Genomic DNA, 144,179 nt, shown 5'->3' on the forward strand with positions numbered 1-144,179 from the left:
GATAGATTAAGACCTCTTTGAATCTTCAAGTCCTCCTTTTAAAATATTATTGGTGTTTTTGAAAGAGACATTTCCCTAATGCAACTGTGTCTGTAAACTTCTTTCCAGCACTCTGACAGGGAAGAAGCTAGAGAAGTATGCATGTGTCTGTGTGTACTTAACATTTGTGTCTTATGGCATCACTTGGCGCCATTTTTATTTGAGAAGGAAGATGATATCATTGAAAATGACCCAGAACCGGAATAAGGAAAGAACTGGGGTTAGACCAGTTTTTACACTTGTTAGTCATATCTTTGTGAGGTAGACTTTAAACTTTTCTGAACCTCAATTTCCTAATCTTTAAAATATAGATAAAATAGATATATTAGCTCTAGACATGTGTTAGTAAATATTTAATAGCTGGATCTCCAAAAACACTTGTTAGGCTTATAAGCTTAATCTTACATTATTAATTTATTCTGTCACTTTTAAGTCTAGATAATCAACAAAACGATAAATCAAGTCCTGATTTGTCTTTGCCAAATTGAATAACACTACAAGTGGTTTATTTCTCATGCAACCCTTGTTTTGAGAACATGCTTCTTCTCTGTATGGGCATGTTTGAAGGAATTGGACACGAATAAAGGGCCATCTAAAACCTTACCATCAAAATTGAAGTTCTGAGTCACTTGCTTACAAGACAATAATCTAACAGATAAAAGTCAAATTTAAGCTTTGAACATTATTTAGAAAAGAAGAAGAGAAAAATAATCAAGCAGACAGAATTTACTTCCAAAGGCAGAATCCTGAAAGAATAAGTGGGTAGATTGAGGTATTGGAGTGGCTATTACATTATAAAATATGAGATATCATTTAATATTTTTTCAGATACTTGTAAGGAAGTCAAATTATATCTCTCATTAAGGCTGCATAAGATAGGAGAAGAAGTTATATTCAAAAAGAGAATACTGTTGGTTCTTTAATTAGAGAAACAAGTTGGAAACATAAGAACTCTTCTTAAAAATGTATGAAAGTAGGGAATAAGCTGGGAATACTCAAGGGCAAAGAAGGCCAATGACTATTCTATGAGAATAAATAGGTTGACCATAAATTTAATGCCTTTAGTTAGATTTTATGGTTGAGGCAGAATGGATGACTACATTCAGAAAGAACAAATTTACATTACTTGTTCCCTAAAAGTTTTTCTGGTGAATTATCTGTGACCCCTTTTTGTGTACTAGTTAATGTAAACAGAAGCTGTGTGTTTTATGGTTTTCTCTTTTGGCTGTTTCCTATACTGTATTGTGTGGTTTTTACCTTATATGGTATTAAGGGATAGGAAGGAAAAGGTTAGATTTTTTTTTAGGGCTGAGTCTGTAATTAGAAGGTAATTCAGATACCATCAAATTATGGAGATTGTTCTGAAATTCCATTCCTGAGGGATGTGCCTGAGAGCCCCAGATATAACAAATATTTTCACAAAATGTTAGAACTAGAACAAATCATATAGTGAAAATCCATTATTTTCCAGGTGAAGAAAGTGAAGATCAGAGCTAATATATGTCAAATCCAGGTTCTCTGGAAACCATTGTAGTATACCATTGTGAAAAGCATTGTAATGTACACACATATGTGTGTATGTGTGTATGTATGTGTGTCTATATATGTATATATATATGTGTATGTGTATACATGTAAGTATGCAAATATAAATTACCTATAAATTCTGAAGTTTTAAAATTTCTTCAATTGAATATAGTTATTATCATTGAAAAAGTTCACTCAAACAGTGGGTTACCATAGCAGACCCCAAATTATAAGTTAAAAAAAACATTTCAAAACAAAGAACTACTCATCTAATTTAATAGTTTCTGTTTTGGGGAAAAATCTTTTGTGACTGTTAATGCAGCCCTTCAACACAGTTGAAAGCTATGTAGGCAAAACAAAATTTCTAAAGTCAAAGACTATCTCCCTCATTTTTATAGCCCCATTTCCTGTTAGGAAACATAGAATCAAAAGTAGACTTAGAGGGAAGATTGTGGTAGAGACAACTGATTTACCACTCTATCAGGTAAGGTTTTGAATTTTGTTGTTGGTAACTTTTGAACTAGCAGAATCTCCATTCAAATGGCTCTAATGTCTGTAATTCAGACTGAGCAAATCCCAAAGGACCAGGCCATTAGCAGTTTTGGGGTGCTTAGAATTCACTCATACCTACCAGAGCTTTCTGAAATGTCAAAAACAGGTGTCCCCTTTATCTTTTTCTTGGGTTATGCTGAGACTAGATTCAAAGCTTCTCCACCTCTTTATAAGGTTTCATTGCAAACTTTCTCTGTTCATCTTCTAAACTCATTCACGTAAAATAGTAAGAAAAATCCAGGAGGCAGTGGCAAGAAAAAGAATTGATTAGCTAGAATAATATGCTCATTATTTGTCTATTTTTTTATGTCCTTGCTAAAGGAACAAATCAGATGCCTATGGAGATAAGGAACCACTCTATTGTGACTGAGTTCATCCTGCTTGGCATCCCACACACTGAGGGACAGGAACGAATGCTCTTTGTTGTCTTCTTGATTGTCTACCTCTGTACCCTGCTGGGGAACCTTCTCATTCTTGTGGCTGTGATGTCTGATTCCCGTCTCCACACACCTATGTATTTCTTCTTGTGCAACTTATCTGTGCTAGATATTGGTTTTTCCTCAGTTAGTACACCCAAGATGCTATTAATCCTTTTGGTGAGGAATAAAGTCATTTCCTTGGGTGTCTGTATGTCCCAGGTTTTCTTCTATCACTTCTTGGGGAGTACTGAATGTCTGCCTTATACTGTGATGGCCTATGATTGATTTGCTGCCATCTGCCACCCATTGCATTATACCATCATCATGAACCACCGGGTTTGTGCTGTCCTGGCTGCTAGGACCTAGTTCACCAGCTCCTTCCATGACACTATTCTTACCACACTAACATTCCAACTACCCTACTGTGGTTCCAATGTAGTAGACTAATTCTGTGACATATTTCCTGTGGTCAAGTTGGCCTGTGGTAATACCCTCATCATTGAGACAGTGAACTTTACCAGCATTGGACTTGTGCCTATGACATGCTTCCTCCTTTTCTTGGCCTCCTACATCCGCATTGTCCTTGCTATTTTGAAGATGCACTCAGCTGAGGGCCGGCGCAAGGCAGCATCTACCTGTGTGTATCTCATCTCTCTGTTATCACTCTGTTTTTTGGGCCCTGTGCACTCATTTATACCCAGCCATCTCTGTGTGAAGTGCTAGTGACTCCTGTTCAGATTTTTGGCAATGTTGTCACCCCTATGCTCAATCCCACTATTTATACCCTTAGGAACAAGGATGTCAAGGGAGCACTAAAGAAGCTGGCTGGGGGACAAGTCACAACAGAAAGGGGTCACCAGTTGATGTACAAGCTTATTTACCTTTTTTCTCTCCTAATGATTTAAAATGAAAACAAAAGTCCTGTGTTTTAAATATTGGAGAGACTTTCATTTCCAAAATAATTAAGAGCTGAGCAAATTATGATGCTATGTTTTGATAGTTTCCACTATCTTATTAGAGGCCATAGTGGGTCTGGAAACCCCCTTTGTAGAGTTGACAATTGCTAAGAGTAATTAATGTTAATAATGAAACATCTTTTACATAGTACTTTTTAAAGTTTGAAAAGCACTTTGCTTGCATAAATTGTCTTTTCAGGATTATGAGACTTTGAATTAGGCTAGATGGAAGGCATGTTGTTGTAAGAATAAGTGTTATCTGGTGCTGGAAAGGGTAGTAGTAGTAGTAGTAGTAGTAGTAGTGGTAGTAGTAGTACTAGTAGTAGTAGTACTAAGGAATAGAGCCCTGAAATAGGAACTCAAATACAAGTAGGACAGATTTTATTACACTAAAGTCAGAGAACCGCAGAAATGAAAGGACATCAAAAGTCATCTCATCCCATCTAATACATACATGATTGTACTTAACAATGATTGTATCTACTAAAGGACTTTGAGGAATCCCATTTAATTTCTAGATCATTCTAAATATTGAGAAAACTTTTTTATAGTGAATTAAAGATTAACTTCTACAATTTCCACACATTAAGCTTAGGATCATTCTAATTAAACATTATAAAATGCCTCTCAATCATGGATTGAAAGCCTCATTTTTTTTTTTGCAAAAGACAGTATATGGTGTTTTTCTTGAGGTGGTTGACGTTACCACATCCCTCTCTATGTGGCCAGTAAGAACAATACTTCATCCTTCTCTCATGTCTCAGAACTCAACTTCAAATTCAGAATTCTTTCTCTTAGGGCCTGTCAAGCAGTCTCTCAGTCAATAAACAAGCAATTTATTATATTCTAGGCATTGTGCTAAGGTCTAGAAATACAAAAGAAAACCTATGCTATTGAAGAGAATGGCAGAAACAAAATGCAAACAACTGTGTACATACAAGTTATATAGGTTTAGCTATACCTAGAACACAATTTCAGTAAGAAGGTACCAACAGTAAAGGGGGACTAGAATAGCTTTTTGTTTGGTTTTGGGGTTTTCTGGCAGTGGGTGGGGTAGAACTGAGTCTGGAAGGAAGTCATGAAAAGTCAGAAACAGAGGTAAAGAGGAAGAGTAATCCAGGTGTAGGGAACAACTAGTAAGAAAGCATGAAGTTGATAAGTGATGTGTCTAAGGCCAGGAACCAACAAGGAGGAAAATGTAAGATGATTGAAAAAGTAGGGAAAAAATTCCAGGTTGCAAAGAATTTTAAATCTCAAATAAACAATTAAATTTGATCCTAGAGGTAATAAGAAGGCATTAGAAATTGAATAGAGAGGGTCACATGGTCAAAATTTCCATTTAGCAAAAATCACTTTGGCAGCTGAGAAGACAGATCGGGGTGAAGAGAAACTTGAGACAAAAAAAACAACTTTTGAAGTAAAAAACCACCAACTATCACCATATTTATGTACAGATGAAAAATTGTACCAGGGTGGTGGCCGTGTGCCTGGAGAGAAGAGGAACAGAATAGGAATAATGACTTGAAAGGAGATATGACAAGACTTGATAGAAAATTGAATATGCAGGAAAAGTTCAAATGAGAAGTCAAAGACAGAATTGGAATCTGGAACAAAAAGACAGCTGAAACTAGTTATAGGCAAAGAGAAAGTAGAGGATGAAATATGTTCAGAGAGCAGTAACAGTTCACTTTAGATAGAATATAAAATTCATAAAGGAAAGTACCATAGAACAAGCCACTGAAAGTACATTTAATTCAGTTCTCTATATTTTTCGAGAAATGAGGACTTTATCAGAAAAATTTACTATAAAATTTTCTCCAGCTTTCTGGCTGCCTTCTTATCTTGTTTTGTGTGTGTGTGTGTGTGTGTGTGTGTGTGTGTGTGTGTGTCTGTAAAATCTTTTTAAATTTGATGTAATTAAAATTATCAATTTTATATACTATAAAACATTCTATGTCTTAATTGTTAATGTATCCTTCCCTAGGGGCGGCTAGGTGGCACAGTGGATAAAGCACCAGCCCTGGAGTCAGGAGTACCTGGGTTCAAATCTGGTCTCAGACATTTAATAATTACCTAGCTGTGTGGCCTTGGGCAAGCCACTTAACCCCATTTGCCTTGAAAAAACCTTTAAAAAAAAGAAAAGAAATATATCCTTCCCTTACCCATAAATCTGACAGGCAAAATATTCTATACTTCCTATATTTGTTTATATGACCATCTATGTCTAAATCATGTAAGCATCTTGAAATTAACTAGTATTGAGTTGTTGGTCTATAGTATTTTCTGCTAAACTGTTTTTCAGTGACTTTTGTCAAATAATGATTTATTGTCTCCAAATATTAGATCTTGGGTTTGTCAAAAACTAGATTACAATGGTTATTTAGTACTGTGAATTGTGAACCAAATCTAATCCACTAATTCATGACTGTTTCATAGCCATTGCCCTATTGTTATTTATTTGTTTTCATCCATGTGCACATATATATTTTTAAGTTACAAAACTTCCTTCCACCCTCCCTTTCCACTACCCACCCCTCAGTAACAAACAGTCAGGCTAGCATTGTACAAACATATTTTTGATAAACATGTGTACAGATTGGTTATTTTCAGTAAGAGGAATTAGGATTAAAGGAAATAAAAAAGCGATAATTTTTATGAAGCATTCATCAGATTCTGAAGGGTTATTTTGTGTGTTTGTGTGTGAGTGTGTGTGTGTGTGTGTGTGTGTGTGTTTTGTGAAGATAACATTGTCCATAGCTGATCTAATACAATTTTCCCAACTCTGAACTGCTGACAACATTTTTTTTAATACAGGTTGAGATCTAGTTTTTAATACTTTTTTTTTGTTTTGTTTGTTTGGCTTTTTGGCAAGGCAATGGGGTTAAGTGGCCTGCCCAAGGCCACACAGCTAGGTAATTATTAAGTATCTGAGGCCAGATTTGAGCTCAGATACTCCAGTGCTCTATCCACTGCGCCACCTAACCACCCCTTTATAATACTTTTTATTACAGATTGAGATCTAGCACTGCCAAGTCACCAAGCTTCACATTTTCTAATTGTTTTTTTCAATATTTTTGATCTTTTGTTCTTCCAAATGAGTTTTACTATAGTTTCCCATATTTTTCTTCAATCACATGCAAAAGTGGTTTTCAACATTCATCCTTTTGCAGATTTTTTAGTTCCATATTTTTCTATCGCCCTTTCTTCCTTCCCCCATCTCCATGGCAGCAAACAATCTAAGTTGTACATGTACAATTGTGTTTAACATTTCCATTTTAGTCGTGTTGTAAAAGAGGAATTAGAACTGGGGCGGGGGCAAAGCCATGAGAGAAAAAGAAAGAAAAAAAGGAAACAAATTTTTAAAAGTAAACAAGGTATGCTTTGCACTTCATTTAGATTGCATAGATTTTTTTTCTAAATGTGAATGGCATTTTCCATAGAAGTTCTCTTAGGATTGTTTTTGACTACTGAGAGAAGCTGCATCCATCATAGCTGATCTTGTCAAAATGTTGCTGTTAATGTGTGCAATGTTCTTCTGGTTCTGCTTACTTCCCTCAGCATTATTTCATGAAAAATCTGAGTACCATGATGAATTACAGAACAATGGTGCTCTTTAACATTCATATGCCAGAACTATTTCAGCCTTTTGATGGGCATTCCCTGAATTTCCAATTCTTAGCCACGACAAAAAGAGCTGCCATAAATAGTTTTGTACTTATGTATCTTTTCCCCATTTTTATTATTTATTTGGGATATAGACCTGGGAGTGGTTTTGATGGATCAAATGGTATACACAACATCTTTATTCTTTTAACACACAAATTATTCTTCAGAAAATAATACCACCACAATGTTTTAGTGTTCTAGTTTCCTCACATCCTCTCCAACATTGAACATTTTCCTTTTCTTGTCATTTCAAACATTCTGATAGGTATGAGGTGGTATCTCAGAGTTGTTTTAATTTACATTTCTCTAAAACATGACTAGTTCACTTGAATTTCTTCATCTGAAAACAGCCTGTCCATATCCTTTGACCATTTACCTGTTGGAAAATTACTTGTATTCTTATCAATTTGACATAGTTCTCTATATATTTTAGAATTGAATCATTTATCAGAAACACCAGCTATATAAAGTATTTTGTAATTGTGATTATATAGTTCCTGGGTTTTGCCAATATAAAGTATTGTCTACATTTATTTTAAATGGAATTTCTTTCTTTTTTTCTTTCTTTCTGCTACACTTTGTTGGTAATATATAGAAATGCAATAATTTATGTGGATTTATTTTATATCCTGCAACTTTGCTGAAGTTGGTCATTGTTTCCACTGTATTTTTAAGTTGATTCTCTAGTATTATCTAATCATACCATTATATCATCTATATAATGATATTTTTGTTTCCCTATTGCCTATTCTAAAGTCTTTGAATTCTTTTTCTTATTGCTATAGTAAGCATTTCTAGAATGATAATGAATAAAAGTAGTGAAAATAGACTGCCTTGCTTTACCCCAAACTTACTGGAAAGTTTCTTGGTTTATCCCCATTATAGATGCAACCACCACCCAGCCTTGTGGTCCTAGGCAGGCCACCTAAACACACCACCTTGCAAAAAAAATCTGTGTTATATCTGACTACCCTCTCCCAAGTTCTTCCCTTTTCTCTGTCACCAATACCCCCATTCCTTTCCTTATCTCCTTTCTCCCATCCCCTTCCTCTCCTTTCTTCCTCTAGGGTAAGATAGATTTCTATACCCTAATAAGTGTGCATGTTATTTCCTCTCTGAGCCATTTCTGAGGAGAAAAAAAATTCACTCATTCTCCTTCACCTACTCCCCGCTGCACACACACTCCATTGAAAAGCTTTTTTTGTCTCTTTCATTTGAAATATCTTAGCCCATTCTACCTTTACTTTCCCTTCCTCCCAGTATATTTCTTTTGCACTCCTTGACACCACTTTTTATCATATATTACACTTTCATATTCACCTCTTTCCTATGTTTTTTTTAGATACATTCCTTTTAAGTATTAATTGAGAATGGTTTACATGAGTTATCAGTATCATCTTCCTATGTAATAATACATGCAGTTCAGCATCATTAAATCGCTGGTAATTAGTCCTGCCCATCCACCTTCTCAATGCTTCACCTAAGTCCTGTATTTGGAAATCAAACTTTCTGTTCAGTTCTGGTCATTTCAATAGGGAAGTTTGAAAGTCACCTATTTCATTGAATGTCCATCTTTTCCCCCAGAAGAGGATGTTCAGTTTTTCTGAGTAGTTGATTCTCAGTTGCAATCCACGCTCTTTTCCCTTCCAGAAGGTCATACTCCACACCCTACAAGCCCTTAATGTAGTTGCTGCAAAATTGTGACTGTAACTCCACAATATTTGGATTCTTTCTGGCTGCTTGTAATATTTTAATATTTTCTCTTTGACTTGGGAGTTCTGAAATTTGGCTAAAATATTCCTTGGAGTTATTTTTTGTTATCTCTTTGAGGAGGAGATCAATGAATTCCTTCATTTTTTATTTTACCTTCTGTTTCTAGGATAACAGGGCAATTTTCCTATAGAAATTCTTTTAAAATGAAGTCAAGGCTCTTTCTCTGGTTATGACTTTTAGGTAGCCCAGTGATTTTTACATTGCATTTCTGAATCTGTTTTCCAGGTCAGTTGCTATTCTAATGATCTATTTCACATTTTCTTCAAGTTTTTCATTCTTTTGGTTTTGTGTTATTGCTTGATTCCTTTCAAGATCATCAGTTTTCCTTAGCTCTATTCTACATTTGAAGTAGTTGCTCTCTTCACAAAGCTTTCTTATCTCCTTTTCCATCTGACCAATTCTGCTTTTGAAAGCATTCTTCTCCCTAACTTTTTCGGGGTTTTGGGGTTTTATTTTGCTTTTAGGTTTTTGCTAGGCAATGGGGTTAAGTGGCTTGCCCAAGGCCATACAGCTAGGTAATTATTAAATGTCTTAAACCTGAATTGAACCCAGGTACTCCTTACTCCAGGGCCGGTGCTTTATCTACTGCACCACCTAGCCGCCCCTCTCCTTAACTTTTTGGACTGTTTGTTATTCCATTTGATCTAAAATTGTTTTTTTAACGTTATTTTCTTTGATATTTTTTGTATAACTTTGACCAATCTGCTTAGTTATCGTGATTTTCCAGCGTTGTTCTCATTTTTCTTCTCATTTTTTTCTCAACCTCCCTTACTTAATTTTATAAATTTTTTTTAAACTCTTCCATAGTCTCAGTCCAATTCCTATTTTTCTTGGTGGCTTTGGATATAGAAGCTTGGAATTTGTCATCTTCTGAGGGTGTTTTGATCCTCTAAAGGACCAAAGTAATTATCTATGTTCAGGTTCTTTTTCTCTGTTTGCTCATTTTCCCAGCCCATGCCCTAGTTGTGATGTGTTTCCCATGCTTTTCAGTTTTATTAGGACATCCCTAGAAGGATATCAGTTCTTTCAATGTCTTAAGAGGCTCTGATTGGTTTCCTGCCTTTGCTCTGATCTGTGGAAGACCACAAGCACCCTCTTCTGTCCTGGAACTGTGAGGAGGGTCCCTCACATACCAGGGTCTGCATATTATGAGAGCACAAGAATCCTATCCTTGGGATAGAGGAGAGACCTTGACAGTTTCCCCTTAACCCCTTACCTTTCATGGGCTGAGAACTCTGGAAGCAGCTACTAGGAAGTTCCCTTGGGGGTAACTCTCCTTGGACCTGCTTCCATTTCCCAGGTCTGTGATGAGGGTGTGTGTGTGTGTGTGTGTGTGTGTGTGTGTGTGTGTGTGTGTGTGCGTCTCCCTTTTTCTTCCTTTCTCTCTCTCTCTCTCTCTCTCTCTCTCTCTCTCTCTCTCTCTCTCTCTCTTTTCTCTTCTGTCTCTTTTCAAAAGTTTCTTTCACTCCTGACTATTAACTACCTCCCTTAATTTTCCCTCCCTTCTATCAGTCCCACTCCTCTCCTGTTTTCTTCTCCTTCTACATCTTTAAAGGTAAAATATATTTCTAAACTCAACTAATGTACATGTTATTCCCAACTTGAGCCAATTCTAATCAGAGTAAAGTACAAGTACTACTGGTCACCTTACTGTTTTGCACTCTATTAAAATGTTCTTCCTTTTGTACTTCTTTTATGTGAGATCATTTCACACACTCTTCCTTTTCCTTTCCTCTTCTCACATAGTGCATCGCTCTTTCTCATACCATAATTTTATTTTTTACATCAACCATGGATATAGGCATCTTACACTCAGACCCTGACATTATGTATACTCCTTAGTATTTGAATAATGATAAAGTTCTTAAGAGTTATATTTATCAGCTTCTCATATAGGAATGTAATCATTTTACTCTTATAGATTCCTTTAGTTTTCTTTTATATTTACAATTCTATGCTTCTTTGGAGTCATGTTTCAAAGTCAAATTTTCTATTTAGCTCTGATTTTTTTTAATAAATAATGTTCAAAAGGCCTCTTTTTCATTAAATGTATGTCAAATTTTCCTTTTAATCATTGTTACTTTTGTTGAATGAGTGGTTCTTAGTGGTAATCTACTCCTTTGCCTTCTGGAATATTCTTTTCCAAACTCATTCTTTAATATGGAAGTTGCTATATCTTGTGCAATTCTGACTATGCCACCGTGATATTTGAATTGTTTCTTTCTGGCTACTTAAAATAATATTCCTTTTACCTTGTATGTTGCAAAGCAACTGGTAACTGCAGCTTTAATTTAGTTTTGGTTTGATTTAAGAAGAAATAACCATGAGTCTCTGATTATGAAAATTATTAAGTTTAATAATCATAAGTCTCAGTAAAGTCAAAAGTCTCTATGAAAGCATGTCTCAGCAAGATCTCAATAAGATAAGTATCTGTAAAATCACAATATGATCACAAATCACAATAAGATTTTCCATACAATCAGTCATCAGCTGTCACAATAAGGTTGCCTTGTCATAATCAGTCTCTATGAAATTGTAAGTCACATCAATATCTCAGTAAGATGAGTCTCAGAATAAGATCACAAATAACAATAAAATCTATCCACATGGTCATCAGCTTCCACAATAAGGTTACCTTGTCATAATCACTCATCATCTCTGAGGAATCAGCAACATCTGGATTCATCTGACTGGGGATCCTCAAGAACAATCATCCTAGTCCCACAGTGAATATTCCTGGTCTGCATTGTCACACCATGGTGGGGGGGGAGGCATCAAATAATAGCCCATGGGCATCCAGCTTAAACCATCTCCAAACAAAAAGAGCTCTGTACCTGGTCATATGATCTGCTTCAGATGCCATTTTCAGGATAACAGCAACTGTACATCTGGAAAATGCCTCAAGGAAATTTTGCTTCATAAGGCACACTTCTCTTTGCTGGATTTTTGTCATTCTTTTATCATTTGGCCAATTTTGTTTTTAACTGTTTTTCTAAATAACAATTCTCTTATTTTCTTCAGTATTTTTGTGCCTCCTTTAAAAGAAGTTGATTCTCTTCTCTTACTTTCCTTGCATCATTCTCACTTCTCTCCTTAATTTTCCCTCTATTTCTCTTACATGGTTTTGAAAATCTTTTGGGAAGAGCCAAGATGGCAGAGTAATGATCGAGGTTCCTCTGAACTCTCCCCAGTACTCCTCTAAATACCTATGAATAACAACTCTAAACAGATTTTCAAGTGACAGAACCCAGAAAAAGGAGTGAAACAATTTTCCAGCCCTAGATCACATAGAATTTCAGCAGGAAAATTTGTTTCACCAGGGTGAGAAAGGAGAACAGTCCAGCACAAGCCATGCCAAAAGACTCAGCAAACCAGGAACAGATTGGGGAGTCACTGAATCAGTTGTAGCAGTGGATACTTCTGGAACTTTCAGCCCACAAACAGTAAAGGAGATGAATATTTAGTCAGAAAGAGGTTATAGGGATCACTTATCTAGTACTGGGGCAGGAATCTGATTTTTTTGCCCATACACAGATCCTGGATGACAGGTCCAGGATGAGCAGGAACAGTAGTACATCACAGCTTGTAGCCACAGGGGAATGGGGACCCTCCTCATGGTTTCAGGGAAGAAAATAGTGCATATGGTCACTCATGGACCAAAGCTTAGGTCAGGAGAGTAGTAAATACCTTTGCTTATATCATTCTACCTTGAAAAACTCAAAAATTAAGTCTCTAGAAGTATCTTTGAAACAGCTGCACAAAGGCTTGGAGCTTGGAACAGTGTGCCCCTTCCCCTGGAAACAGAGCTTTACTTTTACTTAGTTAACAATTGTTATAGACTGGAAAAATGGACAAAAGAAAAAAATCTGTTCATGGAAAGTTACTATGGTCACAAGGAAGATGCATATTCAGAAGAAAATAAGAAAATTCAAGCTTCTTTATTCAAAGGCTCTAAAAAAATTAAATTGATCTCAGGCCAGGGAAGATATCGAAAAAGGATTTTGAAAATCAAGTAAGAAAGGTAGAGGAAAATTTAGGAAGTGAAATGAAAGTTTTACAATGAAAAACAATTTAACAACTTGGTAATAAATGAGATGAAAAAAATTACTGAAGAAAATAAGTTCTTAAAAACAGACTAGACTAAGTGGTACAAGAGTTGCAAAAAGTCAATGAGGAGAAGAATGTATTAAAAAGTGGAATGGACCAAATGGGAAAGGAGATACAAAACCTCACTGAAGAAAACATTTTTTTTTAAATTAGAATTGAGCAAAAGGAAACTAATGACTTTATGAAAAATCTAGAACAATAAAACAAAATGAAAAATGAAAAAAATAGAAGACAATCCCTTTGGGGGAAAAAAAACAACTGACTTGGAAAATAGATCCAGGAGTTATTATTTAAAAGTTATTGGATTAGGGGAAGCTATGTGGTGCAGTGGATAGAGCACCAACCTAGGAGTCAGGAGGACCTGAGTTCAAATCCAAATCAGACACTTAATAATTACCTAGTTGTGTGACCTTGGGCAAATCACTTAACTCCATTGCCTTAAATAAATAAAATTTAAAAAAATTATTGGACTATCTGAAAGTTATCATCAAAACAGGAGTGTAGACATCATTTCTGAAAAAAATTATCAAGGAAAAAATGCCATCACATTCTTGAAAGGGAGGATAAAAAAAATCAAAAGAATCAACTGATCACTTACAAATGTGTTCCAAAAATGTTAAATATTAAGAAAAGTATAGCTAAATTCCAGAATTTCTTGGTCAAGGAGAAAATATTGCAAGCAGCCAGAAATAAAACAATCATCAGGATGACATAAGATTTGTTGAGCCAAATGCAGGAAAATACAAGATTTAACAGCTTCTCCAATAAGGGAAAATATTACTTGAAATAAAACATTCTAGAAGGCAAAAAAATTTTGGATTACAACAAAGATTCAACTTCTCAGCAAATTCAAGTATATTCATTCAGGGAAAATAAAGAACATTTAATGAAATAATGGACTTGGTTTATTCTTTTATTTGTTTGTTTATCCCCAAACAATGCAGCAATAGTTTTTAACATTTTAAAAAAATTTATTATTTTTTTCATCCATATGCATATGTATATTTTAAGTTACAAAACATCCTTCCACGGTCCCTTCTCACCCATACCCTCAATAGGGAGCAATCAGATTAGCATTGTACATACATATTTTTGATAACCATGTTTATAGATTAGTCATTTCTGTTATGAGGAATTAAGATTAAGGGAAAGAGACATATAAAAGATAATTTTTATAAAGTGTTCTTTAGATTCTGAAGGGTTTTTCATTTTGTTTTGTTTTGTTTTGTTTTCCTCTGGATTGGGGTAACATCTTCCACAGCCAGTCTAATATGGTTGTCCTAGCCCACTGAACTGCTGAGAGTAGCTGCTTCTATCAAGGTCGATCATATCACAGTGTTGTTTTAAATGGATACACTGTTCTCTTGGTTCTGCTGCCTTTGTTTGGTATCAGATCCTGTAAAACATTTCATGCATCCCTAGAGTCAGACCATTTATAGTTCTTTATAGAACAGTAATATACCATAGTATTCATGTACCATAACTTGTTTAGTCATTTCCCAATTGATGGGCATCCCCTCAATTTCCAATTCTTTCCTACCACAAAAAGAGCTGGTGTAAATATTCTCTCTCAACATTCAATTTAGATCAATGTTTTCCATGGAAACAATGTAAAGACTAACAAACATCCTTTTCTGGGGTGTGGGGGGGGGAGGGAAGTGAAATGAGGAGAAAAATTCTAAAATTCAAAAAGAAATAAATTTAGAAAAAATAAATAAAGTATTCCATCAAAATCAACTCATGTCCATACCTTCAACCTAAAAAGGCTCCCTGTAACAGAGTTATGAGAATCTTCCTTCCAGATAGGGATATAACCAGTTTAATCTTACTGAAGAATAGTCTTTTTCTTTTCCCCTGTTTACCTTTTCTTGTATCTCTTGAGTCTGCTATCTGAAGATCAAATTTTCCATTTAGCTCTTTTTTACATTAGGAAAGTTTGGAAGTGACATATTTCATTAAATATCCATATTTTTTCCTCTGAAAGTGTAGGTTCAGGGCTGGAGACAAGATGTCAGGTGGGAAGGTGGGAAATCCTGCCAGCTATCCCCCCAGACAACTTCAACTGCCTTTAAATTATGACTCTAATAAAATTCTTGAGTGAAAGAAGCCACAGAAAGATTGGTTGAAACAATTTTCTAGTCCAAAACAACTTGGAACATCTTCAGGAAAGGTCTGTTACATCAGGATTAAAAAGGACCCCAGCATAGCCCAGACAACATCATGCTAGAGCAAATCTGTTCTGATCATCCAGGAACAGCACACAGGGCACCTGGGTTCCTGGTTGGTTTCAAGACCTCTCAGTCCAGGGATTTCCAAGGACTGTATAGAAGGTCAGCAGGAAAACTCTGCCACATCAAAGTAAGCACAGAGCTCAGTCCAGTACAGGCCTCAGCACAGACCTGGCCTCAGGAACCACCCATAATGGAGTCACCTGGCAGCTGATTCCAGCTCACCAACAGTAAGGGGTTTTTCTGTTGCTTTGCCCATACTCAGAACCCAGGCTCAGAAAAATGATCTTTAATTCCATAGCAAAGCAGGGACCCTCCTCATAGTTCCAGGGTAGAGCAGAGTGCTTGTGGCCATCCACAGATTCGAGCACAAACAGGGAGATTAGTGATAGCCTTTCATAAGACCCTGAAGAACTTGAGGTCCCTGAGGTCTGTCAATGAACCAGCTACAAAAACCCTCAAACACTTGGGAAAGTACATCCTGCACCTGGGATTAGAGTTCCACATTAGCACAGAGATAAAATTCAAGTCATAGACCAGGAAAATGAGCAAACGATAGAAGAAAAAAAATCTGACCATAGACAATTATACTGATCCTATGAAGGATCAAAATACACACTCAGAAGATAACAAAGTCAAAGCTTCTTTTCTCCAAAGCCTCCAAGAAAAATATCTAAGACTATGGAAGAGTTCAAGAAAGATTTTGAAAATCAAGTAAAGGAAGTAGAAGGATAATTGGGAAGAGAAATGAGAGCAATGTGGGAAAATCATGAAAAGCAAGTAGCAGCTTGTTGAAGAAGATACAAAAAATACTGATGAAAATAAAATTTTGAAGACCAGTTTAGTTTAAAATGGGAAAAACAATAAAAGTTCAAAGAGGAAAAGAAAAGTCTTAAAAAAATAGAATTGGCCAGATGGAAAAGGAGATGATAAAGTTCTCTGAAGAAAATAATTCCTTAAAATGGAGAAATGGAACTAAGGGAAACAGATGACATTGTGAGAAATCAAGAAACACTAAAACAAAACCAAAAGAATTAAAAAAAACTAGAAGAAAATGTGAAATATCTCATTGGAAAAACAATTGTCCTGGAAAACAGATCTAGAAGAGATCATTTAAAATTTATTGGACTACCTGAAAATCATGACCAGGAAAAGAACCAAGACTTCACTTTTGAAGAAATTCTCCAAACAATTCCCTAAAATATCTTAAAAGCAGATGGTAAAAGAGAAATTGAGGGAATCTTCCAATCACCTCCTCAAAGAGATCCCAAAATAAAACCTCCCAGGAAAATTATAGCCAAATTTCAGAACTCCTAAGTCAAGGAGAAAATATTACAAGCAGCTAGAAAGGAACAATTCCAATATCATGAATATGTAATCAGGATTACATTTGATTTAAGAGCTTCTATATTAGGGCTCATAGGGCTTGGAATGTAATATTCCATAAGTCAAAAGAACTTGGATTACAACTAAGAACCAACTCCCCAGCAAAACTGAACATTCTCTTTCAGGGAAAACAATGGACATTCAATGAGATTTGGGACTTCCAAACTTTTCTGTAGAACTTAATAGAAAGTTTGATCTTCAAGTACAGGGCTCAGGTGAAGTACAGAGAGGCTGTATGGGAAGAGAAAATTATAAGGAATTAAATGCTTGAATTCTGCATGAGAAGATGATACTAACAATTTATATGAATGTTCTCATTTATTAGGGCAGTTAGAAGGAGCATATATAGACAAGACACAGAAGGGAGCTAAATATGAAGTATAATGTATTATAAAGATGGATTTAATGATAAGAAAGGAATGTACTGAGAGAAAGGGAAAGGAGAGGAAGAATGGACTAAATTATTCCTCATAGGATGCAAGAAAAAAGCTTTTGCAATTGAGTGCAAGGTGGATGGTGAGAGGAAATAAGTGAGTTTTCATTCTCATTGGAAGTGGCTCAGAGAGGAAATAACATATATACTCAACCGAGTACAGAAATCTACCTTACTCTAGAGGAACAAAGGAGAGGAAAGGGATGGGAGAAATAGGATAGGAAGAAGGAAGTGGGAGTACAGGTGTTAGAAGAGAGGGAAGATCATGAGACAGAGGAGTTGGATACAATACATTTGAGGTGGGACAGGGTGAAAAGAGAGGGAGAACAGAATAAATGGGGGTGGAGAGGAATAGGATGGAGGGGAAATACAGCTAGTAATTGCCACTGTGGGGAGCAATGTTGAAGCATTTACTCTGATGGACTTAGGATAAAGTGATCTATCCCAAAGATAGAGCTGATGGTATCTGAATACAGACTGAAGCACACTTTTTTCCTCTCACTTTATTTTTTTTGAGATTTCTCAATCTTTATTGGGGGGGGTGTTATGTTCATTTTACAAGACTATTGTAGTTATATGAAAAATAAATAAATTTTAAAATAAAACAACAACAACAACAACAAAAAGAGTAAATTCAATTCTGTTGGATAGTTGATACTTGATTACAATCCAAGCTCCCTTGCCCTCTGGAATTTTATATTTCTGGCCCTTCCATACTTTATTGTTGATGCAGCAGGTCCTGTGTAATCCTGATTGTTTCCTCAGTATTTGAATTGTTTCTTTCTGGAAGCCTGAAGGATTTTCTCTTTGATCTGATAAGTCTGGTATTTGATTACTATATTCTTTGGTGTTTTCATTTTGGGATCCCTTTCAGCAGATGAGAGGGAAAAATCTTTCAAAGTGAAATCTTTTGATGATTGTTTTGCCCTCTGCTTCCAGGATATCAGAGCAATTCTCCTTGATGATTGCCTGAAGAATGCTACCCATGATCTTTTTTATCATAGCTTCTAGGTAGATCAATAATTCTTGGCCTATTTCTCAGGCCAGTTGTTTTCTAATTAGTATTTTGCATTTTCTTCTATTTTTCATTTTTTAAAATTTTGTTTGAGAGATTTTGGTTTCCCATGCAATCATTAGCTTCCAGTAATCATAATCTATTTTTCAAGTGCTCATGTCTTCAGATAGTTTTTGCATCTACTTTTTCTATTTGGCCAATTCTATTTTTAAAGGAGTTGTTATCTTTTTCCATTTGCCCAATTGTATTTTTGAGGGAGTTTTTTTTCTTTTTTGTATGTACCCAATTGTATTTTAAAGAATTGTTTTCTTCTATCACTTTTTGTTGCAAGATGAAAATTTTCTCTTGTATTTCTTTTCCCAATTTTTCCATTTGGTTCTTAAAATAAATTCTTTCTGAGTTCTTTAAGGAAGTCTTTCTGGATTGGAGACCAATTGATATTTTCTTCCAAAGCTTCACAGATAGTACCCCCTCTGAGTTAGTGTTTTCCCCATTCTTCTCTCCAAGATAACATTCTCTTTTTTATAGAAAGATTTTATTTATTTTGAGTTTTACAATTTCCCCCCCCATTCTTGCTTCCCTCCCCCCATCCCCCACAGAAGGCATTCTGTTAGTCTTTACATTGCTTCCATGGTATACACTGATCTTAGTTGAATGTGATGGCAGAGAAATCATATCCTTAAGAAAGAAAAATAAAATATGAGATAGTAAAATTATATAATAATGTAATGGGTTTTTTCTAATTTGAAGGTCTTTGTTCTTTGGTCTTTGTTCCAAGTCCATAATTCTTTCTCTGTATACACATGATATTCTCCAGTGATGATAACCCAAGATAGTCCCTAGTTGTTGCACTGATGGAATGAGCAAGCCCCTCAAGGATGATCATCACCCCCATGTTGCTTTTAGGCTGTACAGTGTGTTTCTGGTTCTGCTCATCTCACCAAGCATAAGTTCATGCAAATCATTCCAGCCTTCCCTTAATTCCCATCCTTCTTGATTTCTAATAGAACAATAGTGTTCCATGACATACATATACCACAGTTTATTAAGCCATTCCTCAATTTCCAATTTTTTGCCCCCACAAAGAGGGCTGCTATAAGTATTTTTGTACAAGTGATGTTTTTACCCATTTTTAATAATCTCTTCAAGGTATAGACCAAGTAGTGGTATTGCTGGATCAAAGGGTACTCACAATTTTGTTGCCCTGTGGGCATAATTCCAAATTGCTCTGCAGAAAGGTTGGATGAGTTCACAGCTCCAACAACAATGTATTAGTGTTCCAGATTTCCAGAATCCCCTTCCAACATTAATCATTATGCTTTCTGGTCATATTGGCCAGTCTGTGATAGGGTGGGAAGTGGTATCTCAGAGTTGCTTTAATTTGCATTTCTATAATAAGTAATTATTTGGAGCAATTTTTCATATGACTATGGATTGCTTTGATTTCCTCAGCTGTAAATTGTCTTTGTGTATCCTTTAACCATTTGTCAATTGTGGAATAGCTTGTTTTTTTGAAAATTTGACTCAGTTCTCTGTGTATTTTAGAAGTGAGTCCTTTCTCAAAAATACTAGTTGTAAAAATTATTTTCCAATTTACTACATTTCCTTTGATCTTGGTTACAGTGGATTTGTCTGTGCAAAAGCTTCTTAATTTAATGTAATCACAATTATTCAGTTTGTCTTGAATGATGTTCTCTATCTATTGCTCAGCAGGTAACCTACTTCTTGATATTCTAGTTTGCTTATAATATGGTTGTTTATGTCTAAATCCTAAAGCCATTTGCATCTTATCATGGTATAGGGTGTAAGGTGTTGGTCTAATCCAAGTTTCTTCCATACTAACTTCCAATTTTCCCTACAGTTTTTATCAAAGAGAGAGGTTTTTTTTGTCCCAATAGCTGGACTCTTTGGATTTATCAAACAGCAGATTACTATAATCATTTTCTGTTATTTCACCTAGTATATTCCACTGATCCATGACTGTTTCTTAGCCAGTACCAGACAGTTTTGATGACTGATGCTTTATAATTTAATTTTAGATCTGGTAAGGCTAAGCCACCACTTTTTTTCATTGAATTTCTGGAAATTCTTACATTTTTATTTCTCCATATAAATTTACTTACAACAATTTCTAACTCATTAATTTTTTTGGAATTTTAACTGGGTACTACACAAGTAGTTTAGTTTTGGTAGAATTGTCATTTTTATTATATTAGCTTGACCTATCCATGAACATTTGATGTTTGCTCAGGTATTTAAATCTGATTTTATTTGTGTGAGAAGAGTTTTTGTAATTGTTTTCAAAAAGTTCTTGAGTCTGCCTTGGCAGGGAGACTACCAGGTATTTTATATTATCTGAAAGTACTTTGAATGGGATTTCTCTTTCTAGCTCTTTCTGCTGTATCTTGCTAGTCACATATAGAAATGTTGAGGATTTATGAGGGTTTATTTTATAACCTGCTACTTTGCTAAAGTTGCTAATTATTTCTAGTAGTTTTTAAATGACTTTTTGGGATTCTCTAGGTATACCATCATGTCAACTGTAAAGAGTGAGAGTTTTCTCTCCTCCTTCCCTATTCTAATTCCTTCAATTTCCTTTTCTTCTCTTATTGCTGAAGCTAATATTTCTAATACAGTATTGAATAGTAGTGGTGATAATGGGCATCCTTGTTTCACTCCTGATGTTATTGGGAATGCCTCAAGCCTATCCTTATTGCATATAATGCATGTTGATGGTTTCAGATAGATACTGCTTATTATTCTATGGAACAAGCCATTTATTCCTATAGTCTCTAGTGTTTTTATTAGGAATGGGTGTTGTATTTTGTCAAAAGCTTTTTCAGAATCTATTGATGTGATCATATGATTTCTGATAGGTATGCTACTGATATAATTAATTATACTAATTGTTTTCCTAATATTGAACCAACCCTGCATTCCTAGGATAAATCCTATTGGATAATAATATAATATCCTAGTGATAACTTGTTGTAATCATTTTGCTCAGATTTTAAGATTTTTTCATCTATAGTCATCAGGGAGATATGTCTATAATTTTCTTTTTCTGTTTTAACTCTTCCTGGTTTAGGTATCAGCACAATATTGTTGTCATAGAAAGAGTTAGGCAGAGTTCCGTCTTCACTTATTTTTCCAAAGAGTTTATATAGAATTGGAACTAATTGTTCCTTAAATGTTTGATAGAATTCACTTGTGAATCGATCAGGTCCTGGAAATTTTTTCTTAGGGAGTTCAATAATGGATTGATGAATTTCTTTTACTGAAATAGAGTTATTTAGGTATTTAATTTCCTCTTCATTTATTCTGGGTAACTTATATTTTTCTAAATATTCATCCCTTTCACTTAGATTCTCAAATTTATTGGCCTAGAGTTGGGCAAAATAATTCTGAATTATTATTTAATTTCCTCCATATTGGTCATGAGTTCACCTTTTTCATTTATGATACTAGCAATTTGGTTTTCTTCTTTCTTTTTTTTAATCAAATTGACCAAAGGTGTATCAAATCTACTGGGTTTTTTTCATAAAACCAGCTCTTGGTTTTATTTATTAGTTCAATAGTTTTCTTGCTTTCACTTTTATTAATTTCTTCTTAATTTTTAGAATTTTTAATTTGTTATTTAATTTGGTGTTTTTAATCTGTTCTTTCTCTAATTTTTTCAGCTTCATATTTATTTCATTGATTTCTTCTTTCTCTAATTTATCCATGTAGTCATTTAAAGATATAATATATCCCCTGACAGCTGCTTTGTGTGAATCCCATAGGTTTTGGTATGTAGTATTTTTATTGTCATTATCTAGGATGAAATAATTCTTTCTATAATTTGTTGCTTGATTCACTCATTTGTTAAAATGTGGTTATTTAGTTTCCAATTAGTTCTGAGTCTATATCTCCCTGGCCTAGTATTGCATATGGTTTTTATTGCATTGTGATCTGAGAAAGATGTATTCACTATTTCTGCCTTTCTGCAATTGATCCTTAGGTTTTTATGTCCTAGTACAATCAATTTTTTTGTAAGTGCCATGTACTGCAGAAAAAATATATATCCCTTTCTATCCCCATTCAATTTCCTCCATAGATCTATTATATCTATGTTTTCTAACAATCTATTTACTTACTTAGCTTGTTTCTTCTTTATTTTATGAATAGATTTATCTAAATCTGAGAGCAGGAGGTTGAGATCTCCCATTAGTAGAGTTTTCCTGTCTACGTCTTCCTGTAGCTCTTTCAACTTCTCCTCTAAGAATCTGGATGCTATCCCATTGTGTGCATACATATTTAGTATTGAAATTACTGCATTGTCTATGGGACCTTTTAGGAGAATATAGTTTCCTTCCTTATCTCCTTTAATGCTATCTATTTTGCAGCTCCTTTGTCTGAGATAAGGATTGCTACCCCTGCTTTTTTCACTTCAGCTGAAGCAAAACCTCTTTTGTTCCATCCTTTTACCTTTGCTCTATATGTATCTCTCTGCTTCAAATGAGTTTCTTGTAAGCAGCATATTGTAGGATTCTCATTTTTAATCCACTCTGCTATTTGCTTACATTTTAAGTAATATTTCATCTCATTCACATTCAAAGTTATAATTACTAAGTCTTTATTGCCCTCCATGCTCTCTTCCTTCTGTTTGTATTTTCCCCTTTTTTCCCTTGGATCTTGGCACTCACCACTCACCAAAGTCTCTATGGCTGAGCCTGGCCCTCTGTTCCTCCAGCTGCTGTTCCCCTGCTGATCCTCTGCTCTAGTCTCCCAGTTCACCCATGGTCTCCTGAGACAGACCTTCTTGGTAGGTGTTCTTCTCCTAGCTTCTCTTCTGAGGTATGTTGATTGAATTTCTGTTAAGAGGTTTCTCTCATGCTATTTTGGAGGGGAATGAGGAGCAGTTATCACAGGGATTGTCTTCTCTCCACCATCCTGGTCAGAAGTTGCCATGATAACTTTCAGTAGACACTGTATTTCTTTAACCTTTCTCATTAATTTTAGGATTTGTTAATAGGCACTAATTCCAAGGTTTTCGTGTTGGGGGAGTGATTCATTCCCATACCTTCAGTTTTGAGAACCCTAGAGGCTTAGGACCTCCAAGGGATTCCTCAGTGGACTGACCAGTAAGAAACTCCAGAGATGCTCTTTTTCTCACTCTTGCTCTCCTGTCAGTAATAAGGATGTCATCTGCCCATTTCCCGGGCTGTTGGGAACGATGGAAACACCTGGAGATGGCTCTCAGCTGTCTGAACCTGGGAGCGCTATGCCCTTCCAGCTGTGAATGATGGGGGCTCACACTCTGGGTCGGGCTTTCCAGACCACCCCTGCCAGCTGAATGGAGGTCCTGGGCAACTGCACTGAAGTTCTTCCAGTGCCTGCCACACAACCAAGTTCATATTGGATATCTCCTCCACAACCAAGGATCTCAGGTTAGATCTGCCTTATATTTCTACCTGTGCATTAGGCTTCTGTTCTCTGCCCTGGGTACACTCAACCCCCCCTGTGACAGACCTTGCTGGAAGATGTTCTACCTCATTCTTTTCTGAGTTCTGTTGTTCCAAAATCTGTTAAGAGACTTGATTACTATCATTCCTGAGGGAAACTAAGAATGTTCCTAACTCTTCTCCATCATTTTTTTCTGGAAGAGACTAAAAATTATAAAATCATTCATAATAATTGTTTATTGAACAATGGGGAGATGATACACATGTCCCTCCTCAGAGACCATGTCATCATGGGCCATAGAAAGAATTATGCACAGACTAAGAGATTGCTTATTTTTTAGCGTTTTAATAACCTTAGAAGAAGAAAGGAAAGGAAGGGACAAAGAAATATATAGAAGAAAAAGAGAGAAGGATTCTATCTCACATAATCAGGATGTACAAAAAATTTGTAAAAGAGGAACAGGCATCACTTCATCTTCTTTTTCAATCAAAGTGATCAAAGATATGTAAAACTCATGGAGAATTGTTTTATAAATAAATTGTATTCAATAAGGAAAAGGAAAGGAATTGGAACAAAATGGGAAAGGGAATAAGAGGAAGTGATTAAATTTCTACAAATAATCATAGCTAATATTTTATATAGAATTTACTTAAATACTAGGAACTTTATAATTATTATTATTATCTCATTTGATCTTCTCAATAGCTACTATTTTTATCCCAATTTACAAATGAAGAAACTGAGGTTACAGACATTAAATAATTTGTTCAGAATCCACACTTTTAAGTATCTAAGGTGGATTTGAACTCAGGTAATACTAACTCATACATGACTGCATTACATAACTATAAATTCCAACTTCTGAAACTGAAAAGTAGAAAATTTTTAAAGGAAGAAAAGGAGTAAATACTTGTAGTGGATGTCTGAATGAGAAAGGAGGAACAGGATGATAAAAGTAGATTATATTAACCCAAAAGATTAGTACTGAGTAAACTCTTTCTCACTACCCTCTAAGGAAAAAGAACAAAAGATATAGTTAAAGGAAAATAAAACTTAATCAGATAAAGGGAAATAAATAATGATGGAAATTGTGAATATGAATGGTATAATCTCATCCATAAAAATTTACCCATAAAATGAAATAAGATAGCAAATTATACCAGAAACTAAAATACAATAAAATGCTGTTTACAAGAATTACATCTAAAACATAGAAATCTCTACAGAATAAAGATAGTTACTTGAAACCAAAATTTATAATGCTTCAACTTAACTAAAAAAAATATGATCTCAGTCAAGATGACAACCAAAAAAAAGACATCATTAAAAGAAATATGCCAGAGAATTGCGATATACTCAAAGACACCACAGGCAATAAAATGATTTCATTTTTAGCATATATGCATCAAATGAAATTTCATTTAAATACTTAAATGAAATGTTAAGTGAGTTACTAAGAGAAATTCCAAGTCAAACAACAAGATTGGCTACTTCAATGTACCTTTCTTTCAGATTGAGGCAAAACTAAATTAAGGACCTACATAAAATACTATAAAAATTAGAAATGAAAGATGATGAATAGGAATAGAAAGGATCAGATATATTTCTCAGCTATGCATGATACCTTTAACAAGATTGACTACCCGCACTGAACAAATGCAGGAAGCAGAAATATTTTCTTTACTACACCTATTGCAATAAAATTTATATTCAATAAAGGTCATTGAAGAAGTTATTAAAAAAATTTTAGAAAGACAATAACATAGAAAACTACACAAGCTCTAAGTTTAAAAAACAACTAGTCCTTAAGGTAGAATGTACAGAAAGTTTTTAAGGTTTATGGAATATACCAGAAAAAAAACTACTTTTATTCCTTGCTTTAGAATACCATTTACAAAAAGATAGGAAGTTCACACAGAGGAAATTAGGAAGGAATTCATTTTGAATATGAAGAACTACCTATGCAAAGAACAGGAATAAAGTATAAAATATTATGTAGAGAAAATATGTGGATAATTTTAATGGAGCAGAGAGTTCATGAAGAAGAGTAACACAAAATGAGTCTAGAAAAGTAGATAGGAATTACATTATACAGGGTTTTTGAATACCATGCTGAGGAATCTGCATTTTGTCTTAAAAGTCAACAGGGAGGGGCGGCTAGGTGGTGCAGTGGCTAAAGCATGGGCCCTGGAGTCAGGAGTACCTGGGTTCAAATCCAGTCTCAGACACTTAATAATTACCTAGCTGTGTGGCCTTGGGCAAGCCACTTCACCCCATTTGCCTTGCAAAAACCTAAAAAAAAAAAGTCAACAGGGAAACACTGCAAGTTATGAGGAGGGAAATGCCATGGTCAAAGAACTGAGAATCCAAATATTATTGGGTTGGTTTCCATAGTATAACAGCTCCTCCAGACAAAATTCCCCGATACTTCATTTATGAGAATTACATCAACTGTCCAACTGGCTTAAGGAGACCAAATGTTTGAAAACCAGCCCAAAGGAATATCTAAGACCTGAAATGATTCATCCATGCTTTATCCATCCATCTATCCATCCATCATCATCCCCATCATCCATCCATACATCCATCCATACATCCATCCATCATTATCATCCTCATTGTCATCTGCCCATCATCATCATCCTCATAATATTCCATCCATCCATCCATCCATCCATTATTTCCAACACCACCTTGAAATTATATAGTACTTTAAAGTTTGTGAAGCACTTTACAAATAATTCCCATTTTGCCCTCACAGTGATACTAGAAGGTAGGTGCTATCATCAGATAAGCAAACTGATGCAAACAGAGACTGGATGATTTGTTCAGGATATACAATTAGTAAGTATCTGTGTCAGGATTTGAACTTAGGTCTTCTTGACTTCTCAGATACATTTCTTTAACTACTGTTCTTCCAGCAGTTGGCAGTTGTAGGTGAGAGGGTATTTAATTAGGTAGGTAGGAGAGAGGAGGAGCTATTTTGGTGGAACATTATCCCTGATTACATAGATGAAGACTTTCTCATATTTTCATTTTCATTCTGGTCATATGTGTTTCTTCTGCAACTCCATGGAGTCACAGAAAGGACAGTCCCAACTGTTGGATTATATATGCCCACATATATACTTGAGTATGTCTTGTGTACATAACAGAGCTAGAGACTAAGAGTAAATATCTATTACCAGAAAGAAAAACTGAGCTATTTTGTGTATCATTTAACTAATGGATCAATTATCAGTCAATATTGTTAAGTACCTACTATGTGTCAGACACTATGATAAGTGCAAGGGAAACAAAAAGAAAAAAAACAGTTCTCACCCTAAAGTAGCTTATTATCCAATAGGAGAAATAACATCCATTAAATTGTATATATACACACCTGTATTTATGAAACAGATTCTATGCAACAAAAATGGAAAAATACCAGGAGAGGGAAGGCATTATAATTAAGGAGCTGGGGAATACTTCCATAAGTATATTAATTTTTCCTCATTCTATTTAGTAGAATGATACTAGTGTCTTTTTTTTACTAGGTATGTTCATTTTCATTATTCTAAACTGGAACTAGATTTTTTTCTCTTCAGTATCGTACCTTTAAGAGTCATCTACTTTATAATATATCAGTGTTAATTGACAGTGCAAACAAGCAAGCAAAAAATCCATCTCTGAATTTCAGTAATTACTCTGAGCCCTTATACTTTTAAGGTTATGCTCAGAGAAATATCTGACATCATTTTCATTTAGAGAATATTTGTAATTTTAATTTGACTGAGAACCTCAGAGTTGGAAGTGACCTGGCCTTCTTGAAAAATATTCAAAGACTCTTTTCAAAGGGGGAAAAGACAAAAAACCCCATGTGATTGTATCTGCTTCTCAGAAAAACAAGAACAAGAGGCATAGGAACTAGAAACGTTTTCATTTTCAGGCATTTATAAAGCCTAGGACCCAGAAATTGTAGAACAGAGAATGTTTTAACATGTAAAGAGTCACTGGAAAGAGAGTTTGTGCATCCTAGTCTAACTCTTCACTACCACACAGAATTATTACAAGGAAAAGATTCCCCTGAATCCCTGCTTACATAATATAAGGAAAAAATCCCTAAGAACTAAAGCTATCTAAAGCAGAATGGGCTGCCTAGGGATGTACTGTATTCCTTCTCAATGACTATTTTTGTACAAAGACTGAATGGCCACTTGCAACATGGTTACTTATAGAGGTAAATTTTTTCATGTTCAGCTTGCATGAGATGGCCACTGAGGTCCCTTCCAAAATTCTATGTGTCTGTGATAATGGATCCCCTTTCCCCAGTATCTGAGGAGAAGAACTTGGTTTTTATTCTAGTCAGTTGAGATTTCAAAAGGACCTCAGTATCTTTTTTTTCACACTATCCTTTTTTAATTAATAAATATTTTGTTTTCCAATTATACATAATAGTATTTTCTACCTATCATTTTTGTAAGGTTTTGAATTTTACAGTTTTCCCCCAACCTCCCTTCCCTCTCTCTTCCCCCCCCACAGAAGGCAATCTGATAATTTTTACATTGTTTCCATTCTATGCATTTATCAAAACTGAATGTGTTGAGATAAAAAAACATATCCTGGAGGAAGAAATAAAATATTAGAGATAGGAAAATTATCCAGTACATAAGAAACTTCAAAAAAAATCAAAGGTAATAATCTTTGACCTTTTAAAAAAAAACTCCACGGTCCTTTCTCTGGATACAGATGGTATTCTCCATCATGGGTACCCTAAAATTGTCCCTGATTATTGCTCTGATGTAATGAGCAAGTACATTAAGTTTGATCATCCCTCCCATGTTGTTGTTAGGGTGTACAATGTTCTTCTGGTTCTGCTCATCTCTCTTAGCCTCAGTTTATGCAAGTCTTTCCAGGCTTCTCTGAAATCCCATCCCTCCTGATTTCTAATAGAACAATAGTTTTCCATAACCTACTATAATTTGTTTAGCTATTCCCCAATTGATGGGCATCCCTTCCACTTCCAAATCTTTGCCACCACAAAAAGATCTGCTATGAATATGTTTATACATGTGATGTTTTTTTACTCTTTTCCATGATCTTTTCAAGGTATATACCCAGTAGTGTTATTGCTGGATCAGAAGGGTATACACAATTTTATTGCTCTTTGGGCATAATTCCAAATTGTTCTCCTGAAAGGTGGAATCAGTGCACAATTCCACCAAAAATGTATTAGTGTCCCACATTTCCACATCCCTTTCAGCTTTGATCTTTGTCCTTTCTGGTCATATTGACCAATCTGAGAGGTGTAAGGTGAGGTGATGCCTCAGAGAGGCTTTAATTTGCCTTTGTCTAATCAGTAATGATTTGGAGCAATGTGACTTTAGATACCTTTGATTTCCTCACATGCAAATTGCCTTTGCATATCTTTTGACCATTCATCAATTGGGGAATGACTTGGTTTTTTTTTTATAAATTTGATTCAGTTCTTTATATATTTTAGAAATGAGTCCTTTGTCAGAAACACTAATTATAAAAAATTGTTTCCCAATTTACTACATGTTTTGATCTTGGTTACAGTTTGTGCAAAAGCTTTTTAAGTTAATGTAATCAAAAGTATCCAATTGTGTTTTATTATGTTCTCTATCTCTTCCTTGGTCATAAAGTGATCCCCTATCCATAGATCTGACAGGTAAACTATTACTTGTTCTCCTAGTTTGCTTATAATAATGTCTTTTATGTCTAAATCCTGCACCCATTTTGATCTTATCTTGGTATAGGGTGTGAGATATTGATCTAATCCAAGTTTCTACCATATTATATTCCAATTTTCCCAACAGTCTTTATCTCAAAGTGACTTCCTAGCCCAGAAGCTGGACTCTGGGTTTATCAAACAGCAGATTACTATAATCATTTCCTGATGTCTCTTTTGCACCTGGCCTATTCCAATGATTCACCACTCAATTTCTTAGCCAGTAGGAAACTTTTGATAGCTGATGCATTTTAATATAATTTATATCTAATATAGTTAACCACCTTCTTTTGCACTTTTTTCATTAAATTCCTAGATATTCTTGACTATTTGTTTCTCCATATGAATTTAGTTACAAAGTTTTCTAGCTCATTTAAGTAATTTTTTAAAAAGATCAATTGGTATGGCACTAAATCTTTAGGTAAAATTGTCATTTTTATTCTATTAGCTTGGCCTATCCATGAACAGTTGATATTTGCCCAGTTATTTAAATCTGACTTTATTTATATGAAAAGTATTTTATCATTGTTTTCATAGAGCTTCTATATCTGCCTTGGCAGATAGACTGCCAAGTATTTTATATTATCTAAAATTATTTTAAATGACAGTTATCTTTCCAATTCTTGCTTCCATATTTTCTAGAAATATATAGAAATGTTGAGGATTTATGTAAGTTTATTTTATACCCTGCAACTTTACTAAAGTTGCTAATTGTTTCTACTAGTTTTTAGATAAATTTTTAGGATTCTCTAGGTATACCATCATGTTATCTGCAAGGAGTGAGAGTTTTGTTCTTCCTTCTCAATTCTAATTCCTTCAGTTTCTTTTTCTTCTCTCATTGCTGAAGCTAACATTTCTAATACAATATTGAATAATAGTGGTAATAATGAAGCATCCTTGTTTCACCCCTGATCTTTTTGAGAGTGCTTCTAGCTTATCCCCATTGCATATAATTCTTGTTGATGATTTCAGATAGACACCACTTATCATTCTGAGGAACAATCCATTTATTCCTATGCTCGCCAGTGTTTTTAGTAGTAATGGGTGCTGTACTTTTTCAAAGGTTTCTTGGCATCTATTGAGCTAATCCTATGATTTCTATTAGGTTTGTTAATTATACAGTTAATTATGCTGAAAGGTTTCCTAATATTGAACCAACCCTGCATTCCTGGACTGAATCCTGCTTGGTCAGTGTATTATCCTAATGATAACTTACTGTAATCACTTTGTCAAAATGTTATTTAATATTTTTGAATTCACATTCATTATGGAAATTGGTCTATAATTTTGTTTCTCTGTTTTGACTCTTCCTGGTTTAGGTATCATAATCATATTGGTGTTACAGAAGGAGTTAGGTACAGTTTCACCTTCACCTATTTTTCCAAAGAGTTTATATAGAATTGGAACCAATTGTTCCTTAAATGTTTGATAGAATTCACTTGTTAATCCATCTGGCCCTGGAAACTTTTCTTAGGGACTTTATTGATGGCTTGTTGAATTTGTTTTTGTGAGATAGGGTAATTTTGTCATTTAATTTCCTCTTCATTTAATGTGGGCAACTAAAATTTTTTGTAAATATTCATACATTTCACTTAGATTATCAAATTTATTGACATACAGTTGGTCAAAATAATTCTGAATTATTACTTTAATTTCCTTCTCATTGGTTGTTAGGTTCACCTTTTTCATTTATGACACTAATAATTAGGTTTTTGTCTTTCCTTTTTAAACAGATTAACCAAAGGTTTGTCTATTTTATTGCTTTTTTCCATAAAAACCTTCATGTTTTTATTTATTAATTCAATATTATTGATTTCTCCTTTAATTTTAAGAATTTCTAATTTGGTATTTAATTAGGGGCTTTTAATTTCTTCTTTCTCTAATTTTTTAATTGCATGCTTAATTCATTGATTTCTTCTTTCTTTATTTTATTCATGTAAGCCTTTAGAGACACAATAAATCCCCTAATAACTGCTTCAGCAGTAGCCATAAGTTTTGGTATGTTCTTTCATTATTGTCTTTGTATAAGATGAAATCATTAATTCCCTCAATAATGTATTGTTTGATCCACTCATTCTTTAAAATAAGGCTATTTAGTTCCCAATTAGTTTTAGGTCTATCTCTCCATGGTCCATTATTTCACATGATTTTTATTGCATTATTATCTGAGGAGGAAATATTCATTATTTCTGCCTTTCTGCATTTGATTATGAGGTTTCTATGCCCTAGCAAATGGTCAACTTTGTGTAGGTACCATGAAGTGCAGAAAAAAATGTGTAGATATATTTCTTTCTAACCCCATTCAGTTTTTTCCAAAGGTCTATTATGTATAGATTTTCTAACTTTCTATTTAACTCCTTAACTTCTTTCTTGCTTATTTTATGATTATATTTATCTAATTCTGAGAAAGGGAGGTTGAAATCTCCTACCAGTAGAGTTTTGCTGTCTATGTCTTCCTGTAACTCATTCAATTTCTCCTCTAAGAAGCTGAAACTCATTCAGCATCTCCTCTGGATGCTAGTTTGATACATACATATTTAGTATTGAAATTGTTTCATTGTCTATGATATCTTTTGGGAGTTTATAGTTTCCTTTCTTATCTCTTTTAATGAGATCTATTTTTGCAGCTGCTTTGTCTGAGATAAAGATTGTTAACCTTGCCTTTTTCACTTCAGCTGAAGCATAATATATTCTGCTCCAATCTTTTACCTTTATTCTGTATGTATCACTCTGCTTCAAATGAATTTCTTATAAACAGCGAATTGTAGGATTCTGGTGTTTAATCGATTCTGCTGTCTATTTATGTTTTATGGCAGAGTTCATCCAATTCACCTTCAAAGTTATAATTATTAACTCTTGATTGTTATTTTCTCTCTGTTTGTTCTTTTCACCTTTTTTTCACCTTATCCAAATTGCCAAGTATTTTTGGTACTAAATACCACTTCCTTCAGTGTGTTTACCCTGTTATATCAAACCCCTCTCCCCTTTCTTTTCCCTTTTTCATTGCCCCTTCTTTCTTCCCTTCCTTCTGTCCATTCCTCTTTTTCTTTCCCTTCCCCCTTTCTCCTCTTAATACTAGAAAGGTAAGATGTTTCTGAACTTAAATGATTATGTGTGTGTTAATCCTTCTTTGAGTCAAATCTGATGAAATAAGATTCAGGCAGTTCTCATGTCCTTCCTCCTTCCCCTCTATTGTATTAGGTCTTTTGTACATCTTCATGAGATGTAATTTATCCTGTTCAATCTCCTCCATCCTCTTGTCTCTTTACTGTCCCTCTTTTAAGGAGATATCATTTTTAAATCATTTTATCATCATCATGAACAAGTCATGAGTGTCCATTACTTCTGGCTAAGTATATTCTCTCTAATAGAGTTACAATTCTCCAAAGTTATAAGAATCTTTCTCCCAGGTAGGGATAAAACCAGTTTCATTTTATAACAATTTTATTCACTTTTTAAAAACTTTTTCATGCATCTCTTTGAGTCTCCTGTTTAAAGTCAAAGTTTTCTATTTAGCTCTGGTCTTTTCATCACCAAAAAGTTGGAAGTCTCCTATTCCATTAACTGTCCATCTTTTTGCCTAGAAGGGAAGGCTCAGTTTTGCCAGGTAGTGAATTTTTTGGCTGCATTCCAAACTCCTTCCTTGTTCTTTGGAATATCAAATTTCAGGCCCCTCAATCCCTTAATGTTGATGCAGGCAGGTTCACTGTAATCCTTGCTGTGACTCCTTAGTATTTAAATTGTTTCTTTTTGATTGCTTGTAGGATTTTCTCTTTTATCTGATAGTTCTGGAATTTGACCACAATATTCCTTGATGTTTTCATTTTGGGATCCCTTTCAGAAGGGATGTATTCTTTCAATGACTATTTTGCCCTCAGGTTCCATGATAGCAAGGCAATTTTCCTTTACTATATCCTGAAGTATGAAGTACAGGATTTTTTTCCTCCTCAATGTTTTTCAAGAAGCCCAAAGATTTTTTTTTAAGTTGTCTCTTCTAAATCTATTCTCCATTTCTTTTGCTAATGAGGTATTTTAGGTTTTAATCTATCTTTTCACTTTTGGGGTTTTGTTTTACAGATTCTTGTTGCCTCATGAAGTCATTAGTTTCCACAGATTCCAATCCCATTTTTTAGAGAATTTTCTTCATTTACCTTTTGCAACTCTTTTTCCTATTAGTCAATTGCATTTTAAGGAGTTTTCCCTTTGCCCAATTGTGGTTTTTAGAAGATTATTTTCTTTCTTGCACTTGTCCATTTGGATTTTTATCTTTTGTTGCAAGATGATAATTTTCTCTTGGAAAGTGTTAATTTTCTCTTGCTTTCCTTTCCCAGTTTTTCAAAATGATTTTTAAACTCCTTCCTGATCTCTTCTAAATTTCAATTCTTATTCATCTCCTTAGGACCTAAACATCTACAAATAATAAAAAAAATTCTCACTTATATTGGTAGCCAGATTAGAGGTTCAAAATCAGAAAATGGCAGACAGTGACAGAACCCCAGTGTTGGGAAAGAATATCAGGATTAATAGGATGATTTTTCTTTCTTCTGTCTAGTAGTTTGGAGGAAGTAAGGACCTTCCTTTAATTCTCTTCTCTTTTCAATACTCTCTAAGCTGAGCTGAAGCTTTGTTGATCAATATTTGCCGAAGAAATAAATGTGTGATATATTTGCATTATAAGGAAACTAATTTAGCAGCTATGTTTTTATTCCCAAGAATCCTCAGGAGAGTATCCAAATTTTACATATAATTTTTCATGAGATGTTTGAGATAAAATATAAAAATAATTAGAGGAATAATGACAAATTGATCTTTCCATGGGACTGTCCCTACCCAGTCAAGATATGGATAAACTTTTATGAAATTTAGTATGATACTAGAAGTAGGTCCTCTCTTTATTCTATTGCCTGTGATGCATATGCAGAATATGAGTTTTCCTTTCCAAGCATCTTAATTCTATTTCTCATAAGTCATGTTTTTCCTTTACATGAACCCATTTCTCCCATACCCTGTTGAGATCTAGTGCATTCCTTGCTTGCAGATAAATTCTTTCTTACAATTCCCTTTAAAAACACTTACACACAGGAAAGCTTCCAAGGGATCTTCTGAAATATCAAGGAAGTGTCATCCAATAGCCTCACAAATTCTGTTTATTTTACTCAAAGTGTTATGAGGTTTGATTTCATAAGCTGCTTCCCTTTTGACTCCATTACCCATGACATTTCCTTTATCATTATTACTTTGAGATGGCTTGTTCAACTTTGTTGCATTGTATCTATAATGCTGAGCAAAAAGTAAACACTAAAATGCTTTTACAACAAGGGAGGCAATATTCATAAGATCTTAAATTTTATGTGAGAAGAGTCATCTTCATTTTTCATTTTTAGATGAGGAAATCAGGTCCAGAGAGGTCAAGTATTCTATACAAGGTCATTATAGGACATTAGGGGAAGTATGAGGGTTTTAATTAAGGCCTTCTGACTCAAAACGTTTTTGGGGGGAAATACCATTGAGTCCAAACATCTGAATATTTTGACATTCATTATGAAATTGTTTCTTTAAATACATGTATACTTTTCTGAGACACAATTAACCTCTCTACAATCTGCTGTGGAACCCTCACTTGGGCAATGTCTCAGGATCCCAGTACTAATTTACATGAAAAGGCAGGGAAAGGATAGATTAGCATTAGTAAGGAATTAGTTGCAACTTACTTCACAAAAGATTTAACTTGAAAATATGAATGCACATATGATTTTATAATATATACAATTTTTTTGGACAAGGACAATTTCCTCTTTTGTTTGTTTATTTTTATTTAGAATAATCTCTCACCAGTAATCTCCCAACAAACTAATAAGACAAACAATGGGAATTTGTTGAATTTGATATGGAATTTAGTTTATTGAAAATATGAGAAATTTCTAATTAAATTATTTAAGAAGATCTGTGTAATGTTCATTGATAAATTACCAGGCTTTTTGCCCAATATAGGATTAGATGATAGCACTAAAAATTATGCTAAGTAGGGAAAGAGAATAATGTTCCTGCTTAAGGTTGTAAAGCTCTGTTAACAGTTGTGTATCTTTTTTTGTTGTGATCTTTCATTAGCTTTGTAGAGCCAAAAAGTACAATTCTTTGTCCTTTCATTTCTGTATTAAAAATATCTTTCTCGTATTTATTTTTTTCCTCTTATAGACTTTGTATTTCAAAAATTAGACTTTAACTTCCTGATTTCAGACTTACAAACTCTTGGGGCCCTTGAAAATAGTTCTCAAACTGACAAAAATAATAGTAGTCTTAGCTCGGCAAAGTTATCTTTTTTAAACCACTGATTAACAAGAATTTGTTTTTGATTGTTTTTTATCATGCATTACAATAATTCCTTTTTCCTGTCTCTACCCAATGACTGGTCCCTTTGAATAAATATTTTAAAAGGAACTGAAAATTTAGGGGTTGGGGGGGAGCATCATACCTGTTCAATAGTATATGTTATAACTACCTTTTCAAAGAAATGAAAGAGAAGACCATTTTTCTTAATTTTTCTCAGGAACCTGGGTCATTATGATTTGATTCTGTTGTAGTTCTATTTATAATACTGAAGTTATTGTACATACTGTTTTCTTGATTCTAAATACCTGACTATATACAAGTTCACATTTTGCCATATACTCAAATTTTGCCATATTTGTAATTTTTATCTCTAATAATATTGCATTGATTTAATATGTCATAATATCTAACCATTAATGAATTCACAGACATCTATATTTTTTTATTTAAGGGGCAATGGGGTTAAGTGATTTGCTCAAGGTCACATAGCTAAGCAATTATTAAGTGTCTGAGGCCAAATTTGAACTCAGATCCTCCTGACTCCAAGGCCAATGCTCTATCCACTACACCACTCAGCTGCCCCAAGCATCTCCTTTTTCAATAAACCAAGCACTGAAAGTCATCAAGGAGTTATTCAACATCAGTGATACAAATACAGAAGACAATCCCTACCTTCAAGGAACTTAATGCCTAATGGAGATTCATTATTCTCTATCCTTTATTCTGTCACCATGTCATAGAAAGTCTGTTCCCTGATCATGTCAGGGGTATATATATGGTGACCACCTTTGTGGGCTTGACATATATATATATATATATATATATATATATATATATATATATATATATATATATATATATATATATATGTTATATAAGCCATTTGTCCAGACTATCCCTCTGTGGGGTTATTCTTATTAAGCACTATTATATGACATCCTTCCCCTCCTGAAGCTCTCCTGCTCTAGCATTATGTCAATGACCTCCTAGTGAAATTTACTGATGTCATCATTGTAATGGTACCCACTGTGATTATCTTAACATCTTATGTTTTGATCCTCTATGGCATCTTCTGATTGAACTCTGCAAAGAGCAAGTTCAAAATTTAAAATACATGAAAATGATAGAGCCGTATAACCTCCCAACAGCTGCTAAGTAAGAGCCACAAGTATTGAAAATTTTAAACATTTTGCTTATTAAAGAATGGGAGAATTTTATTTGTATTTCTTTTGAGAACTATTTGTCTTTATCTTTGACCATATATATGTATTATATAATACATATAAACATGCCACATGTCTGTTTATCTATTTGTGGAGGGCTAAATGTCAAACATTCACATATTCACACACACATATATATCTACATATTTGCACATGTTCATATATGTATGTATGCATGTATACTGACATTTTTTAAAATTGATTTTTGGCTACTAAACCTTAACAAATAAATTTAATACAATTCCCTCATTTTATTAATTACCTTCTTTGTGCAAATACTTTGGAGTTGTCTATGCAGAAGCCTTTCAATTTCAGTGATCAAAGTAATTTAATCTTTAGTGATTGTCTCTATCTATTGTTTATTTAGAAGATGTAGGAGATAGAATACCAGCACTAGAGTCCTCTTTACTTTAGACAAGGACCTGAATTCAAATCCAACCTGTGACACTTGATACTTTGCTAGCTGTTTGACCCTGAGCAAGTCACTTAATCCTGAATTCCTTGTAAAACAAAACAAAAGAATTCATATCTTACCCAGATCTATGAAAAATATGTGACCAGTTTTTTCTAATTTTTTTATAAATTGTTTTTTAATATTAAGGCCATATGTAAATTTAGAAAGAATTGTAGAATGTGCTAAGTTATTAATCTAATACTAATTTCTGCTAGAATGCTTTTTAGTTTTCTCAGAATTTTTTTTTAATCAATTAGGGCCAGTTTCTCTAGATAATTTTGATTTTCCACTTTATCAAATATTGGGTTATTGATTTCTATTATTTCCAAATCTCCCTGGTTTAGTCTGTTCCAGTGATCTATCAATTGATTCCTGCTGCTTTGTAATATAGTTTGTGATTTGGAAGGATTCTATTTTAATCTTTATTTTTGTGATTTACCATGATATCTTAGTTCTTTAATTTTTGCAACTGAATTTTGTTGTTATTTTATCAAGTTCCATATCAAAGGTACCCCCTTGATTATTTGGTTGGCATATAACTAAAAGTGTAAATTACTTTCATTATTGTAAATTTTATTATATTAAAATGACCTAGGCATGAGCAGTGAATATTCCACCACTGAATATCTAGGTTGTTCTTTATTTCTTGTATAAGCACTTTATTACTGGGAGGTTGATACACAGATATTTTATGTATTTTTGTTTTCAATTTATCTATTTCTCTGCCAATGTTAATGTATTTTATTGTGTGATTATTTTGCTTGTTATTTTTGAATTTTTAAAATGTGGATTAATTTCATTAATTCTCTCTTAATATTTTATTAATGTATGCTTATAGAGTATTATTTTACACCTAAGAACCAAAACAACTGTCTGAGATGTTGATATTGTTATTTCCATCATTACCACTTTCCAATAATTACTAGTTGTTGCTATGGATTATTCTTTGACCCACTCCTTATTTAAGATGTCATTGTTGTTTACTTTTGAGCCTATATCTTTTGTTTGTAGTTCCTGACCCAAAAATTACTTCATTTTTTTTATCCGTAATAGATAGTTAACTATTTTTGCCCTTTAGGAACAGAGTAGGCAGTTGAAAGTCACTGTCTCTCTAAGTGGATTTATACTACTGGGTACTTTCCCATTCCACACTTGTCTGTCTTCTCCATAGCCTGGACTGGGAGAGATCAGTCTTGACTATGTTTTGAACTATATGAGGCTATGTAACAGTACTTCTGTAGGACAGGTATCTGTTTTCTTCTTTTTCTTCTCTGACAACTTCTGTTATTTAATTATTTTTCTTGGAATATTTATTATTTGGCAATGCCCTTATTGTCTGAAGTTAACCAGAGGTAGCAAATATGCTGAAATGAGATGTGTTGCTTTGCATTCATAATGTAAATGTATTTGGTCTGCCTTAAAAGAAGGAGATTTATAGCATTATACACGGCAGAGAGGGTTTTCCATTTTAAAGTGGTTTATAAGAAAGCTTTCTTAGTCTTTATTTTTATCCTTCATAATCATATAATCTTATAATTGTATTATATGTCCTCCTATTGAAGACTTCGGGGGAAGTAATTTTTTTTCTTTTTTGAAACAATACCAGTAACAAAGTTATTCTGACAGACATTTATTAGTTAATAATAATTCACTCCTTATGGAAAGAACAGCATCATTAAACATTATCAACTTAAAATGAAACAATTTATTAACTTTCATTTCAACTGTATCAAGGGATTGGGATAAGGTCTTTCAAACAATGAAAGTTTAGCTTAGATAGTGGAGTAATGAATTTGAAAGATTATCATGAGTGAGGTGTGATACATATAGGTAGTGATACATGAATCTTGAGTAGCCAGGCTGCAAGGGTATGCAAAATGGTATGAGGAGACCACCAGAGAGGAAACAGGAAAAAAGTCATAGTTTCACCTATGTCTCAATTATGCATAGGTGAGGTCCTGAATTGGGAAAAAAATAGAAACTCGTGATGAATTTAATTTCATTGACTATTGCATGAATTGAGGTAATGCCTCACCTTTCATGACTTTTTTCAATGAGTCCTTCACATCCTTATTCCTCAGACTATAGATCAAAGGATTCAGCATAGGAATCACCATAGTATAAAACACTGAAGCAACCTTTTCCTGTATTACATTGTAACTAGACACTGGCTTATAATACATGAAAATAATGGACCCATAAAAGATGATTACTCCTACTAGATGGGAGCCACATGTACTAAAAGCTTTGGATCTCCCTTTTGCAGTGTGGATACTGAGAATGTTCCAGAAAATAAAAGCATAAGAGATAAAAATGGGCAATGTAGTCACCAGTGAATTGAATCCAACAAGAAACATCATCAGAAATTCATTGATGGAAGTGCTAGAGCAGGAGAGTTTCAGGAGGGGAAGGATATCACAGAAGTAATTGCTGATAACATTGTCCTCACAAAAAAGCAATTTGGCCAAGTAAGCTGTTTGAGCCAGACCTGAAAAACAGCCCATTGTATATACTCCAGACACCAACAGGAAGCAAACTCTTTGGGACATGGTGTTATAATAGAGCAGAGGGCTACATATGGCAACATAGCGATCGTAAGCCATAGCTGTGAGCATGTAGCACTCAGAAACAGCTAAAGAACAATAGAAAAAGAACTGGGTCAAGCACCCTGAGTAGGAGATGATGTTTTCCTTTGATACAAAGTTCACCAACATTTTAGGGGTAATGACAGAGGAGTAAGAGAGATCTATGAAGGACAAGTTACTGAGAAAATAGTACATGGGGGTGTGAAGCTGGGGACTGATTTTGATTAGTAGAATCAGTACTAAATTTCCCACCATGGAGACAATGTAGATTCCCAAGAACAAGATGAAGAGGGGGAGTTGCAGCTCTGGCTGATCATTTAAGCCCATAATGATAAATTCAGTCACTATAGAATGATTCTCTGGAGTCATTGTCCTTTGAGAGTTGGGTGATGATCTGCAGGAATGGAAAGGAAAAGTCTAATTAAGTAAAATAGAAGTTTTTCTCTGTTCCAAGAAAAATCTTTTTATTTTCAGTCTAAAGTTAATCTAGGAAGGTATAGTCTCCACCTCAAGGATTTGAAGTCTATGTTGATCTCAAACTTGGGTCAAATTCCTCTAAAGCTAAAGAGGAAAATATGTACTCCTGGCAGAATTATACTGTTAATCACATGGAACCCAAAGTTGTTGTATAGCTGCAGCTCAGAAAGTATTATAGTCTACAAAAATGCATAGGTATAAGTTTTATCAGAACATTTGCCATTTCAGGAAAGGGGGACTACAGGGAGGGAAGGATAGAATTTGAAACTCAAAACTGAAAAATATGCTTAAAATTACTTTAATATGTAGTTGAGGGAAAAAAGTTGCTTTTTTTAAAAAAAAAGGAAAGTACAATATATGCCAACTTATTGCTTGTTATCATTTTTGTGATAAGGAATTGGAAAAAAATTAAGTATAACTTGAAAATTTTATTTTCAGTATGTAAATGAGAAACATAGTAAGAAAAAAATTAAGTTGAGCAGCACCCAGGTCATGGATAGATTTATAATGGGTGACAATACATTGCAAGTTAGGAAAGACAGAGCCAGTGAGTTTAAAAGATGCCATCAAATAAATGTAAAACTGAAGAAAAACATGATCAGTCATGTGAAGAGAATGAAGGAAAGGGAATGATAGATCATGTGCTTTTTTTTTAGAAACTTGAGACTAGGAGAGCTCAAGGGAAAAATTCAGGATTTTATGTGACCCCTAGTAGAAAGATATTAGGTAGATATGAACAGAATGAATAGTCATGGATGAGAAAAGATCTGCATTGCTGCATTGTTGTATTAAATGTTTGTGTACATATAAATATGCATTTATATATAAAAATATACAAAAACATATGATGTTGAACTTGTACTGATCAGACATAATATATTCATTAATTTACACCTTTATTATTTCATTTAAATATATAATATTTCTTGACTTGTCTACACGCAGATAATAGAACTACAATGAATAACTGAAGTATTGAAGGGATGGCATTCTATTATTACGAAAATAAAAATTCCTTCATTTTCGCATTAATTCACACTGAATTTCAAATCACTTCCACAAAGCTCAGAATACATGTTTCCTATATTTCTCAAGATGCTAAATCAACAGGAATAAGAATGCCACATGATTTCACTAGAATTCAGGTGGCTCTTAAAAGCACCAATCTTTTGAGGACTCTTGACTCTAACTTTCCCTCCCTACTTCTTCCTGGAAAGCAGAGAAATAATCTCTAATTCAATAATACCAGTACGCACCCAACTCCTAAATTCTCAGTTGCTATATCTCTTTTAAATCTCATGCTCTTAATACCGTTTTTGAACCTTAGTCACACAAAGATGATCATACTCTAGATTTCATAGTTTCTCATATATGTTCTACTTCCTTAAATAAAAACTAATATTTCTCTTGGGAGGAAGAAAACAAGTATTTATGAAGACTGTACACTGTGAATAAAATACTGGGCCTTGACTGAGAAAAATTCATCTTCCTAAGTTAAAATTCAACCCAAGGAACTAATTAATTGTGTGATCCTGGACAAACCACATAATCTTTTCTGCTTCAGTTCCTCTTCTGTAAAATGAGCTGGTAAAGCAAATGGTAAAACACTCCAATATCTTTGCCAAGGAAATTTAAAAATGGGGTCATAAAGAATAGGACATTAGTGGAAAAACTGAACAGAACAAATATGCTAAATCCTGTTAAACACATTAAAGTTATTATTTCATTTGATTACAAAAATAATGTTATAAGATATGTACTAACATCAATAATATTTTGCAGTTGAGGAAACTGAGGCAGACAAGTTAAATGATGGTCAAGGGTCATAAAGTTTTTGAGAAAGAATTTGAACTAAGGTTTTCCTGACTCCAGACTCAGCACTTTACTCCCTGGGTCATCAATCTGCCTGTTTAGGCATCAAAGAAAGTTCCATTGGACCTAGACAAGCTATAAATTTCTATTCCATTTCCTTCTTTTCAGGAATTTATGCATATTTAGTTCTATTTTTAACAATTAAATTCTCAACTCATTTCAATCAGTTTGTGAGTTCACTATCTACCTAGAAATGTAATTTCTTCTCATACATTGTTGTCGAAGAAAAAAAATATTAGATGAATTGTATCATTTCTATTTCAAACAGAAAATATAAACATCCAGTCACTTAACTTCTATCTTCCTCAGGTTCCTTATCCTTTAAAGAAGGGGAAATAATAGCATCTATTATTTTGAGGATAAAATGAGATAATCTTTGTAAAGTATTTTGCTAATAATATAAATGTGCTATCTAAATATTGGCTATTAATTCTATTATTAATACATGACATCATTATATAATCATAGTTTTGATCAATAGCAATATTATATACATTTAGGTAACTATTTCTTTCTAATGCTGGTTATTATCAATCTTCCCAGATTTGCTGGGAGTAAAATCAGATACTCTTAAAATTATTGATGACTTTCATCTTTAAAATTATTTTCCACCTATCCCCAACAGATTTCATTTTTACTCTAGAGAAAAAAAATATACAATTAAGCAAAAAGATCCAGTAAAAAAAAAACCCACCTATTTAAACAATCTTCTCTCCAAGTAGTACTCTGTCTCTCTGCTACAAAAGTGACATACCTTTTCTTATCATTTCTCAAGAAACTTTAATGGGTTTTTTCACAATTGCTCAGAGTTTAGCTTATTTTCATTATCTTTTATTACATTGCTATTGTCATTTTATATAATGTTATGGGCACAATTTTACTATCCTGCATCAAATTGTACAAATCTCACTTATCTATGAGTTCTCTATACTTGCAATTGTTGTAAAATAATAATTATACCCAGATATCAATTTTTAAAATTATTCTAAAATTGTTAAACAACTTTTTGTTATCACAAAGAATGCATCTGTGAATAATTTAGTATATATTAAATGTTTGTTTCTTTGTTTGACTTCACTGATCATGGACACAGTAGTGGAATTGCTAAGGGGATTGGCAGTTTAATGATTCTTTTTTCATAATTCCAAATTGAAATGATGATGTTTGGACCACTTTACAGGTCTATTAATAACACATCCATGTGTCTATATTCTCAAAGTTCAACATTGATTACTTCCCTCTTTTACTTTCCATGCAAGTTGCACAAAATGAGATGAAACTTCATAGGTATTTTTGTTCACTTTCTTTACCATTAATTTGGTTGGAATATGTAACCATGCATGCAGCCATTTCTGGTTTCAATACTTCTTTTTAAAACAATTCACTTATATTCCTTGACCACTTAGATACTGAAAAATTGCCTTTTAGTATTACATATTTATATCAATTCCATGAATATCTAGTATCTCAGGCGTCTTCTGCAAATATTTTCAACTTCTACCACTTTGCCTATAATTCTGTCTTCATTTATTTATGGTAATACTTTTGACTTTATATATTCAAAATTGTCTACTTTATCTTTAAGGATCATTATATTCCTTTTCATCAATATTCCTCATCTCTCCATTCACAATATCTTTCCATTTATCATCATTTTCTCTTTCATGGGCAAGCAAAATGGAGCAATGCACATAATGCTTTCCCTAGAGCCAAAAAGAACTTAATTAGAATTCATCCTCAAACATTTAGTAACTCTACGAATTTATATTCATATACAACTTGAGTTTAAAATCATAATGAAGCCATTGTATTGTTAACTCCATTTACTAGATAAGAAAACTAAGGTTCACAGAAATGAAATGATTTATCCAAGGTCACCCAGTCAGCCAAGTATTTCAGGATTTGAACCTAGAACTTCCTCAATCCAAGTCTAACGCTTTAAACATTAAGTTATCCAACCATTATTGAAATATATATATATATATATATATATAATTTGTACATAATAGGTACAATATGAATCTTATTGATGGTGATGATGATGGGGTGATTGAAATAGGAAGCAGGGATCAAGAAAGCAAATAGGAACAGAAATGGTTCCTCAATAGTAAAATACCAATTGTTAAGATAATAAAATCAATGAAATAGAAGAAATCTTAGAGTTCATCTCTCTTAATAATTCTCCATCTCCTTTTCCTCATTATAATTGTCCTAATCTCCATATTAAGACAGTTAAATCATATGGATCAATTCAATCAATCAATAAAACTATCTTTTCCATGAAAATTTTGTGACTGTTTTTCATTTTTTTTTCACAATTGCATATTGGAAAAAGCAAATTGACTAGTTACTTACCAGGTTTTTCTTGGGGTAGAAGTCTAGGTGCTCTGATGGGAGTTTTACCTTCCACCTTTTATAATTTAACAATTATTCACATGGTAGTTTCCACAGATTATGCCATCTTTTGCTTTCCTCATCCTGCTTATAAACTATAGTTTTTAAGTACATTTATATTCAAGACATTTTGAGGAGATTTTGATACTAAACAAATACATTAATAGCAACTTTATAGGTTAAGAATTTCCAAGTATAAGTTGAAGAGGAGTTTTTATTTCTTCTTCTAGATATTTTTGAGCCCCAAGGAAATAAATGAAGACAGAATTTCCCTTGACATCACTTCACTTAAAAAAAAAAAAATCAGTACTCAAGGGGAAGAGCATTTATAGTTGCAATTATATAAACCTGACAATAGCATCTTATACGATAAGAATAAGAATCCAACACTTCTCTGGACATTAGGAACAAGGATTATGCAAGGATTGAGGACAAGAAATGATTTTTTCCAATGAAATATCTCTGTAAAGAACAGGAAGGAATAAAAGTAACAAAATATACATCATAATATAACAGAATATTAGAATTAAAGAAATGGAAGAAATCTTAGAGATATTCTAGCCCAACACATTTCTGAGAATGAATTCTATTTATAACATTGTCAAAATATGATCATCAAGACTCTTCCTGAAGTGATCAAAAATGTCACGGTAGCAAATTCCATTTTGGATAAGAGTAATGGAATTCAGTTTTTCCTTATATTCATTTATTTTGGCTACTATTAAAAAGATATTCTAATACATATATATATATATATATATATATATATATATATATATATATAAAACATATATCCATATAGAGATATTGGTTTTGAGATTGAACTTATATTTCTATTTTTTACCATCTTCAGTCCATGATGTGGGATACTAGGTCAAAGTGTAAAAACAGTTTAATTACTTTCCTTGCATAATTTACATTGTTTTCCAAAAAAGTACAATTAATTCATAATTCCATCAACAGTATATTAGTTTTCTTTTTTTCTTTCTTAAATTAATTAATTTATTTTCATCCATTTGAACATGCATATTTCCAAATTACAAAATTTCCCTCCACTTCCCTTCCCACCCCCTTCCCCTCAGCAGTCAGGTTAGCATTTTACATACATAATTTGTTAAACAAATTTACAAATTAGTAATTTTTGGCATGAGGAATTAGGATTAAGGGAAAGAGATACATAAGAGATAATTTTTATAAAGTGCTCATCAGATTTGTAAAGGGGTTTTTTCTTTGTGTTTTGCTTTTCTTCCCTGGTTGAATATAATATAGTCCATAACCAGTCAAATACAGTTGACCTAGCTCTCTGGACTGTCAAGAGGAGCTGCTTTGATCAAGATTGTTCATCTCACAAAGTTCTTGTTAATGTGTACATTGTTCTCTTTGCTCTACTCCTTTCACTCAGTATCAGATCCTGTAAGTCATTCCATGCTTGTCTAGAATCTGATCATTTATGATTTCTTGTAAAACAATAATATTCCATAGTATTCATGTACTATAACTTGTTTGTTCATTCCCCAATTAATGGAAATCCCCTCACTTTCCAATTCTTTGCCAAAACAAAAATAGCTGCTATGAAAATTTTGGAACATATAGGACTTTTCCCATTTTTTATAATTTCTTCAGGATATAGTCCTAGATTTGGAATTGCTGAGTCAAAGGGTATGAATAGTTTTATTGCTCTTTGGGCATACTTCCATAATGCTCTCCAAAAAAGGTTGGATCTGTTCACAACTCCACCAGCAATGCATCAATGTCCCAATCCTCCCACAACCTCTCCAACATTAATCATCTTCCCTTTTTTTTCATCTAGGCTAATCTGATTGGTATGAGATGCTCCTCATTGTTTTAATTTGCATTTCTTTAATCAATAGTGATTTGGAGCACTCTTTACATGATTATATATAATTTTAGTTTCTTTGGAAAACTGTTCATTTATCAATTGGGAATGACTTGTGATCTTATAAATTTGATGCAATTCTCTCTCTCTCTTTCTCTCTCTACATACATATACATATACATACACACACACACACACACACACACACACACATATATATATGTATATATATATATATATATATATATATATATATATATGTATGTATATCTTAGAAATGAGACATTTATCAGAATGCCTGGTTGTGAAGATAGTTTCCCATCTTTCTGCTTTTCTTCTAATTTTGGCAGCATTTATTTTATTAATGCAAAAACTTTTTAATTTAATATAATTGAAATCATTCATTTTGCAGTTTGTAATGTGCTCTTATTCTTGTTTGGTCATAAATTTATTGCCTTTCCATAGATCGGATAGAGTAATTTTGGTCCATTAATTTATCTTTGGTATCACTCTTTATGTCTAAATCCTGTATCCATTTTGACCTTATTTTGGTATAAGGTGTGAGATGTGGATCTATGCTTAGTTTTTGCCATACTATTTTCCAGTTTTCCCAACAATTTTTGCCAAATACTGAGTTCTTATCCAAGAGGCTGGGTTTGTCAAATAGTAGATTGCTGTAATTATTTGCTGCAGTTTCTGCTGAAGCTATTCTAATCTATTGATTCATTTCTCTATTTTTTAAATAGTATCATGCAGTTTTGATAACTGCTGCTTTATAATATAGTTTTAGATCTGGTAGAGCTAGGCCACCTTCCTTTACATTTTTTTTCCTTCAATTCCCTTGCTATTCTTGCTATTTTGTTGCTCCAGATGAATTTTGTTACTAATTTTTCTAGCTCTAGTAGTTTGATTGGCATAGCACTGAATAAGTAATTTAATTTGGCTAGAATTGTCATTTTTATTATCTCAGTTTGATGTCCATGATCATTTGACATTTTCCCAATTATTTATATCTGACTTTATTTGGATGAGAAGTGCTTTATAATTGTGTTCATACAGTTTCTGGGTTTGTCTTGGGAAGTAATTCCCAAGTATTTAATGTCTGAAGTTAATTTAAATGAAATTTCTCTTTCTGTCTCTTGTTCTAAGATGTTGTTGTTCATATATAGAAATGCTGATGATATATTGGGTTTATAAATCTGCTACTTTGCTGAATTTCTTAATGATTTCAAGGCATTTTTAGATGATTTTCTCTATACTATCATATCATTTGCAGAGTGAACATTTTGCTTCCTCATTGACAATTCTGATTCCTTCAATTTATTTTTCTTCTCTTATCATTACAGCTAGCATTTCTAATAGTTTATTTTATAGTAATGGACAGCCTTGTTTAACCCCTGGTTTTATTAGAAATGCTCCAAGTTTATGCCCATTGCATATCATATCTGTGGATGTTTTTAGATAGATACTATATATTATTTTAAGGAAAATGTCATTCATTCCTAAACTTTCTATTGTTTTTAATCGGAATGCATGTTGTATTTTATCAAAGGCATTTTTAGTATCTATTGAAAAAATCATGATTTCTGTTGCTTTTACTATTGATATATTTAATTATGTTGAGAGTTTTCCTAATGTTGAACCATTCTTGCCTGCCTGGTATAAATCCAACCTGAACATGATGTATTATCCTGGAAATAACTTATTATAGTCCCATTGCCAAAATTTTATTTAAGATTTTTGCAGGGACAGCTAGGTGGCGCAGTGGATAGAGCACCAACCCTGGAGTCAGGAGGACCTGAGTTCAAATTTGACCTCAACACTTAATAATTACCCAGCTGTGTGGCCTTGGGCAAGCCATTTAACCCCATTGCCTTGCAGAAAAACTTAAAAAAAAATTTTGCATCAATATTCATTAGAGAGATTGGCTATATTTTTCTTTATCAGTTCTGGTTATTTTTGGGTTTAGATATCAGCACTATGTTGGTGTCATAACAGGAGTTTGTCAGAACTCCTTCCTCTCCTATTTTTTAAAACAGTTTATGTAGAATTGGAATTAATTGTTCCTTAAATGTTTGATAGGATTCACTTGTAAATCATTTTTCTTAAGGAGTTTATTAATGATTTCTTTTTTCTAAAATGATGTTATTTAAGTAATTTATTTCCTCTTCTGTTAGTCTTGGGAGTTTGTATTTTGTAAATATTCATACATTTCACTCAAGTTGTCCAATTTATTAGCATACAGTTCAGCAAAGTAGCACTAAATTATCTCTTTGATTTCTTCCTCATTGGTGGTTAGTTCATTTTTGATGCTGGTAATTTGGTTATTTTCTTTCTTTTTTTTAAATAAGATTAAATAAAGTTTTGTCTATTTTATTGGCCTTTTCATAAAACCAATTCAGTTTTATTTATGAGATTAATGGCTTTCTTGCTTTCCATTTTAGTAATCTCTCCCTTGATTTTCAGAATTTCTAATTTGGCATTTAATTGGGGATTTTTAATTTGTTCTTTTTCTAGCTTTTTAGTGGCATACCCAATTCATTGATCTCCTCTTTCTCTATTTTATTCATATAGGCATTTAGAAATATAAAGTACTCCTCAAAACTGCCTTGGCTGCATCCCATAAATTTTGATATGATGTCTCATTATTATCATTTTTTTAGATATAATTATCGATTATTTCTATTATTTGCATTTGATCCACCTATTATTTAAGATAAGGTTATTTAATTTCCAATTAGTTCTTGGTTTATCTTTCCCTGACCCTTTATTACATGTAATTTTTATTACACCATGATCTGAGAAGTGTGTATTTATTATTTCTGTCTTTCTGCATTTGATTTTAAGGATTTTGTGCCCCAGTACATGGTCAGTTTTAGTGAAGATATCATGCACTGCTGAGAAACAGGTATATTTTTTTCTATTCCCATTAAGTTTTCTCCAGAGATCTATCATATCTGTTATCTAAGATTTCATTCACCTTCTTAACTTGCTTCTTCTTTATTTGTTATTAGATTTATCTAGTTCTGAGAGGGGGAGATTGGGGTCCCATATTATTAAAGTTTTACAATCTATGTCTCCTTGTAATTCACTCAGTTTTTCCTCTGGGAATTTGTATGCTATGCCAATAGGTACATACATGTTTAGTAATGATATAGCTTCATTTCCAATGGTGCCTTTTAAGAGGATGTAGTTTACTTCCTTATCCCTTTTAATGAGATTGATTTTAGTTTTTACTTAGTCTAACATTAGGAATGCTACCCCAGGGTTTTTTTTTTTCTGCTAAGGCATAATGTATTTTTCTCCAGTCCTTTACCTTTACCCTGTGTGTACTTCTCTGCTTCAAATATGTTTCTTGTAAGCAACACATTGTAGGATTCTGGTTTTAAATCCATTCTGCTACCTGCTTCCATTTTATAGGGCATTTCATCCCATTCACATTTGCAGTTAAGATTACTAATTTGGTATTTCCCTCCATGCAGTCTTTCTCCATTTATATTTATCTCTTTCCTTTTCTCATATTCCTCCTCAGCAAAATTTTGCCACCTTTCCCCTTTCACTTTACTTTTCAAAGTTTAACTTTCAGTTTATTTTCCTTTATAGTTTCCCTTCCCTTTCATCAGTCCCTTCTTCCCTTATCTTTTCCTTTTCTAGTTCTCTCCTTCCCTGTAGATTAAGTCAGGTTTTTAAACCCAAGTGAGGATCTATTTTATTCCTTCACTGAGCTAAATCTACTGAATAGAATTTACTGAGCATTTGCATTCTCCCTTCTTTCCCTCTAAAATTATAAATCTTTGTGCCTCTTCCCTTGGTGTTATTTATCACTCTAATATTATTAATCAGGGATCATCAATCATATTCGATTATTTGATTACTTGGTAAGTTCCTATTGTTATCAAGATATCATCATGGTGTGTGGGATAAAAATCCACTTAAAAATATAAACTCCTCTGAACAAAAAAAGAAAGTTTACTTTGACTTTTCTTGAGAAAAGGGTACACTCCTAGTCTCACAAAGGTAGTGAAGATCAAGGAGCTGCCCCAGATTGACAGACAAGCAAAATTATGGGGCCAAATGTGATCCCCTCCTCCTTCCTATCATCCTTTTAGGTTGACTCATTGGTTAGTCTTCAGAGTTACATTCTACTTGTGAAAATCTACCCCAGGAACAAAGAAAAGAATGAAAGGGTTTGGTAAATTATTACCTCACCATTCAGATGGTGAGAATAAACTTCAGGATTATAACTATCATATTGAAATAATAGTCTACTTATCATCAAACAAGAGAAGTTTTATTAGCTTCCTTAGAATGCAAGGTTTTTCTCATGGGAACAGCCTACTGTTCTCCCAGTTAAGATAGTTTTATCATCAAAGAAGTAACTAACTAAAAATGCAAGGTCTCTCAGGAAATAGTCCACTATTCCCCCCCTAACAGAAAAGGGAGGGTACCTGACTTGGAATACAAGGTGTCTCTCCCTCTTTCTTCTAAGAATAGTCTATCTTTGTTTTAATGATTTTTAATCCTGAGAGGACTTCACTAGGCATATTAACTCTTTTTTTTTTTAGATTTTTCAAGGCAATGAGGTTAAGTGACATGCCCAGGGCCACACGGCTAGGTAATTATTAAATGTCTGAGGCCGAATTTGAACCCAGGTACTCCTGACTCCAAGGCTTGTGATATATCTAATGCACCACCTAGGCGACCCAGGAATATTAACTCTTAAGAGGGAATATCCCACTCAATGGATTGTTTACTTGATTCCTTAATAAGCTTCATTGAGTCAAATTGAATCATATTATAGTTATAATTATTTTTTACCATCTTTCAAGTATATACAGTCCTCCTCACAAGCCAAAGTATTATCCAAAGCCATATCATTTCTTGAACTATTTGTGTCCCTCACCCAGGCACATTTTCTTTCACACTTTATCTTCTACTCACCCCACCCAAGGTACTTTAACACCTTGTTAAGTGAAGCAAGGTCTATTGTCTGTTCCATTTTATCCCCACCTCCCCACCCAGGGTACTTAATTCCTTGTTAAGTGAAGCACTGGTTAATTCAAAACCTGATCTAATTAACTGGGAGAATCTTGAAGATCTCTAAGTACTTGGAGGCTCTGGAGGTCTCACCTGAGAACTTTACAAATGATTGTAAATTACAGAAACACTGTTTCAGGCCCTCACAGTTTATAATGATTATATTAGAAGGTGCTTAGCATCTTGTGATTAGAGTCAAAGTATTAATAAGACACTTAAAGTTAAAGCTAACACCCTTTCTTTTTTTTTTTTCAGGGCTTTTTGTCTCAAACATAGAGATTTCATCTAGGACCTCTTCAATTGAGAGAAAAGACCCAATTATACCCATATCCTTTAGGTTCATTCTCTTTGATTGTAGTCTACCCTCTAACTATCCTTAAAGAAATAAAGTTCTAAAGAATTAGAAGTGTTATATCTTCCCTTTTAGGGTTGTAAACAATTTGATAATCAACCAACATTTGTTTAAATACTTTTGGTCCCTTTACATTTACCATTTTTACGCAATTCTTGAGTCCTGTATTTGGCAGTTGAAGTCTCTGTTCAGTTCTGGGTTTTGTGTCAGGAAATTCTGGAAGTCCTGTATTTCATTGAACACTAATCTTTTTCCCTGACAGTATATGCTTAATTTTGCAGAGCAGTACATTATAGGTCCTTCACTCTCCAAAATATGGTATTCCAATTCTTCTGATCTTTCAGTATTGAGGCTGATAGGTCCTGTGTTAGTCTGATTGTGTCCCCTTTTCATTTGAATTGTTTTCTTTTTATTGCTTGCAATATTCTCTCCTATTTGAGGGTTCTGGGATTTGACTATTATAGCCTTTGAAGTTTTAATCCTGGGGTCTCTTTCTGGAGGGCTTCTTCTGTAGATTTTTTTTCAATGGTTATATTGTCATCTTGTTCACATAGATTTGGGCAGTTTTCATTTATAATTTCCTGCAGGATGTTTTCCAGGTTCTTTTGCTGGTCCAGGCTTTCTAGCAGTCCAATGATTTATAGATTCTCTCTCCTGGATCTATTTTCCAGGTTGTTTTCTCTAGAATGTTTTTACATTTCTTTACATTTTCTTCAATTTTTTTCAGTCTTTTACTTTGTCTGATGGAATCCTGTAGACTTGTAGATTCATTGGTTTTTGACTTGTTCAATGCTAATTTTTAGGGTTTTCTTTTCTTCAGTTAGCTTCTGTGTTTCCCTTTCCAGTTGGTTATTTTTACTTTAAATGGAGTTGATTTCTTTGGTCAACTTTTCACAATTTTTCTATTTGGATTTCATTTCTTTCCCCATTTTTCTTCTTCTTCTGTTCTTTGATTTTTAAATTCTTTTTTAAGCTCTCCAATGAGCTTTTGTATTTGAGTCAAATTTATAGACTGTTTTGTTACTTATCCTGTGAGTGATTTTAGTGCTTTCTTCTTCAGGCATGTCATTGTTGTCATCTTTTTCTGTAAAATAGCTTTTTATAGTGAGTACTCTTAGCTTTTTTGTTCAACTTTGCTGTTTTAGTTCTGCTCTTGGGATATATGGAGTAGAGATCCAAGATTTTATTTTGCTGGGCCTGGGGTCTGAATGCTGGTTCATTGTTGGCCAAGATGTTGCCTATGCAGCTCAGGCTTTACCTTTGCAGATTTTTCTTTTCCCTCCTTCATGTTCAGGTTCTGACTTAACAGAGGATTGTTCCCCACCTGGTCTTGTCTTTTACCCTGGTGTTTTCAGGGTTCAGATTCTGTTTAAGGTTGGGATCCTCCCTGCTGGCTGGCAATCTAGCTGCAGTGATCTTTTTATTATTAAGCTGTAGGGACTCAGATTGCATTGTGACTAAAATTCTCCTGCTGGCTTTCCCCTTTCTCCCACCTCCTGGACTTTACTTCCCCTTTTCCCTCAAAGACACAGTCTTTCAGAAGATCCTCCACATTGTCTACAGTTGAAAACTTCTTTGAATCTTACCCTCTTCTTCTTGGTGAGATCTGTAGTGTGAATGTCAGAGTAGAGGCCTCATTTATCTTTGGTAGGGAAAGACTCCAGGAGCAGGCTAGCTTTGCACCACCATCTTGCCTCAAACCTGGAAGTTCATATATTAGATTTCCAACTCCAGATAAAGAACTGGTGAACTCAGAATATCATTTGAAGCATATTTTCTTCCTTTTTTTTTAAACATGACTAATTGGGGAATTCATTTTGTATGATTATACATATTTGTAGCTGTAGATTTTTTTTTCTTATGGGGAGGGAAGGAAAGGAGGGGAAGAAGGGAAGTAAAGAATTCAGAACAGAAATTTTGAATTTTAAAAGGTATTTTAATGTTCATAATTTTCAGAATCACATCCAAAATTTATGATTCCACTTTTAAAATTGGGCAATTTTCAGAGTAAGAAGTTGCTTTACTTTGCATATCTTTTTATTATTTATTCATATAATCACTTAAAATCTGTGACATTTCTTTAAAAATCGTTGTCTTCTGAACACTGACACTAAATGCAATATATTTGCAAGTGCATATATCCTGAATATCATTCTTTTATCAATTATTTATCAGATATGTTATCCGATATTTGATAGTTTATCTTTTTGGGGGGCTTTATTGATTTGTTTTAAGCCAACGCATTTTAGTTTTTTTAATTTATTTATTTATTTTCATCCATATGCCCGTGAATATTTTTTTAATTAGAAAATTTCCTTATACCCTCCCTTCCCACCCCCCTCCCCTCCATGGCAGACATCCAGGTTCTCATTGTACATACATATTTTGATAAACATGTTTCATATTAGTAATTTTGGTATGAGTAATTAGGATTAAGGGAGAGTGATATATAAGAAATACTTTTTTATAAAGTGTTCATCAGATTCTGAAGGGTTGTTTTTGTGTGTGTGAATTTTGTTTTGTTTTGTTTTTCTTCCTCTGTATGGGGATAGTATTGTCCATAGCCACTCTAATACAGTTGTCCTAGCTCTCTGGGCTGCTGAGGGGAGATGCTTTCCTCGAGGTTGTTTATCTCACAGTGTTGTAAATGTGTATATTGTTCTCTTGGTTCTACAACTTTTTAGTTTTATATAATTGAAGTAGTTTATTTTGTCTTTGATAATCTCCTCTATCACTTATTTGGTTACTGATTGCCTCTTAGTCATACTTATGAGATATACTACCTTCTATTTGAATTCCTTTTAAAAAATAAAATGATTTTTTTTGTTTCAGATCACCTCCTTATATTTTATTGAGGAATTTAGCATAAGATGCTGTTCTAAAATATTTTAGATGAATTGTTTTCTCTTAATCTCATTATGTTTTGTTGTTTTTATTCCAGTGAACTTTATATTTTTCACATGTATAATTTGAACTTTTCCTTTGTGTCCCCAAAATAGCTTCATTCTGAAATAAGACTTCAACCCTGCAATTCATAACTGAGAAGAACCCTCTATATTGCAATCCTTTATTTTGCTTGGATGCCTCCTCTTAGATTTTTCACTTAGAAAGAGAGCTAAACTCAGTCATCACTTCATTATTCCTAATCTCTACAGCCTCCTTTTATTTTGGGGTTTTTTTTTAGGTTTTTGCAAGGCAAATGGGATTAAGTGGATTGCCCAAGGCCACACAGCTAGGTAATTATTAAGTGTTTGAGACCAGATTTGAACCCAGGTACTCCAGACTCCAAGGCCAGTGCTTTATCCACTATGCCACCTAGCTGCCCCTACAGCCTCCTTTTATAATCAAGATATATATTCTTGCATTTATTGAACACTAGGCTATTAAAAGCTTTTGATTCTTTTGATTCTGTTTATTATTCAACTCCACTAATCTAATTTCTATTTTTTAAAAATAAACACTAATAAACTTTGTTGCATATTGATTAATAAACTAATTCAAGATATGTTATTGCTTTCTCCCCATGGAAATTACTTTTTCCCTTAAAATCAGGACTTCCCTCCTTTTATTAAATAATAATTTGATAGTTTGATAGGATTATAGAACTGAATCAGTAAATTAATTGAGTAGTATTGTTAATTTTTTCTTGTTTTTGGCATGCTCAAAGTATAATTTTTTTGGTTTTTAATACTTTTTCCTATAAAGAATAATTGTAAATATAATTAATACAAGTCATTTATGTTTCTGTAGGTAAATATTTTATAAATAATTTTGTCAAGAGTATAAAAACAACATGATTATTATCTTTCCTAGTTTATGTTTTGTTCTGATAATATCCTGAATGTACTAAATATCTTGTTTAGTTTCTGTTCTTTTTTATTTTTTGAGTACTTTAATTTGCAAAATGAGCTAATTTTATCTCCTCTAACTTAATATTTATGCTCTCTCTCTCTCTCTCTCTCTCTCTCTCTCTCTCTCTCATCTTATGCTGTGACCATAATTTCTCAAATCATCCTAAATAGTACAAGGGTGATGGATCATCTATGTTTTACCCTTACACTTGTTGGAAAAGCTTATTATATTTCTCCGTCAGATACAGTGAGCCAGTACTTAGAGGAAAATTTGTAACTCTGAATGCTTATACCAATAAAAGAGACAGAGACCAAATCACTGAATTCGGCTCTCAACTAGGAGAACTGGGGGGGGGGGGGGGGGGGGGGGGGGGATTGAAATTACACAATTCAAAATGAAAATCTTGAAAAGCAAAGGAGAGATTTATCAAACCAAAGATCAAATAAAACCCCATTTACTATTTGACAAAACAAGGAGATAATTTTCTGAAAAAACAAATTTGAGTTATTGGCAAATTTAATTTACAAAACAACACAAAATGATGAGTCGCAAAAATGAAAGAGATAAATAAGGCATCACCAAAGAAGATGAAATTAAAACAATTATTTGGGGTTATTTACCCCAAGTATTTGCCAATAAATCTAAATGAAATGGATAAAGGTTTTCAAAAATGCAAATTTCCCAGATCAACAGAAGAAAAAATAGAAAGTTTAACCCTATATTAGAATAACAAATTCAGCAATTAAAAAATTTGGTCCTTAACAACCACAATAATAACAATGATAAACCCAACTATAAAGAACAATTAATTCAAATACTATGTAAAATGTTTGAAAAAATAATAAAAGGCAATCTTAACAAATATATTCTCTTACACAAATGTTTATAGGGAGAACTTAATTGGAAATACAAAACAATAAACCACTTCCCTAATGAAATATTGAGTTAGAAATTTTAAATAAAATGCTAGCAAGAAGACAATAGCACTCTGACCAGATGAAGTTTATACTAGGAATACAAAACTGGTTCAATATTAGGAAAATTATCAGCATCATTGACTAAAAATATGGAAAATTCATGATTATATCAATAAAGGCAAGAAAACTTTTGAAATTATATACAATATGGCACTCCTATTAAAAACACTAGAAATTACAAATGGAGCAAATAAATTTATAAAATTCAGTCATTCCTGAATTGATAAATAATCAAAGAATGGGAATAGCCAGTTAGCTAACAATAGTAATAAGAAAAATTCTCCAAATTATTGTAAGAGACAAATTTAAATAAAAACTCTGAAGTGCCATATCAACCAATCAAACTGATGCAATAGCAAACAAAAAATCATAAATGTTGGAGGGATATGGGAAATTAGTTACACCAATGCATTGTTGGAGCTATGAACTGGTCAAATCATTCTAGAAAATTATCTGAGACTATGTCTATAAGCATTATTTGTCATTTTCCTTGACCCCAAAGCTTGTATTTTTCTGCATTTATCACTGCGTATTGTATAACTAAAGTATCCCACTGATCCACCACTCTATTTTTAACCAGTAGACTGTTATGATGATTAATGCCTTGTAATATACTTAGAAATCTGGTACTGCTAGGACACTTTTCTTCACATTTTTAATTTATTCCCTTAATATTCTTGAAATTTGTTCTTCCAGATGAATTTTGTTAATTATTTTTCCTAGCTCTATAAAATATTCTTTTGTAGGTTGATTGATATGACATTGTATAAATAAGTTACCATTTTCATTATATTGTTTCATCTTTCCCATGAGACATTATTTCTCCAATTGTTTACTTCTTTATTCATGCAAAAAGTATTTTGTAATTGTACTCTTATAAGTCCTGGGTTTCTCTTAGTAGGTAGAATTCCAAATATTTAAATTCTTTGCAATTATTTTAAGTGAAATTTCTCCTATTAACTGTTTTTACTAGATTTTATTGATAATATTTAGAAATGTTGTTGATTTCATAAGTTTATTTGTGCCCTGCAATTTGCTACAGTTGTTAATTATTTCAACTATTTTTAATTGGTTCTCTAAATATATCATCATATCATCTGCAAAGAGTGAATGTTTCTTCAATACCTATTTTTATTTCTTCCATTATTTTCAGAATTTTATTGCTAAACCAATCATTTTAATCTATTAATAACAATGATAATGATTAGTGATAATGGGTATATTTCACCTCTGATTTATAAGAAAGACTTCTGGTTTACCTCTTGTATAGATAATATTTTACTCTTGGTTTTAGATAGATTCTTATCATTTTAAGAAAGACTCATTTATTCCTGTGATTTCTAGGATTTTTAATAAGAATGGGTGTTGTATTTCATGGCATCTATCAATATAATTCTTTTATTTGAGTATTTTTTCATTATTGATATAATCAATTATTCTTATAGCTTTCCTAATTTTGAAGAGCTGTGTATTTCTGGTATAATTCTGCTTGGCTGTAGTGAATGATCTTTGTGATATATTGGTGTAATCTCCTTTCAAATATTTTATTTAAAAATTTTATCATTGATATTCAATTATGAAAGTGTTTTATAGTTTTTTTTCCTCTGTCATATTTCTGGCATATCAGGTATTTGCTAGGACTCTATTATGTTTTCAAATTGTTTATATAGAATTCCGATTAATTGTTCCTTCCATATTTGATGGATTTTTCTGATAAATTTATCTGGTGTTGGGAGCTTTATCTTAGGGAACATATTTATGATTTCCTCAATTTCTTTTTCAAAGACAAGGTTATTTGACTATTCTATTTCATCTTCTATTAATCTGGACAAATTTATACTTTTGCAAACATTCATCCTTAAATTGTCAAATTTAGTTCCTAAAAATTGCTTTAACTTCCCCCTTAAATCAAATTAATCAATAGTTTATTCATTTTTTTAAGATTTTTGTAAGGCAATGGGGTTAAGTGGCTTGCCCAAGGCCACACCGCTAGGTAATAATTAAGTGTCTGAGGCTAGATTTGAATTCAGATACTCCTGACTCCAGGACTAGTGCTCTATCCACTGTATCACCTAGCTGCCCCTTTTAGTTCATTTTTAAAATTTCAATTTTATTTATCTCTTTTTTTATTAAGGATCTTCATTTAATTAGGAATTTTTAATTTGTTCTATTTCTACTATTTGAGTTGCATATACAACTTGTTGATTTGTTATTTTTCTTTTTTTATTGATTTAAGCATTCAGAGATATGAATTTTATCCTGACTGCATCCCATAGATTTTGGTATGCTGTTTCATTGTCGTCATTCTATTTTATGAAATTTTAATTGTTTCTATTATTTGCTTTTTGATCCACTTTTTCTTCAGCATCAAAATGATATTGCTCTGAACTGATGCTGAGTGAGATGAGCAGAATGAGAAAAACATTGTACACACTAACAGCAACATGGGAGTGAGGATCAACTTTAGTGGACTTACGCATTCCATGAGTGCAACAATCAGGGACAATTTTGGGCTATCTTCAATGGAGAACACCATCTGTAACCAGAGAAAGAATTGTGGAGTTTGAACAAAGACCAAAGACGATTACCTTCAATTTTGGGGGAAAAAAAACATTATCTTATTATGGAATTTTGCTTCTTCTTATACTTTATTTTTCTTCCTTAAAGATCTGATTTCTCTCTCAACACATTCAACTTAGATCAATGGATATGATGGAAACAATGTAAAAACTAACAAATTGCCTTTTGTGGGGGGGTGGGGGGGGAGGGAAGCAAGAATGGGGGGGGGAATCTTAAAACTCAAAATAAATAAAATGTTTCTTTAAAAACATGATATTGCTCCTCAGGGTTCCTGTTCCCTTGGGATAGTAAGAAACAGCTCTCCTTAAAGCCCATGATCCCTTGTGCCAAAAAAATGTTCCTCTCCACGCTGAAACTGAGCTCTGAAAGTAGGGATAGGAAATTGAGTTGCCAAACAGCATCTGGTCTTGTGCCCATTTCTATAACAGATTTCCCTTTTAATCTCTTTCTGACCAATTCCCAGGTCTCCTTGACATCGATGACTTGAGAATCTCAAAACTCCTTTTGCTACTGCTGTGGCCACCCAGACATCCCACTACTGGTGGTGTATTCACATGGATTTTGGGGTAGCTTCCACTCCTATGTCACAGATATCTCCTTAGGTCTTGTAAGCTGACTTTAATTAGAAGAATTTTGACTCTGATCTTTTGTTGGATCTGTCACTCTAGAATTTGATTTGAACATTATTTTTTAAGTTGCTTGCAGGGGAATGTTTCTTGGTGTCATCCCCTTTAAAAAAAAAACCCTTTTAAAAAATTGCCATTTTTAGGGGTAGTGCCAACAAATATTCCCCTGAAAGCAACTTAAAAATAATGTTCAAATCAAATTCTAGAGTGACAGATCCAACAAAAGATCAGAGTCAAAATTCTTCTAATTAAAGTCAGCTCACAAGGAGATATCTGTGACAGGGGTGGAAGCTCCCTCAAAACCCATGTGAATACACCCCCAGTAGAGGTATGTCAGGTTGGCCACAGCAGTAGCAAAAGCAATTTTCAGTTTCTCAAGTCAGAGATGTCAAGGAGATATGGGAATTAGTCAGAAAGAGATTGAGAAAGAAATATATATTCATATATTTCCATATACTTTAATATAATTATATGTGAATATTTATAAATGCATATACTTATGTACACATACAATACATATATACCAATAAACACACAGAGGAATATATATACATATACACACTCACACATAAATACATTTATATAGATAGATGGTTAGATCCTCTTCTAATTCATATTCAAAATTTATTGTTTATTTGAATCTAATAGATTTCAAGAGTATAAAGTAATTCTCTTTAAAGGAACAACCTAGAGCTTCTCCTCATAATAGCAATTCACATAGTTTTGATAGAGACTTAGAATCACATCATTCCTTTAATCATAGGGTAAATAATGAAGTGGAAAGAAGTAAAAGACACTGTGTTTTAAATGTGTGTGTTTTTCTAGCTTCTTAGTAAAATTAAAAAGAAAAGAATGAGACTGAAAAAATAGGAAAAAAATTTAAAGATACCTGGAATGAATGCTAGGTTGTCTTTTTTTTTTTCATTCCAAATCAGTTGTTATAATCATACATAGCGTCATTACATTGAAGTTACGGTTTTTCTGCCTAATAAAGTTTGCTAAAACAGAGCATAAGTTTCACTCTGATCCAAATCATCTGAGATTTCAAAGAGATACTCATTATCAAGGGTGCATTCACAAGTTCTGTAAGTGGACTTTTTTTTGGAGAGACCATACTGAGGAGTTGAAGAATACTAGGGTGTCTTCAGTCATTTCCTTAGTACACATTTCCTTAGCTAAGTTATAAGCACCCTTCCTCTTTGGAATATCACATTCCAGGCCCTTCAATCCCTTCATGTTCATTCAGCCAGGTCCTGTGTAAAGCTTACTATGGTTTCTTGCTATCTAAATTGTTTCTTTCTGACTACTTCCGGATTCTCTCTTTTATCTGATAGTTCTGGAATTTGACCACAGTACTCTTTGGTGTTTTCTTTTGGGGATCCCTTTCGGGGGGTGGGGATCAATGTGTTCTTTCAATAACTATTTTGCCCTCTGGTTCCACGATATCTGGACAATTTTCCATCACTAAATCAATGAGTCCAGGCTTTTTTTTTATCCTCAATGTTTTCAAGAAGCCTAATGATTCCTAAGTTGTCTCTCTTGGATCTATTCTTGAGGTCAGTGGTTTTGCTGATGAGGTATTTTATATATTCTTTTTTTTCAATTTATTTGGTTTAGTTTAACAGATTTTTGTTGTCTCATGAAGTCATTAGGTCCCACAGACTCCATTCTTTTCTTTATAGAAGAATTTTCTTCATCTACATTTTGAAAGAGTTTTCCATTTGCCCAATTGAGGTTTAGAGTGAATTATTTTCTTTTTGCACTTTCCAAGGATTTGTTTTCTTATTTCAAGGTGTTAATTTTCTTTTCAGTTTCTTTTCCAAATTTTTCCAATTGAATTTTTAAATTCCTTCCTGATTTCTTCTAAGAATTCTTTCTGGGCTGGAGACCAATTCATATTTTCCTCAGAAGTACTTGATCTCTCTGAATTAGAATCTTTGCTTCAAGGTAGTTTCTGTGAACCCCACTTTCTAATGGCTTTTCTTCTTTTTCCTAGAAAGTTGTGTTGGAAGAGAGGCTGGTTCACAAACTTTTGGTGTTGAGATTCATATAGGCTTTGTTCACTGGGTTTAGTAACTCCAAGTGAGCCTGCCAGTAGAGGTTGCTGGTTACTTTCTTTGGAGTGTCTGTAACCTTGATTTGTGGCCCACTCCATAGGCCTGGGGGAGGGGGGGAGTTACAGCTGGATACTGGTTATCCTTGAACAATGTGGACTGGGCCCTAACCTACATGGTTAATCTCCTTATTCTACTGAGAGCAATATGCTACTCCTGCCTGGGGGGGGGGGGTGCTGTTACTGTGCTTGTTGTGGGAAGAGCACTCCACTGAAAATATGGGACCCATGGCCTTGGTACTCTAGACCAGCAGAGCCTAGCTGATCGATGTCCAACCACACTTTGCAACTTTCCCACCACTGTTCTGGAACTCTCCCTCCGATCCTGCTAGAGCATCCCTGTCTGCTTCTCACACAGCCAAAGCCTCCGCAGCTATTTCTAGGTTGGTCCTCCAGCCTCATCCCACCACCCCTGCCTTCCTTCTCTGCTCTATGTCCCCAGTTCACCCACACTCCCCTGAGTTAGACCATTCTGTTAAGAGGCTTGAGTCATATTAATTCTAAGGGAAAGCCAGGAAACCTTAGCATAGTACATGACTTCTCTCCACCATCTTGGTCAGAAGTGCAGTATTCTGGTTTTTGACTCTATGTTACTATATTAAGCATTCTAGGCTACAGGGTAATATGCTTTAAGCAATACCTGCTACTTCATTATTACATGCATGGGGTCAGTCAGAGTCCAGTAAAATATTTCATTGTCCAAATCCACCTACTGGCATTTTCTCAGCATTAAAGTGTCTTCCCCAACTACAACTTAGGATATTTAGAATTTTGAGTTTGTATTTTGACTTCAATATCTTCTGTTATTCCTTCATTCATGATCTGTTCGCCCTGCCCATCATTTGAAGACAACCTTGGCAGGGATGATTGGATCAATGAAACAAGGTTTAAATTGGTATACTTTCGATTTGAAGTCTAAGATGACAATGTACCTTTATTTCATTACATTCTAGTTCCTTGGGTTTCTCAGATTGCTCTCCTCTTTTTATAGAATCACCAAAGTTTTAGTGTTCCATGTCATTCTGGACAAAGCATCAGTATCAGCATTAGTCTTACCAGTCTTATAGGGTGTAATAAAATGATAATGGACTAGTTCTTTTACCCGTCTATGTAAATTTCATCCAACTTGTTACCAGAGAAGATATTTCACTGAGTTCTCAGTCCACACTTTAAATGTTGCTTAAAACATATAATCTTTGTTGTTTATGCTACATCAGGGACTGGGAACCTTTGGCCCATGGATCATATTACTCTAGTTTTGATAATGTAACTGCAGGAAGTATATTCCAAACTTCTAACCTCATTTCAGTGTCAAGAAAAAAAATATTTCAGCCTACATAAACTAATAATTATATAGGAGAATCCTTGAAGGTTTTTTCACCTTTACGTATCCACTTAGCTCTAATAGGTATTATTGGATTTAAGATAATTATCCATTTGTCCTTATCATTTTGAGTCACTGAAAATACATTGTAAAAGTGAGTTCACTTAATATTTTTGCAGTAGTAGCAAGTTCTTAAAAAACCTGTCAATAAACTAAGATTTTTTGTGGGTAATACCACATCAGATGCATTTCTTCTATCTTTGAGTCAATATTTATATTTTGTTGGAATATGATATTCCTGTCCCTGCACCAGTGAAACAGAAGTTATGCAGAATTTGAACTTGTCATTTAAGAGCCTCTTCTAGTCTATCTAACAGTTTCATCAGTCAGTCTTCATGTTTCCCTTGGTTGTGTTTAAATAAAAAAACATCAATATTGATATGATTTTGAAACAGCTACATTTTGCATTGGATAGAACATTGGTCCTGGAGTCAGGAGGACTTGAATTCAAATCTGGCCTCAGACACATGATAATTGCCTAGCTGTGTGACCTTGGGCAAGTCACTTATCCCCACTGACTTGCAAAAACAAAACAAAAAACAAATATTGATATGATTTACTATCTCCAGCATTATTTCCAGTATTTTCCACTATTTTTTCAATCAACAAAATTCTTACATTTACAATGCCAAAAAATAAAATGTTTATGACAGGTTAGACATTCTAGGATCATTTTCCTAGCTAGAACTCAAATCCCAATCTTCTGAGGTCAAGGTCAAAGTTCTTCTGCTTGTTCAACCACAAGACCAATACAAGCAATTTGTTACACTGTTAAAAATACTGTCTTTGCTATCTTTTCACATTCATTTTGATATTCTAGTGTCTCTGGGTCTCCATTTCCTCATCTAGTCAATTAAATTAGATTAAATTATTGACAATGTCTGTTCTAGTTTCATTTCTTTCTTCCTATGATGATAGCATCATAGGTTCATAGAATAATTGAGTTTTTAGATTTTTCTCACTCTTTCCTCTTCAAACTAAGTCTAATGAAAGATTCATGCATTTCTCACTTCTTCACCACTTGCCACTCCATTTTAAAAGTTCATTGTAGTGTGTCACTTTTATGTGTAATGATTTATTCCCTTCTACCTCTCCTTTCCCTCTTCTCTCAGTGCTTCACTTTTTCTCAAACTTTAACTTTTTTTGGAGATTACAAGATAAGTGATTTATATCCATGCCCTATGTCTATGTATACTTCTAGCTGTCTCAACAATGATAAAGTTCTTAGAAGTTAATGTATTGTTTTTCCATGCTGCCCAGAAGAGGGGTCCATACGGTGTTGTTCACGGTTTCCATCGTAACTTTAAAGGGAAATTTTCACAATGTCTGGAACCCTAGATGTCTTGCCGACGAAGGAGGAGAATGTCCTCAAATTCCTCACTGTAGGGACCCATTTGGGTGGACTTACAAAAGGAAGAGTGATGACATCTATATCATTAATTTGAAGAGAACTTGGGAAAAACTTCTGCTGGCAGCTTGTCCCATTGTTGCCATTGAAAATCCAGCTGATATTAGTGTCATCTCATCCAGGAACACTGACCAGAGAGCTGTTGTGAAATTTGCTGCTGCCATTGGTGCCACACCTATTGCTGGATGCTTCACGCAACTTCACTAACCAGATCCAGGCAGCTTTCAGGGAGCCTTGCCTCTTGGTGGTCACTGATCCTCGTGCAGAACATCAGCCTTTGACTGAAGCATCATATGTTAACCTTCCAACCATTGCACTATGCAATACAGACTCCCCACTTCACTATGTGGACATTGCCATTCCATGTTACAACAAGGGAGCTCACTCAGTGGGTCTGATGTGGTAGATGCTGGCCCAAGAAGTCCTGCGGATGCATGGTATCATCTCCATGAACATCCGTGGGTGGTCATGCCTGATATTTACTTCTAAGAGATCCAGAGGAGATTGAAAAGGAAGAGCAGGCTGAAGCTGAGAAGGCAGTGACAAAGGAAGAATTTCAGGGTGAATGGACCACACCTGCCCCAGAGTTCACTGCTGAGGGCATCCAGGTGCCATCTGTGCCCATTCAGCAGTTCCCTAGTGAAGATTGGAGTGCTCAGCCAGCTACTGAGGACTGGTCTACAGCTCCTATTCTCAGGCCACTGAATGGGTAGGAACTACCACATAGTGGTCCTAAGTTTTGCCCAGATGCTCTAATAGTGTTGAAAAAATGCTGATGGAAATTAAACATTGGTTGTTGTTTTTTAAAAAAAATAAGTTAGGGGCAGCTAGGTGGCGCAGTGGATAAAGCACCAGTCCTGGAGTCAGGAGTACCTGGGTTCAAATCCGGTCTCAGACACTTAATAATTACCTAGCTGTGTGACCTTGGGCAAGCCACTTAACATCATTCGCCTTGCAAAAAAAAAAAACCTAAAAAAAAAGACCTAAGAGTCTCAAAATAAATAGGATAGCGCTTTGGTCGTTGCGCTCAGCGGGAGTGTTCCCGGACTTGAGTTACTAGGGGCGAGGCGGAGTCACCGGTATCCTGATGGACTGAAGCGGCGGAATCGGCAGGGACCCCAGCGGAGGAGACATCGACTGTCGGATCGGTAAGACGAGATGGCCCGGACAAAGCAGACTGCTCGTATGTCCACTGGTGGGAAAGCTCCACGCAAACAGCTGGCTACAAAGGCTGCCAGGAAAAGCGCCCTCTCTACTGGCGGGGTCAAGAGGCCTCACTGTTACTGGGCTGGGACCGTGGCCCTTCGTGAGATCTGCCCGTTATCAGAAGTCCACAGAGTTTTTGATCCAGAAACTTCCTTTCCAGCGGTTGGTGAGGGAGATTGCTCAGGACTTCAAAACAGACTTGAGGTTCCAGAGTGCAGCTATTGGTGCCCTTCAGGAGGCTGGTGAAGCATATTTGGTGGGCCTCTTTGAAGATACTAACCTGTGTGCCATCTATGCCAAGACAGTTACTATCATGCCCAAAGATATCCGATTGGCTCGCAGGATACAGGGAGAAAGAGCTTAAGTGAAGACAGTTTTGTGGTGTTTTGTAGTAAATTCTGTAAAGTACTTTGGTTTTATTTTGTGACCTTTTTTGTAAGAAATTGTTTATAAAATGTTGATTTGTACTTACTCATTCCATCTTTCACTCAGGATGAATGCGAAAAGTGACTGTTCACAGACCTCAGTGATGTGAGTGAGCATTGTTACTCTGGAGTGACAAGTTGCTAATATGCAGAAGGAATGGGTGATATTTCTTGCTTCTCATGATGCATGTTTCTGTATGTTAATGACTTGTTGGGTAGCTAAAATCGTAAGGTACTAGAATTGATATAAATGTGTACAGGGTCCTTTTGCAAGAAAACTGGTTATGACTTGATCCAAGTGTTTAACAATTGGGGCTGTTAAGTCTGACCATACATCACTGTGATAGAATGTGGGCTTTTCAGAGGGACAAGTCTTAACTACCGTGTAACTTAAAGTTTCCTAAAAAAAGAAAAGAAAAAATACCATAAATCTGGCAGCTATAGAATACACTATGTGCATTTATAATAGCTATTTTATATATTGTAGTGTCAACATTTTTAAATTAAAGGTTTTACATTCAAAAAAATGAATAGGATAATGAGAAAAATGATCATTAAATAATTGATTGTTAATGGGGGTGGTGGAAAGGACTTATCCCTCTCTGAAATACATTGCTGATGGGGGTTGAATTGATGATAATGTTTGACTATAACTTCAGGGAGATGAAGCCATGACAATCAAGTGAATTGGTGTTGAGTGAGTGGGTGCTGTGCTAAGTCCTCCTATCTCACTTTCTCCTCTTGATCTGACTGGTTCCAGTGGCCAGATATGAATGAGAATGAATGGAGATGACCCTGTTTGCAAGTCAATCAGGATTAAATGACTTGCCCAAGTGTCAAGTGTGTGATACTGAATTTGAACTCAAGTCCTCCTTTACTCTGGACCAGTGCTCTAGCCGCTGAGCCATCTAACTGCTTCAGTGTGGGGGAGTAAGGGATTAACTTTCTCCTAAATCCTGTTCAGATCAAAGGTAGGTGGTGAAGCCCATTGTGTTCTACAAAGTTTTGGGAAGGGATACATACCCTAGGATGGGGGGGTAGTTTGGAAGTAAATGTCTTAATCAACATCATATCCCCTAGTTCCTAGTTAGAATAGCTACAGTTCTCATTATTGTATCCATTTTCTCATTTACTGTTAACAATTAGTTGACTTCTACACATTTTTCCAAGAGTATTTAAGGATTCCATGACTCTCGAACTTTTTATATATCACACTTTAATTATGGCATATGCATATTTAATTGCTAAACTTCATATGTGAATAAAACAGAGAGTGAAAGAAGTAAGCACATAGAACAGGAAAGAGTATAGAAAGTCCTAACTAGTCCCATTTAGCTGTTAGGTAAAAAAATTACAATAATGTTCTAAACCATTTAAAATAATTAGTATAAAATAGTAGTAGCAAATACTTGAGAGTATGCCTGTCAAAACAGATACAGGAACCATATAAACATAAAACATTTTTATACAAATGAGGTCAGATCTAAATAATTGGAGTGATATTTATAATTGATAAAGTCAGCATAGCAAAAATGAAAATTTTAGTGAACTAATCTACTTCAACTTCATCCCATTTAAATTATTAAAACTGTCTTAATAAATTACAAAAAAATAATAACAAAGATCATTTGGAAGAACAAAAGGTCAGGAATTTCAAAGAAACCAGGGAAAAAAGATTAAAGGAAAGAGATTCAGCAATATCAGACCTAAAATTATAAGGTGAGAGGATAGTTGAAATGTAAAATGAATAATTTAAATTATTTTAATTAATTTTTATAAACAAAATCAATGTAGTCAAGATTAGAAGGAATACAGAAAATTTGAGGAAAAGTTTTCCTAGACATTCTATTAGATAGCATGAGATTGTGTTGGAATATTGCTGTGGTGTATGAAATAATGAGTTAATTGAATTTGAAAAACATATAAAGACTTGGACCTGTGAAGGATGCTATAAACTTTCAGAGAAAGAGATCACAAGTGAAAATATACATAGTACAGTCTGTGTATGAATGTATATCTGTATATGTATGTGTATGTTAATACATATTACACAAATAAGTATATGCATGGATACATACTCATATGTGCGTGTGTTTGTTTAATAGTAGTCTTCTTTAAGCTTGGGGTAAGAGAGGGGAAAAATAAAATAAAAAATACACAGAGAACCAAAAAAAATACAAGGATAGAAAGAAAAACTTGGTAGCTTAGATAAACTGAGTATAGTATTTATTACATAGGTTTTCTTGAAATAGAAATGTATTGTTTTATATTGAATCCTCACTAATGTTCTACTGTGTGGATGCCAGTGTTTTCCTTTCTTCTTTTATTGTTTTGTATTTGTTTTAAATAAATAAAAACATAAAAATAAAACAAACCATCAATATGTGTCTCAGGCATCCTTATGCCCGCCTCAGTTCATAATTATTTTTTAGTTCAAACCTGTGGTTACTTTTTTTTTAATTTTGTCAGATTTAAAAGTCAATAAACTGATGATGATCTCCAATTTCTTATAATGTGAGAATAATTCGTAAAGACTATTGTCACAGATTTAGTCATCTGAAAGGATTTTGCTAATAAGATTTCAAGAGTGAGATTGCTGGAACATTTCTAATGAATTTATTGATAATTTTGAGAGCTTGTGAAAGAAAGATCTCTCCTCAGTACCTTAGGGTCCAATGGAAGAAGTTAAGAATACAGTCTTTTCTCTGAGCTGCTTAGTCTAGATGAGGGAGGATTTTTATTTGTTTAATTATTATATCAGGGTAAATTTCCCTAAGGAAATGAATGAGGGTAGAAACCCCTTCAGGATTTTTTAGCTCCAGAGGTTGGTGTCACAGGGAAAGAGGCAATTGCATTGAATGTGTTTGTTTTTTGATAATGACATTTCCATCAACATTCTGGTGACTTGAAAAGAATGGAATTCCTCTGATGGTAGAGGAGCAGGAGTCATGCTTACGCTTAGTGGCCAAGTTGTGGACTAGAATCAGTGAAAATAATCTCCCTTAGAGATCTATGAGGTGTTCCTTTGTTATCTTAGCTTACAGTTCTCCTGTGTCCTTTGACCTTAGAAATTGTAGTCTTCTTCTCAAAGAGCATAATTTTTCCTTTTCCTTAAATCTTCTTCATTCTTTGTATCACAATTGGACAGATTGTATGAGTTTTCCTCTCTCTTTTCTACTATTGCTATAAAAATCTTTGATAAATCCAATATTTCTTTTTAGACAAAGTTATTCTTTAAATGTAATTCAGCAAGTACTTATTAAATATGTATCATGTATTTAAGGAACCTGGGACATAAAGATAGAGATAATCATTTGTATAGCCCTATATTCAGAGACCTTGCAAGAATTTTTAAAGGTTTTCCTGTTCATCCATTTCATTTGAAATCTAAACAGAGTCATTACCATGTTCCTCCTGTGAAAGAATAGCTTTGAAATAATTTGAAGTACAACATGCAAATATAACTAAGAATAAGGTGACAAGAGGGCATGGAGTTATGGAGAGGAACACACCTAGAGGCCAACTGTGAAGAACAGACACAGAATACAGCAGTGACAGAGAACCAAGGAATTGTACTTTCCTGTATTACAATTTTGTCTAAAATGAGGCCTAATCTGGTAGGTAATTTTTACTGTCTAAGAAAAGTTAAAGATAAATCAACATCTAATAGTTTTAGGTATGCTATTTTCTATGTTCACCTTGAAAACATACTGCTTTTCATGAATTTCCTCAGTGCAGCCTTCACATCTTTGTTTCTCAGACTATAGATCAAGGGGTTCAGCATGGGGATGACTGTGGTATAAAATACTGAGCCTACTTTCTCCTGGGTCACACTGTTGGAACCTGGTATATAATACATGATGATGATGGAACCATAAAAAACAGAAACAGCTGCCAGATGGGATCCACAGGTGCTAAAGGCTTTATAACGGCCTTTTGTAGATTGTATACGAAGGATACTCAGAAGAATCAATGTATAAGAAATCAAGATGGGCAGAGTTGTGGCCAACAAATTAAATCCACCAACAAACATCACCAAGAGTTCATTGATGTATGTGCTGGAGCAGGAGAGTTTCAGAAGGGGAAGAACATCACAGAAATAATGATGGATGACATTGTCCCCACAGAAGGATAGTCTGGCTAGGTAGTTTGTATGAACAATGGCCCCAATACACCCCATTGTGTATACACCTGCCACCAGCAGAGAGCAGAACCAAGGCACCATGGTGACATTATAGAGCAGGGGTCTACAGATGGCAACATAACGATCATAGGCCATGGTTGTCAGCATGTAGAATTCAGCAATCACAAAGAAGAGGAAGAAAAAGAATTGAGTCACACACCCTGTATAGGAGATGATATTCTTCTCTGATACAAAGTTCTCCAACATTTTGGGTGTAATGACAGAGGAATAGCAGAGATCTATGAATGACAGGTTACTAAGGAAATAGTACATGGGAGTATGAAGCTGAGAACTGACTAAGATTAATAAAATCAAGCTGAGGTTCCCCACCAAGGAGACTAAGTAGATTCCTAGAAATAAAAAGAAAAGTGGTATCTGGAGCTCTGTTTGATTTGTTAAGCCCAAGAGGAAAAATTCTGTTACAATGGTGTTATTTCCCATTGTTATTCTCCTTCATTAGGTTGGAAATCTGCAGAAGTATGAGAGAAACATCTTAGTAACCAAAATCATTTCAAAATGCTCTTTCTTTATTGCTTTATCTGTATATGCTCTATCTCTTTCTCTTTCTGTCTATTTACCTCTGTCTTTGTCTGTCTGTCTGTTTCTCTCTCTCTCTCTCTCTCTCTCTCTCTCTCTCTCTCACACACACACACACACACACACACACACACACACACATCAACCCTTTATTTTCACTTCTTTAATTTACAAAAGACTAATGCCAATTTATCAAAATTTGGACTAAATATTTCATATGATGAACCTAATACTGACTAATCCGTAAACATGTTAAACACAAACGTTTAAGTTACAATGTTTACCAGACTATTCTCCAATGAGGGGATGAAGTTGGGAAGGGAGGGTGGAAGGAAATTATGTAACTTATAAATATGCCTATGCATGTGGATGAATGTTGAAAAACTTTCATAACATATAAGTGGAAAAATAAAATGAAATAAAATAAAATATCAATTTTAGGGGAAAATCATAGAACTGGAGAATTGCAAACCCCTTTACCTTGCCATATCTAGTTCAAAATTAAATAGGGGGAAAAAAGAAAAGCTACAAAAAAAAGCCAAAACCTATAAAGAAGGCAATTATATCAGCTATGATCTATTAAAGTCAGGCAAATGGCAGAAAGCACAGGACATGGCTTATGTGACCTAGAAACTGTCCATCCACAGAATAAGTTTCATATGAGGTTAAAAGGTTCTTCGAGATGAAAGTGCTCGGACAAATGGTGAATGACCAAGTGGATCTGTTTGCTATGTAGAGAATATTTAAGCAAGAGTTATTTCTTCATGACTTCCAAAGTCCTTTTAAACTGTACAATTTATCATGTTGGAAAACTTCTATTCCAACCTTCCAAAAGTGAGGCCAAGATGTTAAAGTACAGAAAGCATAAGCCTGCCATAAGAGGATAATGCTGAAGACAAATTTTGTCTATTAAAATTTTACCTGAAGCTACTACTGGGACTAACAAAGGGAGAAACATGCAGTCCCAGTCAGTCAATCTGACATCATTATATAAACAACTACAAGGGGCGGCTAGGTGGCGTAGTGGATAAAGCACCAGCCCTGGAGTCAGGAGTACCTAGGTTCAAATCCGTTCTTAGACACTTAATAATTACCTAGCTGTGTGGCCTTGGGCAAGCCACTTAACACTGTTTGCCTTACAAAAAGAAAAAAAAACCTAAAAAAACCTAAAACAATAAAAAATAAACAACTACAAAGTACTAGGTACTTAGAAGAGATAATATGTAACCAATCCCTACTCTCAATGAATTCAGAATGTATTAGAGGACCCATCACATCAATAAGTAGATAAATGTAAGAATATAGTATGTAAATATTACACACAATTTAATCTCAAGATTAAAAGCATTAGGGGCAGATAGGTGGCGCAGTGAATAGAGCACTGGCCCTGGAGTGAGGAGTACCTGGGTTCAAATTCGGGCTCAGATACTAAATAATTACCTAGCTGTGCAGCCTTGGACAAGCCGCTTAACCCCATTTGCCTTGCAAAAAAAAAAAAAAAGATTAAAAGCATTAACAGCTAGAGGTGACATGTGGGAGCTAAGAAAGTTTTCCTGAAGAAAGAAGGATTAGATCTAAGTCTTATGTTAAGAAAACAAAAAGTCTTAATTGTTGTGTTATTATTTATTGGTTGAATCATGAGAAAATTGCTTAACATTTTTACCTTAGGCTTTTTTGACCTCTGAAATGGAAATAAATTTCTTTACAGGTTCTCTTATCAATTTCTGAGTTTACAGAGTTGTAAAGTCTTTGGACTCCTCAAACTAATGACCTTAAATGCATGAAATAAAAATCATTGCAAAGGAAACCAAAGGCTAGGAAAGATAAATATTTCATTTTTCCCAATGCAAGTTCATAAATTCCCTGAAATATCTCCATGGACACCCAGGGCATCTAGAAAAGTAAGTAAAGAACCCTTGATTTAGAACTACATAAAAAAATTTATCTTTCTAATATTGAACCTTTACACTGACTTCAGTTTTATTTAACCATTAATCTTGCAAAACAGAGGTGAAGAAAGATGCCCAGAGGAATTAAGGCTTAAAATTTTAAAATATCGTATTTTAGTTGGATTATCTGCACTAGATTATACTGTTGGTTGTTTCAAGAAGAATGGGATTGTAGTTTACAAATCCAATGCTATTAAAGTACAGGCTCTAGAGTTACTTCCTTTTTCTAAAAGGAAGCTGCTCTTAGACCTCCTTTGGTTACTTCTCCATGTTTAAGAGGAACTCTAGGGGAGTTATTTTTTTCTAATGTTGTTCCCCATTAACCTCCAGCAATGTACTCCCACCATTAATTATCAGTGAAAACAATAAAAATGCAGACTAATTTAGATTTTAGAAATTAGTATTTACAAAGGCATTATATTGTCAATGTTCATTCTTGTTCAACTATTTATGTGCCCATCTGGCATTTTCTTAGCAAAAATACAGGACTGATTTGCCAGTTTCTTCTTCAGCTAATTTTACATATTAATAAACTGAAGGAAAAAAAACTAAATGACTTGACCAGGGTCGGAGCAGTTGATAAGTAGCTGAGACAAGGTTTGAATTCAAGATTGCCGGACTCTAGATTTAACTCTCTAATCACTGTGCCACCTAGATGCTCCTAAAATGGTTTCATGAAAACCATGTCATCCCTCCAAATTGCTGATAACGTCTCTCTCTTATGTACCTCAAGGTTGAGAAGAAAATGGGCTCAAGCTTAGAGAATATGGCAAAGGTGTAGCAAAATGATCTGGTTTGTAAGATAACCTTTTATTTTTTCTTACCTTAGTCCTTACCTCAAGTTCTCCTTAGGTATTTTGTAGACTTATTTTGAATTCCTTGGTAAGTCCTGAATCTGACTTTCTTAGTGTCTGGTATATACTTATCTACCAGTACAAATACCTTCATTAACTACTATTATTTTAGGGACATTGTTAGAATAGCCATGCATGTCGAAAATCTTCCTAATTTTCTCTATATTCACAAAGTAAACATTTGGTTTCAAGAGGAGTGGTGGAAAGACAGTTTTTCTCCTTAAGACTTCTCCCATTCTAAGTCCTTGGTCTAGAAACTGCTCTCATTCCTCTCACTGCTCTCTCCAAGTCAGTCTTTTACAGGAATGTCAGTGTCTGAAATAGTTTGCTGGAGTCTCTTAAACCAATCCCAACACACTTCCATATAACATCATTCACTTCATTCAATTTGTTTCTCTTCTACAAAATTGGCAATCAAGGAATTTTCACATCTAATTTAATCTTTTAATTGACTGATTAATTTAATAGAAGTGTTCTCTTCAGATAAAGGAATCTAGGCTAGATGTCTTGAAAGGAGGGAAGATGATTGATTAATTCAATTATTCCTCACTCATACACATTGAATCTAACTAATAATACCACCAAAGCAATTAGAAACTAGAGAAACAATTAGATACATAATAATAATGTTTTCCTTCATTTTCAGCAACAGGGGAGTGATGTCATGACAAGTGCATGGATTGGATTTGAGTAAGGGGGTGCTGTGCTACGTCACCAGCATTATTTTCTTATCCAGAGTCATCTGCGTGCAGTGGACAAATATGAATCAGGATGATTGGAGATGGCCCTGGATGCAGGGCAAGCAAAGTTAAATGACTTGCTCAATGTCACACAGCTAAGCAGCAAGTGATTAAGTCTGGTTTCAAACTCCCACCCTCCTGACTCCAAAGCTAGTGCTCTATCTACTGAGCCACCTCCTGAACTACTACTCAAATAAACAAGAAATTCAGTCATGCCATGTCAGAAATAAAATTCACTCAGACATGGTGCAGAACAGTGAGCTACAGATAACACCCAAATGCTGTATACCATTGCACTCATCATTATAGCCCTGTATATTTGCAAAATAAAAAGAAAGTCAGCTGAGATAAATGAACTTGAAGATACTGTATTGATTTCCTATGAAAAAATATCAATATTTGACAAAGAAGTAGTAGAATTTCAAATACCATATGGATTTTAGAACTATAGGACCAAGGCATTAAATTCCATACACATTTTCCTCACTATGATGATATTAATGTATTCAATTAACATATCTTTCTAACATAAATTCTGTGTAAAATAAATTCTTTTATGACTCCATACAAAAATAATGAGGCAGGAAAAATGGGGTGGAAAGCATTGCATCATCAGGGAAAAAGAGAGTCACTGTAGACAAACATAGTTATAGGCTAATGTTTAGAAACTGATAAATTTGCTTTGGTATCACTGTTGTAGATTCACTTGCAGATTCACTGAGGTAATACTATTGATTCTAGTCTCATATATGGCAGTTAGCAATACCTAAAAAGTCTACTGTTGTGTTAGTGATCCTGAGTTCCCAGTTGCTATTCCAGGTGAAGATAAACATTGACAGACTCTGCCAAGATGAAAAAGCTTCAATTATAATCATGAAATTAGGCTATAAAATATTTCTGAGGGTCAGCTTTCCAAAGTCCAGAAAGTTAGACATTTTATGATAAAATCTTTTTACCATGATAAAGCATGAAACAGAAACTTAAAATGACTATTAATATTTCAAATTTGCAATGACAGTAAATATGCCTGAAAATCAGGCAAATGATTCTAATAATAATGTGCATGCTCTATAAACATTATCTTTCCTATAGCTATTAGGAAAAAAAAATTCTTGTTCAGTGACTAACAAGTGGACTTAATGATGGAGAAAGTGAATCATCAATCTTGATGCTATTGGACAAACCTAGAAATGGCATTGTCACTACACCGGAGAAAGAAAAAAGTCATTTTCGAATTTGTTATCTACTAATGTCAAACAATATATTTTCTTTTTGAATGTGCTGTGACAACACCTTTATTTTACTCACAATATCCTACTTTCATTGTGGAAGATCAAAATTCCCAGAGATAGACAATCACCACATGATTAAATTCAAATCCTCCCAGTGTCCTAAGGTTTTTTTTATTGACAATGGACTTCTCCTACTTATTATTCTAGTTTTTAATTCAAAGTATTTTTTTCATTCACAATCTCTGATTTACATAAAAAAATACGAATATAGAGTGTAATTAACAGTTACTAATGGTGCCATGGATAGAGCCTTTGGGCTAAAGTCAGGAAAACTTGAGCACATATCTGGTCCTTGGATATTACTAACTGTGGGACCATTGGAAAGTTACCTATCCTCTCTTTGCCTCAGTTTTCTAAACTATAAAATGGAGAAAATAGTAGCACTTGCCTTGCAGAGTTGTTTTGGGGATAAACAGATTTTTTTCAATAGTTCTTGACTCAGTGTCTGTAATAAAGAAATGCTACATGCCTTTATATGCTTATTTTCTTCCCTTTATCATATATATATATATATATATATATATACAACTACCATTCTTGATTTGTTTAGAAGTTAAAATAACCATTTATTGAGCAAAAAATGTCATAGATACTAAATTAAAGTCAGTGTGCTAATAATAAAATCTAACATATTTTAGTGGATAATTCTCTCCATTAATACACCCTATCTCTGGTAAACAATGGCTACTCACTTAAAATAGTTTGGTACAGAAGCAAATAAAGTAGGAAAATGCATATGCTCAGATAACTACCAACTTTTGTCTAAGAGTATTTAATATTATTGGGCTATTCAAGATTGCCTGCATTACACAAAACTTCTCTGATCACTGCTTTACTGTTGGTTCCCTAATCTGATGCTGAGCATCTCTTCTCTTCTCTTCTCTTCTCTTCTCTTCTCTTCTCTTCTCTTCTCTTCTCTTCTCTTCTCTTCTCTTCTCTTCTCTTCTCTTCTCTTCTCTTCTCTTCTCTTCTCTTCTCTTCTCTTCTCTTCTCTTCCCTTCCCTTCCCTTCCCTTCCCTTCCCTTCCCTTCCTTTCCCTTCTCTTCTCTTTTCTATTTGAACATAGCTTTGCAAGCTCTTTTGGTCTACCATAATTTTTAAAAATTTTAGAAAAAAAGTTTTCTCTTAATTGGAATAGAAGTTCTTTTTAAAGTGCCCAATGGAGAAGTTCACTAATCTGACTATCCCTAAACTATAGTACTCAGGTCCAAACTTATTTGGATGCTAGATTATGTAATCATCTTGAATGATATAACAACATGACTTCAGTTAACTCTACAACAGGAAAATAAACCTATCCAGTTCAATTGCATGCAAAAATAGCTATGAAAACCTCTATGCTTTACCCCCACCCCCCACCAAGCTTAGGGCAGAGAGAAATAGGCCTTTCAGTTCAATCTACCTCTGGGTAAAGACAAATTCAAATATTTTTCATTAAGTCCTTAAACATTGAAGTCAATTATCTCTGTGACAAAGCAGCAATCACTTGGCTCAATCCTTTGACCAGATTTTAAAATCCAAGTTGCAGCAAAGCAATTTTTCTACTGCCCTGCTATCTCTTCACTTAGGTCTTTATCCCAGAGGTTCTATCATGTTTCTATACCAAATTCCCTCATATTACAGTGACTAAAATGACAACTTTCTGCTCAATGAGTCATCTTTCACTTTTAAAGCATCACAATTTCACAATTTCCCTTCTCAAAGTAAGAATCCTTTAAAAATACATACTTTGGTCTACATTCATAAGACATATCACAGGGCTTTTTTAGTTTTATCCTCTTAAGTCATAAATTATGAATATGCAAATGAGCTGAGAGAACATATAAGGCCCTGAAATTCTGAAGACTTCAGCATTGTGCAACATCTCTTTTGGTGTCTTTGAAACTATTACTTTATGGTTCTAATAAAAATTTTTTGTTTCTTTATAACATCAAACATATATGACATTTAAATAAGAATTAATTTTCATTCTAAAACTTTTAAAATTCCATCTTAAATCTATTTCTTCATAAGTATACTGTTAGTTTAAATTAAAACAAATGTCTATCCCTATACTTTTTATGGTTCTATACAACTGTGGCAAAACTACATATCCTTAGACAATTAATGTATATATTTTCCTTTTATAAAAAATGCCTTTTCCTACTCTTTGCATCACTAACTTGTCCATGTGAAAAGGGTCTTAAAGGGATAATATATCCCCCACTTACTTTAATTGAAACCTGATGGAAAAAATTCAAAGGTAAACAGGTTATATGAAAGAATAGCTCAAAAAGGCAAATAGGTGAGATGGTAGAATTGGTTTTATTATTCATAAATAGGCAAAAAAGGAGAAATCAAGTCCATTTTTTGCAGAATCTATGATATAATTGTCATAAAATCATAAAATAGATTCAGTTGTTACAGTCAAAAATCAGTCAACAAAAGTTTTAAAAGTATATATTATTTTCCATGAGTTAGGTGCTGTACTAAGTACTGATGATTTTTTTAAAAAGGAAAAATAATCCCTTCATTCAAGAAGCACATATGGAGAAACAAAAGTAATTAAATGAGTAGGTATATAAAAATATATTGAAGATAATCCTCGTGGGAAAGGCACTAGCAACTGGGGCAGAAAAGGTCTTGGACTTTGCACAAAGTATTTTTGGCTCAGAGGAAGCCAAGAAAAGTAAGAGAACTAAGTGAAGAGAAAGACCATTCGAAGGGAGCACTTTAATTATTAAAAAGTGTGGAGGGGGAAGGAAAAAATATAACATCTTGTGTGAAGAAAGGCATGGATCATAAAGTGCACATAGAGACTAAAAGGTAGAAAGGGGACAGTTTGTAAAGGGTTTTGTCAAATAGAAGGATTTGGAGGTATAGGTAAGTAACTGCATTTATTGAGTAGGTAGTGACTTGAGTACAGCCACACTATAGGGGGATAAAATTTCTTTGGCAGTTGATTAGATAACGTATTGGAGATCAGAGAGACGAGGCAGAAAAACTAATTAGAAGAGTATTTTTAATCATAAAAGATAATGATGACTTGAACAAGTGGGGTGGCTATATGAATGGAGAGACTTCTCAAATTGGAAGGGTTTGTCACAGAAGGAGTTTTACTTACTCCTCGATGGGAGACTTCAAGTAGAAATGACTAGATCACTTGACTATGTACAATAATATAGAGGGATTTTTCTTTTGATAAAATTGGTAGAAGAAAACAAAAATTACTTCCAAATTTATAATTCTAACAATGTAAGATGTATTCTGTATATATCTGTTTATAGTAATTGATACATCATTCTTTATGAAAACTTCAGAAGAAATTATTAATTTATGAATAAAATGGCTGAAGGCTGTTCCTCAGCACATGACAATATTTATTCAGGACAAAAAATCTCCAGATATTTATAACTTCAGGTCAGACAAAACTTGAAAGGGAGTTTGGTCTGCAAAGGTCTTCCAGAACACAAATAAAAGAAAACAAAATAGAGGAAACCTTTTATTTATAATAATGCCATTACATCAACAAGACCTAGACCTATATTCTGTGTTGATGAACTTGATGATAAAAATAATGCATTAATTTATGGATGAGTAGATTTATATAGCTTTCATGAGATTTACTGGTAACAAATTACTGAAAAGTAGAACATTTAGGCCACTCTGGCAATTTATATTGATTCTTCATTTTTCCTTTATGGAAATTTTAAGGAGTGCCTATTAATTTAGAGCACAATGGTCAGGAAATGATAATTTCATCTGATTAACTTAAGACTTTTCAATGAGAATCTGGCAAAATTCAAACTGATGTATTTTTACAGGGCCATTGTTAAGAAATACAAAGGAACAACCTTATTTTTTTTAAAGTATCTGGAAGAAAGTCAAAGTTAATTTCTAGGTTAAAAATAAGATTTTATAATGGATTTGTCAAGAAGTCTCAACAAATCAATTTATTAAGAATTCCAGAAACAGCCAGTAGAAACAAAGGTATCTGAAATTCTGAATTATGAGAAACAGAAACTTATTTATCTATCTCAGAATCAGCCAGTGACAGAAGAGACATTTTTGTCTTTCTTAATAAGGAAACTATGCTCCATTTTTTTTCCTTTGGGAAATCATGGCTGTAACAGGAGTGCTCTGTCAATCATCAGGTAACTTTTCTTGAATTGTTCTCACTCTTTAAAAATGAATCCATTATAACCTATTTATTACTTCTTCCTTTCTTTTCAGAATAAACATCTATTTTTTTCCTTCTCTGTTAGATCACATACTTGCTCACCTTTCTTCTGTATCCTCTTGTTTATATAATCATTTACTTTTTCTCATTTTGATTCATTTTTATAATTCCCTTCCTTATATTCTGCTCCTTTGGTGCAACCTCCTAAAGCCCTCATTCATGATTCTTCATTGCTTCATTTTCCTTTAGTTCTAGGTACAAACCACATTCAAGGGTATTTGTGTGTGTGTGTGTGTGTGTGTGTGTGTGTGTGTGTGTGTGTGTGTTTGTATACATGTGTATATATATATATATATATATATATCTCCAAGGCACCTTTTGTTCCTGATATTGCAACACTGTAGTATTGCTCTTCCTTAGACCGAGCAGGAGGATGATAAATAACTAGCTGTCCACAAATTTCTTAACTGAAGAACTTTACACTTCGTAAGTGGGAAATAAAAGGAATAGGTCCAGCTTCATGGTTCATTGGATCGAGCACTGGCCCCAGAGTCAGGAGGACCTGAGTTCAAATGCGACTTCCGATTCTTAATAATTGCTTAGCTGAGTGACCCTGAATAAGTTAATTAACTCAAATGTCTTAAATAAAATTTTAAAAAAGGAGTAGACTCTTCTTTATACTTGTTTTACGACCACAACCTCCTCTTGTTGCTTTTTACAGGTAACTAGGTGGAGTATTGATAGAGGGCTCTTCTTAAAATCAGGGAAATCTGAGTGTGATTCCAGGATTACACACACTTACTAGCTATGAGACCTAGGAAAGTGACATAACTGCTGTTTGCATGAGTTTCCTCATGTGTACAATGTGGTAATAATAACATCAACATGCCAGAGTTTTGGGGTTTTTTTTTAATAGAGTTGTTTTTGAAGAGCAAATGAGAATATTTTAAAATACTTAGCACATCCATATTTCTTAACATATAATAGCACTTACTAAATGCTTGTTTTCTTCCTTCCTTGTCTCTCTACTCTCTGTCCCTTGGACTCTGCAATTTTGGAAAGTAAGTGGGAGGTGAATGAGGGGGAAATTCCTTAAGTGGTGCTCTCCTAATTTATCTCCCTTTTATAATGACAAAAATCCCCATGGATATTAGGCCTTTTCCTGAGTTACAAATGATTTCTATCATGCATTTGTAAATATATTTGCATGAATAATTATATTACAATGTACCCCATTTGGAAAACTTAAAATTCATTTGACTGTTAAATTTTTAAATGTACTTATCTGACTCAATGGCACATATCTAGCACAAATACTCATTGAGAGAAAAGAAAGTTGAAAAATATTTGAAATTGGCTTTTTTTTAAAGAGACCAATTAGGAAATTTGTTACTCAAGAGTCCTTTTTTTAAAAATGATTCATATTAAATAATAAACATAATTCCTCTACATAGGGCTTTACAAATTTCTTCTCTCAAAACAACCCTCTGAGCTAAATACTCCAAGTATTATCATTCTCATTTTATAGATAAAAGAAGTGAAGCTTCAGAGTGCTTCAGTTTCAGAGTGCCCTAAGTTTCACAGTTAGAAGGTACCTGACTGAAGACGCTAATTAACATTTCCAGCCTAACATTAATTTTACTGTATACATTTCCAATTTAAACATTCTTGATGATTTTGTGGATCTTTTTCTAATTAATACATGATAAAATATGTCTGAGCTAAGAGAAATTAAAATCATATATTAGGAGCCATAGTTGGACATAATCAAATATCACTAAGAAATCAAGGAAATAGAAATATTAATCTCAATTGGAAGGAAATTTGGGGCTATTTATAAAATATAATTTGTTGGCAAACATTCATGGAGTTATCGATTTTATAAAATAAGACCCATATGAAATTACCACTGATACTATTGTCCTTTAAGTTTCATTTTTCTGAAGCCTCTGTGAAACCTCTTTAGTGCTTACACATGTTATTCTAAACCAGGTTTTTTTTTATTTTTATGCATATCTTTGACATTCTAGTGGAGCCTATTCTCAGAACATTGCTTTTAAATGCATAATGAAATAAGTTAAATAGAATAACAAAGGAAAGAATGTCCATTGAAATATATTTATCAATATATATTTATACAAATCAAGTTCATATGCCCCAATTAAGAAAATTTGCCTCCTTTGATTAAATTCTTAAGTAGGAGTTTGCAAGTTTATTTTCCCTAGAGAAGCAAACAAACAAAATAATGAACCAGATTTAAGAGGTCCCAAATTCAGCTACTGGAATGATTGAAAAGATATTGAGTTTCACTACTTTTCTATAAGAGAACATGGAACATGGAACTACAAGGATCCTTGCGAGGAGAGGATGGCATTTGAATCTGCTGTCTAAAGACATCAAAAGAAAAAAGAAATGTGAAAGATAAAAACAATATTAATTTTTGTGACCACTGAAGGATTCAAAAGTAGAGATTATCTATTTCAATTCCCATTTTGTTAAATTAGTTAAAGTTATAGATAATCATATTCGAGAAATGGGTCACTCTGCCTAAAATGATCATGTTATCTCTTCCCAAAATTATTTTTTTCATTTCCTATATCATGAAACATGGTGGAATTTTGGCACTTACCAGAATCCTGTGAAGAGTAAAGAAGATTCTGCTCTGGTTTGAGGAGATAAAAGGTAAATAATGAATTTTCTCCATGTTTTAGAATTTGAAATATTTACATGTCACTTTAGTAAATCATTTTTGCTTACAAACCATTTGCAAATAATTTGATTCTCAGAATCACCTGAATTGGGCAGGCAGAAATTATCGTCATACTCTTATAATGAAGACACTGAAACTAAAATAAAGCATTTTTCTCTTCAGTTAAATTACTTGTAAATAACATTTTTCAGACAAGAATCCATGTATTCTCTTGCCTATTGTAGAGTTCTATGTGAAGCATTATAATTTATAGAATGAAAGGAATTACCCTCTTACCCTGAGCTGACTACCTTAGGATGAGACACATTTGTATTTGTCATTTGGAGATATTTGTACTCTAAGGAGAAAACTCTATTTATTAAACCCCCTAGGACTAATTCAAGCCATGAAGATAGTCTCTCCCGAGAAGAAGAAATTATCTAATCTTATCTACCTTTAATAATAAGGCTCCAAGAAAGACTCTAATAACTCTCAATAAATGTAATTTTATTAGAGAGAATATACTTACCCAAAAGTGATGGATACTCATGACCTTTCTGTGACTCAGATGGAATGATTTAAAAACAATTCCTCCTTAAAAATGGGGACAGTAAAGAGATGGGAGGATGAAGGAGACTGAATGGGGTAAATCTCATTATATTAAGAGGTACAAAGGACTTAATGCAATAGAGGGGAAGAAGGGAAGAGGTGAGGTGAGGAAGAGGTGAATCTTATTGGCTTAAAATTAACATATATACACTCAGTTAAGTTAAGAAATTTATGTTACCTTTAAAGTGTTAAAAGGGGGAAAGGGGAGGGGGAGGAAAGGTGAACCAACAGAAGGGAGAGAAGGAAGAAGGGGCAAAGGGAAAGAAGAAAAAAGGGGAGGGGTTGTATATAGGAGGGCAAACACACTGAAGGTGGTGGTATTCAGAAATGAAATACTGGGGAATATGGATAAAGGAAAAAAAGGGGAAGATACAAAGAGAAAGAAGGTGACATGGAGGGCAATAAAGATGTAGTAATTATAACTTTTAATGTGAATGGGATGAACTCTCCCTTAAAACAAAAACAAAAGCAGAGTGGATTAAAAAACAATCATACCATATGCTGCTTACAAGAAACTTATTTGAAGCAAAGAGATACATATAGAGTAAAGGTAGAAGGTTGGAGCAAAATATATTGTGCTTTAGCTGAAGTGAAAAAAGCATGGGTAGCAATCTTTCTCTCAGACAAAGCAGCTGCAAAAATAGGTATCCTTAAAAGAGATAAGGGAGGAAACTATATCCTACTGAAAGGTACCCTAGACAATAATTTCATTACTAAATATGTATGCACCCAATAGTATCACAACCAAATTCTTAGAGGAGAAGTTGAATGAGTTACAGAAAGACATAGACAGCAAAACTCTAGTGGTGGGGGACCTCAACATCCCACTCTCAGATTTAGATAAATCTAACCATAAAATAAACAAGAAAGAAGTCAAGGAGGTAAATAGATTGTTAGAAAACCTAGATAATCATAAACTTATGGAGGTAATTGAACAGGAATAGAAGGGAATATACTTTATTTTCTACAGTACAGGGCACTTACGCAAAAAAATTGATCATATAATATGGGATAAAAACCTAATAATCAATTGCAGAAAGGCAGAAATAGTAAATTTTAATGAGTTAGAAAAAATGGTAAATAAATTCATATGGAGAAATAAAAAGTCGAGAATCTCCAGGGATTTAATGAAAAAAGTACAAAAGAAGATGGTTTAGCCCTACCAGGTCTAAAATTATATTATTAAAGCATCAGTCATCAAAACTGTCTGATATTGACTAAGACATGGAGTAAGGGATCAGTGGAATAGAATAAGTACAATAGCAGAAATTGATTATAGTAATCTGCTGTTTGATAAACCCAAAGAGACCAGCTATTGGAATAAAACTCTCTCTTCAATAAAAACTGTTGGGAAAATTGGAAGTTAGTATGGAAGAAACTTGGATTAGACCAAAACCTCACACCTTATACCAAGATAAGATCAAAATGGATACAGGATTTAGACATGAAAAACAATATTGTAAGCAAACTAGTAGATCAAGGAATAGTTTACCTGTCAGATCTATGGAAAGGGAAGCAGTTTATGACCAAAGAGATGGAGAACATCATTAAAAATAAACTAGACTATTTTGATTGCATCAAATTTAAAAGCTTTGGCACAGACAAAACCACTGTAAGCAAGATCAAAATAAATGTAGTAAACTGTGAAATAATTATTACAACTAGTATTTCTGACAAAGGACTCATTTCTAAAATATATGGAGAACTGAATCAATTAAAAAAAAAAAAGAAAAGCCATTCCCCAATTGACAAATGGTCAAAGGATATGCTAAAGCAATTTACAGATGAGGAAATCAAAGCAATCTATATTCATATGGAAAATTGCTCTAAATCACTAATTACTAGAGAAATGAAAATTAAACATCTCTGAGGTCCCATTTCCCACCTCTCAGACTGGCCAATATGAACAGAAAGGATAATGTTCAATGTTGGAAGGGATGTGGAAAATCTGGGACACTATTATACTGTTGGTGGAGCTGTGAATTCATCCAACATTTCTGGAGAGCAATTGGGAATTATGTCCAAAAGGCAACAAAAATGGGCATAAACTTTAATCTAGCAACACCACTCTGGGTCTATACTCTGAAGAAGTAATGAAAAAGGGTAAAAACATCACTTGTACAAAAATGTCCATAGCAGCCCTGTTTGTGTTGGCAAACAATTGGAAATTAAGCTAATATCCTTCAATTGAGAAATGGTTTAACAAGCTGTGGTATGTGTATGTGATGGAAGACTATTGTTCTATTAGAAACCAGTAGGGATGGTAATTCAGGGAAGCCTAGAAGGATTTGCATGAACTCATGCTGAGTGAGATAAGCAGAACCCAAAGAACACTGTGCACCTAATAGCAACATGGGGTTTACATTCAACCTTAATGGACTGGCTCATTCCAACAGTGCAACGATCAGGTACAATTTTGGGGTATCTGTGATGGAGAATGCCATCTATATTCAGAGAAAGAAAGAATTGTGGAGCTTGAACAAAGATCAAAGACCATTACTTTTAATTGTTAAAAAATGTTATCTTGTTACGTAATTTTACTATCCCTTATACTTTATGTTTCTTGTTTAAGGATATGATTTCTCTCTCATCACATTCAACTTAGATCATTGCATATCATGATAACAATGTAAAGACTAACAGACTTCCTTCTATGGGGGGTAGGGGGAGGAACACAAAATTAGGGGAAAATTTTAAAATTCAAAATAAATAAATAAAATATTTCTAAAATTAATAATGCTCCCAGTAACATCCTTAATGATTAGAACAAGTGCTATTTTTTTTTTGTTGTGGCCTAATACTATACGAACAGGAAAGGCAGGGGGAATTAGATTTGAGCACTTAGTATTTCTATGAAAGAGTAAATTGGTATCATCAAATTCAGTCTTTCGTTCATTCCATGAAGTGATAGCTTTTGTTGTTGTTGTTAGTTATATCTCATTCTTCACTTAATCCTTCCTCAGAAGCTGGAAGACTGTATTTACAAACTGAAATAAGACATTATTTCTTTTACATCACTATTGTTCATTTTTTCCCCTTTGAAATTGAATTCAAATGCATCTAACTCTTATCCATTGTGAGAAAATTCTCCAACAATTTATTGAAAGAAAAGTTGCTTTATATTTTTGAGAACCATCAGGTTCTTACCAATAAAAAAAGTTATCATGGTCAATTCTCCTAGTGCGTCATGTGGCCTTCCTCCACTTTCTTCTCCCAATCCCAAGTACAAGTGATATGTCATTTTTCCACAATATATCCCATCCATTAATTGAAGAAAATTATTCTTGTCATCTTTTAACTGATTCTTTTCTTTATAAACTTCAATATATTTTGAACCCTAAGCCTTGTTTCTGAGTAAGGTCCAAAATTTCAGCTTTCCTCTCTGAGCTATGTTGTGCTATAAGTCATTTTAATTAAAATAAATCTAATATCTCTATGCCTTTCACTGCCTGTGTACAATTGTGGGAGATATATTATCTCACAAACTAACCTTACAAGACACAGGGAGGTAAGAGGAAGCATGCTATTTCACTATTGCTGGCTGTTCTTCAATAAATTTTGAACTCCTATCACTGTGACTCTAATTAACCATATAATAGGACACCATTAATTAACTTTCCATGGAAAGAAGATTGGTGGAATGGGTTGTTGCTTGTTCTGCATTACCAACTTAAATACAATCTTATAATTTTTCATCTATAATACTTCAGACTTTATAATCAATCATATTATTTTATACTTCCTGGTCTTTGTTCTCTTGTACTTAACAAAAAATATATGAAAGATAGAAAGAACTAACAAGATATTTTGACTGGCTGAGAAGTCAAGTTATCCCTTTTATGGGTAATTGCTAATGTTGCCAATAAATTGAATGTACTTGGAACCTTACTCCTCAGTTGACCTTAATTTCAGTCACAAGAGAATGAATCAATGAATGAATGAGCAGTAATGTGCATAATCTTCTCATAAGCCCTGGCAATCTAGGTAGAGAAAGAAATATCTTTATAGAAAGAGAAAATACAAATTTGAATTAAATCTGAGTTGTATGTAGATCAAAGAATTCATCATGAGTATCATGATATAATCCACTAGTGCAATTTTGTCAAGTGATCCTGTTGTCCTTTGCTTATTTATATTATATGAAAATGATGAAGTCATAAAAGACAGTTGTAATGTTGACTTTTTGCAAAGTGGTTATTAAGGATAGTGGAAGAAAACAATATAAGAAATCAAAATAGGTACAGAGGTCATCAGTGAAATGAATCCAATGAGAAAATCATCACCATGTTGTAAATATTGCAGGAGGAGAGCTTTACAAGAAAAAAAATCAGAGAAGTAATGACAATGTTCTCACAGACAGACAATGTGGGATCTTGCATGAGGAATGACCTCAGAGGTTCTATGTTATGCATTCTATGTTATGACCCCAACTGGAAGTAGACATTTTGTTACATAATAACACATAACATGCTATGTCTATGCCTATAGGGTATAAGATTAGAAATGAAAACAAAATGAGGATACTTCATGGCAAATAAAAACTAAAAAAAAAAGGGTGAGTCTAACACCCTGAATAGATAATATTCTTCCCTGATACCAATTTCACCAACATTTCAATGTTAGTAACAATAGGAAAACAGGGATATGTGAAATTACTGCTTCTAAAGTAATAATAAATGTAGAATAAAATTGAGAACAGATCCCATTAATAGAATTAAGATCAATTTCCCCATAATCCATACTATGTAAATTTGTAGAACAAGAGAAAGTAGTAAAAGCATTAGTTTTTAAAGAAATAGTGCATGGTAAGAAGTTGAGAATAGATTCTGATTAATAAATTAAACTTAATTTCCTCACAATTCAGACAATGCAGATTCCTAGAATAGGAGGAAGAGGTCAAACTGAAATTCTATGTGGTCAATTAATTTCACCTTGGACTGATATCTTACAAATATTATCCATTGTAAGTTGAAGTGTAAACCTGGGAGATAGGTCTAATTATTTTCCCTTTTTAAAATAATATTATGTCTCCAATTGCAAATAAAAAATTTTTTAACAGTTTGAGAGTTTTGAGTTTTAAATTTTATCCCCTCCCTGAGACTATAAAACATTTTTGTATTAGTAATTTTGTGCAAAAAAAATTGAAAAATCAACAAGGAAAGAGAAAGCAGTATTCTTTAATCCATATTCAGATAATATCAATTCTTTCTCTGGAGGCAGACATAATTTTTCATTATGAATCCTTTGAGATTTTTCTTGGCTCTTTGTATTGCTGAGAATAGCTAAGTCATTCGAAGTTCATCATAAAATGTTGTTATTATTTATAATTTCTCCTGATTTTTCTCACTTCACTTTGTGAACTCAGTTCAATGCCTTTCCAGAATTTCCAAAATCATTCTGCTTGTCATTTCTTATAGAACAAGAACATTGCATTTAAATTATATACCACAACTTGTTTAACCACTTCTCAATTGATGGTTATCTCTTGAATTTGCAATTCTTAGCCACCTGTAACAGAAAGTATTACAGACTGAGCACATTTTTAATTTGGTAGGCTCGGATCTGTCCCCAAATAAATGTTCACTCTGTCTTAAGTCTTTAAATTATAATGTAACAATTAATATGCTTATAACCAAAGATTAATATACGTATAATTCAAGAGATATATGATTGCATGCATGTTAAAATAGCATAGATAAAGGAAAAAGGAAACATAAAGAAAAATGTAAATAAGGTTCTTGTTATTGTATTAATTGCTCTGGTTCTGTCTGGGGATTTTTGAGTCACAACAGAGTTATCAGGTACCAATTGGGAAAGTCCCTTCAGCTGCATGTCCTTTACAAAGGGGGTGACCTCCAAAGCCCACTTTCCCAAGTAAGACTTTCATAGTGCTTACCCAAAACTGGCACAGGTCCAAGGGTTCACATGACTGAACTTAGTGATCTAGGGAGTTTCAGCCAAAACACCCTCAGATACCAAGTACAATCACTTTCTCCAGGTGTACTGAGGTAAACACCCAGGGAAAGACCAAGTCTCCAAGTGTGAACCCCCAAACATGCTTACTAAGGATGTTCCCCAGCACTCCCTACCCCAGAACATGTCTTTATCAGTCATACTTCAGTGTGCTTGGGAAGTTCCTTCCTCTCAGACCATGACAGCTGTTAGGAAAGATCACAACTTACCCCTCACCCTTCACCACCACAAAAAAGAGTTACTATAAATACATATTTTTCTAAAACAGAGTTCTTTTTAACTTTGTAGATCTTTTTGTGATAGAGACCTAGCATTGGTTTTGCTGAATCAAAGGCATGCACAGATTTGGAGCCCTTTGAGCATAGTTCCAAATTGGTCTCCAGAATGGTTGGATCAGTTCACAATTCCACCCATAGTGCATTAGTGTCTGTTTTCCTACATGCCCTCCAACATTCATCATTTCCCTTTTTCTCATAATAGCCAATTAGATAGACATGAGGTAGTACCTCAGAGTTATTTTAATTTACATTTCTCTAATCAAAACTGATTAAGAATATATTTATATGGCTAGAATTAGCTTTGGTTTCTTCATCAGAAAGATAATTTTAATGCATAAAAATCATTTTGACTTTACCTTGATATACAGTGTAAAATGTTTGTCTGTACCTAATTTCTGATCTACTATTTTCCAGTTTTCTCGGCATTGTATACCTAATCTATTCCAGTGACCCACCACTTTATTTCTTAACTAGTAATAAATTGTTTTGATAATTACATCATGACCTAATTTAACTAGATCTAGTTTAGCTAGACTATCTCCCTTCACATTTTTTCTTTTAAAATTCTTGATTTTTTTCCTTCCAGATGAATTTTATTATTTTTTCTAGCATTTTATAATATAATGTTTGGTCATTTAATTGGTATGGCACTGAATTAGTAGATTTACATAGGATTGTCAATTTTATTATATTGTCATGACTTACCAATGAGCAATTATTATTTTTCCAATTATTTGGATCTGACTTTGTATGAATAGTCTTTTGTAATTTTGTTCAAATAGTTCCTGGGTTTGTCTTTTCAAGTAGAGTTCAGGAATTTTATATTGTCTGTAGATATTCTAAGCACAGTTTTTCTTTCTATTTATTGCGGCTGGACTTGACTGATAATATATGGAAGAAAAATATCTTTTTGACAGGAATAGAACTTTGCAAATAGTTGCTATTTAAAAACTGAAGGATTTTATCATTTTTTCCTGACATTTCATCAAAGCCTCACAAATATAGTATAAAATCACCTGCAGAATCAGTCTCATTCTCGAGCAGAAAAACAATCCAATAAGACTGATGGAATCATGAATCCTCAAGGTAGAGAGAAACCCTGACTATGTACTGTAGAAAGGAACAGATGCTCAGAACCCAGAGAAAAACCAAAACTGGATTCCGGCCAAGATGGCAGAGAGAAGACAGGCAGAGTTCTAAAGTCTCCTGATCTCTTCCCCATCTGTTACATAAAACAAACCTCTTAATAGAAATCCGAACCAGGAAACCCAGAAAGAAAAGCCAGGAGAGGAAAATCTACCTCAGGATTTGTCTCCCGCAGCAGCCTTGGCTGAGTACCGGCAGGTGAGTCTGACCTCCCAGGGAAGATCAGCCAGACCAACAGCTGAATTGGAACCGGGAGTCTGAGGGCCCGAGAGCCTGACCTACTGGGTCAGCAGTGAGGCTGGAAGAAGGGGGCTTGGGTCCGCTGGGAAGCAGAGGCACTGGTGTTGGTGCTGTCCCCCTGGAGCTTGGGGAAGGGGCTGTGGGGAGAGGTCTGGTGCAGGAGAGCTGCAGACACCATCCCTGGGCTCCTCTGGTCTGAGAAACTCTGAGCCTCCTCCCAAACAAATGCAAATTATTTCTGCCTCAGGCCCAGGTGTGTGAGCAGAAGAACCAACCCAGCTGAGGAATGCAACCAAAAATCTACTTTCCTGCAAAGCTGAGCCTTCTTTTCCAGGGAAAAAGATGGACATTTAATGAAATGGGAGAATTCCAAAAATTTCTGATGAAAAGACCAGAGCTAAACAGAAAATCTGGATATCAAACAGGAGGTTCAAGAGACACATGAAAAGGTAAAACAAGGGGGGGGGCAGTAAAAGGAAAAAAATGCAATCCAGCAAGTTGAAATCCAGCATGGTGGTGGTGGTGGGGGGGGTTTAGAGACTCTCATAAATCCTGAGAAATGTAACTCTAACAGAGAGAATATACCTAGGCAGAAATGATGGACATCCATGACCTATCCATGAGACTGATATCTAATGGGATGTAACTGGCTTTAACTCCACTGGGGAGAAAGACTCTAATAACTCTCAGGAATTTGGACTCTATTCAACAGAATATACTGAACTAGAAGGGACAGACACTCAGAATTTTCTATGACTTAGATAGAATGATCTAAAAAAATACACTACCTCCCTAAAAAGGGGGACAGGAAAGAGATGGGAGGAGGGAGGGGATTGAATGGGACAAATCTCATTACGCTAAGAGGTACAAAAAAACCTATGGTAATAGAGGGGAAGAAGAGAGTAGAGGAGAAACACCTGAATCTTCTTCTCATCAGACTTGGCTTAAAGTCAACCTACACATACTCAGTTAACTTATAAAACATCTAACCTTTCAAGAAGTAAAAGGGGAAAAGGGGAGGGGGGGACAGAGAAAGGGAAGGGGAGTGGGGGAAATAAGGGGAAATAACAAAAGGAAGGGAAGTGAACAGGGAAAGGGGAAAAAAAGGGGAGGGTGTGATATAGGAGGGCAAACATACTGAAAGGGGTGGTATTAAAAAACAAAATACTGGGGAATATGGATAAAAGGGGGGAAAAGGGGGAAAAATACAAGCAGAGGGAAGATAGCATGGAGGGCAATAAAGAATTAGTAATCATAACCTTGAATGTGAATGGGCTGAACTCTCCCTTAAAACGTAAGCAAATAGCAGAGTGGATTAAAAACCAGAATCCTACAATATGCTGCTTACAAGAAACTCATTTGAAGCAGAGAGATACATATAGAGTAAAGGTAAAAGGTTGGAACAAAATATATTTTGCTTCAGCTGAAGTAAAAAAAACAGGGGTAGCAATCCTTATCTCAGACAAAACAGCAGCAAAAATAGATAGGATTAAAAGAGATAAGGAAGGAAACTTTATCCTCCTAAAAGGTACCATAGACAATAAAGTCATTTCAATATTGAATATATATGCACCAAGTGGGACAGCACCCAAATTCTTAGAGGAGAAGCTGAAAGAATTACAGGAAGACAAAGACAGCAAAACTCTACTAGTAGGAGATCTCAACCTCCCGCTATCAGATCTAGATAAATCAAATCATAAAACAAACAAGAAAGAAATTAGGGAGGTAAATAGATTGTTAGAAAAATTAGATATGGTAGACTTATGGAGGAAACTGAATGGGGATAGAAAGGAATATGCCTTTTTCTCTGCAGTACATGGAACTTATACAAAAATTGACCATGTACTAGGACATAAAAACCTAATGATCAACTGCAGAAAGGCAGAAATAGTGAATACATCTTTCTCAGATCACAATGCAATAAAAGTCATATGCAATACTGGGCCAAGGAGATATAGACCCAGAGCAAATTGGAAACTGAATAACCTCATCTTAAAAAATGAGTGGACCAAAAAACAAATTATAGAAAGAATTAACCATTTTATCCTAGATAATGATAATAATGAAACAACATACCAAAACCTATGGGATTCATTCAAAGCAACTCTCAGGGGATATATTATAGCTCTAAATGCTTATATGAATAAATTGGAGAAAGAGGAAATCAATGAACTAAACATGCAACTAAAAAAAATAGAGAAAGAACAAATCAAAAATCCCCAATCAAATACTAAATTAGAAATTTTAAAAATCAAAGGAGAAATTAATAAAATTGAAAGCAAAATAACTATTGAATTAATAAATAAAACCAAAAGTTGGTATTATGAAAAAAAAATAAAATTGATAAACCTCTGGTTAATTTCATTAAAAAAAAGAAAGAAGAAAACCAAATTGCTAGTATCATAAATGATTTCCACCAATGAGGAGGAAATTAAAGTAATAATTCAAAATTGTTTTGCACAACTCTATGAGAATAAATTTGATAATCTAATTGAAATGGATGAATATTTACAAAAATATAAGTTTCCCAGGTTAAATGAAGAAGAGATTAAATACCTCAACAACCCTATCTCAGAAAAAGTAATTCAACAAGCCATTAGTGAACTCCCTAAAAAAAATCTCCAGGGCCTGATGGATTCACAAGTGAATTCTACCAAACATTTAAGGAACAATTGGTTCCAATCCTATATGAACTCTTTGGAAAAATAGGGAAAGATGGAACTCTGTCTAACTCTTTCTATGAAACCAATATGGTACTGCTACCTAAACCAGGAAGAGTTAAAACAGAGAAAGAAAATTATAGACCTATTTCCCTCATGAATATAGATGCAAAAATCCTAAATAAAATCTTAGCAAAACGACTACAACAAGTCATCACTAAGATAATACATTATGATCAAGTAGGATTTATTCAAGGAATGCAGGGGTGGTTCAATATTAGGAAAACTGTTAGTATACTCAATTATATCAATAACAAACCTATCAGAAACCATATGATCATATCAATAGATGCTGAAAAAGCTTTTGACAAAATACAGCATCCATTCCTATTAAAAACACTAGAGAGAGTGTAGGAATAAATGGACTGTTCCTTAAAATAATTAGCAGTATCTATCTGAAACCATCAACAAGCATTATACTCAATGGGGACAGGCTAGAGGCATTCCCAGTAAGATCAGGGGTCAAACAAGGGTGCCCATTATCACCACTACTATTCAATATTGTATTAGACATGTTAGCATCAGCAATTAGAGAAGAAAAAGAAATTAAAGGAATTAGAATTGGGAAGGAAGAGACAAAACTCTCACTATTCCCAGATGACATGATGGTCTACCTAGAGAATCCCAAGAAATCATCTAAAAAACTACTGGAAACAATTAGCAATTTTAGCAAAGTTGCAGGTTATAAAATAAACCCCCATAAATCCTCAACTTTCCTATATATGACTAGCAAGAAAGAGCAGGAAGAGCTAGAAAGAGAAATTCCATTCAAAGTCACCTCAGACAGTGTAAAATACTTGGGAGTCTATTTGCCAAGACAGACTCAGAATCTTTTTGAAAATAATTATAAAACACTTCTCACACAAATTAAATCAGATTTAAATAACTGGGCAAATATCAACTGCTCATGGATAGGGAGAGCTAATATAATAAAAATGACAATTCTACCAAAACTAAACTATCTGTTTAGTGCCCTACCAATCAAAATTCCAAAAAATTACTTTAATGAGCTAGAAAAAATTGTAAGTAAATTCATATGGAGAAAAAAAAAGTCAAGAATTGCCAGGAGCTTAATGAAAAAAAAATGCAAACGAAGGTGGCTTAGCACTACTGATCTAAAATTATATTATAAAGCATCAGTCATCAAAACTGTTTGGTATTGGCCAAGAAATAGAGTGGTGGACCAGTGGAATAGACTAGGTGTAAAAGCAGGAGAGGATTATAGTAATCTGCTGTTTGATAAACCCAAAGAGTCTGGCCACCAGGATAAAAACTCCCTCTTTGATGAAAACTGCTGGGATAATTGGAAGTTAGTATGGATGAAACTTAGATTAGACCAACACCTCACACCCTTTACCAAGATAAGATCCAAATGGTTACAGGACATAGACATAAAAAACAATACTATAAGCAAATTAGAAAATCAAGGACTAGTCTACCTGTCAGATCTATGGAAAGGGGAACAGTTTATGACTAAGGAAGAGTTGGAGAACATCACTAAAAACCAATTAGGTGATTTTGATTACATTAAATTAAAAAGGTTTTGCACAGATAAAACCAATGTAATCAAGACCAAACGAAAATAGTAAATTGGGAAACAATCTTTACAACTAATGATTGTGAAAAAGGACTCATTTCTAAAATATACAGAGAACTGAGTCATATTTTTAAAACAAAAAAACATTCCCCAATTGACAAATGATCAAAGGATATGCAAAGGCAATTTACAGATGAGGGGATCAAAGCAATTCATAGCCATATGAAAAAAATGCTCTAAATCATTAATTATTAGAGAAATGCAAATTAAAACTTTGCTGAGGTACCACCTCACACCTGTCAGATTGGCCAATATGACCAGGAAGGATAATGATCATTGTTGGAAGGGATGTGCGAAATCTGGGACACTATTACACTGTTGGTGGAGCTGTGAACTCATCCAACCCTTCTGGAGAGCTATTTGGAACTATGCCCAAAGGGCAACAAAAATGTGCATACCCTTTGACCCAGCAATACCACTACTGGGTCTATACCCTGAAGAGATGAGGGAAAAGGGTAAAAACATTACTTGTACAAAAATATTTATAGCAGCCCTGTTTGTGGTGGCAAAGAATTGGAAATCCAGTAAATGTCTTTCAATTGGGGAATGGTTTAGCAAACTGTGGTATATGTATGTCATGGAACACTATTGTTCTATTAGAAACCAGGAGGGACGGGATTTCAGGGAAACCTGGAGGGATTTGCATGAACTGATGCTGAGTGAAATGAGCAGAACCAGAAAAACACTGTACACCTTAACAGCAACATAGGAGTGATGTTCAACCTTGAAGGACTTCCTCATTCCATAAGCGCAACAATTGGGGAGAATTTTTGGCTGTCTGCAAAGAAGAGTACCATCTGTATCCAGATAAGGAGCTGTGGAGTTTGAACAAAGTACAAGGACTATTCCCTTTAATTCGGAAAAAATAAAAACGCAGATGTCTTATGGTTTGATCTGGTTACCTCTGAGAATTCTGTTCTCTTTAAGGATATGATTTCTCTCTCATCACACCCAATTTGGATCGAGGTACAACATGGAAACAAAGGAAAGACTGACAGAGTGCTATCTGTGGGTGGGGCTGGGGGGAGGGAAGCAAGATTGGGGGAAAACTGTAAAACTCAAATAATATCTTTAATAAAAATTTTTTAAAAATGAAAATAATGCTAGGATCATCATCTTAGAGAGGGCAAGAGACCTTAGAGATCACTGAGTTCAAATCCCTCCTTTTACAGTTAAGGAAACCAAGCCGTGTTTAGGGTTACACAGCTAGTAACTAGCTGAAGCAAAATCCACCCTCAGGTTTTTCAGACTTCAAGTTCAGAACCTATCCTCTATGCCACTTTTTCAGTTCAGTTAGAAAACAGCATCAAATGTATTAAGAACTTATTCTGGAATTGTGGAGTTTGAACAAAGACCAAGGACTATTACCTTTAATTTAGGGGAAAAAAACTTGTTGTCTGGTATTGCTATCTCTTATACTTTATGTTTCTTCCTTAAGGATATGATTTCTCTCTCATCACATTCAATTTGGATCAATGTATACCATGGAAACAATGTAAAGACTGGCAAACTGTGTGGGGGGGGAGGGAAGTAAGATTAGGGGAAAATTGTAAAAATTGTAAAACTCAAAATAAATAAAATCTTTAAAAAAAATTAAAAAAAAAACCAAAACCAAGGTAAACCTCATGACAAAAGAACAAAAAGACTTCCAATACTATAAGTCAAGGTATATCTTGCCAAACTATTTCCTATATATAGCTTGCTTCTATTACTTATTAATAATGAGTCAACTCTTCCTAGGGACTCTATTGTAGAATGAAAAAATATATTGTTTTGGGGAATGGTTTTTATTTTTTTTAATATGACTAGTGTTCCTACTGTATATTTTTAGTACATGCATTTTCAAAAATAAATCTTTAATTATCAAGCATTTTTTCTTTGCCACTCTTTGAGATAGAAAAAGAGAAAAAATAAAGTATTTGTAATAAAAGTGCATTGTCAAGGAAAATAAATTCCCATTTTAATCGTGTCTAAAAAATGAATGTTGCATTTTGCTTATTGAGATTCTCTATCAGGTAATGATTAGTATGTGTTGTCATCATTTCCATAAAATCATGACTGTTCATTGTACTCATCAAATGAATTTTACAAAAAGTGGTTCATTTTTATAAGGTTCTTATTATTGTATAAATTTCTCTGATTCTGCATATTTTTCTTTGTATCAGGACATATAATTTTTCCTGAAACTATACTTTTTGTCATTTTTAAGGCTCAAAAGTAAGACTATTGCATTCTGATATCTTAATTTGTTTAGTCATTTCCCTACTTATATAAATCAATTTAATTCTAATTCTTTAACATCCTTCCTATGTTCTCCAAAAAAAACTTGCTTAAATATTTTTTATACACATGAATATTTTCCCTGTTCTTCTGATCTCTTTGAGGGTTTATGTCTAATAGTGATATCAAACTAAGCTGAATTTCTTCTGTTTGCCATTTAATCTGTTCTACTGACTGATCTTCCTTTTTTGTAAGCAAAGCCAAATTATTCATTTGATTACTACTTAAAAGAATGGTTGAAGATCTAGTTGGATCTCCTTGCTTCATATATATAAAAAAAATATTCTTGATGCTTTGTTGGTGGGGTTTTTTAACTGTTTCAGTTATAAACACACACATACACACACATTGTTTCAGATGTGTACATACCCAAGATAGATAGTCATAGTGGCTAGTATAAGTGATGGAATTCTAGCTGAGCTATATAAAATTCTAAAAGATAATGCTATTAAAGTGCTGCACTCAATATGACAGCAAAGTTAGAAAACTCGATAGTGACCACTAGATTAAAATATATCAGTCAACGTCTCAGTTCTAAAGAAGGACAATGCCATAGTACTGAACAGTTGCATTCATTTCACATGTCATTAAGGTTATGCTTAAAATTGTCCAAGTTAGACTTCAATAATATATGAATTATTAACAATTACTAAAAGAGTAGGTTGGTTTTCAGAGGCAAAATGACAACACACATGCATATATATATACGTGAGATTTTTCTGATAGTGATATTAGAAAGATTTGTTAAAATGTCAGAAACATATTTCTTATGTATGTGCTTATATTAACATATACACAGGTATATACAATATAGTTATGTCAATACTATTCTCAAATATGTGATATAGTTATAATGTCTACCAAGTTAAAATACTTTTATCTGACAATCAGTATCCTTCCCTATATATAGGTACCAAAATTTCCCAAATTAATATTATTTTTTCTTCTTCATGTAATATAACATTCTTTCAATTTGAATGACATTGTCCTAGGATTAGAGGAGTTAAGAAATGTATTTAAAAACACTCTATACCATGAAATTTCCAGTCTAACAGAGGAAGAAGATAAGCATTATATATCATATAAAAAGAACAGTATATCTCTATTCATATCCTAGATATGCTACTGATTATCTTTTGATCCTATTATTATAACCTCCATGGTGTTTCATATTTCTTCATCCATAAGATTGGGGAGTTGAGCAAGATAACTTCTAAGATGCCCTTTTTATTCTGAAAATATGATCTTTTGAATCCCCTTCTCTCACCTCCATTTCAGTTATAAATCTGTGATTCTGAGATGATATTAACTAGAGTTATAAAATTATTTCAAAATGACTATTTAATTAAAATAATTTTTTGGTTGATAGTACTAAAAATTTAACATTAGCAACCCTCATCTTTACATAAATGGTTAATGTCCTTCACCACAATCATAAACACACCTATGTTCAATTTTTTTCTTAATTCCAAGTTTCATTTTTATGTCAATATTTACTTCAATAATTCATAAATTTCCAATTTTAACAATGTATCTTTAGCTCCTCTATAGATAGATAGTGCCTAGGTAAAAAGTCAGTGGTAGTCAAGAGAGAGTAACAAATAAGACGTACAAAAGTAAAATGCTTTTGATAATAAAATAAAAAGAAAATATTTGATAATATTAGGAATTCCAAACAGAAGAAGAGATGTCTATATTTGTCTCTTTAAGTTAAATATTACATCCTATGATGGTATACTCCTGCATACCATCCTTTCTTTAAAGAACTATTAAAATGAATAATAAGGGACATTGCAATATAGCTTCACCCCATAAATGCAAACATTTAATAATTTTTCTTTTGTCTACTCAAGTCATTAAATTCTTTTTGTTCTATAATCTCTGAGAAGTAAATAAATTTCATAATCAATAGGTAAATTTTACTTTCCTTCATAATGAAATATCCATTCTTAACATTTAAGCTTCACTTTAATATAAATGAAAACTCAATAAAGAATAATAAAAAATTATATTTAAGTTAATCTCTCTGTAACTCTGTCTATATGTCTTGTAGAAAACACAAGTTATTTTTATCTTGATTCTTTTGTCTATTCATTCAATTTATTTTGAAAAAGTTTGATTTAGTACTTTGTATTTATAATTTTGTTTATTTTTATTCTGTTTCTGTCTTTTGATATCTCTGTTCTGTTTCCTTAGATGGTTTCTGAACAGCTAAATTCTCAATAATGGAAGGAAGGAAGGAAAAGGAAGAAGAATGCCCTTCTATGGGTAAATCTTCCCACTACTTGTCACATGAAAGCTTGACTGCCCAGGTATGGGTGAAAGGGAAAAGAATAAGAATTTGAATTTTGTATCTCCTCAGCCAAATTTTTCCACATCTTTTCCACATCTTTCTTCTTAATTATCAAATCAGATATTTTCTTTTTCATGATCACTATATGTTCAGAAGTGAAAAAAATATATAGAGGTTGTCTTCAAGACAAACTGACTGACCTTGAATAAGGAACCCAGAAAGACCTTAAGGGGAAACTATGTGGCCCTGAAGAAAGGAGGACCTGAGTTCAAATCTAATCTCAGACATTTGACACATAAACTGTGTGACTCTGGGCAAGGCATAGAACTCCAATATCCTTTCAAAGAAAAATAGTTAAAGAATTACAAATATCCTAGAAGAACATGATAAATAAAAAGTCTTAATACCATTTAACAAAAAATAAGCAAAATCGTACCCTTTAAATAAAGGCAAAAATGGCCATTGTGCTTTACTGGGCCAATCCTGCAAGAAATCCATTTTCCAAAAGAAAATCATATTATCAGTTTTAGCAATGGAAAATATGGTTCTTAGGAGTGGCAGTGTTAGAACCCTCAGTCCCCAACGTGATCCTTAAAATCCTAATGAGAATAGTAGAGAGATATTACTTACCATTTCTAATGGAAATAAGAAGAGTGAGGACAAAGGGGTTGCTACTCTTGTGGATTAATCTGGGTCCAGTGGAGAGCTTGGCACTTACAAGAATCCAATGATCACTACTTGAAAAATACAGTATTTGCAATCTGAAAGTGGTTCAATTTCACAATTTCACTAGAAAATAATGTTCTTTGCAAAGGAGCAAAAGACCTTTAAACAGAAAGGAATACCAATCAAAATACCCAATAGTTTGCAGTTGTGGAAGAATTAGAAAAAAGTGACATAATCTGTTAAATTCCAGTGTTTGATGAGATATTGCATTCATGAAGTTTTGTAGTGTTTAGGCACATGGATGACAATATAGTTTTGTTTTGTTTTGTTTTTTGCAAGGCAATGGGGTTAAGTGACTTACCAAGGTTACACAGCTAGGTAATTATTATGTGTCTGAAGTTGGACTTGAACTCAGGTCCTCCTGACTCCAGGACCAGTGCTCTATCCACTGTACCACCTAGCTGCCCCTGATAATATAGTTGATGAGAAGGTCATGAGATGCACCAATCTTCAGTAGTAAGTAACCATTGCTGTTACTGTTTCTGACAACTGCTCAGATATCCATGGAGTTGCTGAATTAAACTTCAGTCCAGTGAGATGACCCCATGAATTAGAGATGCCTGTGGGCAGGATTGTGACTACAGATTGCAGTATGCCTGCTACTTTGCCATTTTTCTGACATCATAAGACTTTAAAGTAGGCAAATATTTTGAAATGGTAACTGATCTTTTCATTGATACAAAAATTGGATTCAAGTGAGGCACAGTTTCACAAAGTTGTTGACCCTATTTTTACCAGAGTCATCAGGATGGTGGAAAGACAAAGTCAAAATGACTGATTATGGCTTGGGGTGCATGGATGATCTGGGGATCTTATGTAACAGCCTCTTGGAGAAAGGTGAGAGTTGATAAAGCAGCTCTGAACAAAATTGAAAACATATCTGAACAGGTTCAGTTGCCCTCATACCAGTACTAATCTTCTCTGAACACCCACAAAGTAACTGTATTTCCTGTCACATAACAGGTTACAATATTTTTTTAAATACAAATATATTTATTTTTCCAACTACATGCAAAGATAGTATTTCACATTCATTTAATTTTAAATATTACATCATTTATCTCCCTCCCTTAGTTCCTTCCCCTTGACACCAAGTAATCTGATATAGGTTATACAATATATTTTGTTAAACATATTTCCTATTAGTCATATTATGAAAAGAAGAATCAGAACAAAAGGGAGAAAAGCATAAGAGGAATAAAAACATAAAACATAAATTTAAAAACATGGAAAATAGTCGGCTTTGCTGTGCGTTCAGATTCCATGATTATTTCTCTGGATGTGAATGATATTTTCCATCAGAAATCCTTTAGAATAGTTTTTTATCTTTATATTGCTGTGCAGAGCTGAATCTATCATAGTTGATCATCACACATTGTTGCTGTTAATGTGTATTTCTACTCACTTCGCTCAGAATCAGTTCATGTCTTTCCAGACTTTTCTGAAGTTCATCCATTCATGATCTCTTATAGAATAATAGTATCCCATCAGTTTTATATACAATAATTTGTTCAGCCATTCTTCAATTGAGGGTCATCCCTTCAATTTCCAATTCTTAGCCAATCCAAAAAGAGAAGCTATGACAAATGTTTTTGTACCTGTGAGTCTTCACCATTTTTATGATCTTTTCAGATACAGACCTAGCAGTGGCATTATTGATCAAAGGGTATGCCCAGCTTTATTGCCTTTGGACATAGTTCCAAATTTCTCTCCAGAATGTGAAGTATCTCTGTTGTCTATGTTACTTTAAATAGAATTCTATCTTTTGTTGTTGAATTTTGTAGGTAATATATAGAAATGCTAAATATTTATGTTCATTAGTATTCCAGTTTAACTAGATTCCCTCCAACATTGATTATTTTTCTTTTGGTAATATTGGTCAATCTGATAAGTTTGAGGTTTGTACTTTTCTCTCTTCTTTCACCCTATCCCTCCTCACCAATGTTTTGTTTCTGACTGCTGCCTCCTTTAATATGAATTCCCTTCTATCAGCTTTACCTCTCTTTTTTCCCCCTCCCTCCATCCCCTCCTATTTTTCCACTCCTTTTTGCCCTCCCTTCTATCAGTTCCTCCTTCTCTTCACCCCTTCCACCTCCTAATTTCCTGTATGGTATGATAAATTTCTGAATCATTGAGTATATATATATATATATATATATATATATATATATATATATATATGCATATATATATATATATATATATATATGTTATTCCCTGTTTGAGAAAAATCCAATGAAAGTCATATTCAAGCAATTCTCACCCCTTCCGTTCTTTTCTTCTAATATAACAAATATTTTGTGCCTCTTTGTGTGATATCATTTACCCCATTCTACCTTGCTACTTCTTCCATCTCAGAATAATCCCCTTTTTTGAATTTCTTAATTTTTTATATCATCCCATCAAAATGAATTTATGCCCATACTTTCTAAGTATACTCCTTACAATAGAGACATAATTTTCAAGAGTTACAAGTATCATCCTCCCATGTAAGGATGTAACCAATTTATTCTTCTTGAATAGCATTTTTTTCTTTTCCCCTATTTACCTTTTTATGCATCTTTTAACAAGTTTGAATATCAGATTTTTAGTTCAGCTCTAGTCTTTTCATTAGGAAAATTTGAAAGTCTCTTATTTTGTTAAACATTCATCTTTTCCACTGAAAGAGTAGTTCAATCCTTTATTGTTGATGCTGTCAAGTCCTATGACTGTGACTCCTTGGTATTTAAATTGTTTCTTTCTGGTTGCCCACATTATTTTCTCTTTGAGCTGATAATTCTGGAATTTAGCTGTGTTTTTATTTTATATCCCTTTTATGAGGTGATTGGTGGATTCTTTCAATGATTACTTGAATGTCTGGTTCTCGGTTATCAGGACTGTTTTCTTTATGATTTACTGAGCATATCTTTCAGGTAATCTTTTATTTCTCAAGTGATCTCTCCTGGATCTATTTTCCAATTCACTTATTTTTCCAATGAGGTATTTTACATTTTCCTTTATTTTTCATTTTTAAATTTTGCTTGACTAATTCTTGCTATCTCAAAGAATCATTGGCTTCCACTTGCCCAATTTATTTTTCAAGGAAATATTTACTTCAGTTAGCTTTTGTATCTCCTTTTCCATTTGCCAAATTGTATTTTTAAAGGCTTTGTTTTCTTTTTTCAGTTTCCCAATTCTATTTTTAAAGAGTTGTTTTCTTTGTGCCTTTGTCCAATTGTATTTTAGTCTTTTCTTCAGTGAATTTTTGTGCTTCCTTTTGCAAGATGTTGAATTTCTCTTGCATTCTTTTCCCAATTTTTAGACTTGATTTTTAAAATACTTCTTGAGCCCAGGCTTACATTATTTTTTGGCTCAATCACTGTCAACAAGGAGAAAATTAAATGTGCTTATAAAAGAGTGGGAATTCCTTTTTCATGAAAATTTAAACCTAATTCAGCAATTCAAGAGTCATCTGTCCTTGATTCCTAGACAACAATAGGCTCTTTGTCACCTTGCATTATTATTTCTTACATCAATTATGCCTGGAAGTAGGTGCTCCAAGCTTTCAAAATAGGCAAAGCATATCTGTTTATATTTTAAGGACAGAAATTTGCCTGGAAATATTTGTGCCTGCTTCAAGAACTGACCCATCTTGCCATTGGTCAGCTTTTCATTGCACACACAGAAAATATGAGTCTATTTTGCACTATGAAATATCTAAAATCTCTTTCAGACTTGAAACTAATTCTGTGAATTGGTTTCATGATACTGCTCAGGCTATACAGAAGAGTCAGGAAGAAATTATAATTTTCACCACTTGTTAAATAACAAACATTTACAAATTCGACCGTATTCAATAAGACTTTACTCCCATCTACAGATTTATACTTCAACTTTTAGACCAAGGGGTAATGGATACAAAAATCAGTCCAAAGTGGCAAACTTTGCCCTTATGAAATTAACTGAACAAGGAGAATTGCAACTTCACTTTTTCCCCTTCTTCCAGGAATCAAGTTCTGTTCTCAATTTTGCATTAAAATACACTATTTCTCAAGAAACCAATAACTTCACAGATTTCTGTTTTACTTATCATTGAAATGTTAGAGAAATTGAAATTAAGAAGAATATCATTAAATCAGAGAGTTTGACTCAATTTTTACATTTTTATTTGTTATGGTATGTGATAATTATGCAGTCATCTCCAGCCCTCCTTTCTTATCTCCTTCCTATTGATGTCAGAAGACCATAACGTTTCTCATAAAAGATGCCACACTTTCATAACCTCTCTGACATTTTTTACTTTTCTAAAGCTCTTCATCAGTATTTTACAACAGGATGATTATTATCTTATTGGTTCATTTCATTAATGTCCATTGTGCTCATCTTGATCACTTATGCTTTTCTTCCTTTTAACTCATCAGCATCCACTATGCAAAAGGCAAAGTACAAAATTTTCAGTATTTGTGCATTCATCCTAGCAATTGTCTTTTATGGCTTCATGATCTTTATGCAGGATAAATGAGCACTGGACAGCATTATCACTTGACAAAAAGTTGCCTTAGTTGCATACCAAATAATCCCCAAACTGAATCCTGTGATCTATCTCAGATTTTAATTCAAATTTTTATCTTCCCTTTTGATAAAGATATTTGTTCCTCTAGCTAGAATAACAATGAATATAATGTTTATGCACATTACTTCTCATTCACTCATTGATATATTCTATTGTGATTGAAACTGATGTCAATTGAAGCCCAAACTTTTGAGCACACTGGTTTTATTGAAAAAGCTAGCATTAGGCCAAGATGGCGGAGAGAAGACAGGCACAGTTCTAAAGTCTCCTGATCTCTTCCCCATCTATCACATAAAACAAACCTCTTAAAAGAAATCCAACCTACAAAACCCAGAAAGAAAAACCAGGAGAAAGAACATCTACCTCAGGATATGTCTCCAGCAGCAGCTTTGGCTGAATTCAGGTGGGTGAGGCTGGGCTTGGAGGGAGGATCAGCCCCAGATCAACCAGATTAACAGCTGAATTGGAACCTGGAGTCTGAGGGCCCAAGAGCTGGACCTGCTGGATCAGTGGTGGGGCTAGACATCAGGAGCTTGAGTCAGCTGGGGAGCAGAGGCACTGGTGTTGGTGCTGTCCCCTGGGGACTTGCTGACAGGGCTGGGGGGGGAGAGTTCTGCAGAGAAAGCTTCGGATACCATCCCTGGGCCCCTCTGGTCTAAGGAACTCAAGAGTCCCATTACAACTTAGACTTCTTCCCTAACAAACAAATGCAAACTACTTCTGCCTCAGGCCCAGGTGTGTGAGCAGAAGATCCAGCCCAGCTGAGGAATGACCTCAGCCCAGGGTAAAGCCCACCATTGATTGAAGGCAAAAGAATTCAATAGTTCCAAATCCTCCCTTCAAGCAAAGGGAGAAGGCCTCAATCAAGGTCATAGACACTCCAGAGAAAGCAACCAACACCTCCTACTGGCCAGTCAGAGAAATTGCACTCAGTGAGTAAAGCCTTTAGCAATCCCAAGCCCCTGTGAACCAACCCCTCCCCAACTCAGATCTTAGCAAAATGAAGAAGAGACAGCGGAAAGGTGGATCCATAAAAAAATTCTTGGAAGGGAAAGACCCTAACTCAGAGAGATCTGGAACTTCTGAGGAGAATACAATCTGGTGTTCAGCATAGAAAGACTTCCTTGAGGAAATAAGGAAGGAGCTTAAAAATTTGGGAGAGAAAATTAATACATTGCAACAAGAAAACAAAACCTTAGAAAGTACAATTGGACAAATACAAAAGGAGAATAAATCTCTCAGATCATCAATTGGACAAATACAAAATGAGAATAATACTCTCAGATCTTCAAATGGGCAAATGCTAAAAGAAATTAATTCTCTCAAAAGCTCAATTGGTCTAATGGAAAGCTCTTTCAAAAATAGAATTGCGCAATTGGAAAAGGAGTTGCAAAAGGTTAACAAAGAAAACTCCTCCCCCAAAAAAGAATGGAGTCTACAGAAACTAATGACTCCATGAGACAGCAAGAGTCAGTTAAACAAAATCAAAAAATGGAAAAAATAGAAGCAAATGTAAAATACCTCATCAACAATACCACTGACCTGAGAATAGATCGAGGAGGGGTGTTTTGTGATTTTAATGAGGTTCAGATTTGTTCCTGCAAATGATGCTCTCACTCAGTTAAAAATGAAAGTATTTTAATTATACAATACAAGGAATAGATTGCTTACAGTAGCATCCAATATAGCAGATAATACATAAAAGACAAAGGATTATTATTACTATAATCAAAATAGAAGAGAAAGATAAAGAAACCCATCACCAATTCGGGGAGCACCAACTCTCGAGATGTCAGGTCGGGGAATCCCAGTTTTCATCGACCCTCAAGGTCCGAATGGGAGACCAAGTACCCCAGGCAGGACGTCTCCTCCATGGGTGAGATTGCAATGAGGAGAAGGGGCTTACAAATTTATACCTTTGAGGACAAAGAAGGCTCAGAGCCATCTAAGTGGAATGGGATGCAATTCCCTTTTGGCTTCAGGTATAGATTGAATCGATATGTTATTTTTTAAGGAAATGCCATTATGGGGCTGTAAGGTTTATTTTTATTAAATATCAATATTGGGAGAATAACCATTTCATCCCAATCATGTTTTGTCTTTCCCAGGGATGGCTAGTCCCTGGGATGTCAGAAATATAGCCAAATCACATAAGGCATACTCCAAATGGTGAGTTCATATACCGGTCATTGCCTCAATTATGGCCTTCATACATATTGAAGAGGCCTTACACTAATAATTTGGTAATTATTAATTAGGAATTATTAATTATCAATTTACTTGGCCTTAAGGCCTCAAAAGATGTATGAAGACGGGACTACAGGAGTAAATTGATTAAAAATTTGTTTCATTCTGGTATACATATAACAATTACAAATGCATAATAATAAGAAGAAAACCAATAATAGTAATATAGGAATAGCTAAGCTGTTAAAATATTTGGTAGCAGTTGGCGATTTAAACAAGAAATCATACCAATGATGATTAGTATCAGAAGTTACTAAATGGGAGGCCTCAATTACACGTCCTGCAACTATATGAATCTGTATTCGATGTTCATTCAAAGCGCGCTGGTTGGACTCTAATAGTTTCTTCAAGACATGTGATTGATCAAGAATAGCAATTAAGGGTTGTAAAGATAAAGCAGTATAAGGAAGAGGTAACAATTTGGGTACCCAAGTCAAACACTTAACAACATCTGTATCAGGGGAAAAGTAAAAATCATCACCCTGCCAATGTAAGAAAGAAACATGAGTAAGACATCCAGAAAAGGGAGGTTTCTGTGAGAAAGAGGCTAAATCAATACTATTATTAGAGGTTAAACAATTGTATTGGGAAGATACTTCATATAACTTTGAAAAGTTAGAAAGAGGATATACAGTTAAGTCACATAGGTTAGAGGAGTGTGAAAGAAGGCAGGGCTCCATCTGCTGGGTCATCATCCCACACACAATACCTTGGTTAGTAAAATTACAGTCCTGTAAAGTATGAGTTACATTGTCTTGATCTACATGGTTGCTATATACATGTGGCAAAACAAAATGATCATGTAGCACAAAAGGAATCACATGGAATTGACACATAACTTTCCACATATGAACTTGATAATATACTACAGTCACACTACACCAAAGTGCAGTACATCGAGCTTGTTCAAGTTTGTTTTGTTTCCAATATTTAACCATTCTAGGGAGTACACTGTCCCAAATATGGGTATCTCAGTCTTGTAACAACCTCTGAGCATTCTCTTTTTGTATTAAAGTGTACATGTTTTGCAAAGAACATTTGGTCCAGTTAAACAGGGCACTTATCTGGGTATCCATCTGTATATTAGCTAGAATGCTATCATTAAAAACTCGTAAGAATTGGCCTTGGTATTTTAATGTATGTTAGTGTGGCAGGATCGTCATGGGCAACCAATTAGCATTAACTGTTAAAACTTGAGATGCATCCTGCCCAGCACTGCACAGTCTGCAGGCCAAGGTCTCAAGATCTATAGAATTTACTATACCCAAACCTGTTCCAGCTCCACCAAGTAGAGTTATCTATATTCCACTGTGTACAATTCTTAATTAGTTCTTGTTCCATTGTTGATGGACAACTTTCAATTAATCTGTTACACTGTGAGGCGGGGGATGCAAAGGGAAGAGGAGTAATACAACATGAAATGTCAACTAACAGATAGTAAAACTTAGGTTCACAGAAGAAGGCCCTTTCAGGATGTAGGATGAAGGAGTCTGATAAAATGTAGCATTAGTGATAGTACAATTAGCAATGTTACAAAAGTTGAGTGCAGGGGAGGTGTAATTTCCCTGTTGTGAAGAAACAATAGACCACCACCACTTCAATGGGATCTTGTTCCCAGAGAATCTCAACCGGGCACCTGGAGTCCAAGTCTGTACTGCAGCATAAAACCAGAAGCCTATAAAACACTTAATTCCGAATGAACATTTGGGGTAGTGGAACATGATGCCAAGTGTCATCTCCTGAATAAAAAATAATAGCTGTATTATTATTCTATTGGGCTATTAATTCATCTGGCCTAGGAAAATCTGTAAGGTGTCCTTTTTATCCATACTTTGGCTCCTGGGATTATCTTCTCAAGTACCCATTGCATTTCATCTGAGCTCATCTAGTAGTCTTATCAGGGGAGTAAACCATTCATTCTTCCTATTAGTCCAGCTGCTTGTGGGTAATATGGGATATGATAGATCCATTCAATATTATTATAATTACAATAGGTTTCAATTTCTTTTCCTGTAAAGTGAGTTCCATTATCACTCTGAATGTGCATAGGGGTACCATAATATAATGAAATAATATCCAAAGTTTTACATGTATTCTTTTGGGTTGCCTGTCTATATGGGAAAGCAATTAGTATTCCTGAATAAGTGTCTACACAAGTACAAGCATATTGGCACCCTTGATTTAGAGGTAATGGGCCTATATAATCAATTTGCCAAATTTGGGCAGGCAAAGTACTTCTAGCCAATTCTCAAGTTACAGTTCAAGGTATGGATCACTGGCTGAAGAGCTGGCATTTGGGGCACCCCTGAGTTATCTGTTTAAAAATATTTAAGGGAATATTAATTCCTCTAGCCAATGCCCACCTGCAAGATGCAAGAGCGCCAAGATGGCCTGCAGTGATGTGAATCCATTTTCCTAGCATCAAATCATCCCTATTCTCCAGGGGCATCTTTTGCCGGGATTTTCCTTCTGTTTTTGAGAGTTCATCAGTTTGAGCATTATACTCACGTTCCACCGAATTAGCTTTCACATGGGCATCTACATGAAACACAGACACATTAATGTATTGGATCCAAATACATTTATCTTTCCACATTTCATAAGCCCAAACTTGTTTCCCATAAAAATCCAATTTTTTTTTGCATGTCACACGATCATCTAAGTGGTTAGGCCATTTTCCACTACCCAGGTTTCTGTAAAAAATATGACATTGTCTCCCCTTCTCTTGTTTCAATACTTGACATACAGCCATCAGTTTTGTCCACTGACTGCTTTCCTGCTCTTTCTAAAATACTATTTTTTACAGCCTTCCAATACCTAATTTGTCCTAAATATCTAGCAGAGCCATCCGGTAAACCAAATGTTTTTCTTTTATTCAGGACTCAAGGCATCATATCCTTGATTCCATTTGACTGGTGAAACTGCCTTCTGAGGGGGAGTGATCAGTGGAGACAACACTGAGGTTAATTCAGATACTTTCTCAGGCAGGGGAGAGACACCAGATTCTCCTGGTTTAGTTCTGTTCTGTATGTACCATTTCCATTTAATTATACTAGACTTCTGTGCATGTCCTATCTTATGAAAGATCAGAGTCTCCATTTATCCAGCTCATAATAGTTATTTGGGGCCTTAACAGAACTTCATGATTTAAAGGGAGCTGTTCTGTTTCTACTAATGTTCAATATGCAGCTAGCAACTGTTCAAAAGGAGTATAGTTCTCTCCCACAGGTAGCAGTCTAATATTAATATCTTTTTAAATTGCCCCAATCACTTTTAAGAACACATCTCAATTTAGTACAAATCTGTGTTGCCAATCCCAGAAGAAACTCCATAACTTATTAGTTGATTCATAGCTCTCTGTGTTCTTTCCTACTTTACATTGATTTAAAATCAATTTTCAAAACTTCCAAAACCAATATCCTATTTATACAAAGTCAAACTTGCTCATACCTTCATTCTACATGCTTTAGCTTCCATAAATTAAAAAGAACCTAACCTTCTCTATGCCTCCTTATTTTCTTTGAACCCCTTTCATTTTTCTCTTCACAAGTCCTTAAATCCAGTATTCAGACTGCACAACTTGCATTTTCTCTTAACATACTACTTAAGCATATATCAGACTTTATTCACCCCTCTTTTCTTCTTCTTTTATTCTAACACATACTGTTCATGACCAGATCCAATGATTTATTTAAAACCTTACTTTTGCAGCTAAATAGGCATAGTTCTATTTACAAGCTCTTGGGCAAGATTTTTCAATGTTCCCAATTCCATTGTATACTCAAAATTTTACAGATTGTAATGGTCTTTGTACTTTTGCAAGAATAATTTCTCATCAGGTAAATTGAGAGTCATCCTCCTTAAAATGTACTAACATATATATACATATACATATATATATATATATATATATATATATATATATATATATGTATGTATATGTATACTTTGGGAGAAAGGGAACAATCATCACTGAGTACTCCTTTTTTGGGTAATTGGTTAATTGACCTACTTTCATCATTATTTTAACTTGTTTTACCTAAATTTCTTTTTCCTCCCAAGCCTGTAATTGTAACAGACATTCCATTTCTCAATATACTAGGATTCCCATCCATCAAAGAGGTCTCACCCCAATTTCAAACAAAACAAAACAAAACAAAGCAAACTTTAGTAACAGTTGTATATCCATTTTTCTAATTTCTAATTAATTAATGTTATGAGAGACCAATAGTTCCTCTGTCTGATCTCCCTTACTGGGGTTTGATCCCTATCTACTATTCTCCTTTAAAATGTTCTAATGAAGGATACAAAGGGGCAGGTGGGGTTGAAGGAACAACATTGAGAGAAGATACTTTATTTCCCACTTTTCTTTTATATAATTGTAACATGTCTGAAGTGGTGATCCCATCAATCTCTTCTTTCTTAACTCCTGCCTTTAAAAGTGCAGTAAACATTTCCCTCCTAGACATTCTATTATTGGACCCTGTTCTAGGTTTTGCCCACTCTTTGGGTGTATGATCTCCTATATCTCTAAATTCCCCCAGGTCTCCTAATTGGGACAGTTTATCAATTACTTGTCCAAGGGACTCCCCAGTTGAGGCTACCAACAGGGTTAAAATAAGGTGTTTATAAGCAGGAGGAGCAGTTTTCACTATGGGGGCTCTACGTATGGCAATAACAGGGGTATCTGTATAAGAATCTGCTTCCCCCACCAAAACAGCTGTTTTCATAACTTCCTCCTTCAATCTCTGTATTCCATCCTTCAGCATATACCAAGGACAGGACGGATTTGGCCACATGGAAGTATCAGGATATTGAGTGCTTAGTCCAGAGGCCACTAATACCAGCATATTAGTGCCAGCTCCCTGCTGTCCTACAGCAGTTTGTCTATGATCTCTTATTGCCTGCTGAACAAAAGGATTAGAAGTCAAACTTAAAAACTTAAAGCAATCTTTGGAATCCAACCAAACTCCTCCTGCCCCTACATCACTCAGTCTCACAAGCCAAGAGATAGCAGATTCGCCTGGCCTCTGTGAAAACCTATTAACAAATCTGTTATTTCTTGTTGTGAATAATCTTCAGTGATCTCACTAAATTTGGAGGGGTTATTTCCCTCTTTCTCATTTCTTCTCCTAACAATGGGTCTTACTTCTTCTCCTACATCAGGTATATCTTCCTCAATTATTTCCTCCCATCTTTCCTCATCTTCATCCCAAATATCACCATCCCAGTTATCAGGATCCCAGTCCATATTAGCAGAAGCAATTACAGCATGGACCTTCTTTTTATTAACCTATCCTCTCCTATTCTTATATTTATATTGAGCCACTTGCACCACTGTTTTTTCTGCAACATTCTGATGATTCCTGGCCTGATCTCCCAGAATGAAGTTCTGACAATGTAGCATAGACATTCACCCTTGCAGCTCAACTACTTCTTACTCCAGCTGTACTTTTTCTTCTTCCTAGCTCTTGGCATACTTTATGATATGCCGTTAATAAAGCCCAGCCTCTCCTACATATACCTGTCATCTCTTTCCCTTTTTCCACAGGAATATTTGACAAACATTTTGTTAATTGGGGTGGCTTGCCATTTCTTACTTGGCTACCCCAATTCTCACAAGATCCCATATTTTGTGCCCAAATTTTTGCTAAAGAAGAGAATGGGGCATCCTCCCACCTGGGTACTTCGACAGGGACAGGGGTTTCTGTACTTTTCTTAAAGAGAGGCATTTGCACAATGATATCCTGTTCATGACGCCAATTTATGTTTTGTGATTTTAATGAGGTTCGGATTCGTTCCTGCAAATGACATTCTCACTCAGTTAAAAATGAAAGTATTTTAATTATACAATACAAGGAATAGATTGCTTACAGTAGCATCCAATACAGTAGATAATACATAAAAGTCAAAGGATTATTAATACTATAATCAAAATAGAAGAGAAAGATAAAGAAAACATCACCAATTAGGGGAGTACCAACTCTCAAGATGTCAGGTCGGGGAATCCCAGTTTTCATCAACCCTTGAGGTCCGAATGGGAGACCAAGTACCCCAGGCAGGACATCTCCTCCATAGGTGAGATTCCAATAATGAGAAGGGGCTTACAACTTTTATACCTTTGAGGACAAAGAAGGCTCAGAGCCATCTAAGTGGAATGGGATGCAATTTCCTTTTGGCTTCAGGTATAGATTGAATCAATATGTTATTTTTTTAAGGAAATGCCATTATGGGGCTATAAGGTTTATTTTTATTAAATATCAGCATTGGGAGAATAGCCAGTTCCTCCCAATCATGTTTTGTCTTTCCCAGGGATGGCTAGTCCCTGGGATATCAGAAATACAGCCAAATCACATAAGGTATACTCCAAATGGTGACTTCATATACCGGTCATTACCTCAATTATGGCCTTCATACATATTGAAGAGGCCTTACACTAATAATTTGGTAATTATTAATTAGGAATTAGTAATTATCAATTCAAGGGGCAACCTGAAAATTATATGACTAGGGGTGGCTAGGTGGCGAAGTGGATAAAGCACGCGCCCTGGAGTCAGGAGTACTGAGGTTCAAATCTGGTCTCAGACACTTAATAATTACCTAGCTGTGTGGCCTTGGGCAAGCCACTTAACCCCATTTGCCTTGCAAAAAAACCTAAAAAAATAAATTATAGGACTTCCTGAAAACATTGAAGAGAAAAAAAGCCTGGACTTAATATTACAGGATCTAGTGATGGAAAACTTCCTGGATATCATGGAACCAGAGGGCAAAGTAGTTATTGAAAGAGTACATTGATCCCCACCAGAAAAATTTCCTAAAATGAAAACACCAAGGAATGTTGTGGCCAAACTCCAGAACTATCAGATAAAAAAGAAAATCCTGCAATCAGCCAGAAAGAAACAGTTTAAATATCAAGGAGGCACAGTAAGGATCACACAGGATCTGGCTGCATCAACATTAAGGATCGAAGGGCCTGGAATGAGTTATTTTGAAGAGCAAGTGAGCTTGGAATGCAACCAAGAATCTACTTTTCCGCAAAGCTGAGACTTCTTTTCAAGGGAAAAAGATGGACATTTAATGAAATGGAAGAATTCCAAAAATTTCTGATGAAAAGACCAGAGCTAAACAGAAAATCTGAACATCAAACAGGAGGTTCAAGAGACGCATGAAAAGGTTAAAAAAAAAGGGGGGGCGGTAAAAGGAAAAAAATGCAATCCAGTAAGTTGAAACTGGCTATATCCCAGCATGGGGAAAAAAGATTCTCATAAATCTTGACAATTGTAACATTTAACAGAGAGAATACACCTAGCCAGAAATGATGGACATTCATGACCTATCCATGAGACTGCTATCTAAAGAGATATAACTGGCTTTAACCCCACTTGGGAGAAAGACTCTAATTACTCTCAGAAATTTTGACTCTATTCGATAAAATATACTGAACTAGAAGGGACAAACACTCAGAATTTTCTATGACTTAGATAGAAGGATCTACAAAACACTACCTCCTTAAAAAGGGGGACAGGAAAGAGACTGGAGGAGTGAGGGGATTGAATGGGGTAAATCTCATTACACTAAGAGGTACCAAAAAACCTATGGTAATAGAGGGGAAGAAGAGCAGATGAGAAACACCTGAATCTTCTCATCAGACTTGGCGTAAAGTCAACCTACAAATACTCAGATAACTTATAAAACATCTAAAATTTCAAGTATTAAAAGGGGCAAAGGGGAGGGGCGACAGAGAAAGGGAAGGGGAGTGGGGGAAAAGGGGGACATAACAAAAGGAAGGGAAGGGAAAAGGGAAAAACGGAAAGGGGAAAGTAAGGGAAGGTTGTGATATAGGAGGGCAAAAACACTGAAGGGGGTGGTATTCAGAAACAAACTACTGGGGAATATGGATAAGGGGGGGAGAAAGGGGAAAAATACAAACAGAGGGAAGATAGCACGGAGGGCAATAAAGTATTAGTAATCATAACCTTGAATGTGAATGGGATGAACTCTCTCTTAAAATGTAAGCAAATAGCAGAGTGGATTAAAAACCAGAATCCTACAATATGCTGCTTACAAGAAACTCATTTGAAGCAGAGAGATACATATAGAGTAAATGGAAAAGGTTTGAGCAAAATATATTTTGCTTCAGCTGAACTAAAAAAAGCAGTAGCAATCCTTATCTCAGACAAAGCAGCAGCAAAACTAGATAGCATTAAAAAAGATAAGGAAGGAAACTTTATCCTCCTAAAAGGTACCATAGACAATAAAGTCATTTCAATATTGAATATGTATGCACCCAGTGGGACAGCACCCAAATTCTTAAGAGGAGAAGCTGAAAGAATTACAGGAAGACATAGACAGCAAAACTCTACTAGTGGGAGACCTCAACCTCCCGCTATCAGATCTAGATAAATCAAATCATAAAACAAACAAGAAAGAAATTAGGGAGGTAAATAGATTTTTAGAAAAATTAGATATGGTAGACTTTTGGAGGAAACTGAATGGGGATAGGAAGGAATATACCTTTTTCTCTGCAGTACATGGAACTTATACAAAAATTGACCATGTACTAGGACATAAAAACCTAATGATCAACTGCAAATAGGCCGAAATAGTGAATACAACTTTCTCAGATCACAAGGCAATAAAAGTCATATGCAATACTGGGCCAAGGAGATATAGACCCAGAGCAAATTGGAAACTGAATAACCTCATTTTAAAAAAATGAGTGGACCAAAAAACAAATTATAGAAAGAATTAACCATTTTATCCTACATAATGATAATAATGAAACAATATTCCCAAACCTGTGGAATACATTCAAAGTGACTCTCAGGGGATGTATTAGATCTCTAAATGCTTACATGAATAAATTGGAGAAAGAGGAAATCAATGAACTAAACATGCAACTAAAAAAATTAGAGAAAGAACAAATCAAAAATCCCCAATTAAATACTAAATTAGAAATTCTAAAAATTAAAGGAGAAATTAATAAAATTGAAAGCAAAAAACTATTGAATTAATAAACAAAACCAAAAGTTGGTATTATGAAAAAACCAGTAAAATTGATGAACCTCAATTTGATTAAAAAAAAAGAAAGAAGAAAACCAAATTGCTAGTATCATGACTGAAAAAGGTGAACTCACCACCAATGAGGAGGAAATTAAAATAATAATTCGAAATTATTTTGCCCAACTTTATGCCAATAAATTTGATAATCTAAGCAAATTGGATGAATATTTACAAAAATATGAGTTGCCCAGGTTAAATGAAGAAGAAGATAAATACCTAAACAACCCTATCACAGAAAAAGAAATTCAACAATCCATTATTGAACTCCCTAAAAATAAATTTCCAGGGCCTGATGGATTCATAAGTGAATTCTACCAAACATTAAAGAACAATTGGTTCCAATCCTATATAAACTCTTTGGAAAAATAGGGAAAGATGGAACTCTGCCTAACTCTTTCTATGAAACCAATATGGTGCTGTTACCTAAACCAGGAAGAGTTGAGACAGAGAAAGAAAATTATAGACCTATTTCCCTCATGAATATAGATGCAAAAATCCTAAATAAAATCTTAGCAAAACGATTACAACAAGTTAACACTAGGATAATACATTATGATCAAATAGGATTTATTCCAGGAATGCAGGGCTGGTTCAATATTAGGAAAAAGTGTTAGTATACTCAATTATATCAACAACAAACATATCAGAAATCATAGGATCATAACAATAGATGCTGAAAAAGCTTTTGACAAACTACAGCATCCATTCCTATTAAAAACACTAGAGAGTGTAGGAATAAATGTATTGTTCCTTAAAATAATAAGCAGTATCTATCTGAAACCATCAACAAGCATTATATTCAATGGGGAGAGGCTAGAGGCATTCCCAATAAGATCGGGGTTGAAACAAGGATGCCCATTATCACCACTACTATTCAATATTGTATTAGAAATTTTAGCATCAGTAATCAGTAATTTAGCATCAGAAATTAAAGGAATTAGAATTGGGAAGGAAGAGACAAAACTCTCACTCTTTGCAAATGCCATGGTGGTCTACCTAGAGAATCCCAAGAAATCATCCAAAAAACTACTGGAAACAATTAGCAATTTTAGCAAAGTTGCAGGTTATAAAATAAGCCCTCATAAATGCTCAGCTTTTCTATATATGTCTAGCAAGGTACAGCAGGAAGAGCTAGAAGGACAAATCCTAATCATAATAACCTCAGACAATATAAAATACTTGGGAGTCTTTTTGCCAAGAGAGAATCAGAATCTTTTTGAAAACAATTATAAAACACTTCTCACACAAATTAAATCAGATTTAAAAAACTTGGCAAATATCAACTGCTCATAGATAGGTAGAGCTAATATAATATAAATGACAATTCTACCAAAACTAAACTATCTGTTTAGTGCTCTACCAATCAAAATTCCAAAAAAAAAATACTTTAATGAGTTAGAAAAATTTTAAGTAAATTCATATGGAGAAATAAAAAGTCAAGAATTGCCAGGAGCTTAATGAAAAAAAAGTGCAAAAGAAGGTGGCTTAGCCCTACCTGATCTAAAATTATATTATAAAGCATCAGTCATCAAAACTGTTTGGTCTTGGCTAAGAAATAGAGTGGTGGACCAGTGGAATAGACTAGGTATGGAAGCAGGAGATGATTATAGCAATCTGTTATTTGATAAACCCAAAGAGTCCAGCCATTGGGATAAAAATTCCCTATTTGATAAAAACTGCTGGGATAATTGGAAGTTAGCCTGGAAGAAACTTAGATTAGACCAACACCTCACACCCTTTACCAAGTTAAGATCCAAATAGTTACAGTACTTAGACATAAAAAACAATAACTATAGGCAAATTAGAATATCAAAGTCTAGTCTACCTGTCAGATCTATGGAAAGGGGAGCAATTTATGACTAAGGAAGAGTTGGAAAACATTACCAAAAACCAATCAGATGATTTCAATTACATTAAATTAAAAAGCTTTTGCACAGATAAAACCAATGTAACCAAGATCAAAAGAAATGTAGCAAATTGGGAAACAATCTTTACAACTAATGATTCTGACAAAGGACTCATTTCTAAAATATACAGAGAGCTGAGTCATATTTTTTAAAACAAAAAGCCATTCCCCAATTGACAAATGGTCAAAGGATATGCAAAGGCAATTTACAGATGAGGAGATCAAAGCAATCCATAGACATATGAAAAAATGCTCTAAATCATTACTTATTAGAGAAATGCAAATTAAAGCTTCTCTGAAGTACCACCTCACACCTCTCAGATTGGCCAATATGACGAGGAAGTATAATGATCATTGTTGGAAGGGTTGGGGGAAATCTGGGACACTATTACACTGCTGGTGGAGCTGTGAACTCATCCAACCCTTCTGGAGAGCTATTTGGAACTATGCCCAAAGGGCAACAAAAATGTGCATACCCTTTGACCCAGCAATACCACTACTGGTTCTATACTCTGAAGAGATGATGAAAAAGGGTAAAAACATTACTTATACAAAAATATTTATAGCAGCCCTGTTTGTGGTGACAATGAATTGGAAATCAAGTAAATGTCCTTCAATTGGGGAATGGCTTAGCAAACTGTGGTGTATGTATGTCATGGCACACTATTGTTCTGTTAGAAACCAGGAGGCATGGGCTTTCAGGGAAACCTGGAGGGATTTGCGTGAACTGATGCTGATAGATGAGCAGAACCAGAAAAACACTGTACACCCTAACAGCAACATGGGAGTGATGTTCAACCTTTAGGGTTCGCTCATTCCATCAATGCAACAATCAGGGACAATTTTGGGCTGTCTGCAAAGGAGAGTGTCATCTGTATCCAGATAAGGAGCTGTGGAGTTTGAACAAAGTAGAAGGACTATTCCCTTTAATTTAGAAAAAAAACAGATATCTTATTGTCTGATCTTGTTACCTCTTAGACTTCTCTTCTCCTCTTTAAGGATCTGATTTCTCTCTCATCACAGCCAATTTGGATCAAGGTATAACATGGAACCAAAGTAAAGACTGACAGAGTGCTTTCCATGGGGGGGAAGCAAGATTGGGGGGAAAATTGTAAAACTCAAATAATATCTTTAATAAAAATAAATTTAAAAATTAAAAAAAGAAAAAGAAAAAGCTAGCATTGTCGATAAAATTATCTCTTGACCCCTCAATCAAAATATCATAAGAAAAGTCCAGCTTTCATATGCTTTTGATAATTACAATAGAACAAAGACCAAGAAGCATAAATAATATGATTGATTACAAATCTAAAGTATCATAGCTTATGAAAAGCAGTATGATTGTATGGAAGACAGAAATACAGGACTAGCAAAAACCCTTCCTTTCATTAATTGATGATAATCACTTGCATAATTACTTAGATTCACAGTGATAAGAGAGTTCATACTTTCTTAAACAGCCAGCACTGGAGAAATACCATACCTCCTGGTATCCACCTGCATTTTGCAAGGCTTCTTAGTGAGATAACAGAGCTCTTTTAATTGTATATGGACAGGGAAATATATAGTGACTCTATATTTCTTTTAATTAAGGTGATTTATTGCACAACATAGTTCAGAAAGAAAAGTTGACCTTCTGAAGTTAACTCAGGAACAAAGAAACATGGCTTAAACAATTTTACATGCTAAAGGTTATTAAGGAATAAAATTAATTACAAAATGGGATCAGAACCAATTTTTCCTCAATTTATAAATGGGGTCTAAATGACAAACTTGTATAATTTCTATGCTTGAAACAAGAAGAGAAAGTAGGGGAAGGGCAAGTGACAAAGGAAAAGTTAACCTTAATAATAACTTTTATTATTAAAAACCTGATCATTCTTGAAAATATGAAACACTTCTCTTTTAAATGACCATTAGAAGGATATTCACAATAGTGATGAGAGAGCCATTTTAATGAAGTATATTTAAAAGTAAAAAATTGAAAATATTTAAGAAAAGACATGCTTTTCTTTCAATGCTTATGCAGGTTTTTCTAGGTTCTGGGGGGGTGTTAAAAGGAGAATGAGATACAGCTAACAAAAAAAAAATATCTACTGATGAAAGGAATGAAAGACTGAATTTGGGGACCCCTACCTAACCCTTCATAGAATTGTTAATGCTGGAGTCTGGGGAAGGGGATAATTTTCCATGCCTTTCCTGATTGTATAGTACCAAATGGTGGGGGAAGAAGTCAATTCTCATTTTAGTTACTGGGTGCATTATTTTTAAAGATAGAAACAGATTATATAATTTCTTCCTCTCTGGAGAGTCTGTCTTCAAGGACTGAAGTAGTCCTAGGGGAACCACTCTATTCCATAGTCTATTAGAGTACAAATATCTCCAAATGACAAATACAAATGCTTCTTCTCCTAAGGTAGTCATCTCAGTTCCTTTGCTTCCTTGAAATTGAATGTTTTACTATACAGAGTCCTGTAACAAGAAAGAGAATACATGAATTCTACTCTGGAAAATGTCTAATATAAATTAGAGAAAAAATTTTCCTTTTATTCTCACTTCCCTTTATTCATTGAAAGAGGAGGAGGAGGAGGATTTCTGCCCTGCCCTCAGATAATTCTGGGAATCAGACTTTTTGAAAATGGTATGTGGACTGTGAAATGATTTACTCCAATGGCATGCAAATATTTTAAGTTCTAAAACATGAAGAAAATCTTTACTGTTCATCTTCTCAAAGCAAAGCTGAGAATTCTCTACTCTTCATAGGATTCTGGTAAATATTCAAATTTCACCAACTTTTCAAGGTACTAGAAATAAAAATTAATTTTGGAAGATAATATTAATAATTTAATCAGTCAGAGGTACTCATGTCTCAAATGTACTTAGTTACAATTTTAAATGATGTAACATTATGGAAATAGAGATATTCTCTACTTATGAGTACTTCAATTAAGTTCACTTGAAGACTAATATTGTCTTTTCCTTTTCAAATTTTTCTTATTTTTTGTGTAATATACTTCATATTTTGAGTCTTTAGACTGTTGTTTCAAGCACCATACTCTATTCATAAGCATCCTTGTAGCTCCTTTGTTTTCCTTCTGAGCGAAAAATAAGTGAAACTCATCTTTTCAATCATTCCTCATTCTATACAATAAGTTCCAGGAGCTGAGTTAAGGACTTCTCATTTTTCATTTGTTTGGTTCAATAGGAGTAATAAACTTGAACAACTGCTTCTTTAGAATTTAATTAAGAGAGGCAATAGGATTTGATAGTATAAAGACCAAAATAGCAGCATAAATGCCCATTATCCTTCTAATCTGTCTAGTATTCATGTTATAAAATTGGGTCATATGAACTTGATTTCTAAAAATATATTTTGATAAATGTATTTTGGTGTAGCTAGGTGGCACAGTGGATAGAGCACCGACCCTGAAGTCAGGAGAACCTGAGTTCAAATGAGGCCTCAGACACTTAATAATTACCTAGTTGTGTGAACTTAGGCATGTCACTTAACCCCATTGCCCTGCAAAAAAAAAAAGAAAAAGAAAAAAAGATAAATGTATTACAATGGAGATGGTTTCTTTTGTTATTCTATAAATTTTATTTCATGTTATCCATGGAAAAATATTATCCCCAAAATAGGCTCCACTAGAATGTCAAAGGTATGAATAACAATAAAAATAACCCTGATCTAGATTAACATGTGTATAAGCATGAAAGAGGTTTCACAAAAATCCCAGGAAAAAATCAATTTTTACATGGATACCATTGGTGGTATTTCAGTGGTTCTTTCATTACAAATTAGATGACTCCCTGAATGTTTTCAAGCAAATTATATTTTGTAAATAGCAATAAATTTCCTTCCACATAAAATTATATGTCCTTCTTGATTTCTTAGTGTTGTCTGACTAAATATGACTAAATATGACTCCCTACAAATGACTTTATTGTCTATTAGCTCTGGAAGATCTTTCCATGCACTAATTAGAAAATGACCCAAAAATTCAACAAGAATGTTTAACTTAGAAATGGTGTGCAGTAAAATGAATGTTAGATTGATCTCAGGAAATGGAATTGGAGTCATGACTCAAATACCTTCTAACTGTGAAACTTTGAGCAAGACACTTAAGGATCCTGCACTTCACTTCTTTTACCTATAAAATGAAAATGATACTACTTGGAGTATTTAGCTCAATGGATTGTATTGAGAGGAAAAAATTTGTAAAGTCTTGGTAGAAGAATTATGTTTATTATCCCATATGAATCACTTAGAAAACAAAGGTTTCTTAAATAACAAAATTCATATTTGAGCCCCTTAAAAAGCAAAACTTTCAAATACTTTTCAACTTTCTTTTTTTCTCAATGAATATTTTGTGTGTTAGATAGGATATGTGGCACTGAGTCAAATAAGTTCATTTAAAAATTTAATAATCAAATGAATTTTAGGTTTTCTAATTAGTACACATTGTAATATAATCATTCATGAACACACATTTACAAATATATGATATAAATCATTTGCATCACAGGGAAAGGTATAATAATCATGGGGATTTTTGTCATTATAAAAGGGAGATAAATCAGGAGAGCACTGCTCAAGGAATTTCCCCCTCATGCACCTCCCACTTACTTTTAAAATTAGAGAGTAAAATGGAAAGAAAGTGGAGACAGGAAAGAAGAAATCAAGTCTTCAATAGTGCCTACTATACACTAGGTGCTAAGAACTTTATTATTTCATTTGCTCTTCAAAATAACTCTGGTAGGTTGGTATTATTATTATCCCCATTGTACAGATAAGGGGTCAGAGGTTATGTGATTTTCTTAGAGACCCATTCATAATCTGACCCCTTTCTACAATTTTAATCCTTTGCAAATTTCATCCAGCTACAAAGATTTTATATATCCAATTCCCACCCCTTTGGATAATTTTATTTCCTGGAATATGTACCTTGCCTTGAATGGGTTTTATTCTTTTAGTTCTTCTAAGTTTCTTGGCTTCCTTAGGTGAAATAATCCTTTGTACAACACAAAATGTCTATTCTGCCCACCCCCCTTAGTTGTTAGTGTTGTTCCCACAGATATTACTTTAAATATATTTCATGTATCTACTAATTAATTGTTTTTTTCCTCCAGATAAGGAAGGCAAGAAGTATTTTTCCCTTTTATTAAATCATCATCACATAGTTCAGGTGCCTAACACATGACAAGTAATAAGCCCCCTAAAAAAGTTTGATGATTGATTGTTGATTGTAGCAGGTAAAGATATTTTATGTCTTTTTTACAGTTGTTATCATAGACTATATGAAAACTAGATTTGGCTTCCTATGTGATAATGCTTTGTTGCTTTTAATAAATGATAACACTGATTCTACCACCTCACTTATTTTTATCTTAAAGAGAATCAATGTCCTATTCGTTTATCTAACCTTGATACTTTCTATTTTTTCCATCAGCTTTCACTTAAAATAAGTGTGCAATATATTATCCCTTTAAGACTCTTTCCCAGATGAAACAAGTTATTGAAAAAATATTTTTGTGCAAAATAAAAATATGTATATTAATTGTCAAAGAATGTGATTTTGTCACAATCGTATGGGGAAAAAACTGACCCATAAAAAATTTAGGGAAAGAAATCTGCTTTGAAGAAAAACAGAATTGAGATGGAAATTTAATGTTTCAGAAAGAAAATGAAATCTGATGTAAATTTTATATATGTCTGAACTTATAGAGATGTGATGATGTCTATCAACCAGAGAATTTTAATTTTGTTATAATTTGGATACTTATAAGTATAAAACAATAGTTTCAAGATAACCTGAAGAGATATAAGGCCATGCAGAAGCCTTGAAGGCTCCAAGGCTTTATATTTTCTTCCATGGCAACCGGCAGTGAATTGGTTACACATTTGCCACGTGTGCTACCAGGGCAGTGAATTGGTTGCACCTTTACCACATGTGCACCAGGGCAATGAATTCGTTACACCTTTGCCACATGTGCTATCTAACCCAAGCCAACTTCCTTCTGAACATGTAAGAGAGTTTACCATTTGTTTTGGGGAGAGGAAATTTATTAATTGTTTTTATTATATACTTTAGGATTAGTTAAGTGGTACAATGGATAGAGTGCTGGACCTGGAGTCAGAAAGACCTGAATTCACATCCATCCTTGGACAAGACTGAAATAACTCAATGATAACAAAAATAGCAATTCATCACATTAATAAGTACAATTTTCTAAAATCTAAATGAGTTGTTTATTGTTTTCAGCTGATATGGTAAGAATATATTGGACTGGGATCATAAAAACAGTATTAGAAAAAAATAACTTCACAGATTGAGTTTAGAACACTAAGGAGAGAAGTAGACAACTAGGTCAGTGGGGGGGGCACAACTTCCTCTTGTGAGGAAGTAATTCTAGAGTCTATTCCACAAAAAAATATTAAATTTGTAAGCACCAATCCATTCCTCTTCAAACAACTAACAAGATGATCTAGCGAAGATAATCCAACTAAAGTGTATCTTAAATTTTTAAACCTTATTCCTGAGCATCTTTGTATACAACTTTTTTTGTTTTAGAATTAATGGACAAAAAAAGTGAAGTCAATGTATATATTCTATATGAGAGGGGGAAATTGTTTCTCAAATTCAATGAGGTCCATAACTTTAAATCAAAGTTTCTTAACTTGTATTTTCTTGAGCCCCATGAATCCATAGAGAGATTTCAGGAACTCTGCAAATTTTGATTGGGTAAAAAACTTAAATCTTTATCTTCACTAGCATTTGATTTCTATTGAAATTCTCTGAATTTTATATCATGCATTTTAAAGCATGATTTTGAGAAGTGGTTCATAGACTTCATCACATCTCTATAAGTTCAGATACTGTTAAAGAAACCTGTGAGAAATGTTATCCCCATTTGACAAGTGAACAAAATCAAGATCAAAAAGTCAGGTAAGTTGGCTATGATCAATGACCCAGTAAATAACAACACAAGGATGGAACTAGACTGTTGCTTTCCTAGGTAAAAGTCAAATCAAATTCTGCTTTCTTTAAGATACTCTTCTTTGTTTCCACCCATCACCTCCAGTTGCTAATGCATTTATTCTTGAGATTCGATTGTACATATTATATTATGACATTTATCTAGTTATTTATGTTATGCTTCCTTCATTAAACAGAAAAGGGACTGACTTTTACTTTATTATTTACTTATTACTTTATTTTTACTTTATTATTATCTCTACCACTGTGTCTGCACTTAGCAGATGTTTAAATAGTGACAATAGATTGACTGACTAGGACAACATGTTCCCAAATAAAATTTTAATAGAAAAAAATTGTCTGTGGTATTCACCAATTAAATCATGCCTATGTTTTCTGCACATCAACTTCTTGATCTCATTTTCTTCATCTGTAAAATTAGGAGGCTGGCAGAAAATATTTCTAAAGTGATTTCAAACTTTTATAACCTGTGATAAAAGCATGGAATAAATGTTACAGTTCAAAAGGGACCTTGGAGGTCATGAAGGAAAACTCTATACTTCATGCTTAAATATCCTCTAAATACAACTACCAACCCCACATGGTCAACCAGCATCTACCCAGATACATTTAATCATGAGTAATTTATTACCTCATAAGAAAATTTATTTTGAAATAAGTCACATTATCCAAGTCCTGTGTTTTTGGTTATCTGCCTGTCTTTATTAGATCGTAGCTGACATAACTGCCTTCTTCATTGATAAATAGTCCTTAGTCATTTGTAGAGCAAATAAGTAAAAACAAATGAGAGGAGTGTGAGAGATAGACAGAGAGAAGTGTAAAGAGAAAGAGATTGAAAAGGCAATAGAGAAAGAATTTTAAAATTTATTTTTGGTCACTAAGACATTTCTCTCACAACTCTGCAGATTTTCAACCTTTGGAAAAGAATGGACATGGAAAATAATACCATTGTGACAGAATTTATTCTCTTTGGATTAACAGACCAAGCAGAGCTTCAAACACCACTCTTTCTTTTGTTTCTAGGAATCTACTTAGTCTCCATGGTGGGAAACCTTAGCTTGATTTTATTAATCTTGGTTAGTTCTCATCTTCATACTCCCATGTACTATTTCCTTAGTAATCTGTCATTCATAGATTTCTGCTATTCTTCTGTCATTACACCCAAAATGTTGGAGAATTTTGTATTTGAGAAGAACATCATCTCCTTTTCAGGCTGCATGACTCAATTTTTTTTCTTTCTCTTCTTTGTGATTGCTGAAGTTTATATGCTGACAACCATGGCCTATGATCGTTATGTTGCCATCTGTAGACCCCTGCTCTATAATGTCACCATGGTGCCATGGTTCTGCTCTTTGCTGGTGGCAGGTGTATACACAATGGGGGGCATTGGGGCCATTGTTCATACAAGCTACCTAGCCAGACTATCCTTCTGTGGGAACAATATTATCCATCATTATTTCTGTGATGTTCTTCCCCTTTTGAAACTTTCGTGCTCTAGCACCTACATCAACGAGCTATTGGTGATGATTGTTGGTGGATTTAATTTGTTGACTACAACTTTGCTCATCTGGATCTCTTACACTTTCATTCTTCTGAACATTCTTTGTATAAAATCCACAAAGGGCCGTTATAAAGCCTTTAGTACCTGTGGATCCCATCTGGCAGCAGTTTCTGTTTTTTATGGTTCCATCTTGGTCATGTATTATATACCAGCTTCTAACAGTGTGGTCCAGGAGAAAGTAGCCTCAGTGTTTTATACCACAGTCATCCCCATGCTGAACCCTTTGATCTACAGCCTGAGGAACAAGGATGTAAAGGAAGCATTAAGGAAAATCCTTAAGAGCAGAATGTTTCCTGGTTCGTAAAGGAAACAACAAATCTAAAGATCATTAGAATACTGACTTTTGCTTTAATTCTTGTTTGACAGTTGAAATTTACCTTCAGACTTGGTCTAATCTTCGACAACATTGTAATGAAATGTCTCAATTGGTTTTCATTAATGTATATTCAGTGTCTGTCCTCTACAGGCTGCTTCTAGGTGTATAGTGTCCCAGTCCATATGTATAACCACCTTTTCCCCCATCTGAACTTGCATATTTCAGTCATTTCAAGGTTTTTCTCTCATAGAAGGATAATGATAATGATTTCTTTGGTTTCAAATAGAGGACTAAACAAAATCACCTTTAGGAAGTTTTCTAAGTTCTCTGATTATGATGCAATAATTTTAAACTATTTATTTGACTTGGTTCTAAAATACTTAAATGCCTGATTATTGGTCTTCTACTTTTAATAAATATCATTTGAATAAATCAACTGGAACCAAAACACATGATTCCCCACCTTAGAATTTAATACTGAGTTAATCCATATGAAGTCTTTAAGACATGCTTATTGAATTCAGTTGAATTGCACACAGTCATAATATGTTCCATATCTTTCTGTTCTTCTTGTCTTTGAATTTTTTTAATCTATTACTACATTCTTTTCCCTTCCCAAGGAGTAAAGTCCATGAAGACAGTGCCAATTTTTTTATGCAACTGGTGGCTTAGTAGGTAGTATCCTAAGTTTGAAATCAGGAAAACCTGAGTTAAAATTTGACCTTAAAACATTTACTAAATATATGACCTGGACAAGTCACTTATCCTCTGCCTACCTCAGTTTTTCAACTGTAAAATAAGAATAAAAATAGCAATTATCTCCCAGATTTTGGTGAAAATCAAATGAGATAATATTTGTTAAAAGTGTATATAACATATTGCCTGGAGAACTCAAGTGCTATTCAAATGCTTATTGCCTACTTCTTTGATACCTTGATTCATTTTAGAAGTTTAATAAACACTTGCTGAATTAAATTGAAGGAAGAACAACTTTATCTAAAATGAAATTTTGGGGCGGCTAGGTGGCATAATGGATAGAGCACCAGCCCTGGAGACAGGAATACCTGGGTTCAAATCTGGTCTCAGATACTTAATAATTACCTAGCTGTGTGACCTTGGGCAAGCCACTTAACCCCATTTGCCTTACAAAAAAAAACCTAAAATGAATTTTTGGACATAATTGAAGGCTTTGAGATAATGTGATGTGTAAAACCCTCAAATCCTAAAGTGAAGAGGTTCGGGAGAGCAGTGTGCTGAGGAAACATCGCATAAAACTATCTGGCAAGGTTGTTTTTACTAACTGTAATCCATACCTTCATCCCCACAAGTAAGCCTGACTCCTGCTCCCCCATACCAGAGGAGTTTTGCTCTTCTCTAGTCACCAGAAATGCTCGTGGGAATGCCATTATCTAGAGATAAACACACTCAGTGCAACTGCTTCTTTCCCAGGGACATCAACCTCTGGAGTGAAGCAATCCAGAAGGGGAATCTATTCTCATTCATTTCCTCAGGAAAATTTTCCCTGAGAAAATAATTGGACAAATAAAAATCCTCACTCATCTAGAATAAGAAGTTCAGAGGAAAGGTTGTTATTTCTTCTCATGAATGATAGCCCTTGAAGTAGTGAGGAGAGATCTTTCCTTCTTATGGCCTTAAAATTATTCCCAACTTAGAAATATTCACATAATAGCACTCCTGAAGCATCATCATCATCAAAATCCTGTCAGTTGACCATTGCTGTGGCAATAACTTTCTTGTATGATTTATTCTCATATTATAAGAGATTGAGGAATATTATCATCAGTACACTGACTCTTCTCTTTCTGATAGGAATACGGTAAGTAACCAAATTTCATATGCTTAACTAAAAAGTAGTAGTGAGCTGAGGAGTACATATGATGCCTGAGACACACTGATAGTTTTTTTTTAACTAATTTATTGTGTTGGGACTAAAAACATCCCTTTTGGAACCCTTCCACATTGTGTCTTAGATTATGGAAAGAGAGAGTAACCCTACTTATTTCTTCCACCTTCTTTTTCATCCATATTTGAAACATACTGAGAAATATGAAGATAGCACAATGAAAAACATTATACAATGTTAGTTTTTATGAATACCCAAATTTTAGGACAAAATTTCAGCTCCCCATATTGATATTTATTTTTTGATATTCATGTCTAAGTATTACTGTGAAGGCTTGAAACCACTGGAAGAACAAAACAAAAATAGAATCAATATTCACTACTTACCTAGGGCTCACAAAGTCCAGGATTGCAAATGGTTATACTTTTCTACATCCCCCATCATTCCCTGCTATTTTCTTGCCACAACTGGACTCGGAAAAGCTCTCTTGGTTTTGCCATGGCAGATGTGACATCTTATGTCTTTTGTTGTTTTAATTTATCATAGTCAGTGAACTCAAGGTTTTCAGATAAATGATTTAAAGGATAAATGAAGCCCTTAATAAATATGTTTAAGGGGGCGGCTAGGTGGTGCAATGGATAAAGCACCGGCCCTGGAGTCAGGAGTACCTGGGTTCAAATTCGGTCTCAGACACTTAATAACTACCTAGCTGTGTGGCCTTGGGCAAGCCACTTAACCCCACTGCCTTGCAAAAACCTAAAAAATGTTTAAGCATTGTTTTTGGAGTATACAATGCCTTTAAGATACAAATTATAAAATACTAAAATAGTCCCTGTCTTCATGGAATTTACATGGTAACTGGGAGACTCAACACAAAGGAAGTAAAGGAGTAACATAGGAGGACAATCATTGGCTGAAATAATCTTAAATCTGGTGTTCTTATTTTGGAAGTTATTCTCAGATTGGCAGTCTTTCTCCAAATCCATTTCTGCCAATGTCTTACCATCCTGCTGCTTCCAAAAATCTTCAAAGGAAATGATGCAACATGCCACCCCAGTGAGCCAGTACATATATATATATATATATATATATATATATATATATATATATATATATATATATATATATCATTAACTATTTTACTTCTTTTAGGCGCTATGATCTCAGAGCTCCTACAATCAGTCTGCAATCTGCATTTTAAATATTTAGACTTCTTAGGTCTGATAGCTCATATAAGACAGAATTCATTCAAGGACTAGTAATAATTGGAGCTTCTCTTCAATCTATATAATAAAAAATTCTAAAATATTGTCCATCAATTCTGAGTTGTTTTTGTCTTAAATAACTTTCATTCCCTCTCCTGTCCCTCCACTTCAAAAAATAATTTTGTTTATTCATTGTTATCTTTTAAATTCTGAACTTTCTCCTTCTCTTCCTCTTCACCCCAAATTATATAAGGCCATCATTTCATGGGCACACACATATGTGTATACACATAGGTACATATAAATGTTATCCACTTCCATAAGGCAATTAGGAGGCACAGTGGTTAGAGCACTGACCTTGGAGTCAGGAGGAGTGGAGTTCAAATGTGATCTCAGACACTTGAATCTTAATAGCTGTGTGATCCTGGGTAAGTGACTTAACCCTGATTCCTTCGCATCCAGGGCCATCTCCAATCAGCTTGATTCAAAACTTACTACTGGATCCAGATGGCTCTGGAGGAGAAAATGAGGTTGGTGACTTAGCATAGCATCTACCTCACTCAAATCCAATTCAAGTGCTTGTCATGACATCACCTCCCTGATGCCATGGTCTTCTTTGAAAATGAAGGATAAAAAATAGTAAAATAAACCCTACTTTCATAGAAAGAACTGAAAAATAGAATTATGCACAGAATTTGCATACATACCACATATATGTCTCACTATGCATCCTTCTATATTTTAATTCTTTCTAAGTAGATAGCACCTTCTATTATAGATATTATATATTATATATTAATATAGTATATTAATTATATATATATTATATCATTTGTAATTGATTTAAATATTCACAAAACTCAGAATAGCTTGGTCATTAACAGTTATTCTTTGAATAATATGGTTACTGTACACAACATTTTCTTGTTTCTGTTCATTTCATTCTTCATTATTTCATGCACATTTGTTCATTTTTTCCTAAAATCATCATGCTCAACATTTTTTAAAGCACAGTAAAATCCCATCACAATCAATCACAACTTGTTTAACCATTCCCAAATAGATAAGTATCCCCTCAATTTGCAGTTCTTTGCTATTACAAATAAAGCTGCTATAAAAATTTTAGAACATAGATGTTCTTTTTATTTTTTCCTTGATCATCTTGGGAAATAGATCTAATAGTGGTATTGCAGGGTCAAATATTCTACATAGTTTTAGAACACTTTAGGTACATTTTTGCTCCACTCTTTCACTTGTTAATCTCATCATTTCTCATGAATTCAATTATTTCTTTATGCAGATCATTCTTGAATTCACTTATCCATTCCGCTATTTTCTATTGATTTTCAGTTCTCAATCTCCTATGGCCATTAGTTATCTTTCACTAAATAATCAATAGACATTTTTAACTCAATATATCCAATGCAGAACTCATTACCTTTGCTCCAAACCATTTTTCTTCTTAACTTTTTTTTTTCCTGTCGAGGGCTCCACCATCATCCTATCATCCATGCTCACAGCCTAGGGTCATCCTTGACTCTGCAACTTTCCTAGCACATCTTGTTGACTATGTCACCAAGGTCATTACCTTTATCATATATGTATATATATATATATATATATATATATATATATATATGTGTGTGTGTGTGTGTGTGTGTGTGTGTGTGTGTGTGTAAATGCCCTCTAGTTATTCAGTCTGCCAAAAATTTTTTCTTCATAGTACAACATCCACCCAGTTGTTCAAGTGATCTTCCTAAAACACAGGTCTTATCATATCCTCCAGCCCTATTCAATGAACTCTGGTATTTCTCTGCCTTCAGGATCAAATTAAATTCTCAGGTGTTCAAAGTTTTCCATAAGCTACACAATTATAACATACTTTTTTGATTTATTAACACTGACCTTCTATTAACATCTCAAACAAAACATGCTATCTTTTAACTGATTTTCTTGGCCATCTACAATGCCTGGGCTATTCTCCTTCCTCAATTCCACCTCTTGCCAACCTTAGATTCAAAGTCCCAGATACAATCCCACTTTTACTTTTACTTTTACATCAATCTCTCACAATTCTACTGCCTTTTCTCTGATGCTTTTCCCCCATTTATCACGTATATAACAAGGTTTGAACAATTATTCGTAAGTTGTTTTTATCATTCTATTTTAAGCTACTCAAGAACAGGGACTATATTTTACCTTTCTTTGTATTCTCAGTTCTTAACACAGTACTTGGCATGTAGTGAACACCTAATAATTTTTACTTGTCAATTGACATGTTGAGGGATAATTTTTAAAAAGTTTTTATACAATAAAACTTTTATACACCAAAAATTATACTCCATGATCAAATTGATAATAACAAAAATTATAACTAGCTTTTACAATGCATTTTATATTTTATCAGATTCTTTTAAATTATCTCATTTTATCCTCACCAAAACCTTCAGACATAGATACTATTGTTATTCCCATTTTACAGACAAGGAAACTAAGTTTTACACAAATCAATTGATTTACTCAGGGTCACTCATGTATTAAGTGTCTAAAGCTGGATTTGAACTCATTTTTCTAAGCCCAATTCCAATATTATATCAATAGTATCAACTATCAATTATCACTCACCCGGTAATGACCTACCTGAATTTAGACAAGTTGGTGTTTAGGTGTTACACATATAATGTGCTACTAGGCTCATGGGTAAAGCTTTTCCTCTTCATTACTGTCCTTCTTTTCTTGATTTACATTTGCTTATCCATCAAGAACTCAGAGTCACCTTCTCACCATTATGATTCATTAGAAGAGAACATTAGGGAAGAAGCTACCAAATATTACATTCATAAAATATAACAATTCCCACAAAATAAAAACTTCCCAAAACCTTCAGAAGAGAATTGTTTTTAGGAGAGCGAAAACAATAAAATAGGAAATAGACATCAACATATTTTGTTTTTATAAAAATACTAAACAAATGCCACCTGTTTATATCAGATTATGAGATTGCTTAGCTTGCTTACCACTGGGCTAAGGTACAAAGGGTCTATGTTCACAGTACTTGGAGTGATACCTAAAGTGATAGAGTTACAACTTTTTGAAACATTGACATACATATTAAAATGACATAGAGTAAGTAAAGTTTTGAGAAGCTGATTCATCTTAGTTATGTTTATGGCTGTGTTTTATACATCATGATCAATTTAAGAAGAAATGAGTGAGGACTGATATATTCATAATAATGTGTTAAAAAGTCTTTGTACATAAGAAGTTATAAAAATCAAAGGATATATATGTAAATGTCATTTTAAAAATAATTTCATTGGATTTTTGAACTAGAAATTTAGAGCTGGAAAGGAACTTGCAACTCATCTTACATATGAGAAAACTGAAGCCCTCAGAGGCTAATTAATTGTTCAGTGTCATATAGATGGTAAGTAGCAGGTCTACAGTTTAAATCCAGATAATCTATTCATGGACTTTTTAAGATACCAGATTTTCTCAATGACTTTCACTCCAACTACAGTTGAAGCTTATGAGATCAAGGACTAATTCCTTTCAGGTAGGGACTGTTTCATTGTTTGTATTTGTATCTCCAGCTCCCAGAACACACAGAGCCTGGTACAAAGGGTAAATACTTAATGAAAAATTGGATTAATTCAGTACCTTATCTAAATTCCTGCAATATTTGTTGTGCGCTAAAATTAACAGCTGCTGAATATAAATGCTTATTGACTGATGCAGTAAAAGAATGGATATTTTAAGCTGCATTTTAGGGAATATGAAATCAATTTGGAAATGTAATTGTTTCCAAACTTTGTTTTACTTTGTCATATAAAGGTAGCAGAAATTTACTCAATGTACAATATGGAGTCACTAACAATTTTGAGGAGAGTAGCAACATAACCAGATTTATGCTTAGAGAAACTATTTTGAAAATTATATAAATGATTCATTGGAGAGAAAAAAAGAGTATAATAGGAAAGACAGGTAGCAGACTTTTGTAATATCCCAGAAAAGTGATAATTCGGGCTTGTACTCTTGTGAAAATTTCAAACTGAGAGGCACTGTATTATAAGAAGGCCAGCCTTCCAATCAAGAAAGCCTGAGTTCAAAAACATTTCTGATAAATTCTAACTCTGAGTACCTGAAGAAGTTATTCAGTTCTTTAATGTCCAGAAGCAACTCTGAATATGAAGAATTTGAGTATAGTTGCTTATTTGCTTTTGTGAAGGAAGTCAGTTCTTCATCTTCTTAATTTAATAGGCCTTGCACACCCACCCAAGAGATGGAGGAGAAATTTAAAATATTTAATTACTGCTTTTTCTGTCACATTTTTATGGAAAAATATCATGAATTGGAGCTCTCCCTTTTGAGAAATCATTCCTTTATTTAATGGTTAAATAATGTTACTTTAAAGATTTGTTTTTATATTATCTGCATTTCCCAAGAAAACTCTTCTTCCTGCTACTTGCAAAGAATTATTCCAAAAAAATAAAAGAGAGGAGAAAGGGAGAGAGAAGAGAGAGAGAGAGAGAGAGAGAGAGAGAGAGAGAGAGAGAGACAGAGACAGAGACAGAGACAGAGAGACAGAGAGAGAGAAAGAAAGAGTCAGTATAAAGCAAAGCTGTTGAAACATGGGACAATGTGTTCAGCACCCTGGAAACAGCCTTATTTTAATAGAAATAAACTCAAGTAATAGACTGGGAAAAATAAGCAAACAGAGGAAAATACTGACAATAGAAAGTTACTCTGGAAACAAAGATTATCAAAACACACTCTCAGAAGAATATAATAAAGTCACTCCTACACCCAAAGCATCCAAGAAAAATATAAAATGGTCTCAGATAACTAAAGAACTCAAAATGGATTTTGAAAATCAAGAGAGGTAGAAGAAAATTGGGAAGAAAAATGGTACGAAATGTTACAAAGTGTAAATACTTAATAAATCTCAATTAATTTAGTGAAAATGAGTCAACAGTTTGGTAAAGTCACACACACACACACACACACACACACACACGCACACACACAAACAAAACAAAGAAAATAATGCCTTAAAAATTAGACTTGGTCAAATGGTAAAAGAGGTAGAAGAAGATGATGTTAAACACCTCAGAGGCAAAAAGAAAAATGGAAATTAAATAATCCATTAATCATTTCCTAAAAGAGATCTTAAAGTGAAAACTCACAAGAATACTATAGCTAAATGTCAGAGACTTCAATAAAGGGGAAAAAATTACAAGCAGCCAAAAAGAAAGAAATCAAGTACCCTGGAGCCACAATCATGTTAAAGCAAATTTTAGCAGCTTCTACATTGGAATTATAGAATATTGGAAAATTCTTGTAAACCTTGGACTTATTCACTATGATCTAGTTTTGCAGCTATAATTTATGAATACTTGTGTGTATTTGGAGCTTCTAGGAGCTCAAGAAGATATCTCTTTTGTGTGACCTTACATCAGCATATATTGGCAAATGGTCATTTTTATCTAATAAGATTCCATTCTTCCATCTCCACAGATTTCTGTCTCAACGTCAAAGGACAATGCATGCAGGGAATCATTCCATAGTAACAAACTTTATACTAATGGGACTAACAGACCAACCGGAACTCCAGCTCCCCCTCCTCTTACTCTTCCTACAAATATATATTATCTCCATGATGGGGAACATGGGCTTATTTCTACTTATCAGGATCAGTCCTCAGTTGCAAACCCCCATGTACTATTTTCTCAGCAATTTGTCATTTATTGATCTTTGCTTTTCCACTGTCATTACCCCTAAAATGTTGGTGGGTTTTGTTTCAGAGAAGAACATCATCTCCTACTCGGGGTGCTTGACTCAGTTCTTTTTCTTTTGTACTTTCTGTATTGCTGACTGCTTCATGCTGACAGCCATGGCCTATGATCGTTATGTTGCCATTTGTAGCCCCCTGCTCTATAGTAGTACCATGTCCCAGAATATCTGCTTCTTCCTAGTGATAGGAGTTTATGCCATGGGGGCCTTTGGAGCTATTACTCATACAAGTGCTCTAATCAGACTGTCATTCTGTGGAAACAATGTTATTAGTCATTATTTTTGTGACATTCCTCCCCTTTTGAAGATCTCCTGCTCTGACACCTACATCAATGAGCTTTTGGTGATGCTTCTGGTTGTGATCAACTCATTGATAACCACTCTACCTATCTTGGTCTCTTATGCTTTCATCCTCTCCAGCATCCTCAGCATCCATTCTTCTAAGGGCAGGTCCAAAGCCTTCAGTACCTGTGCGTCTCATCTGGCATCTGTGGCAGTCTTATATGGCTCTATCATTTTTATGTACTGTCAGCCTTCATCAACCAGCAACATCACTCAACAAAAAGTGTCCTCAGTGATCTACACCACGGTCATACCCATGCTAAACCCCTGGATCTATAGTCTGAGGAACAAGGATGTGAAGGATGCACTGAGGAAGATCAGGAAGGACTGGATAGTCTCCTAATGAAAGCAGCAAAATTAAAGTCATTGTAGTCTTTAATATATTTTCTTTTCCTTCACACAAGTGATTTATTCCTTCGAGGTATGTCATGAGAAAGAAATTACTGAACTGGATACGCAGCTTAAAAAGTGGGAAAAAGAATAAATTAAAGATCCCCAAATAAGAAATTCTGAAAATCAAGGGAGAGATTAATAAAATTGAAAGCAAGAAATCACTAACCTAAAACAATAAAACTCGGGGTTGGTTTTAGTAAAATAAAATAATAAAATAGATAGCCTTTGGATAATCTGATTAAAAAAGAGAAAAAAGGGGCAGCTAGGTAGCACAGTGGATAGAGCACCAGCCCTGGATTCAGGATTACCTGAGTTCAAATCCAGCCTCAGACACTTAATAATTACCTAGCTGTGTGGCCTTGGGCAAGCCACTTAACCCCATTTGCCTTGTAAAAAGCTTAAAAATAAAATTTAAAAAAGAAAGAAAGAAGAAAGCCAAATTACTAATAACAAAAATGAAGAGGGTTATATAACAGTGAATGAGGAGAAAACTAAAGAGATAATTCAGAGTTATTTTGCCAAAATGAATGCCAATAAATTTAATAAGCTGAGTGAAATGGGTGAATATTTATAAAAATACAAACTTTCCAGATTAACAGAAGATGAAATAAAATATTTAAATAACTCCATTACAGAAAAAGAAATTGAAAAAACCCATCAATAAACTCCCTAAGAAAAAGTCTCCAAGTCTGGATGGATATGCAAGTGAATTCTACCTAACTTTTAAGGAACAATTAATTCCAGTTGTTTTTAAAAATAGGAGAAAAACTTCTGCAAAACTCCTTTTATGACACCAATATGGTGCTAAACCAGGAAGAACCAAAAAAAGACTAAGAAATTTATAGACCAATTTCCCTAATGAATATTAATGCAAACATTTTAAATAAAATTTTAACAAAAAGATTATAGCAAGCTTTTATAAGAATAATTCACCATGATCAGGTAAGATTTATACCAGGTAGGCTGGAATGGTTCAATATTAGGAAAACCCTCAACATAATTGAACATGTCAATAACAAAACTGACAGAAATGATGATTATCTCACTAGATGCTAAAAAGACTTTGACAAAATATAATATCTATTTCTATTAAAAACACTAGACAGTATAGGAATAATGGAGTTTTCCTTAAAATAATATGCAGTATCTATCTAAAACCATCAATAAATATTATATGTAATGGGGATAAACTAGTAACATTTCCAATAAGATCAGGGCTAAAGCAAGGATGTCCATTATCACCATTACTACTCAATATAGTATTAAAAATACTATTAGAAAAAAATTGAAATTAGAAAATTATTAGAAAAATTAGAAAATTAGAAAAATTGTTAGAAAAATAGAAATTAGAAAAAAGAAATGAAAGGAATCAGAATTGTCAATGAGGAAGCAATGCTTTCAATCTTTGCAGATGATATGATGGAATACTTAGAGGACCCAAGAAAATCATCTAAAAGTTACTTGAAAAATTAGCAAATTCACCAAAGTAGCAGGATATAAATGAACCCATACAAATCATCAACATGTCTACATATGAACAAAGAAGTCCCAGAACAAAAGATAGAAAGAGAAATTCCATTTAAAGTAACTGCAGACAATATTAAATATTTGGGAATCTACCTCCAAAGACAAATCCAGAAACTATATGAAAATAATTACAAAACAATTCTCACACAAATGAAGTCAGACCTAAACAATTGAAAAAATGTCCATTGTTCATGGTTAAGTCAAGCTAATAAAATAAAAATGACTATTCTACCCAAATTAAATTACTTATTCAGGGCCATACCAATCAAATCATAACAAATAACTAATTTTACTGAGCTAGAAAAATTGGTAACAAAATTCATCTGGAACCACAAAGGTCAAGTATATCAAGAGAACTGATGGGAAAAAAATGTAGATGAAGGTGAACTAGCTCTCCCAGATCTAAAACTATACTACAAAGCAGCAGTCATCAAAACTGCTTGGTACCGGTTCAGAAATGGAGTAATGGATCAGTTTATTAGGATAGGTTCAAAAGAAATAGTAGTAAACTAAGTAATCTACTATTTGACAAACCCAAAGACATTAGCTTCTGTGATAAGAACTCATTCCTTGACAAAATAACTAGGGATAACTAGAAAATGGAATGGCAAAAAATTGACATAGACACCCCCCCCATCTCACACCCTATTCCAAACAAGATCAAAATGGGTATGTAATTTAGACATAAAGTGCTATACCATGAACCAATTAACAAATTAAGAAATATTCTGTCAGATATATGGAAAGGGGAGAAATTTATGATCAATTAAGAAATAGAGTACATTAAAAATAGAAAAAAAAATGAGTGATTTTGACTATATTAACAAATTTTACCCTAATAAAACCAAAGTTCCTAAAATTAGGAGGAAAACAGTAAGCTGGGAAACAATTTTCACAGATAAGATATTCTTATAAAGGTCTCATTTCTAATATATAGAGAGAATTGCATCAAATTTGTAAGGTCAAAAGTCATTCCCCAATTGATAAATGGTCAAAGGATAAGAACAGTTTTCAAATGAAGAAATTAAGGCTATATAAAATCATATGAGAAAAAATATTCCGAGTTGTTACTGATTAAAGAAATACAAATTAAAACAATTATGAAGTTCCACCTCACACCTATCAGATTGGCTAAGATGACAAAAAGGGAAAATGATTAATATTGGAGAGGTTGTGGGGGGATTAAGACATTAATACATTCTTGGTGGAACTTTCAACTGATCCAGCCATTCTAGGGAGCAATATGGAACTATGCCCAAAGAGCAATAAAATTGATCATACCCTTTGACCCAGCAATCCTAATACTAGGCCTTTATTCATAAGAAATCATAACGAATAGAAAAAGTCCCACATGTTCCAAAATATTCGTAGCAGCTCTTTTTGTAGTGACAAAGAATTGGAAATTGAGGGGCTGCCTATCAGTTGTGGAATTACTGAACAAGTTATGACATACGAATGTTATGCAGTACTATTTTTCTATAGGAAACCATGAATGGTCAGATTCTAGAGAAGTATGGTATGATTTACAGGAACTTATGCTGATCAAAGGTAGTAGAACCAAGGGATTATTGTTGATATTCACAACAATGTGAGTTGATCAACCTTGATGGGTGCAGCTCCTCTCAGTTGTTCAGAGAGCTAGAACAAACTCAAGGATACCTGCTACGGCCAATGCTATCCACATCCAGAGTAAAAAAAAACAAACACAAAAACAAAAAAAAATCTCCTCAGGAATCTGAAAGAACACTGAGTTAGTTTTTTAAACATTTCTCTTAAATTTTTTCCCTTTCTAATGGTTTTCTTTCTTTTCCCTTAATTCTAATTTCGCATACAGAAAACAATTAATTTTGAACATGTTAAAAAGAAATTGGTACGTACAATATGCACCAGATTGTTCACCACTAAGGGGATGGGGTTTAGAAAGAGAGGGTGGAAGAAAATTGTGTAACTTAAAACTATGCATACAAATGTGGACGAATGTTAAAAAGTTTTCATTCCATGAAGTTGGAAAAATAAAATGATAATCAATGGAGAAAAAAAGACAAATCAAATGAGGACAACATCACAAAATTGGAAAAGGCATATTTTTTTGGTGAACTTTCTTTCCTTGTTTGCACGCCCCTCCAAACAAACTTGCAATAATATATGTCACCAGTATTTCCTCTTCCATACATTACCTGTGCCATATTCCATTGTCTATAATTTCTATCTCAGATGACTGATAATTTTAGAAACCAAGTTGTCTGATTATTCCTTACTAAAATTAAATAATGAGTAATGATTGAATCCAGTGATTGTCAAAGTTGAGCAGCTTACCTCAGCTGTAATGTAAGAATGATATCAAAAAAACCTAACATTTAGATTAACAAAAATCAATGATATACCAAGATCAATTTTGTAGATACATAGAATTTAGGAAGTTTTCCTGAGTGCTGAAATACCTCCACCTTTATCTAACTTTCTCTGGATTCCCAAAATCCAAAGGTATTCAAATTGTTTTCCTAAAATGTATCACTGGTCTATTTTTTGTTAATACTCATATTAAATTACCTTCCTCAAGTAGCACAAAAAGGGAAATTATATCCCATTATAAACTAGACTTCATTTACTTCAATAAATCAAAAAATCGGGGCAAAATTAAGAAATATCAAGTAGCATCATTGTCTTAAAATTAAGTCAGTATACTTGAGGACAACAAGCAGATTTCAAGAAAAGTTAGACAAGATGGTGCACTAAAGGGAGCACTATATTCAAGTTCCCCCATGATTCCCCACCTGGACTGACATAGCCAACAAAAAAAATTCAGTATGCAATTTTTTCCAGCCCCAGAAAATTTAGGAGGGTCCATAGGCTGGTGTATAGGTGAAAGTAACCACAAATGTGGACCCTTGAGATAGTTGAAATGGTAGTGGCAAAGACTTAGTTATTCTCATCTCAGAAAAGATCATGGAATTGGGCAACTGGTCAGAAAATTATTGCAAAAGAATGAAGCACTGAGTACAGGACTAGGCACTGATAAATGTCACATGGCTCACACCCAGTCTTGGTCACAGTTCCAGGGAGGAAAAGACTGGATGTGTAGTTGCAAGAGAGCAGGAATCTTTCCTAGATAAATATCAGAGTGCAGACTAGATGAGTGTTTACCACACCTTTATCTGCATCGTACAACCTAGGGAAAAATTATTTAAAACCCTTTAAACTCCCAGAAGTGCACGTGAAAAAAACACCATGGGGAAAAAAAAAAAACTTGGTTTAGGAAAATTATTTCAAACTTCCTACACAAAGGTGACCAGTGACCAAACAAATCAAAAGAGAAGCTAGAAAAATGAATTAAAAATAAAGAATCTGACCATAAACGGCTACTATAGTATTAGGAAGGTACAAGGCAGAAACTCAGAAAATAACAATGTCATTAAACAACTAAAATTCTCAAAATTTGAATTGGGCATAAACTCAAAAAAGCTTTCCTGGATGAACTAAAGAAAGAGCAAAAAATTATTTTAGAAGTCAAATAAAGGTATTAGAGGAAAAATGAAATAAATGAGATGGCTGTAGGAAAATTATGAAACATAAACAGGGAGATTACAGGAAGATAAAAGATAAAGAAGAAAATTACTTGGTTCTACAAACTTTCATCCAAAATACTTAAAAATGGATCAAACTGAATTATAGAGATATTGAAACAATTAAAAGTAAAGTTACCTCATGACTGTTAGTCATCTAAGCTAAAAACGTAGGAAGTCACTAGGAAAGGCCTGATAGGAATAGTGGTGTGACTGGGAGTGAAATGCAGATAACGTGCTATCAATAAGCAAAAGGTCTTGGGGGTACCTGTGTTCATGGCAACTGTGGTTTGGGGAGCTTTTGGTGGGTATTTTTGGTGAGTGATCAGGCAAATAGATTGCAAGGTCCTCTGCTGAGCCTGAACACATTGTCAAGACAAATTGGACAAACTAATTTCCACCCTGTGGCTACAGATGAAGATAGTAAATACATATTTTGAATAATTTGAATTCAATTTAGAGCATAATCCCTGATTTCTGTTCCAGGGAAGAGGAGCGAATTTATTCTTGGGATTATTGGTGAATTTCTGAGTCTATTCTGAGTAAGAGCATTTGAAGCTTCAGGAGTGCAGAGGACTCTGGTCTCAGCTCAGAGATAGAGAGAAGTGCCTGAAGCCACACATAAAGCAAGCTCTAAGCCAGAAAAGCAGTGATAATATATGGTCTTTGATCATTGCACATTTGAAGAAGCAAAAATTCAAAGACTCTAAGCAGTAAAAGAAAAAACCTAAAACCTGATACATAATCCCCCACACCTTGGGAACAGAGCTTGACTCTAACATAAACAGCCTTGTTATAGGTCATTTAGAAAAGGCATAAACAACCAGAAAAAGAATCAGATAATAGATACAACAGTAATAGAGATCAACAGTAATAGAGATCAACATTTAAACTCAGAAAACAATTATGTCAAAATAACTACATATAAAACTTCAGAATAAGCAAAATGGTAACATGTCCAAAAGGAATTGTTGGAAGAAATTAAAAATTACTTTAAAAATTAAATAAGGGAGGTAGAGGAAAAATTGGGAGAAAATTGAAAATGAAATAAAATTATGAAAAAAGTCCAACCAATTAGAAAAAAGAAAACCTTAAAAATTAGAAATTGACAAGGTGAAGATGATGACTTCTTAAGATATAAATCAAGAAATAATAAAACAAAATTAAAAGTGAAAAAGAAGAGAAAATGAAATAATTCATTGAAAAAAAGATGATCTGGAAAATAGAATGGAGTGAAATCGAAGACTAATGATCAGTTCCCTGGACCCCAGTGCAAGAACCTTGAGACAATATCCCTTCTAATCCAGGAGCATAGGTCAACTTTTAAAAATTGAGCACTTTAATACTAGGGGATCTCATCCTACCTTTCTCAAAACTAGGTAAATCTAACCACAAAATAAGCAAGAAGGAAGTTAGGAAGGTGAATAAAATCTTAGAAAAAAACAAGATACGATAGACCTCTGAAAAAATATAATGGAAATAGAAAAGAATATACTTTTTCCTCTGCAGTGCATGTCACCTCTACCAAAACTGACCATGTACTAGTACATAAAAACCTAAAATCAAATGCAGAAAGGCAGAAATAATAAGTGTATCATTATTATATATAAATAATAATTATAATAATAAATAACAAATATATAAAATAATAAGTACATCAGATTATGATGCAATAAAAATTACATGTAATAAAGATTCATGGAAAAGCAAAATAAAAGTACAAACTGCCTGGATTAACAGAAGAGGAAATAAAATATTTAAATTACCTCATTTCAGAAAAAGAAATTGAAGAAGCCTTCAATAAACTCCCTAAGAAAAAGTCTCCAGGTCCCAATGGATTTACAGGTGAATTCTACCAAACATTTAATGTAGAATTAATTCCTATTCTACATAAACTATTTAAGAAATAAGAAGGAGCTCTGAAAAATTCCTTTTATGACACGAATATGGTGTCATAAACCAGGAAGAACCAAAATAGATAAAGAAAATTATAGATCAATCTCCTTAATGAACATTAATGCAAAAATATTAAATAAAATTTTAGCAAGGAGATTACAGATTGTGAATAGTATAACAATACACCATGATCAAGTAAGATTTATACCATATAGACAGAAATGGTTCAATATTAAGCAACCCCTCAATATAATTGAACAAACCAATAGCAAAACCAAT

At 34.0% G+C, this 144,179-nt stretch overlaps 4 protein-coding genes and 3 pseudogenes across 4 annotated transcripts; 5 read left to right on the forward strand and 2 right to left on the reverse strand.

The window, feature by feature from the left end:
- The first annotated feature begins 2,456 nt into the window (after positions 1 to 2,456).
- LOC141505988 (olfactory receptor 10D3-like) lies at positions 2,457 to 3,442 on the forward strand (annotated as a pseudogene).
- A 35,619-nt stretch (positions 3,443 to 39,061) lies between these two features.
- Positions 39,062 to 91,197, reverse strand: LOC141522422 (olfactory receptor 8D1-like). Its single transcript, XM_074235866.1, has 3 exons — positions 90,973 to 91,197; positions 59,144 to 59,203; positions 39,062 to 40,263 (listed from the first exon to the last, which is right to left on the reverse strand). The coding sequence occupies exon 3, from the start codon at positions 40,236 to 40,238 to the stop codon at positions 39,291 to 39,293; it is 948 nt and encodes a 315-aa protein (XP_074091967.1). The 5' UTR covers positions 40,239 to 40,263; positions 59,144 to 59,203; positions 90,973 to 91,197; the 3' UTR covers positions 39,062 to 39,290.
- On the forward strand, positions 64,620 to 65,930 carry LOC141505993 (small ribosomal subunit protein uS2 pseudogene; annotated as a pseudogene).
- On the forward strand, positions 65,937 to 66,348 carry LOC141522407 (histone H3.3A-like; annotated as a pseudogene).
- On the reverse strand, positions 70,104 to 71,033 carry LOC141522415 (olfactory receptor 8A1-like). The gene has a single exon (XM_074235854.1). The coding sequence runs from the start codon at positions 71,031 to 71,033 to the stop codon at positions 70,104 to 70,106; it is 930 nt and encodes a 309-aa protein (XP_074091955.1).
- A 35,169-nt stretch (positions 91,198 to 126,366) lies between the features above and the next one.
- Positions 126,367 to 127,305, forward strand: LOC141506000 (olfactory receptor 8D1-like). The gene has a single exon (XM_074212382.1). It carries the CDS (start codon positions 126,367 to 126,369, stop codon positions 127,303 to 127,305), a length of 939 nt encoding a protein of 312 aa, XP_074068483.1.
- An 8,623-nt stretch (positions 127,306 to 135,928) lies between these two features.
- On the forward strand, positions 135,929 to 136,864 carry LOC141522428 (olfactory receptor 8D1-like). Its single transcript, XM_074235879.1, has one exon. It carries the CDS (start codon positions 135,929 to 135,931, stop codon positions 136,862 to 136,864), a length of 936 nt encoding a protein of 311 aa, XP_074091980.1.
- The last annotated feature ends 7,315 nt before the right edge of the window (positions 136,865 to 144,179 follow it).

Source organism: Macrotis lagotis, chromosome 1 (assembly GCF_037893015.1).
Source record: "Macrotis lagotis isolate mMagLag1 chromosome 1, bilby.v1.9.chrom.fasta, whole genome shotgun sequence".
Lineage (NCBI taxonomy): Eukaryota > Metazoa > Chordata > Mammalia > Peramelemorphia > Peramelidae > Macrotis > Macrotis lagotis.

Bases quoted from the DNA above. Each gene is read 5' to 3' on its own strand.
- LOC141522422 (XM_074235866.1), bottom strand. From the start codon at position 40,238: ATGACTCCAGAGAATCATTCTATAGTGACTGAATTTATCATTATGGGC.
- LOC141522415 (XM_074235854.1), bottom strand. From the start codon at position 71,033: ATGGGAAATAACACCATTGTAACAGAATTTTTCCTCTTGGGCTTAACA.
- LOC141506000 (XM_074212382.1), top strand. From the start codon at position 126,367: ATGGACATGGAAAATAATACCATTGTGACAGAATTTATTCTCTTTGGA.
- LOC141522428 (XM_074235879.1), top strand. From the start codon at position 135,929: ATGCATGCAGGGAATCATTCCATAGTAACAAACTTTATACTAATGGGA.